The 144,179-nt window shown below is 40.7% G+C and overlaps 5 protein-coding genes across 21 annotated transcripts; 1 reads left to right on the forward strand and 4 right to left on the reverse strand.

Annotated features, from left to right (window-relative positions):
* Positions 1-13,959: 13,959 nt before the first annotated feature.
* LOC120798925 (phospholipid phosphatase 3-like) lies at positions 13,960-29,648 on the reverse strand. Of its 3 annotated transcripts, XM_040143717.1 has the most exons (7): positions 29,182-29,648; positions 21,868-22,025; positions 19,623-19,730; positions 17,329-17,609; positions 17,179-17,236; positions 16,921-17,097; positions 13,960-15,993 (listed from the first exon to the last, which is right to left on the reverse strand). In XM_040143717.1, the coding sequence occupies exons 1-7, from the start codon at positions 29,318-29,320 to the stop codon at positions 15,865-15,867; spliced, it is 1,050 nt and encodes a 349-aa protein (XP_039999651.1). In that variant the 5' UTR covers positions 29,321-29,648; the 3' UTR covers positions 13,960-15,864. The 3 variants fall into 3 exon arrangements, with proteins under 3 accessions (XP_039999651.1, XP_039999652.1, XP_039999653.1); XM_040143718.1 differs by lacking the exon at positions 19,623-19,730 and having other exon boundaries at positions 29,182-29,645; XM_040143719.1 differs by lacking the exons at positions 19,623-19,730; positions 21,868-22,025 and adding an exon at positions 23,619-23,773 and having other exon boundaries at positions 29,182-29,645.
* A 684-nt stretch (positions 29,649-30,332) lies between these two features.
* Positions 30,333-39,050, reverse strand: si:ch211-188c16.1 (uncharacterized protein LOC562677 homolog). 10 transcript variants are annotated; one of them, XM_040143295.1, is made up of 19 exons: positions 38,791-39,050; positions 36,773-37,715; positions 36,440-36,631; positions 35,656-36,199; positions 35,460-35,575; positions 35,285-35,358; positions 35,139-35,179; positions 34,965-35,015; positions 34,643-34,775; positions 34,308-34,467; positions 33,952-34,075; positions 33,838-33,869; positions 33,418-33,481; positions 33,191-33,225; positions 32,912-32,975; positions 31,434-31,532; positions 31,292-31,305; positions 30,978-31,011; positions 30,333-30,817 (listed from the first exon to the last, which is right to left on the reverse strand). In XM_040143295.1, the coding sequence occupies exons 1-19, from the start codon at positions 38,815-38,817 to the stop codon at positions 30,748-30,750; spliced, it is 2,817 nt and encodes a 938-aa protein (XP_039999229.1). In that variant the 5' UTR covers positions 38,818-39,050; the 3' UTR covers positions 30,333-30,747. The 10 variants fall into 10 exon arrangements, with proteins under 10 accessions (XP_039999229.1, XP_039999231.1, XP_039999228.1 ...); XM_040143297.1 differs by having other exon boundaries at positions 33,191-33,228; positions 35,139-35,176; positions 35,333-35,358; positions 38,791-39,049; XM_040143294.1 differs by having other exon boundaries at positions 33,191-33,228; positions 35,139-35,176; positions 38,791-39,049.
* Positions 38,945-45,615, forward strand: c8a (complement component 8, alpha polypeptide). 3 transcript variants are annotated; one of them, XM_040143306.1, is made up of 12 exons: positions 38,946-39,063; positions 39,530-39,577; positions 39,710-39,818; positions 40,369-40,516; positions 40,640-40,787; positions 41,843-42,032; positions 42,125-42,307; positions 42,796-43,036; positions 43,132-43,263; positions 43,528-43,685; positions 43,831-44,056; positions 45,276-45,615. In XM_040143306.1, exons 3-12 carry the CDS (start codon positions 39,726-39,728, stop codon positions 45,425-45,427), a joined length of 1,671 nt encoding a protein of 556 aa, XP_039999240.1. In that variant the 5' UTR covers positions 38,946-39,063; positions 39,530-39,577; positions 39,710-39,725; the 3' UTR covers positions 45,428-45,615. The 3 variants fall into 3 exon arrangements, with proteins under 3 accessions (XP_039999241.1, XP_039999240.1, XP_039999239.1); XM_040143307.1 differs by lacking the exon at positions 39,530-39,577 and having other exon boundaries at positions 38,945-39,063; XM_040143305.1 differs by lacking the exon at positions 38,946-39,063 and having other exon boundaries at positions 39,315-39,577.
* On the reverse strand, positions 45,572-51,986 carry c8b (complement component 8, beta polypeptide). Of its 4 annotated transcripts, XM_040143308.1 has the most exons (13): positions 51,800-51,986; positions 51,475-51,608; positions 50,985-51,132; positions 49,897-50,044; positions 49,421-49,562; positions 49,161-49,293; positions 48,365-48,562; positions 47,946-48,186; positions 47,532-47,660; positions 47,269-47,432; positions 46,648-46,801; positions 46,264-46,335; positions 45,574-46,158 (listed from the first exon to the last, which is right to left on the reverse strand). In XM_040143308.1, exons 2-13 carry the CDS (start codon positions 51,555-51,557, stop codon positions 46,004-46,006), a joined length of 1,767 nt encoding a protein of 588 aa, XP_039999242.1. In that variant the 5' UTR covers positions 51,558-51,608; positions 51,800-51,986; the 3' UTR covers positions 45,574-46,003. The 4 variants fall into 4 exon arrangements, with proteins under 4 accessions (XP_039999243.1, XP_039999244.1, XP_039999242.1 ...); XM_040143309.1 differs by having other exon boundaries at positions 45,572-46,158; positions 49,897-51,253; positions 51,475-51,986; XM_040143310.1 differs by lacking the exon at positions 51,800-51,986 and having other exon boundaries at positions 45,572-46,158; positions 49,897-51,112; positions 51,475-51,539.
* A 3,323-nt stretch (positions 51,987-55,309) lies between these two features.
* On the reverse strand, positions 55,310-83,495 carry dab1b (DAB adaptor protein 1b). The gene is made up of 13 exons (XM_040143312.1): positions 83,411-83,495; positions 72,575-72,714; positions 69,080-69,178; positions 66,971-67,102; positions 64,970-65,089; positions 64,463-64,501; positions 62,769-62,834; positions 61,267-61,326; positions 59,262-59,309; positions 58,874-58,982; positions 57,000-57,638; positions 55,822-55,949; positions 55,310-55,399 (listed from the first exon to the last, which is right to left on the reverse strand). Exons 1-13 carry the CDS (start codon positions 83,478-83,480, stop codon positions 55,310-55,312), a joined length of 1,740 nt encoding a protein of 579 aa, XP_039999246.1. The 5' UTR covers positions 83,481-83,495.
* Between the last annotated feature and the right edge of the window lie 60,684 nt (positions 83,496-144,179).

The raw sequence follows: 144,179 nt of genomic DNA on the forward strand, positions 1-144,179 counted from the left end.
ATAGAACTGACACTGATCCCCGAGAAGTTTGGTTCCTGGTCAATGAATGAAATAAAGTAGGAAGCATATGTCTATGAGCTAACAGAAAGAGAAGAAAAAGAAGAAAGAACAAAAACACAGTGTTAAAAAATATTAGTTAACTCATTTCCCTGCCTTGTACAAATATGTGTGAGACATTTTTTCTATTTAGGATCAAATATATTACCTTTGCACTTTGCTGCGTGCTGAAGACTTGCTGAGGAGACTGAGTGGCAGGAGGCAGGTCTGCAGTCTTGCACTACTTTTGGACGCAGAGAGGGGCCAAATGAGCAGCCAGCATCTGCCACCAACTCAAACAGATGATTTATTTTTATTGCCCCCAATCAATGCCCTTCAGAATCAGGGCATATGGGAGCCCCCTGCTTCCTCATGATTGCGTTTAAGACCAGTTTCTGTGCATGAAGTGCATTGTTTAAGGAGTATGTCATACAAGTAAAGGTAAAGCGACCTGAACAACGCTTCACTGGGTGACATTAAACTAGGCTGAGAGCTCAGACGAGTAAACTCTGGGTGATTTTTATATGAGAAGAAGAGTCCGGCAGTGGGAGGGGGCTTTTTTTTTATTGCAGAAAACTTTTAGGAGGGTTTTTACCACTGCTCACTGTAGAGGGAGACAAACACCGCTGCATCCATCAGAGACCTGTGAAGAACCACCGAGTAGCTCTGTCGGTTAGCAGCAACACTGCCAACTGTCTCACTGTTTTGTATAATCGCATGTGTTACTAATTAACAAAAGCAGTGATGTAATCAAACACACCATTAACAGTGTATATACGTGTAAATGCAGTTGTGGCAGGGAGAATGACGGTTCAAAACCCTTGAAGGGTTTGAAAGATCGAAGATAGAAGAGATGCTCCTCAGCACATGACTATCTTTATTTGTATTTGACAAGGACAAATACAAAGTAGAAATTTACAAAGAAGCTGGAAGAGTTGTATTTTAGAGTAGCACTGGTTTAAAGGATGAATCATGATCTCACACATGGGATTTAAAAGATGGAAATTTTACCAGCCTATAGCCTAACGTCCCTCAGTGGCTTACTTCACAGTTTAGAGGCTCATAAAATTCAGTCACCTATACTCTTAAGTCTCAACAGTGCAACAGAATCGGCTGGTTGATTTTACTGGTGCTCCTCTGTGGCCACCGGTACAACGCTCTAGTAATAGTGGGCAGTTCCCAGGTAGAGATTGAGTAAATATGAGGTAGGATTTTGTTGCAACATGTACAGTGTCTTTGCTTTAGAGAGTAAAAGAAAAACTTTTCTTTATGCATTTCAAAAAGGACTCTTTTTAGCTACTGTTTGGATTATTGTCCTCATGCAAATTGTGTCTCTGAACAAACTCAGGGGCAGAAAACATATTTTACAGACAAAAAGAAGAGTGTAACTGTCATTGGTCTTCTAACACATGACATGAATGCGCCAGCAATTTCTACAGCAATGTCACAGATGTAAGCTGTTGTGGAGCTTTTGATCATATCACATGGTCGTCCCCAGCAGATGGAGTAGAGAGTTGTCAAGAAATTGTACACGTTCAGATATCCATTTTTCGGAGCACTTAAAGGACTTTTCATCCATGTTGGCTTAAAAAATTTGATATTTTAAACCAATTTTGAAGAGAAACACAAACGCTTCTTGAATCACGTTTGTTAAAGAGCACATTTGTATTGCATTGACAGCCTCATTAATAATGACGGATATCCTTTTTTTGTGATATTTCGAGCTGAAATATGTCAACAATCTGCTGGAAGCTGACAGGGTTTATACTGTGTATAATCAGAAAAGATTGTGCGCCATTGGCTAAACCCGAATAGGGCAAAACAAGGAAGCAAAGCCATAAATACAAGTAGAGTGACAAAGCCAAGAACTTTCAGAGAGATTTAAATTCATTTGGTTTAAAATAATGATAAATGTTCATTCACTTAAACAGGTGCTGGATTGTTGCAACAGCCAATAATGTTGTCATTTAAAGCTTCTACTCGACACAATAGGAAACATTAATATTCCCTCCACGCTAGCTGTCTGTTGAAGGACATCTGCTCAGCCTGCCACACTCTCTGACCTTTGGTCATAACTTGCTGTTTCTTTTGACGCGATGTGGTTATTGATAGTTTTTTTTTTTTTTGTGGTGGGGGGTTAAGTGAGTTAAATTCAAATGACTTGTTTTCTCCAAAATGGCCTTTAGATGGCAGCAGGCGTTCAACATTTCTAAGCACCCAGGTGTTTCGATGACATTCTCAGGCGCTGAACAATCAAGCCATGATTTCTGCACCTCTGGGATTTCATTCACTAAGTCTGTTTTCTTAACAGTATGGATCACGTTTCACCGATGAGGCTGTCAAACTCACGGCAACCCTGAAAACTGAGCCTAAGTCAATACTCTGAGGTCATCTCATCTATTTAAGAATCATAAAGAATATGTTTTCTGTAATTTTATAGGAGAGTCTAGGCCATTAATTGTGACAAATATGCTCACCTGTGGGGAACACACTCTATGATTTCATCAGAGAAAAGCATAGTACCCAAAGCGAATTTGTCGTACTTGACACAGCTTTCTTTTAATTTCTTGGAATGGAAAAGCAAGAGAGAAGCCGAAATGAAAAGGGGATTTAAGAAAATCAGGTTACTGCAACCTGTAACATATTACCAACGTTTAAGCAAGTGTTTTCAGGGCAGCTCAGACTGACCCTGAGGTCAGTGTTACATGAGGTAGAGGGTAAGCATAAAAATGTTTCACACAGAAAGAATTACGTTTTTTACGAGGCAGGGCCACTGAATTCCAGTTTTAGGGAAATCATAAACTTACACAAACATTAAAAAATGCTCAAAAATGTGGATGTAATTGAAAGGCCAGCATTCTGAGCAGATACGATTTTACAGCATCTGTCAGTGCAATTAAATGTGATTTACCATGAATCATAAAGAGGATGTGGGGTTTGTTAGGGGAACTGCCATAAATTTTTGCCAAACGTGAAGAGCAGAGAAACGGACATGAAACCACATTCACTGATGTGGACTGCATTCATCTTGAAGTCTTGAGTACATCTAAAAGAGGAGTAAATATTTTAATATCCTAAAGGTTTGGCCCTTATTCCCCTGTGAATAAGCCCGAAGTGTGCACTGAGTCGAGGGCGAGAAAAACAGCATTACAAATGAGGCTACTGGGCCAGGAAATCCTTCAGGGTTCACATGGTCTGTGGAAGGTTTCACACATGCAAACAAAGCCAGGCAGGGAGAGTGGGGACCCCTGGATTTTTACAGCATGATTAGGCCAGAAAACAGTCACTGGTTCTTGCAAGTTTCCCAAGAAAAATAAGCTCTCAAGAGTGGAAATCTTCACGTTAACTGTACAGTACATTAGGAAATTTGAGAACACTTTTCATTTCCCATGCAAAATTATGGTGTTGAACTGACTTCACCTGCCTTCAGAGGTGACTTTAAAGGAAAGTTCCACATTTTGTGAAATACACTTATTCACTTTCTTGTTAAGATTTAGATGAGAAGACTGATACCACTCTCATGTCTGTACGCTAATGCTACCTCACTTAACTGGCTAACTTAGCTTAGCACAAAGTCCAGGAACAGGGGGAAACAGCTAGCCGGGCTTGTTCCAAAGGCTAACAAAATCCGCTTACGAACATTTCTAAAACTTTCTAATGAACACGTATCTCATTCGTTTAATCTGTGCAAATACAAAAACTAAAAAGCAGTAAAAAGTGTAAAACAACAAATTGCTTTTTTACGGCTGTTATGTGTTGGACTGTGTCTTGGTCTGGAGCCAGGATAGCAGTTTCCCTATGTTTGCAGTGATTGTGCTTTGCTCAGTTAGCCAGCCGCTGGCAGTAGCTTACCAGAGTGGTATCGATCTTCTCATCTGACTCTCCTCAAGAAATAAGCAAATTTCACAAAATGTCAAACTTTACCTTTAAGGATCTAACTGACATATCTAAGAATGGTGTTTAAAAAAAAAGTCACAAGATTAAAAGTGAAATAGTTAATGACTCCTACTGCTCATGAATTTTTAGCTAGGTGATCATGCTGTTTTGTGCATCTGTTTCTGTTTAGGAACCTACTGAGAGATTAAATGAGTGTGGAAAAGTAATGGATCTCATATGTATGGAGAGGCCCATTCATATCCTGTAATTGTGTTTATTCAAACCATGACATAAAGCAAAGATCCTGGGGCTGAGAAGACACATACATACAGTATTTACAGTGCATGAAAGGCATACTAAGAATCCATGACTTTTTACTGAGAAGGCGTACAAACATGAAATTACATCAACTTCCAAAGTGCATATTGCAATGTCAAATTGAGCCATTACATAAACAGAGATGCACACCGTGTGAATGCACTAAGGCAAGCTTTTTCACAAACAGATAGCCCACGCTGTCTGACGGCAGGGTCATCAATAGATTCCTGCTGCATCAATCTTTGTTGTTTAAACAGATGGCAGCGGCACCAAAGAGCTTGTGCTGTGCCTGATCGAATGCTTGATAGGAAAGCCCAGAGGAGCCTGTGTCAGAGGCCACAGGGGCCAGTAGTTTCTAAGCACATTAACATTCCTGAATAAATAACCCCAGGGAATGTTATTGTGGAGACGTTAAACAGGATTTTCCTCCCAGAGCCCAGGAGAACGGCCAGGCATCACTCTGCCGTTTCCATCGCCCCGGGTTTTTAAACCCCTTACGTTCTATCCTTCCTTAGAAGAAAACTTAAATCTCTAGAAATTACAGTGTACCCCCCCCTCACCCGTAAGAATCCTGGTAATTCTGGTGTTTAATGTCCTTCTGGTACAGGGCAGGCTTATTGCTCATTTTCATTTAGATATTCTTCATCCTTATGACAGTGTACATACAAACGCATCTGAATCTTCGAATCATAGCAAAACCGTCAGGTACAAAATTATTTTATTACAATTGTATCAAATCAGAAATTCTTTAATTATATTTGATATCATTTTGGTGAAGTGTGGGTGAAGAGGTTAAGTATAAGTTTTGCTTATGTGATAAATGTCAATGTTGTTTTCTAAAAGATAATGAACAAGACCAGACAATATTTCCCAGGATAAACCTGGGAAATATTGTTTACTAACGTCTATTTCTCTTTTCATACTGTGACATTTTCGAGATGTCAGTGACTGCACTGTCAGACCACTTCATTCTTTCGTGGCAAACTTGACATGCCGGAAACTCGGTGGTACGTTGTGCTAAAATTAGTCCTCAATTAGCATTATGACATATAAAATGTGTAGGAAAATATTTCATAGGGGCTCACAATTAATGTATCTTAGTGTAAAATATAAGCTCTTACAATATACACTCCTAGCTAAAACTAATGCCGTCTAATATAACAGCCTGCAACAAATCCTACCTCAACAACAGAGACAGCTGGGCCCCTGCTACATAACTGCTTGGAAGTTGACATTCAGATTTAATTATTACTCTTTAAACAAATTGTACATATTTTTCTGAAATACAAGATACATTCATCCCACTTTCCATTATATTAAATAAAAAACTTTTATTACATACATTACAATTTTAAAAAACTATAATATACTCCAAGGATCTCACATAATCTGGTAAACCGTTCAAAATGTTAGCCTCCCACAAACTGAAATGATTTAGATCCAAAAGTATCATATTATTGAATTTCAACTTAATTTTGACTATAGTTGGCATGATAATTGAACTGGTCTCTGCCTGTAAATACCCTGGTGTGTGGCCATTAAGGCATGTATACACGACTTAATGCTAGAGACTGAACCCTGTTACTGTAGCAATGTTCAACCATTTTCGTAATTGAATTTGTTTGTCAGATACAGTGACGCTTTCCTCAGCTTGTTGCTTGACCAAAACAAATCCAACGATCCATTTCAGTAGCTGATGGATATTTTATTTGCAAACAAAAGTCATCAGGTGTTGAAGAAATTGGTAACATTTTATAATACAGCCCAAGATTCTTCTATTGTACCTACATTTATGTACCAGTAGGAACTTGTAAGTATTTTATTGGTACCTGATTCAGGCTGTATTCTTAAGTGTTACCACAGATTTTGTTACTGTTTCCCCCTTTTTCTAGTCTTTGTTCTGTGCCATACTGAGAAGTGCCCTTAGTATCTATACCCTCATTGATATCGATGGGTGAACCAAAAGCCAATATATTCTCCAAATGACATCTCAGACCAGATTGCATTAAAGTCACATTAAAGTCATCAATAACATTCATTATTACCATATAACTCAGTCTGCATCATTGCAAGGTCATCAACGAGTCAGACATATCATATACTGTCCATAGGGAGATACCCATATTCAATACATATAGAAACTACATCAGGCATGTCCTATAGCTAGCTCAAATTACATAAGCAATTATCAATACTACATATATGTTCTCAGAATAAAGCAGGCTACACTGATAGATACTGATACAACAGCAATATTGTTATTTATTTATTTATTTGATTGATTGAGTTACTTTAAAAAAACTGCACTAATTGTTTTGTTTTGTTTTTTGGCCAGTTTTTGGCAGAGCAATATTAGCATTAATTTAGAGTAATGTCTGTGTCTATTTGATGAATGTAAATCCAATGGTTTCTCTCATTTTGGCTCTTTTCTTCTTTTTCTCTTTTCTACTCTCCACCAAGTTCTGGGGGAAGTATCTAACTCTTTAGCTGCTAAATGCTCCACTATGTTCAACTGGTAGTTGCTACCTCTGTCCGCCTGCTATTTGGTGTTGGACAGGTAGAGTGCAATGTATTCTTAGAGCTGTTTTTTTTGCTTTGCGTTTTAGCTTTTTTAAACTATGCTGATGAGAGCCGTGATGTTGAACCAAGTGAAATACAGAAAACAGTAAAGTTCTGGACTGTAAAACCAAAACAAATACCTAAAAGATATTAAATTGCTCCATAGTGTTGATGGGGGCTGCAAAGTCCTCTATGGGTTTGTTACTGCAAGTTATTGCTTTCACATTATACATAGTAATTTGACCAATTGTTGAAATAAAAATATTGATTAGTGCAGCATTAAATACTCAAGTTACCACAACAGAGTGAGGCCATCACATGCTAATGTTTTCATATCCAAGGCTTTACCCTGTTATTCAAATATCTTGATATTGATGTGATTCAATAGCTGGTACTTTTACTGCTACCAAATATGTTACCAATTAAGCATTTAGAGTGTGATTAGCAATCACATTTTTTAACCACGTCATGAATTATGAAGGTTAATATGCTTATGCTCAAACTATCCAACTACCAAGGGTCACTTTTTTAGATGGTGCATTCATTAATTTGAACATGTTCACATGAACAAAGTCATTGTTCACTTGTGAATGTCATGGTCGTGCAGAACAACAACAATAGTAGACATTACCAAGCAGATGCACTAGTCTACAAGTCTTCAGTTTTATATTGACTGGGTTGTTAGATTTCTAATTTTGCACTCTAATCACCATTAAATGACTTGTCAAACAGCTGAGTAGTGGATCCAAATTGAATGCTACACAATAAAACCCCATGCAATTTAATAGCTCAACTTCTTCTCAGAGAGTCTTTTACTGTCAAATCCTTGATGATCTCTCCCCCTCACTCTCTCTGTGCATGTTGTGGTATTAGAGATGCCTGAGGAGGAGGCGGAACCCACTGACAGGATTCCTCTGGATCAGCCCGCAGTTCACGTTATAGTACAGCTTGGGGCTCGCCAGATAGGAGCAGAGTCTACCCGTTCCCTCCCCCTGGTGAATCACACATTCCTGGTGCTGGTGGTCAGTATTGAGGGAGGACTACAGCTTGATGAGTATGTGAAGTATATAGCTGTACTTGATTGGGTGATTTTTCTCTTTAAGGCACAGGAAGCCGTTCTGTAAGTGATCTTTCTCTGAGTTCATTGCCTTAAAGGTCAAAACCACGCGCCTGCTGAATGACATGTGAGAGAAAGTGAATAAGGTCAAAAGCCTCTGGCCAGGTGCCAGAGGCAATACGGGTTTTAGTGAGAGTGAGTGTGGTCTTTGAAATGTATGGTTAATCTCCAGGGAAAGTTACACACCATCTTCAGTTTTTCTGTCCTGTCACATGCTTTCCTTTTCTGCCATTACTCTGGTTACTGGCAGAAAACACATGAGGCCCTATAGAAGGTTTCTGGGATTTTGCTCACCACCATTACAGTGTACATGTAAAACATTTACATTTGATTGACACATTAAATCATTGTTATCTCTCCATGACCTTATCATTTGAAAGCCTGAGGAAACACAAACCCTCCTCTGTATGCTGACATGTTACCTCACTGGTGATAGCAACCAGCATGACCAACCTCCATCCACCTCCTCATCTCAGATACTAAACATGTGGCATAAGAAGATAAAGAGCCTCACTGGTGAGATGTTGCTGTGCTGTCTGCAAATGGCTGCAAGTGCCAGGTGAGCATATGGAGAGCATCAGAGCACGCTGCTTGCAATGGTTGATGAAGTCAATGTTTGTGTTCCATCAGCAGTATATTCTTCTTGGCCCCTTTCCCATGGGGCTCCTTCAGACACATATGGGGGTAATTTGTTCAAATTCTTCAGCAGAGAAAGAAATAAGAGGGGGAAAATGGCCCTTGGGATTGTGGGGTTGGAAATCAGTTTGGAACTAGGTGGGGGTATACTTGTTTGGGGGTACAGATATATCTCAGAATTGTGTTTTAAATGGGAGTTTCTGTGATAAATGGCCTTTAAAGAGCTTCAAGTAACATGTTAGTGTGCATTTAGAGATTTTATGGAAGTTGCTACATGACTGTGTCATCAAATTGAAAACAATACAAAAATTCCCCCACTTGCGACCCCTAAAGCTTCCAATGTCCATAACTCCCCACATTACTTGTTCGATGAAACCGACAACACCTCGCTGTTCTTAGAGTTCTGCTGCTAAAGGGGTGAATGTCGAATGTCACTATGGAACAGGCTGTGGAATCAACAAATGTAAAAGGTTCTTCATCTGGGGAGCATGTTAGCTCCCTGTAAATGTACTGGTAAGGTTGGCCACAAGAAGACCAAATCATCCTCTGGAGAACATCCACATCCTCAGTTTTTTTTTTTTTTTTTTGTAAATTCAGCAATTCATTTTTCGTCTTGGTATTCTAAATTTCACCTGATGATTACATTAGGGGAAAAGTCATGGAATATACAAAATGAAAAGGGTTAATCTTCTGGGGATCATGAATATGCAGAGTAAATTTCTCTGCAATCTGACCTATAATTTCCTGCAATTATAAAAAACATATACCTCATTGGGACCATGAACAGCCACAGGAAAATATGATGGACATCTGGAAGCTGCCCATGAATTCTCATGTTTGAAATTTTACCAGATGATGATGCTAGTAAGAAGTTTATAGAAAGCCCAAAATGAAAAGTGTTCATCCTCTGTGGATCAGGAATGTGCTGAGTAATTGTTTTGGCAATCTGCCCTATAAATTTCCTGTAATCCTAAAACCTTGGTTGACATTCAACATCTTCGGTCCACAAATATCGACAGCAATCCTCCTGGTAATCCAGCCATTAGTTTTCTTGATGCTTTGTCACAAAACAAATTTTGTCAGTGTAAAAGTTTTGACCTGATGGTGGCACTAGTCATACTGAATGATTGAGAAGCAAAAAATGTAAAGTTATACCTCAGGATATCACTATAAAAAAGTATTGGAATTGCCAAATTTAAAATGGATTTTCCTCTGGGGAGCAGGATCATATTAAACAAATATTATGGCAGTCAGCCTTTTGCATTATGTAACACAGTATCTTGTACTGCAAGAGGATGTTTTTAAGTAAGACTGGCTCACAGGGTTTGTCATCTAGGCGTCATGAATAACAACAATAAAATCAGATGGATATCTGACTTTTATCTGAGGAAAAGCCCATGGAGATTCCAAAATTAAAAGGGTTCATCATCTGTGGAACATGAATGAGCCAATGTGTCACTAAGCTCCATCTATCCTCTGGGATTCAGCAATTTTTTGGGGGAAATCTAACCATTAGATTTTTGAACATTTTGTCATTAAATATAGTTCATTAAGAAAAAAACCTTCATCTGATGGTGGCACCAGACAAAAGGTTGTGGTGGTCATAAGGAATAATTAAGTACCATGAATATCTTAAACAAACTGTTTCCCAGAAGTTGGTATTAAGATATCGTGCTTTGGAACAACGTGTTTGTAACTGACCAACAGACATCATCACCCTCAGGCCCTGTCACCAGCAATAAAAGACGCTGTAAAAAAGGAATGGTTTTGATTGTTTGCTTTGCATCCATGGTGTAACTTTCATGGTCAGCACTTCAAGGGATGTCCTAGATGAGATGGATGGCTAAGATGTTGATGTAGAGCTGGAAAAGATCAAGGAAAAAGTTAAACTGTCAATAAAATGTTTGCCATTACAATCCAAACCCTAATCACACTTTACCCTCTGTGTACATTAGACTGGTACAGGCTCAGACTCCCGGTCAGAGTAGGCCTGTCTCCATATATGCTGTATGAAAGGTTGTGATGGCAGAGATTTGGCCTCCATCTTGAAGTTTACATTCTCCAGACACAGGGGAGGATAAAGAGAGAAAGAGGAAAGAAGGAAAAAGAGAGAGAGAATTACTTACAGCTGCAGCACTGCAATCCAAAGTCCTCAGAGAATGAGGACTTCTTGGCACGGACACAACATATTATGGCTAAGATTAGGGTTTACAGTACTTTTTATGAGGGGTGTTTGCTTCTGTTGTGTGTGGATGAGTGAGGGGCAGATAAAGGAGACTTACATAAGATGTTTAAGGCCTGCTGTCTTCACCTTGCTTTTGATTCATTCTACTCAAACAAAAACATTTACAAGTGATGAATGTTCTTGTAAACAACTAGTGAAGAGGGATAGAAATGGTGTGTTTCTTTGTGTATATGTTTCAACCTGATAGTGATAGTCCTGGAAACTGATTGTGTGCCATGAGACAAGTAAAGAAAAACTCTCAGAAAGTCCAAGAGCTTGGCAACGCTCACAAGCTGAGGTCTCCTGGGAAGCGAGTCATCATCATGGTGTTCTGTGAATAAGAAAAACATGCCCAGTGGAGTTGTAATGAGGTCACTTATCAGCAAGGGCATTTGGAGGGTGTGCCTAACTTCCTCTCAGCATCCCTCCATCTGTCAGGGAGAGGACAAATGACCTCAGCAACTACTGCCAATAATGTCATGTGGCATCAGACTCCTTGACAAGCTTCAAGTTGACTGTCGGAGCAGACAGGCCAAACTTTCTGATGTACAGCCTTTATAGAAAAATGAACCAGGTCAGATTTTTTTCCTTCACTTCTAACTGCTTTTAACTCAACCGAGTTTTAGAAAATCTATAAAATGATTATAGTTGTTTTTCCATAATAGCCAGACCAAAGCACAAAAGGAACAGCCAAAAACAGCTCTCACATTGTAATGGACAACTCAAAGATGCACTATAAACCAAGAGTAAGCAGTCTAATGTGTTTGTGTGATGAGAAAACACATCGCTTTAGTCTGACAACAATCTCAGTGGGAGAAGTTATGGTGCTTTAAGAGTGTGTGTGTTTTTGTGTGTAGAGGGTAAAAAGAAAGAGAAAAACCGATCACTTCAGAGAAACCACAACAGTGCTACAGAGTTCATGAGAAGAATTTGTAAATCACACAGGGTAATTACCTCACAAATAATAAGGGTTAAACTGCAGAGGGAAAACACAACAACTGTTTTTTTCCTCCAAACCACATGAAAAGGATTCCACAATTACAATGTTAAGCGCTGCTGATCAAGAAAGCCTCTTTGAATCTCAACAAGAAAAATGGGTCCAGCTGAGATGTTAAAAAACAGGACTGTGCCATTTGTTTGTCTGGTTAACACTAAAAATACAGTCAGCATGCAGCCTGTATCACTTTCAATTACAGTTCAATGTATGTTTGAGAAAATCTTTCACCACTGATGGTTTAATGGAGTGGGTCAGGACTGGTTCACAAAGATAAACATTGTGTCAAGCCTTTGGCACTGGATGTGGACATTTGTTGAACAGAGAAAGCAACACTTGGGGAATTAAAGGCACTGCCATGTTTGGTAGCAGAGAAGCCTTCACACCTTCATTCAATCGCTTAGCTCAAACGCACTCCATGTTTGGTATTGAGAGAGATGAAGAAGCAGACAGAAATTATGTACTCAGAGGATGGTAACAAGTTAGCATGTCTGCAAAAAACCTAATATCTTCCAAAACCTAAACACACCCTCTGTGTTGTAGTATTGTGCCCAAATAAGACGCTGGAAACACTTATTTAGTAATACTCATAACACAAGAGAACTGCTACACAATAGGGTATCACTCCTGGGATGGTCATAACAAGACACGCTAGTCATAGCTTTGAGCCAATTTCTAACATCAGCATGCTAACATGCTCATTATTACAATGCTAACAGTTTGATTTTTAGCATGTTCACCATCTTAGTTTAGTGTGCTGGTATGCTTACATTAGCACTAAACACAAAGTACAACTGAGGCTAATGAGATGTTATTAGTTTTGCAGGTATTTGGTCATAAACCATACTAAATGAAATGTTGACCTGGTGTTTGCACTACATAAGAAAGGGTAAAGGAAGCTTTTACAAACGGTCTTCGGTGGGACATTTCTACATAATTTCATGTCAGTCTATCCAATATCTGTCGAGTCATTTCACTCATAACTGCAAATCAGCCTTATAGCACTGCCAGAAGAAAAGACAGGAGCTCATCAAAGCTATTAGACACACAGTCAGGGGACCATGAATATGTGTACAAATTTCTGACAACCTTTGAAGTATATTTTGACATATTTCACTGGCTAATTGAAAAATTTGGCCTGCTGGTCGCACTAGATGCAAAATCAGGGGATCATTAAAGCCAGTAGAGTTCATCCACTGGGGAAGATGCATGGATATCTGTTCTAAATTTCATGCAATCCATTCAATTGTTGAGAAACAACAATTTTGAAAAACCAAAAATGTCAGCCTTATAATGTGCCAGAGGAAAAGCCTGGGGAACACCAAAGTCGGGAGACTGCATCCTCTTGGGACCATGAATGAATTTTATAGCAGTCCATCTAATAGTTGTTGGGATATTTCAGTTTGAACCAAAGTGATGGGCTGGCCAACACTGCCATCTCTATAGCCAGATAACATGGCTAAAAACCTCTAATAAACATCTACCACAGTGCACACACATTCTGTAGGGTGCAGTCTTGTGCCCAATTAAGACACTGGAAACAGTCATTTAGCAGTAGTCATAACAAACGGCAGCTGCTACACAATTGTATCACCCGTGGTGTGGTCATAAAAACAAAACACATTTTGCAGCTTATTAAACTAATCAACTCTAATCTCCTTCTGGGCAATGTGCCTGATCCACAGTGAAATCAAACAGATTAGGGTACCATGTGAACACACTGGCCTAAAACCCATTTTATGATATGCTGGCACATAACCTTGAGTTACATGGTACAACCTGTGGATGGTCTCTACTGTATGTACAGTATGGTATATATTCTGTACATTTTGTGGAGACAAAGCACCCTAAAAGGATGAAACAAGACACTAAACGTAAATTATGTTGCTTCTAAGAATTCTCAAATGTGAATGTACTTTGCCACTCTGGCACAGTTTCTGAGTGGAGTCTATATTATTCCAGAGGGCCATTGGGGAGAAGGGTTACAGCCTGGAATGTACACTATTTCCCCACAGGATGTTGAGCATGGAAGTCTACCATTGCCCCACGCCCAGATCTCTACATCAAATGCACAGTTGGCTGGCTACTAAATTATAAAGTAAAAGTCAGAGATACTTTTTCTGTCATGTATGACACCAAGAATAAAATAAACATCACATTAAACATCACAGTACACTACTCTTAATCTTTTGTGTTTTATTAAAGACACTTTGTCTTTGATGTCTTACAGTTTCATTGTACAAAAATTTCACATTACAAAAATAATGAAAGGCATTTTTAATAAAAATGTACTGAAGCTATCTACTTTGAGAGCTTTGTTTTTTTTTAATAGAAATTAATATTCACAAGTCAACTTTACTGGATGACGTCTGCCAAGCGTTGCCTCTTTAAAGCAGCATGTTTTACATTTACACAGGTCTCGACACAAAGTCATAGTGGGTGTTTCTTCAGAGGATACACTGTATATATACACAGTACAGTATTGTACAATGTACGGTACCATGCAAAATTTTCTGATACTGTATATAGTAGATTTTCAAGACATGTATGAAGAAAGAACAGGACTAGTTTCCCTATAAGCATCAGATCAAAGATTGTCTCATTGACTTAAAACTGAATTCAGACGATGCTTTCAATCAGTGGCTTTAAGTATCATTATTTTTTTGCTAAAAAGTTAATGACATCAATAACACACAAACATATTAGCATGATCATTACTTTAAAATTCAATGTAATGATTTTCATGTATTATAATGCACAGCCTCACTGACACTGTTGTATTACTTTACAAGACTTTATAAGATACTAAGCAGTTACAAAGTGCCAAAATTTTAAAATTGTTTCTGTTTTTTTTTTTAAACAGTTTTGATAAATTGTGCTTTGGTACTGAAAAGCTACTGTACCTAACCACTGCTCTTGTCCCTGTCTTGCTTTTAAGTATATATGTCGGTATAGCATACAGTATACCACAGGAATTCTCAGTGATGTGAATAATCACTTTGATTAGTAACAGTAAAATACATGTACTGTATATGATGCTTTTTTTCCCACAGTGTTCCAGTCTCAAATTACATGTGTCTGGTGGAGCAGGTGCCTGTTCTCTGGCTGGAGAGAGGCACACTTGTAGGCTATGAACACTGAAATATATAGACATGACATTAAGACACATTGGCAGACACAAAGAAAGGCCTCACCCAAACACACACAGACATGCACACAAGCATAAAAAAAATGGACACACCCGACGCTCACACACTCACACTCTGACCTAACATTTGTGAGCACCCGTCTGGTACATACAACACGGTCATTTCATTAAATGGCTCAGTGGGGGCTCGTCCTAGCCAGCAGAAAGAGGCCCACATCCAACACATACCCCCTCACTGTATTTTCCACCTACTATAACTCATGTGCACATTCTAAGGAACACTACATTATGGACATAATAAAAGCTTACAAAGGCTTACAAAGCTTTCCAAAAGCTTCACTTCAGGATCATTCAAGTGGTGACAAACAGTACTGAGTTTAGCTAAAATAGTGCTATAAATCACACACACATATAATGCTTATGTTTGCAATAAAACCAAACTTAAACAATATCCTTCCTGAAATCAAGGAATTTGTTTTTTTCTCGTGCTTTGTTTGCATTAGTCACACAGTGAGCAAGTGGCAGGAATCTGAGTATAGCTCCCATGCTGGCAGCTGAGGGAAGAATGCACAAAAGCTACACAGAGCTTTGTTTACAGCTGCCATTTCTTGGTTTTGCTTCATTTCAGACTTGAGTCCATGGAAAGGCCTTGACAGAGGAGAATCTACAAGGCTTGCATGACAGGAGAACAGGGACTAAAAACCCTGGTTTTCTCTCTTTTCCACATTAAATTCTCTGGCGAGACTGAGGAAAAAGATGAAAATTTCCATTGAGAAAGCATAATTTGCTTGACTGTTTTTCCGAAACCTCCTCTCGTCTTTTGAGATGTTCAAGATCCATATTTGTCTGCATTATCCAGATTGTTGGAGTTTGTTTTATCCAGTATTGACCAGTGGCTATAGTAGTTATTTGAATGGCACAGGTCAGGGTTATATACAGTCAGTTTGCAGTCCTCTCTATGCCATGATGAGATGGTTGCTTCGTTCTCTGATGTCTGCCGGAGGAACAAGATCTTTCTTCACTGGAGTTGGCAAAAGGGTGGAACGTCTACCTTTGGGCTTGAACAAGTCTGACACAAAGAATACCTGTGGAAGAGATAGAAAAAAAATACATCCTGGAACATCTCAATCATCATAACCCCCCTGCCCCCTTTTTATTCCTGACAGTTTGTTATTAGTAATCTTACTCCCTTTGCCTGACAGATACAATCCTCAAGGTTCTGTATTAGGTCACCTTCTGTTTTCCATTCACAAGCAGCCTCTATCCATTATAATTTGTAAACGCTGTCTCTCCTTTCATTGGTATGCTGACCACAGCTAACTGTATGTACCTGTTTACCTGTACAAATCAAATAGCTGACATAAAAATGTTAATTGAGAAACTTTCTCAGTTGAATCAAGACAAGTCTATGGTATAGAGTAACCTTTTGGTGGATCTTGCCTGCTTCACTGCCTGTCAAAACTCCCAGTAGCCCCTGACTTTTTTTTCAGGCTTGTGGGTCATGTACAATTAATGGTTCAGCTTTGTTTTTACATGGTAGTAACTACCATATTCTTTTCATTTTCAGAGACAGAGAATGTTATTCATGCCTTTACGTCCTTATATATACCTTACTGTAACTTTTTTTTTGCAATAGGTTGGCTGTAATGCTCATTCCTGTCTTATCACTGATTACAACCACAATATTTTAACATGAACAGGAAAGACTGACCATATAGGCCCAGATTTTGACTCCATGTACTGGCTCCCATTCAATTTTAAAATTGTTTTTAAGATGCTGCTTTTGAAAACTGTTTCCTTTCCTTTTTTTTTTGCTTCACTACTCTCTTTTGTGTCTGTGAAGAATTTTGCAACCTGATGTTTGAAAAGGGCTAGATTAATGAAGTTATAATCATTATTACTATTTAACTGGAAAGCTAGCGATTAACATTAACACAAGATTAATGAGGACACTCAAATTCTTAAATCTAATCTAATATAGTACATTACAAAATAAAACATGAACTACTCACTATGCAGTAGGCCACCAGGGCTCCCTGTACAAAACCAGCCAGGACATCAGTAGGATGATGCTTGTGATCAGACACACGTGACAAGCCGGTGTAGAAAGACATCATGATGAGGGTGAACTGGGTCAGAGGGCGCAGCAGACGGGCTCCATGCCAGGTGAAACGAGACTGCAGGTAAAACTGGTAAACAGACAGAATTGTGGATTTATATACCATGTATTCATGCTGTGTATGCATGTTAAAAGCAATTCAGTAACTCACCACCAGATAAAGCATGGTGTACATTGAGAACGATGCATGTCCAGAGAAGAAAGACTTCCTGGGGGAGAGAAGGCAATCAGCATTTTACTACTCCTTATAATCTGTAAACAATACATTTTAAATAATATACTTTTAAATTCATTACAATACCTGGCCTCTTGAACTTTGCTCTCTGGCCCCTGACACTGGTAGTCAGTGATGTAGCCCAGGGAGCAGTTGATAGTGGAGAAGTCAGGTTTGCACACATCAAGGAAGTGTGGGCGCATGCGGCCCACTGACACTTTAGCAATGTCAGTGAAGGACTGACTGATGGCACAGCCAAAGATGAACACTCCAACCTGCTTGTAAAGAGCAGAAATGTAGGGGTTCCCTACAAAAGACTTGGATCCCTCATTTAGAAAGTAGATCCTGTAGCTTTCTCCAATGATTATCTGAAGGGACAGAAGAGATGGTAATGTCAGTGAAAATCATGGTTTTGACGCAATCTCAGTCATTTCCACCCTAATTCCCAAGTACTTTTGATCTCCTGAGTGCTCAGTGACATTGTGAGTGCAGGAGGGCCAAATACTTTATGAGGACTGGGACAGCACTTTTAAACTTGGACATAGGAATTTATTTTGCTAGTTAAGTGTGTTGCTCATATTTCATATATAATTTAATGCACAACTGACAATTTGTTGCTCTTTATCTGATAACAATTATAATTGTTTTTTGAATTTCCGACTTCCCTTGTCCTTTCCTTTTTTAATGTTTGAACATAGTTAATTGGGAATGCAGCTTTTGCTTGAAGTAATTCCTTCAAGCAAAGTCTGCAGCAATACAGGATTACAAAAACTGCGTAGAAAGGACTCAAAATGTTCACGAACAAACCCTCAAACTGTTGCCAATTTCATAGAGGGACAGCACTAAGCTCTTGCAGATTTATTGGAGATGTGCATCAAAGGCTGTGATTCTATGGGGATGGACATTTTGGACCAGGCCACACTGAGTTCTAATGTTTAGAGTAAAAAGTACACTGTACATACATACATATATATATATATATATATATATATATATATACACAGTATATATGACTGAAATAGGTCCAAGATGTTATTATCCTCTGAAGTGGTTTCAAAAGGGCTACTTTATAGTAAAATGTTTTTACCTGTGCTATTCTACTTCTGGGAGAAAACAGTGAGGCAACGTGGGAGGCAACTCAAACTGTCCGCCATGTATAGTTTTGTGTAAGTGTGTAAATAAACCACCAGCTAAAACCGATGATTGACGGTTAAGGCGCACTTAGGTGGAGATGGATAGCCATAACTCACAACATCTGTTAAAGCTCAAGAACACCTTCCCAACCCCCCCTTCTCCCCTGTTGTCTTCCAGTCACTCACAAATGAAAATAGTAGGGAGGATTGATAAAGAGAATGCTGAAGAATTCCAGGGAGAAAGTGTCTTCCAGTGACAGGAGGGGAAGATAGAAAGCAAACGCATTATGCAAAAAAGGACAAGAGGAGTGCAAACAAGGAGTAGAAAGTGGAGGGAAGAGGAAAGTAAGAGAGGGAACGAGGACTGGAATAGGGAGCGTATGGAGGGAGTGGGGGAGGCACCGCTGTTTCTAATCAGCAGAAACGCTGAGCTAGGCGACGTGTCTGATTTTGGTGGCCAGACTCCACCAGGCGCACGTCAGGGGCACGTTTGTTTTTCACTGCTCCGGCTGTCTCTCTGAAACGTCTCCGATTTCACAAGGGATGTCTGACTGTTTTCATGTTAGTATCTTGGTTTCATCAGACATTCTTGCTAGGGGCACAGGAATAAGTCTCATTCTTGGAAACACTCTCTGCAGAGGGATAGCCTTAAGGAGATTTAACAAGCTGATAGAGTATGTTGTTTCCACCATCCAGGCCTTTAGAGCCAGCTCGATACAGTCCAGCTGCTTTCATGGGAGAGAGGGAAGAGGGAGAAAATGGATCCGGTTCCCCTTGTGTGAAAGATTTAACTATGTGAATGAATAAATTAATTGGCATTGTAGGATATGTCACTGTTACACTGAAACCTCAGAGATAATTATGGGGGCAGGACGCTGATTTGTGGTTTATGTTAAAAGTCTTGTATTTCCAAAATGACACCGTGGTGTTTTCCTTTCTTTTAAAAGAAATCTGCATTAATTATAAAGGATGTGGCCTCTTGTGATTCTCAGCTCTATTCAAGGGGAAATGAAGCACTAAAGGACCTAATGTTGTTGTTTTCTGGTTCAGAAAACACAAAGATTGGCAGAATGCTCTGGGGGGGGGGGCGTTGGATTATAAAGTCACGTTTTGCCAGGGGGAAATTAGATATCTGGCACCGTCTTCTTGTTTGGGGCCTATACCACAATTCCACCCTACCAATTGCAGTATTTAACCGAACAACCATTGCGTCAACCATAATTACACGGGTCCAGGACTCCTTCTCACCATGAAAACCCCTGTGGCCCCAAGCCCGTAGAGTAGTCTGCTCTCCAGGAGGAGGGAGACCTGATGGAGAAGCCATGCCACGAGGCAAGACACCATCCAACCGCGGATCTGCCAGGTGACAAATGCACATGCCATGGCAGTGCTGAGTAACACCAAAGAGCAACAAGACAGTTTCTGAAGGATTTTCAAGTGTGACTGCAGCAAGGTGCATGTTACCGGGATACGTTTTTGCTAGTCCATTGCTAAAACATTATCAACTAGGACGGCAGTAGCGCGGATACCTCAGCCAAGGCGAAAAATAGCCTTTCTTGCAAGGTTAAGAATAGTAATAAAATTTTTTTGGGATCCGCCCATTTAACTGCACCAAAATTGAATGTGCTCTTCCCTGGCCAATGTCCCATCCCTCCACCAAGTTTGGTGCAAATTGGTTCAGTACTTTTTGTGTAATCCTGCTGACAAATAAACAGACAAGGCGAAAAAAATACCTCTTTGGCAGAGGTAATAACTTCTCATTTTCAATTTGGTAGATAATGTGTTCATACCTGTCGAGAGTGAGACATTGCTACATGTTAGGTGTTTGGGACATGGATGCTTAATAGTTGCTAAGGTGTTACAAGCGACACCAATGCCATACCTAGTTAGTTGCTATATTATTTTTAAACTGTTATTAGTGCTACGTTTAGGGTAGCCATTTGGTTGCTAAGTTGTTGCTAAGGTGTTAGCAGAGGTGCCGAATGCATTTGCGGGTGGTTGCTACATGGTTGCTATGGCTTTCAGGGTGATTTCTAGAGGTTTAGTAGGTGGTTGCTGAGTTGTTACAGTCCAATGGTCAATTTATAAATTAAATTGAGTCAAGACAGATATAAACAATTAACAGTTAACAATTGTATTTTAAATGGTCACTTTGCTGTTGCTTTACCTAATCACCCATAATTAAAACTATTTAGAAAATAGTCCTCTATCCCACCACAGGTATGTGTGAGGCCCATGCCTCACCCATGAAACTATGAGATGTAGGAGATAACTTTCAATTTGATAACATATCATCTAAGACTGCTGCAGTAATATTAGTTTTTCTCCATTTCTTTTCTTTATGTTCTATGTATTATTTTTTTCCTTTTTTCTATTGTAGGGGTAGATGTAGCTGGGTTTGGGTATTGATGTCACAATATAGCATTTTGTTATGTTTTGCTATTCAAATTTAGCAGAAATGCAATGGACACTGCTCTTACACTCTTGTCTTGTCTACACTGGCCGCAGCAGCACGTCAGCAGCACAATAGAAACTGCAGTCCTCTGTCAGTGTTTACACGGGATGTATTGAGTCAGAGTGCCTCGTTGTGATCACAAGTGTTTTGAGAAACCTTATAGGCTAAAAAACAATTTTTTACGAAGACGCACAAAGGGATAAAATCGCAGTTATATGTGTAAAAATTTCAGTCAAGTACGAACTGTTACGAAGCCAGTATAGACAGATGCATAACTCAAAATGGAAGCATATTTGAAAACCACGGCAGAAAAACGTCTGGTGTAGGTGGGGTGTTAAGCTTCCACCTCTAAGCAGTGGCATACGGAGAGAAATGATTTTGAATTACAAGCTGTTGGGATAATGGTTTACTGCACAGATTTTTGGACACATCCTCACTGTTTTCTCCCATGAGATTTGAGACGGAGAAACAATTCAACACTTCATTTTCTCAAATGCCTTTATCAGCTGAGTCATCTTAAGCTCCCAAAGAGTAAGCCTTGCACAATCAAAGGAGCTCATAGCACAGGTATGGAGAGGTGTTGTTTCAGTAATCATGTAGGATAATCTCAGTTTATACCCACAGTGAACAGTCAACTGTCAGATAAATCCCTCTAATGGAGCGTGCACAAGTGTATTTCTCTGAACATAAGTGCAGTAGGAATGTGTATGGTTTGGTTGGAGAAAAACATGAACACATGCTGTGGCTGTAATTGATTCAACAGTTTAAAGTCTCTAAATCATTACCATTATTATACATTGGTATAATACCAATGTATAATATACTTTCTTATTTGAATGGGTACAATTATCATAAACAAATTAGAACCCCAATTGGAGTTTCTGAGAAATGCTACAATACACTGTGCACTCAGGATGAGAAATTATGTGGTCAACATCTACGTTAAGGTGTCAGTGCGTGCTGCTAGTAATGGTGAAGGCTGCTGAAACAGCCATAAGAAGTGATGATGGCATTAGTTATCAAAGGGATGTGACTTACAGAGAGGATGGTGATAAGAATGCCAGCAGCGCTAAGCACACCGTCGCTAATGGTGTCTCCATTTTTGGCCGGGTACTTGATGGACTCATCATCGCAGTAAAACCCTCTACGGTAAGGCTGAACAGCACTGGTCTCTATGACCAAGAAAGGCAGGCCAGCTAGTGTGAAGAAGCAGTGAGTTGCACAGAGAGAAAGAAGGGGGTGGGGATCGGTGAGGGAGAGAGAGAGATGGAGGTGCTGGGTTAATGATACGCAAATTACAGAGGTCGCAGGTACGAGCAAGAGGTAACAAGGGAACATCTGGGAGTAGCTCAATTCATTCTTTGGCTGTTATCAGTGACTAAACAAGAAATAATGACTCCAGCTTTGTTCAATATTTTGTATTAATGGGGCCTTCTCAGCACGACTTTGGATGAATTAAAAGGATCGTACCTTGTTTTTTGTTTTTTTTGTATATTTCAGCCTGCAAACTATGAATCATGTTTGCTTTACTTTACTGCTGGCCATCTGCCGAAGCACACCGTATATTTTTATACCGATCACTAGCTCTCAGGCTGTAATCTGTTTCCATTAAATTAACTATAGAATGAAAATGAAGTTGCAGATATTTGTAAGTAAAAAAAAAAAAAACAACCTAAAATAAAGTTTTAGTCAGCTGACATATTTAGCTTGCAACTCAAGTTCAAGGAATGCAATTTAATAATAGGAAAAGAAAGGTACAAGGGCCAAACTTAAAGTCGTAAAATTACTTATTCACGATAAAAAGTGAAACAATCCTCAAAACTCAAAAAGTGTTTAAATTAAAGTGACATGAATTGGAAAAAGCAAGCAAATCATCTATTTGCTTGTAACAAGCAAATTATTTTTGCAAGAGCTTATCTCAAGGTCAACTTATCAGATTTACAAATTTTAAGCAGCATCTCTTGGCCTTAATCATGAGATGGAGTTTGCTCAGTTCCCATGGAGAAGGTTCAATTGTTATCACATGTACCTTCTCAATAACAACTGGAAAAACTCCATCTGCTGATGAAGCACAGGAGATTCCGGTGAAAGCCCTGTAGGAAATCCAGTAAGTGGACCTTGAGCTGCATTTTTATTTTTGTTTCACTACTGGAGCTGCAATGATTAGACATTTAACCTATTTGTAAATCAACAGAAAATTAGTTGATGAAATGTTTTTAAATCATTTTAAGCAAAAAATGGCAAAAATAGAATAATAAAATTAAAGATACTCTGATAGTATCTTGTGGTTTTGAACTGTTGGTTGTTCAAAACAAGCAATTTAAATAAGTCATCTTAGGCTTTGTAATTTGTAAGGGCCATTTTTCAATACTTGACATTTGATAGATTCAATAAGTATTTGATAAACTGAGAAAATTATTTATCGTTGCAGCCCTGCAAAATACTGTTTCAGGGTCAGCAAATCTTTGGTATTTTTACTTGATAAATTACTTTGACAATAAATCAATATTCTGACAGTAGTAAAATAAAGGGAAACCAATGGCTGTCTGCAGGGTAGAAAATCAATCTGAAAGCTTACAATGATATGCTTTGGAAAATGGTTGGCAGTAACGTAGAGCATACATGATTTAAAGCTAATGAGGTACAACATACATGCACTACTGAGTTTGATTCAGAGCCTTTCGAAACCAATGATGTCTTTTGACTTGTCTCAAGCCAATCATTGGATGAATTGAGAGTGTCCCAACATATGCTCTCTAGTTCTCTTGCTGCACCAAACCAGGACTTACTGAGGCTGCGGGCACAGTGACGCCCACAGCTGTGAGCACAGTGGTGGATACTGTGCTGCTCTTATATGGAAGCCTGATGCTGTTGTCATTGCAGAAGAATCCTCTCTGGTAAGGTGGGAACGGAGATTTGTGCAAAAACACGGCAACAAGCAACACTGCATGGTTGGACAGATATATGAATGCAGGTCAGACAGCTCTTAAAAACCAAAACAGTGGACAGCTGCATCAATAGACATTATCAACAGGAAGACAGCAGAAAAGCACACAAAGGCACAGACAGATTGAAATCTTAGTAGGTCATACAAACATATTAAACACTCCGAGCAATCACAAATTTAAGTTATGAATCTCATCCTGTTTTCCAAACTGACTCTGATGCTGTCAGAAGAAAATGGGCTAAAATAAACAAAATAAAATCAGTTGATATAAATGCTAAAATCAAAGCTACACCATTGTCTTAGACTTAAGTGAACCTTTTATGCTTAGAATAGCATCAACTGATCTCAAACAGGCTGAGTTAGTGCTAAAAGGATTGGATGCATCATTTTCTCAAGAGAGACCATGGCTGCTAACTGACAAGAAAAAAAACACAAACATTATCAGAGTCTTCCTTCCTTTCCTGCTGAGGCTTTCAAGTGCTCTTAAAAAGGCCCACTTTAAGATGCCTTGGGCAGTGTCTGCATCTGATCAATGTAGTGTATTTCACCACTTAAAGTGACAAAAAGATTTTATTTATCTCCCGACAATAAACAGAGTGGGTGTAACTCAGATACAAGCCAAAAAGGACAGCTTATTTTCCACATTTACTAAAGGCTTAAATGGAAGTCTTTGAAATTTGAGCCTGGACATGGTACCCAGGAGATGACTCTGACAGAATTTGGAAAATACACTTTCAAATCACTTCAAAGTTGTATTTAACTGATGCTGGTGCTTTCAAGTCACTCTTTGAATAATTCTGCGATCTGCCAATACAAAGAAAAACAAACACCAGCGCTCTCTCTCACACACACACACACACACACACACCTCTGTCTCTCTGTCTCAAAAAGCTAAAAAGCACGGGGGTGTAGAGGTCAGCGTTGAAAGCTGCTGAAGGCAAGATTGTGGTTGGGGGGCATGATTTCTCAAACCAAATGTCAACACAGGCTTCAGTTGCTGCTCAGCCCCTCAACCCCTTGCATCCACATCCACATCCACATCCACACACACACACACACACACACACACACACACACACACACACACACACACACACACACACACACACACACACACAGCTGACTGGCCTTTGAAGGTCCAGCTGGGTTGAGCTCAGGTTACAGACAGAGCTCTGCTGCTTGATGGGAACTCCAGAACACTGGCCTTCCCTCCACATTCAGCAGGATTCACATTATTAACTTTTTCGTTTTCATTCTCCTTCTTAAAACAAATACCTGGATGGAGCTGCAATCGGCTCCAAAGCAAGTCTGGTGGCAGAACAAAGAGCAGGGTGATACATCTTAGAGTTCTGTAACAGTAAAAATATACTATACTTTAAATCTCCAAGGTCAGATCCTTTAGTTTTCTTAGCCTGGCCATAAACAGAACCACACAGGCCTTACCAAAACACATTCCCAAGGAGTTAAAAAGGCTACCCAAAATGCTGATATACAGCAGTCGGGGAAACAAGCATACAGGCCTGAAAGTGCTGGAGGTGAAACATGTTAACCCTGGAGTCATGACCCCTGCAAACGCCTCTGAACACATTCACAGACCCGATACAAACCACAAGGCCAGAGGCAGAGAGCAGAGACTGATATAGATAGACAGAGAGGTGGTAAATGGATTGATGAAATAAAGTGTCCACAGTTTTCAAGGAACCTGCACGAGGTCAAGTGCCTCAGACTGCTGATTAGAGAGGTGGAAAAAAACACAATGAGACACTGTCAGGTCCTGTCTTTCAGACATTCAGCTGGGTTTTAATTCTCTGCTCAGTCCTCCGACCCCTTCCATCAATCTAAACAGTGCAACATCAGCTTTTGCGTGTGGAATCTTGGGATTTTCCCCTCCTACCTTCCTCTTCCCTTCCCGCTTGCCGACTAGGTACATTAGGTCAACATCAACCCAAAGACAAAAGAAACATTCTAAATGGTTGGAGAGAATTTTTTCAGAGTTATCACTAATGTAAACATCAGGTGTCTTCTACTCTGTTTCACCCTAAAGCAATTTACTTGATCATCAACCGGGGAACCCAGATGGAAAATAAGCAAACACAGTAAATGAAGAATGATGATGACTTTTTGAGCACATAACTGAGCACCGTTTTACATTAAAATATGGTAGAAAACTTAATATTAAGAGCTACTGGTTAGAAATTCCAATGCCTGTCCGTTTTGCGTTTCTCCCAGCTCAGCCCTGGCAGTTCCATGTAGCTGCAGTTTGTGGAAACTAGAATCAATGTATAACCCTTACGCTGAATTAAAGCCCCACCATACTTATGAGGCATTTGCCAAAACACCAAGTGTGACTGTTAAAATAAACAGACGCACATTTTCCACTTGCAGGCATCTCTCACTGTCTGGCGTAGAAATGTATACATGTCTGAGGTAGTTGTGGTGTATACACAGATGCAGTTGTTTTTACTCGCAGCAGCCCTCACACAACCTGCTCCCTGGCTGTCAGTCTGCCCTGCTGCAAAACTTAGTTCATAGTTCAACTGTGGAAGGGAAATCGGGTCTCCCGGCTGGGGATAAATAATAATTATATTAGTATTGAATTGCGGATGGCTAAAACTGCTGCTTATCTTCCTTTTTGCCCTTCATTTATGATTCATTTTTCTTTAGAGGAGTAGGCACATACATGTACATGTACATATCTGTTCCTCCTTAATTCGTACAACCCCATAAAGTCATACGCAAACACATTTATAAAAAAGTATGCGTACAATACAGCTGCACTAACAATTCATGTGTGTACATAAATCATGCGCAACAATGCCAAATATACAGTATGTACAGATATTTATACAATATGGGGCCTGTATGCATACACATGCCTATGCCATGTATGCATACACATGCCTATGCCATGTATGCATACACCTGTATGAGCTACACAAAAAAAATGTACCTCTTTTATGCAGACATTTGTCAGTCCTATCTGAGAACATATAAACTACATGTAGGTTCAGTTCATTTTAACTTCACTCCATGTAAACTTTTCAATTAAACAGCAGATACAATATATTTGTATGCTTCTGTCTTACGTGCGATAAATCACATATAAATCCCACATCCTAATCTTTATGTTTGATTATTTGTACAATGACAATTTTAATGCACCGATATTTAGACATTGAGACCTTTCAGTAATGCCCCAGTATCATTCTGAATTGTCTGTGATTCATCGCTTTAAAATGTGACACATCACTCAGAAACAATCTTGAGGCCCATAATTGCTGTATAACTAGACAGTACTTCATAAAGCTTGAGATCAAGCTGATGTTTATTATTTTTAAAGGGTCAGTTGAAGCAAATTACAAAAAAAAAAATTTCTTTCAGTTTCCATTTTACTTGTTGAAGTTTTGAGAGATTGAGAGATTTCTAACTACTATTATCCACTAAATACCACCCATACATGGGAAACCAAGCCTTAAAAAAATAGGTTACCCCAACTTTCAACATCATTTTCGTGATTTCCTGGATCACCATGACTTGTGTTCACAAAACTGAAAAATTAACATGCCGCAGTGGCCGATTAACCACCTTCTATTTAGTGCTGAACTAGGACAAAAGCACACAGAAACATTATAACATGATTAACTGGAAAACATGAAAGCCACCTGCTACGGCTTAATGTAAAGCTGATCACCTCACCAGAGGTTGAAGAAAAAAAAAAAAAAAAAAAAAAGAAAAGAAAATGCTTTCGTTAGCATTATTCTTCAGGATTTAGTTCCAATCACCTCTGAATCAGGGTGAAGTTCTCCTCCAGTCAACTGACAAAAGTTATCTTTACTGGCACTGAGGGTCTACTGGGATCACAGTGACTGGTGATGGTTCATGTGCATCAGAGAGCAGGAGAGAGATTTCCCCCGGTGCAGCAATACTAGAACTGTAATCAGTGAGTGGAGGAGTGTTGATTACCATTACTGGCCCACCATTTCCTCCCTGTGGTCGTTCCCTTTAAACCTCATCTTTTGCCAGGAAAACACTTCTGGTTTGTTGACAAGCTTCTCAGTGGGAAGGTACTTTGTCCAAACAGAGCAAATCATGGGGATTTACCCTGCAGAGAGACAAAAACTAGACTGAAACTAAATATAGCTTGTCAGAAAACGACTGTTTATACTGTAGACCTTTCATGGAATTATTTTAACAATAGCTGAACTGCTGCTTTTCCCATGCAGTTGCGTCAGTTTTATTTCATAGTTGAATGCGGCTTTGCTGTTTTTGCGTTCACGACCTTACGCTGATGTTCCACAGAACACCACACTGAAAACGTACTATGGTTATATCAGTAAACGTCTGAAATTACTGAACAGTCAAAGGTTCAAGCCCCAAGGAGAGCGGCATACTGTTGTAGGACTTTTGGTTTCAAACTTCAGTGTGAAAACAATGTTTCACCTGCAATAACAACCTTAACCCAATGTCTGCAGCTGTACAACATCACAGGACCTGTGCTGATGAACATGCACACGCACACAAGTTTGACCTTTTCACCACTTCCCTTAATTACACCACACACACAATTACATTATGCCAGATGTTGAGATCAGAAGAATTCCTGCTGGTGTGGAATGTGAACCCTTCTGGAAAATATAATGAGGAGTCAATGCAGAGGTATACAGTACAGGTGTGGCTGGAGACCAAAGAAATCCCTCCTGGAGCAATTTATTATTTAGTTTCCCCTCTTCCCGTATTTGTTTTTTTGTTTTTTTTTGGCTAAGGGAAACAGAAATCCATTAAATAAGCTAAAGAAATTTCTGGAAAATATGTAGCTTTAGAATTATTACAGCTAAATTTGCAGGCTACAGTTGCTACTGGGGCCTCACTTGTTGCTTCAGTATCACAGCTTGAGCTGCTGTCGCAAAAACACACACCATTTGGCTCATAAAGGTGTTTCAATTTGATAATTAGCTTTCAATTCGTTTTTTCCCAAATTCTCACTAAATGTTTCAATTAAGTTTAATTAATCCAATTAAGGGACATTTTTTATGAGCGGTGCCATTCAGCGGACATTAAGCTAGCTTGACGTTAACCTATCAGGGCAGTATCGGTAGAAAAGTGATTTTCCTTATTATAATCATATAATACTCCATTTAAATGTTTCAAATAAATTATAAGGAATATCATATTATAGTCATGTGTAGAAAAACTACTAGATAAAGACAACATGAGTTGAGGAACAAAAAAAGTAGTTGGTAAAACTCATCTTGAACGAAGTGCAAAGTTAACAATGTTCAATAAAACAAAAACAAAAAACAAAAAAAAGAACATAAATTGACTGCAGAGTGCCAAGAGTCCCCGTAGCGTTGTCACACACGTTAGTGATAACAGTAACCGACATAACTTCATAATGGGAGACTCACCTAAGAACAAGCAGAAGAGATCCACTCCGACCAGTAACTTTCTCCTGCGGTGGTCTTTGCAGTTATTGTTGTTCAGTGAACTCCCGCCGTTCCTCGTCTCGGCTGCCATGGTCTTCTCATATATCAAACAGCGTTGCATTTAAAACGTTGTGTGTGTTTCAAATAAAAATGAACTAAAACGCTGCTACAAGCTATCGCAGTGCTGCGTTTACTTTATTTTATTTTTTTTTTTAAACTATCTACAACAAGCGGCTAGCGGTTCTACATGAATCCTTGAGGAGGAGCAGTCATGCGAGTCTGGGTCGTTACTCTGCCGTCAGGAGAACAGGCTCTGTCGAAATGTGGCCACTGCCTCTCTCAGGACAATCGCCGCTCGCCTTCCTCTAACTTCTAACCATCCTTTACTCCTTTCCATGGGGGTAGTGAGAGTCCTGTGACAGCCTTCCAAGAAAGCCCCTCCTCCAGAGCCTCCCCTTTCAATTAATGCCATATGCAAGCTCCTTCACTCAGGCCGATTCCCACACTCACCTCACCTACTACGACACGGCAGAAATAACAAAAGGGGGATTCCACAAAGCACAAAGTCAGCCAGATAAATGTCAAAGGGAATTTTCCAGGGTCTGGAGTACAAGTTGTATGTTTTACATATTTAACAATTTTTTTCATGATTTTTTTTTTATTAGTTTGGCTGATGTTGTTGTTCATTTGAAGTACAGTAAAAACAGTCTGGTCTTTTCCTGGAAAAAAACAGAAAATGAGTAAGTAAAATTCCCAGATTATTCAGACTTTCCCTGTCAGATGTACGGTATAAATGGAAATCCTGAACAGTATATTGAGCTTCCAACATCAATTAAATTTCAAGTGACAAAACATATTGAAGACCCGGATACTATACATGACACCTTGATAAAATATAAAGTGAGAGTGACGTGTAATGAAAAGGAAATGGATTACAAAAGGAGGGATTCTATCGCTTTGTATCAGTTAAGAGTGGATAACGGGACAGTAGGTAGGTCTGCAGGAGTCAGCCGATGTACGATAAGTTGTGTAGCAACTAAAGCAGTGTGTTTCAGTCAGGGAGAATTGCAAGCAATCATAAAAATGTGATCAAAAGCATAAATCAATGACAAAATTTTTATTAGATGTAACACACAAACCAAAGAAAATCCAATTTCAAAGAACATATTCACAAACAAAAACATAAGATACTACAAGGGAACAGTTGGCTACCTAATGTCACTGCTCTTTGGAGAAAGATTTAATTTCTGCACTATTTCCTCTTTTTAACAGCAACTTCAAAGAAAAGAAAAAGTGCAGAACATAAAGTGAAAATGCACCAATAAAGTAAAAAAAAAAAAAAAGTGAATCTGCATTATAATACAGTCATATAAACAGCTCCATTCATGATCATGTTTTCTTTTCTACACTTTAGAGGGTCAAAAAAAACATTTTCAAATACATGGCAAACAAGTTTCAACAGCAGATCCTCATGTATCAAACCTCAAAAGTAAACTGTACAGTTGAGATTTTTCACCCTGACATTCCCAGCTTTAGCTGATGTGGTAATCAGAAGGGGTCAGCATATAGTGGTGGGGGAGGAAGGAGTTCCAGCTCTGTGAAGTCAACCTCCTGTTCACTGTCACACAAAACAGAAGAGGACATCACAGTTCATGAGGGGGTTGCCAAAGAAGTACTGTCTGTGCTTCTTTGGCAATATCGAAGAGTACTCTGCTAATACAAATAAAGATCAAACAGAGCCAAGCTTCCCTTGCTGATTAGAAGGAAACAACACTTACGGATACGGAGGCTCTTCAACAGCACACAAGAAATCTGGATAAACACAAGCAGATACAAAAGGTAACATTAACTTTGAACTGCTGTCTCTGCAAAATGTCCAACACCAACAACATGTCTCCAGGATACTTGAGACAGATAAATGTTCCTCACAAGTTATTTTCCATGACAGGCAAGACGCCAACCAGTGTTTAGACTGTAGTGTCATTCAAGTGACATGAAAGTGCTCTCCTCTTAGCTTCACCACTATCAGTGTGTGTGACGGAGATGGTGACAACAGTGCAGTCATGGAACAAATTAAACTCTGTAAACTTACTTGGCGGTTCAGCACTTTAAACAGGACAGAATGAAAGAAAACATTTTTTCTATCATTGACAGGGTTTTTGAAGACAGTGAAACAAAATAAGACAACTTTCAATAAACTAATGTTTCATGTTATGGAAAAGAGAATACTGTACTTTGTGGGTGTTGCTCCTTCACTATCAGCGACATCAGCAAATTCATCTCTGCTGTGTTGAAAGAAGATGGCTAGTTTCTGCAGGGCTTCGTGTCTGGTCCTAAAAGGTTTAAGACAAGAAACTGTTAGGACTCGTTTTACTTCTCTAACTGCTACTTTTCATTCTCGTCAATTTACTACACAGGGCAAGGAACACCTGTACAATCCTGTAGCGTAACCATGAAATAAATACCACATTTATTTAGCTTATGACAATCAGTGTGTGTGTCCAAGAGGTGCTGATTCAGGTTTAAATTAATTTCTGAGGCTGCAATTTTGTTGCATCCTACTGCAGGCTTTTTTCCAACCCTCCACATCTTCCACCAGGAATACAAAGGCAAAAGCCGGTGATACAAAAGGGTAAATAAAGTTGCCTCAACATCTCTGATTTAAGCACTTGAAGCAGTTTTGTTGGACTGGCCAGTTTTCCACTCAGTTGAGCCCCTCTTTCTGCTTAAGCAGGTAAAATTGACAGCCTGTAATAATTCAGGCTACTTTTTGGACCATTGTGTGATCTCCCCAGGTTAAAAGTTATAGACTGTATTTAATTGAATCGGCCCATCCTCTCCTCTAATGAGTACAGAGATTTACAGGGACACTGCCATTCTGTCCTGTCTGCCATTACTTTAGGAAGAAGAAATGAACAGGGCACTGAGTTAGGTAAGCTCAACATGCAATGACGGAGTAGTGACGCAAAAAACCAAATGTCATTTGGTTTATTTCAAGAAGGCTGAAAGTTTTTTTTCTTTAAAAAAAGATATTCAGTTCCAAAGTCATAGCTCTCTGATAAAAGATTAAAAAAACTGATCTGCTCACACAAGTGAAGACTTTTTTTTTTTTTTTGAGAGAACTGGTGGAGATCATTGTTTTGTAATACAGTAACCCACTGTTTGTGGGTTCCCCTAAACCTATAGCCTACATTTAAACAGACAACCTTAGATGCATCCTCCTAGCAGTTTATTGCCATCGTATTAAGTTACAGAACATATCTTGGATGCTTTGAGGGGCCAAATTACCGCATAGTTTAAACAAGGCTGCAAGTGTGTGTGTTATTTTAACCAATTCTTCGTTATATGATAGTAAAGAGAATATCTTTAGGATTTTCCGTGGTTTGTCCCATACATTAGTGTCATAACACCATAAACTATTGTCTTTGGTTTCTACTGTAATCATATAGTACAGGACTCCAGAAACACTCCCTAAAATGTTCCAGCCCAAATAACTTTGCTTCCCTCAAAGACCCATGAATAAAATGTTAAAATTCTGCTGTTAATTTTTTTTTTTAGCTCTCCACATTTAGTTCCTCATGAAGAAATAAAAAAATAAATATATATCTACACACATAGAATCTTGAGAAGAGGTGGATGTAGAAATACTTATGGGCTTACAAGAGAAAACTGCCAAGGTATCTGCTTTGACACCTGTGTGTTTGAGACTTACTGTGTGTGTAGGTCCTCCAGGTTGGCATCGCTCAGAGTGTGCTGGGCACTGATATGGCCACAAGCTGTCAAAGCGAACACGTGAAGGGCAGACGTGGGTGAGGAAGGTTTGCCGATGAGTTATGCAAGGACAGTAAGACAGAGGGAGGGAGTATGGAAATGGCATGGTAAAAGTGCACATCAAAAGGCATGTTAGTCTGCCATATGTCAATGCATAACATAAAGCTACCACAGAGAGAGCTTGTATTTCACTTTAAACCAGAAGGCCGGGAGTACTTACACATCTCACACATGGAGGAAGTCTGCTGGGGAAAGCTACTATACAAAATGAAGATGAAAAAAATGAAGAAAATAATTATAAATTCTGTGTAACACATCAATTCAATCACATCTTTCTGAGGGATTGACCTAAAACTACTCTTATGTAGTTTATGGTTCCTGTCATTCTTCCAAGAAATCACACTTCTCTAAAAGCAATGTTGAGGATAGGAAACTTGTCAGTCTTACTGGCTTTCATTTGTGGGTGAGAGAGTCTCATCTTCACAGCCCCACTCTTCACTGTCATCTGTGACTATGGCGGGGGGAATAAATAATAATAATTTAAAAAAAAAAAAAAAATTAGTACAGTGTGCTTGCTGATGATAGAGGTTTGGCAAGGTAGCAGCCAAAACCCTCAGCCTACATGGAATTCCTTTACAATCATAAAATAACACATTGCTGTCAAGCAGATGAAACTAGTTAAGTTAATCAGACCATGCCACCAGGCTAATCTGTGTGCAAGTGTTATCTGTCAGTCAACAAGTTAGGTTCTTTGTTCTGTCTATATTAAGCTGCAGTGCTTTTTGAAATGATGAAGTAGCTAATGCAAAGTTTAGAGGGTTACAGGTGACAGTATAACCACCCTTTGTGCAAAGCCTACATACTCACAACTGCTTGTTAGTACAGGGTGGCTGGAGGATCTGCAAAACAAAGAAAAAACAGAAATACAAGTAGTTTATCATGACACACATTAAAGGACTTTATCATCGAGCTACCCAGTACCTGCTCCCAATGCTGATAGTATCTCCCTCCAGGTTGCCTCCTCGTCCTGCTGCTTGGGCCTTCTTGCCAAGTTCCAGCATCTCCTTGATATTTAGCTCCACGTTCATGACTGAAATATAACCATCTGCAAATAGCCAGGGTGCAGTAGTAACTGAAAACACTGAGAGCTAATAACTCCGGTTTAAATGTGAAAACAGGAGACTAACCTGTTTGTGTGAAATAACTTGATAAAACAACCAATGTGTGATTTTCTTGTTTTTCCTTTCTCAAATCCTAATATTTACTGAAAATGTTAACTACTTTTTAGGGGGTGGTCACATGAAAATAAAACAATATACTGTAAGTTCTAAACTCACATTTGTGGTTTGCGTCTCGAGCCAGCCATTTGCCTTTGGGGCAGTTAGTGGTGCGGATGATGCTGACCGTGTCCCCACTCTTCACAGGCAGGTCATTCTTGCGGACTTTTCTGGCCACCATCACCTTGGCGTGGTACATGGGCTCCTCATCGCCAGTCACCTACACAATAAAATTTTAAGCAATAAAAGGCTAAGGTTTGCTGTAAATTATAACCTAGAAAAGTTTACTGCCTTTTACTGAGCATCATTGTGATACAATGACAAAAGCAGACGAGAAAATACAGCTCTATTAGAAGAGATTCTTAACCTCAAGGTAACACAATTGTGTTACTTGCCTTGAACTTCTTTTTCATTTCATTTTCTTTCTTCTCCCTTTCTTTTTGCTCCTTTTTTTCCTTCTCCAGTCGGTGCTTCTCCCTCCTCTTATGCTCTTTATAGTCAGCAGTGTTGGGGCTTTGGCGTTCCTTACTGAATACAAAACAGAGTGTTCAGCGGCAAAAAACAGCTTATTTTCCATAAAGATTACATTTACCACTGAAATACACATGGAACCATATGCTAGAAAAGAAACTGAGAAGTAACAAAAATGTTAACAAAAAAAATCTGCTTGTTTTTAATCACACCATCAATGAGTTATGGGTGACATGTCTAACATACCTGTGGACATGATTATGGTACGAATGAGCATGTTCTCCTGATACACTGCCCCTGCAGTTTGATTACCACAGCAAGAGAAAAATCAATGGCTGCCTTCCATCTGGCAAAAAGAAAAAATCAATGTCAATGATAAAACACAGGACTTGTATGTTTGAAAAACACAAAAAGACATACCACGGATTCCGCGGCCATATGTTAAGACACGCCTCTTCCTTCTTGAAATAAACAAAGATGATTTTTAATTTACCACAGATGATTGTTAGAAGAGTGAAGCACATTATTTATTCATTGCACAGAATGTGTCAGACCATAAACTTAACTGTTCTCTTATTACTCTCTAAGATGATAATAAACACAATAGGAGTTACCATTGGGTGGTTGTCAGCATATGGATCTGTAAAACATTGTTAACACGGGAGTTAAATGGAAAGAATCAATGTCTGCCAGTGGTCTTATATCAGGAAAAAAAGCACTGTATTAAGAAAACATTCTTACTCTTCAGATCAGCTTTACGTTTACGAGAGTTCTGGCCCAAGATGAATTTGTTGATGTTTTCAACATCCTCGTACACATTATCACATGTTTCATAGTAACTGTCCTTTTGACATAAACTGGAAAGGAGAAAATCTGTAAAATTTCTGATGTGAAAAAACATGAAGCAAACTCTGATTCCAGTTCCAAAAAAACTCACCTTGGATGTGGCTGAATGCCATCATTCAATTCTGCATGGTTAGTGAACTCTTCTTCCTCTGGGACAGAGAGGCACTCAGCAGCTCCCAGATCAGTCTCATTAGCTTGAGATTTAGACAGAGGATCTATGATCGCCTCCTCATTCTGAGACCACTGCTCTGGGGCAGCAGGCTCTGGGAACTCTGAAAGGTTTATTGGTTCAGAGAAGCTGGCTGGATTGAGGGGTATAATGTTTTGACTGCCAAGGTTAAGATCTTGGGCGATAGAGCCAACACTGGACTCTGCAGGGTCACACACTGACAAATCAGGTTGGGAGGCCTCAAAATCTGTCATCCCAAAGTCAACTGGTATAGGAAGGTCAGTGGTGACAAAGTCTAAAGCCTCCAATTCTAGCGCAGCAATATCAACAGCTTCTCCCTCTGTTGTCTCCATCTCTGAATTCTCAAACCCTGGAAACTCTGGAGCATCCAGCAAAGGGCTGGTGATGAATGGGTGCTCAGACTCTGGCTCTTCAGTTAGTGCTTGGCTAAGAGCTGGTGACACCTCTATAATAAGAAACCAAAATCAGCACTTGAGCAGACGGTCATCCTGACCACAAATAAGAAAATATTCAAACTGCAGTACAGTTAAAACACTGTCACTGATGTCCAAGTAAAATATAACTTTTTGCCTTTTTTTATATACTTCAGTCTGTAGTATGGGGAAGGGGAGAAGCAAAAGTGGAATAAAGCAAAGCTAGGGAAATGGAAAGGAAAAGGAATAAAAAGTAAGTTCACACACATTACCGTGGACTTTAGGTAGATTGTAATGGCTAAGATCTACTAATGGAGGTCTGGGGGGCTTTGCTGGCAGTGGCCCCAGTGACCACAGGTCAGGTAAAGGTTTGTTTGGAGGAGATGAGAGTGGATGAGGTTCGCCGGTCCTCACAGAGGGAAGTTCAGCTTGATCCCTACCAGACTGCTTAGCCAATGCAGACTCTAGCCATTAGGAAAAACAACATTGCAAACCCATAAGAAAACTTGTCTTAATAAACAGTATAAGATGATAAAAGTTTTTGATGTGGACAAAAAAAAAAAAAAAAAAAAAAAAAAAAAGGTTTATCCTTGAATATAACTTACTACGTGCAGAGTTGTTGGCTTTGAAGAAAGGCCGGGCTGAAATACAAGCCAGGTGTGGAAGACAGACTGGTGGGGGTATAGGGAGGTCAGGCTCAACACCTTCAATGTTCTTTGGTGGCGAAAGGAACGCATTGTCTCTTGAGGTGTAGTCAGGGGAACGCAAGCTCTTGGGTTTTGTGGATATCAACATTTGCCGGCGTGAGAACTTCTTCTTTGCCTTCTCCAAGGTGCTAATGATTCTGCTGTCGGAGTCAACACTTTTCTCGACAGACGGAGGAGTGATCGGTATATCTGGGCTTGAGAGGGGGCACTCAGCTGTTGATTGATCACTTTGGAGTGAAACCCCTTCTTCTGTGGTTTGTTTTTCCAAAGAGGGCAACTCGCCGGGAGCACTAGAAGGTCTCGTGGTCAAATCAGCATAAGTGGGCTCCTCTCCATTTTCTGCACTGGCTTTTGATGCTTTGGCTGACTTGAAAGGAAGCAGCAAACCTTTCTTCTTGATTTTAGTTTGTGGCGGGACCTCTTTTCCTGGCTCTGGTTCCAGTTTTTGCTCCTTTCTGACTAGTAGTTCTATCTTCTGCTCTTTTACAGGCAGGACAGGAAGCACCAAAGGCATGTGTCGCTCTTTGAGGGACTGCCTTGTTATGCTGTCTCCACTAGCAAGCTGGGAAGAGTTGGAAGTCTGCTGATGTTGTGGTGGAAAGGAAATTGGTCGTTTGCCTCCAGATGCCCGCAGCCCATCTCTGAAGATGACCCGGGGAACCACTGGTGTCTTGTTTTCTACAGCGATACTAATACTGCTAACCACGGAGCTGCAGTGATCTCCAGGGGGTGGAAGATGTTTGGGTTTCTCTGCAACAGCTGGTCGTCTGTTTTTGGATTGAGCCAGAAGGGCCTCTTCCTGAAACTTGGCCCTTAGAGCTTTGAAGTTGATTGACCCCTCCTTAAAAATCATGAATCATTAAATTAACAGAAATGGCTATAATTTTTTTTACAGACAATGTACTTAATATGATCAAGTTTGGGGAGTCAAAGTCCAATGCTGTCAACAGAATTTAAGTGTAGAGTTACTAAAATTACAGAAAAAACATTTTTTCATTGACTCCCTAGTGTATCCCTAAGTATCTACTTATGGATATTTTTTCGAAGATCTCCTTCCAGAAAACTGGCAGAGCTGCAACGATTCATAGATTAATTAATAAGTTGGTAAACAAAGAAATTAATCACCGAAAATTTTGATAACCAATTAAGTACTTTCAGTCATTTCTTTAAATGAAAAATGACAAAATCCTGTCATCCAGGTTCCTAAATGTAAATATTTGCTAGTGGACTTAGTCTGCTACAGTTGTAAAATGAATATCTTTGGGTTTTGGACTGTTAGGAGGGCAAATCAAGAGAAGTGAATGTGTAAGCTTGAGCTTTTGGGAATTGTGATGGGTATTTTTCTCATTTCTCTGACATAATGTAAATGACACGATTGATCAATTAACCAAGGAAACATTCAACAGATTAATCAATTATGAAAATAATCGTGAGGCCTCATAACAGGTTGTCAACTTTTGGCAGCTAGGGCTATGTGTTATCCAGAACAACAGGTACATTGTTTCTCAGAAAAGATATTGCTGCTGCTGTATTTTTTTTTTTAAATGTAATTTTTCAATGGTGTGAGCACCACAAAAAACAAATAAAACAAACAAAAAAAAAGATCTCCACTGTACTGAGGTGAAATCCTGGGCAAATAAAACCAAAACTATCTGCATGGCCAGATACTACAATTAGTGGAAAATATGTTTATTGACTGGATAGACCCTATAATATGCTATAGTATTAAGAACAGGAATAACTAACATTAAGTCATATCCTTTAATGACACAGAACAAGTAAAACAAATCCAAAGCACAGTGTATTAAACACGGGGTGCCTTGGCTAGCACAGGGCCTGGTAACAAGGCTAAATTTAGCTATCCTCTAACAGACCTTCAGCTAAAAAGTAGTTCAGAAAACTCTTTTAAACTTTACCTCTTCCATTGTAGCTCGCCTGCTCATCACTGTTCAGGACTGCGCATTTGGAAAGCGGTCTAAACTTCGGCGACGCGAGGCCTTCTGCTATTTTGACACCTTTAACGAGATGAATCCCAGCGAGCTGGTCCTGCTAGTCCGGGATGATGCTAATACACACAATTTGAAAGCGCCGCGGTGTGAGACGCACCTGCGTGCTGCGCGTACCCCACGTGCGCGTTCACGTTTGCTTGATTGACGGATCAGAAGTGTCGACAGCCACTTTGTGAGCGGGTAGGTGTTAATGACCATAATACTGATAAATAAACGACCACTACTGCTACTTATACTACCACTACGACTAATAATAGTAATGATAATAATTTACCTTTTATCAGTGGATCATCTCACTTCAACTAGAGTCAAAAGGAAAACTTTATTGTTTCAGTTTGAGGTGTCAGAAGTGTTTGTGTGTTGGGACAGGATGTTCTGGTTGAAAAACAAACAAAACCCAAAAAACAAACCCCCCCCCCAAAAAAAAAAAAAAACTCCCAGCTGTCGTAAGAGCATTTGTGTACTCTTGATCAATCATTCACTGTGGTTGGTCAAGAGTGCAGTGGTAGAACTCCCCAGAGGATCACAACAGCTGTTTTCTGATGTGGCATTTTAATCCTACGGAATAGCTACTCATTTTCAGCATGGGGGTATTTTTTCATTTACTCCTGGGTTTATGTGCACTGCATCTGTTCATCAATTTTAGTAGAACTGTGGATGCATCCAGGAGGCCATGGACAACTGATGATAAAAGGTGCGGTATTCTTAGCTTCACTACCTTTTATATCCACTGGAAAACACCTTGATAACTGCGATCTAATACAGCCCACATGCCATGGATATTAGAACTGGAGTTGAGATGATAATGGGTGTTTCTGGGGGGCAGGGGGGCTCGGACGAGAATGGCCAGAAATGTAAACAGACCAACACCGGTCAACTGTATGCTGGGGAGCTGGTCATCTTGGACTCCTTGTAACTCCTGCACAGACAACAAGGTAAATTACAAAATGCCACCACCACAAATTTAAAGATGCTGATTGAAAATTAAGATTACAGCTTTTAATATGGGTGGCTTGTGCCTGGCTGGCAATAGTACAACTAGAACTCTCTCCAAAAACACTAGAGTTGAAACTGGACAGTTTTTGTCGGGTAGCTCAGATCAATAAATTATGGATGAGATGTTCAATGGGTCCAAGGGGAGCTATGATTATCCTAAATCAGCACTCCTGCTCCAATAAGGTCAATAACAGAAGAACTTTGTTATACTGTGCAACTGACATTTTAGGCTTTCCCTAGAATCACAATTCATTTAGGATCCATGAACCTCTTGAAGATATATCAAATGTTAGCTACGTATACACTTACAGTATATGGATTGTAGAAACATTTTTAACTTATATGATTTTAAATTTGAACACGTGGATTGCAACACAATAAAATCTGGTCTACTTGTGTTTCTGTACGAATCTATATCCCAGTGATGGTACAACAGAATGGACATAGTGAGTAATAATAGATGCTAACTAATTTTTAATGCTGTTTTAGTTCCGTTTCCGATACCTGGAGAAACCCTCACAGTTTGGAGGCACAGCGTGCATTGACACATTGTGGGAGAGGCTGGCATGTCCAACAGCGACCACACAGTGTCTGGTGCCAGATTACTGTGGAGAGGGCTTCACCTGCAAAGAATCAGGCAAGTCCCATCAACAACCACCCAGACAACACATTCTCTTTAAGGTGAAGGTGTTTCCTCTGTTGGTGTGTGCATATGGAGGACATATAGTATGTTTGTGTGAGTGAGAGTGTGTCTTTCCAGGGCGCTGTATCAGCCAGTCGCTTCGCTGTAACGGAGAGTCAGACTGTGAGGATTTTTCTGATGAAGAGGACTGTGAAAATGTCAACCAGAGAGACGACAAGTGTTCCACCCTCCTGCCAATCCCTGGTGCTGAGCGCGGGACTCAGGGGTAAATATTGCAGCAGTTAATGTTGTTGTTGTTGTTGTTATTCACTTTACTTAGTTGATTTCACATGAGGGAAAACTTTAAAAGCAATGCAAAGGCATGGTGTGCATATGCAGCTATAAAAAAATACTTTTCAATCAGGAAAATTATGTTTACAAAGGGAAAATCACTGTTCTTTGCTAAGCAAACTGCTTTGATATATTGGATTGCACGCCCCATAATTCAAATTATATATTCATATACTGTACATGTAATTTCAGTAGTCAACCTGTCACACCATTATTTCATTTGTCTTTCATTTCATTTAATCTTCATACCTTTACTTAAACGAAATACACTTGTTTCTTTTCTTGCCGTGAGTTAGATGAGAAGCTCGATACCAGTCTCATGTCTGTTTGTTGATGAGGCTACAGCCAGCAGCCGGTCAGCTGAGCGTAAAGACTGGAAACAGGGGGAATTGTTAGCCTGCCTCTGTCCAAAGGTAAAAAAGTCCACCTACAAACACCCCTTTAAGCTCACTAATTAACTTATTACATCTTGCCTGTTTAATCTTGTTTGTTTTATTTCTTGGGCAAATGGGGTTTCCTGCAACCTAACAACGCAGCTGTAAGGTTTCCAGGAACCCTCACGGTGAGTCTTGTCGTAACCAGCGGAGACTTCAGGAAGTCACTACTCTCTGCCAGAAGATAAATCGGCACAAAACCCCTCGTAAAACCACAACCTGGTTTTTTTCACATTAGTGTTTGTATGGATTAAACAAACAAGATATTATGCCATGCAATAATATGTGGTCAATATATAACATGTTAATTTGTGAGCTTTAGAAGTGCACGTAGGTGGATTTTGCTAGCACTGGACAGAGCCGACTAGCTGTTTCAACCCTGTTTCCAGTCTTTGTGCTAGGTTAACCAGCTGCTGGCTGTAGCCTAATACTAACTATACAGACACGAGAATGGAAACAATCTTCCCATCTAACTCTCGGTAAGAAAGCGGAAAAGAGTAGATTCTCAAATCTCTGACTATTTAACGACTAATTGGAATTATTCTACTTTGCCTAGCTTCAATGTCTTGACTGGAGACTTTGTGGATCATGTACTTGACCCAAAGTACTTTGGAGGAAAGTGTGAATATGTCTATAATGGTGAATGGAGGAAATTCACCTATGACTCATTCTGTGAGAACCTGCACTACAATGAGGATGATAAAAACTACCGGAAGCCTTACAACTACCATAACTACCAGTTTGTGGTACTGTAATGTTGAGATTTATGTCTTTGTGAAGCTTAATAATTGGAATGTTTGGACTGAGACATTATGACATAAAAATTAATCTGTTACAGGCTCAAGCTACATCAGAGGGCTCCCATGAGTACTTTGAAAGTATGGTGAGCCTGCTGAACGCAAGGAAAACTTTGGGTTCTTTCAATGCTGGTTTCACAATCGGGGTCAGTGATGTGAAAGTGGGAGTGAGTGGAAGTCATGAGGCTCAGTTTTTCTCGAACATAACGCAGTTTACAAGCCAGGTAAAATCCATTTACCAAATGCAATTAGTTTCGTTGTGTGTTCTAAATATATCATTATTAATTGTTTGAAGTAAGGGTTTGCTGATTAAAAAAAAAATGTTTCTTTGGTTTATGTACAAACTAAGTATAACATTTTTATTAGTGAGTTTCACAAGTGCTATTAGCAGGATTTTGTTACCTTTGTACAGCTGTTCCCCCCATTTTCAGTCTTTATGCTAAACTAAGCTAACCATGTCATAGGTGTATCTTCATATTGAATGATTAAATATGAGAATGGTATTGATCTCCTCATCTAACTCTCAGCAAGAAAACGTGTCTGTGCATACCCCAAATTTCCAACTCCTTTGAACAGTGCTGAGTATCTGTTGCAAAAAGAAAAGCCATTATTTAGAGTGTAAATACATTACAGTTTTACTGTTCTTTCTTGAGAAGACATGTAAAACTTTTTTTCTTCTCCTGAAAAAAAATGCTTGCCTTTTTACCCTCAGGACCTAGGGTTTGTTAGGCTTTGGTCCAAAGTGCAAACAGCCCACTTCAAGATGAGAACCAATAAGTTGATGCTTCATGAAGATTTCTATGTTTCACTCATGGAGCTCCCTGAACAGTATGACTTTGGGATGTACTCCCGCTTCTTCAACACATTTGGCACCCACTACGTCACAGAGGGAACTATGGGAGGAACCCTTGAATATGTCGTGGTTATCAACAAAACATCCCTGGCAGAATCAAGTACCGTGGGCTTTCCAGTTTGTTAACTGATGTAATCTAATCACAAATGTAATGTTAAGTAACCTTTGTTTAATTCTCTTCCCTAACTCTTACAGAGTATGAGGGTAAAGAAGCTGGTAAATGCATTGGTGCATCTATTGGTATAAGCAGTTCACTTGGCACCTTCGGGACACTAAGTCTCACATTGGGTATGAATCTATGCAGCAAAAAAGAAATGCAGAGTCAAGGTGAGACATTTTATTTAATCCTGACCCTTCAGACAAGGACAAAAAAACCAACAGATGAGAAATAGAATTATTAGCTCTAGTGAGCTCTAGTGATGAGGCCGTCCCTATTTTGAGGTCCTCATAATACCTAATTAGCCTGAATTTTTGTTTATTAGCTTAATTTGATGTCTCATTTTCATTCAACAGACAAAGTATATGAAGGATTGCTCTCGTAATGAGTTGTGATGTTATTTTTTCGTTGTTTGTTTTGTTTTTGAAATGTAGAACAGGACTCTACTTCAGTTATGATTGAGGACATTGTTACTCTAGTGAAGGGAGGAATAACATACAGCGACAGTGGCCTGTTGGTTATCAGGAATCCGGACACCTACAGGAAGTGGGGAGCAAGTCTCAAATACAACCCAACACTCATCGAATATGAGGTCACACAATTTCACATAAAAAGATAACATGTTCTTAAACAGAGGAAAAACAAGACATAGGTTGATGCGGTCATCTGATTTCATAAACTTTACTCTTTTCTCTCTCTCCTCTTCCTGTCTCTGTCCTGCCTCCCCTCTTACCCAGACCATGCCAATCTACGAGCTAGTGCGCCTCAGCACAGTCGCTGACCGTGTAGGTGCGAGACTGGCCAACTTACAGAGGGGCTGGGATGAGTATCTACAGCGGTTTGACTCCTGTAACTGCGCCCCCTGCAGGCACAATGGGATCCCTGTCCTCACGGGTACCTCCTGTAAATGCATCTGTATGTCCGGCTACCATGGAGAGGCCTGTGAAGAGACTCTCAGAACAGGTGAGGTGTCATGGTTAAAACGAGTTGAGGTAAACAAACTATAGCTCATGACCTTATAAATTCCTATAGCAAACTTGTTAGCAAATAGTTGCCTTCTTACACACCCAACAGATACAGAGCAACATTAGCAGTTATTTGGAGCTGTGTTTGTGTGCATCTGATGAATATTAGTTCAGTTCTGTTTTGCTCTCCACCAGTCTGAATTATCTGACTCCGTAGCTGCTAAATGCACAATTACTTTCACCGTATAGCCAGTGACTTAGTATGTCTGCTGGTTGGTGTTAGAACAGTGGGTTTTTTAAGCTTTTGCTGAGTAACGCTGCCTCCTGTGGCTGAAAACAACACCAACGAGAGTGGTGAGAGAGAACCACAACATTAAAGTTGTGGGCTGGAAGACAACAATGAGCTGAAGGATGCTATAAAGCTCCATAAGACCAAGAGGAACTACAAAGTCTGGTGGTAATTCTCTTTGGGTTCATGACCATGAGCGATCCCTTTCACATTCAAATAGTAATGTAATCTTTTGTTAATAAAAATATTGATTAAAGCCGCTTTAAAATTTAACTTTAAAATCAAACCATGGTAGCATTTCTGAGGCTGTACTTAAGCACAGCTTATTAGAATTGATCCTCTAGGGACTTTGAATATCTGTACCAAGCATCGTAGCATCCAGTACGTAGTTGTCCAGATATTTCACTCTGAACTACAAATGTCAACCTCATGGTGGCGCTAAAATAAATGTCAAGGGATCACCAAAGTCAGTAGGATTCATCCTCTGAGGACCATGAAAGACAAAATTTCATGGCAATCTAATGGTTGTTGAGATATTTTGGTTGGGGCCAAAGTAAGGGCTCACCCAGAAAGACACTGCGACCATTGCTAAAATACAGGGGTAATAGCAGTTAATGTTTTAAATTACCAAAAGTCAGAGTACCTCTCTATGTGTTATAATACTGATTCATAACCTGTAAGATATATCTTAATGTTAAAGCTGTTAAGTTTATCATACATTTTGCATGTAAGATCTTGTTCTGTGAAGTAACTTTAATTACAGCTGTCAACTAAATGTTGTGCAGTAAAAATAAAAAAATTGTACTTCAGATGCATGTTTTGGTCAGAGGATGTGATGGAGTAACGAGAGGGTGCAGACATTTCCTCTTACCAAAGCCACATCATTTGGTCAAGATCAGCATAAAACCCTCTCAATGTTACTCGATAGACACCAAGACAGATGGGTCGTGGTCGTGCTGGGGGGCCTGGTCATCCTGTACGTCGGGGAAGAAGACTCGGGCAAGAACATGTGATAATCCCCCACCTGATGGGGGAGGAGCAAACTGCCTGGGCTCCTCCTCTCAGACTGGACGCTGTTGAATTGAAGTTCGTCCCAGATTTCTGGGTAAAGATGCTGCTCAGTGCTAATTGAGCGTAAGGGTTTTTACATCAATAACAACTGCTCTTACAGAATTGTTTTATAAATGTCAGAGCCCTCAAAATTCAAATGACATCTGCCCTTCTCAGGTCACACTGTGTGACATGCTCTACATCAAAGTCAAAATAAATGTGTGTTGTGCCGACTTTGTATGTGTGTCAGAATTCATTTATTTATTCATTTATTTCTGGTATAAGCATTTTCACAAGCACAAGAGGGAAATTGTCATTTAGACTATGTGTGACATTTTGCAAATTGCCTCCAACATGAAGGTTAAATTTGGATAACAGAAGCTGAATTCAGGTCAGTGCCTAAGGCAGATCTAGTTAATTATCAAAAATGACACACATGGTTTAACATTCATTATTCATTTTTTGTTTTATTTTATTTGAATGAATCTTTATGTCACACCAGGCAGTCCAAAGACAAAAACCCAGCACAGACTAGTCCACTGTTTTAAAAGAGGTTTTTTATAAATCTTTGTGTCAGTGTTGACATCAGAGCTGTTGAGCAGGTTTTTAAAAGCATTCAGTAGACTCTTGCTGCAGTCCTGCGCACGCCATGCCTCCATTGCTGGGCGCTGGGTTGTTACACTCTCGACTCCTTGACATTGTTCTTCCACTGCAGGATGACCATGCACCCCAGCAGCTCCAGCTGCCGTCAATGGCTATTTCTGTTAGAAAGGTTCATATCAAGTCTAATTAGGGTTTAGTGCAAAAAAATAAAACATAATGTTATGTTGTATGCAGTTTTTCATATATGGATCGGGAGAGCTAACCGTTTGGCCTGTGAGTGATCTCACAGCCCCGTCCAGTGTAGCCAACAGGACACACACAGTCACACCTTGTGCCTGTTGAGGAAGACAGCAATGTTTCCTTCAACCATTATCATTACCGCAGCTGAATCACTTAGTTATCCATCATCTGTCAGTGATTTACAAAGGTCACTTAATGTCCTTTTAAACTAAAACTAAAGCTGAGGAATTAAGTAGAAGTGAAAACAAAAACATACAAGTACCATAAACAGAAAAAAAGACACTAAGTGAAACATGGTTTAGGAACGAAAGTAAGAGTAATGAGTACTGAGCTTTCTATGAATAAATGATGGATATGAAACCAATGGTAATTTCATTCAAAAACACAAACAATATCCTCTGGGTTACCTCTCAAAACGGCCACTCCATTGTTGTGGCAGGGAGCACAACGGCATGAACTAGCCTCTGCCAGGTACTCTGACAGGGCTCTCTTTAGGTTTCTCTTCAGGGTGGCATCATGGGAGAAGTCTCTCGAGGTCACCAGCTCATACAGCGGCCGAGTCTAATGAGAAACAAGTGTCATAATTAAACCAGGATCTTGTTGCTGTTCAAATTCAATTTTCTTGGATCGTGTTTTTCCAGATAGAGCCAACTGGAAAGCTCTGAAACTTGACCGTGTTGTAGCAAGGCAGCCTAGTTGTATTTGGCACAGTTGCTATTTGGCATCTTTTGCTGTTTGTTCTCCAACTTGCTATTGATTAGCTTAGCTGTACTTTGTCTGTCTGTAATTCTGCCAAATCCCGGCACCACCACTGACCAACTCTTTTGTAAATGTTTCTGCATCCATTAGCCAGGTCAAATCCTTTGAAGACAATTTTATTATATCTCTAAATTGAGATGTAGATACACAAAGGAAAAAGAAGAACAAACAAGCAGGAGGGAGACAAGAACACAGACAAGAGAGCATTACAAGTGGGACTATAGCATGTAACACAAAAAAAAACGAGATTCAGAGAGAGAAAGACTCACTGTTGTGCGAATGAAGTCGGGGTTGAAACGCACGCTATCACCCCAAAGCCCCATCAGCTGGGGGGTGGGAAGCTTTTTAGACACCAAAGCAGTGACTGATTCACTACTGCCACCCCTTACAACAGCGACAAAGTCTTCCACCATGCTGCCACGCGCCGTGTCCTCTGGAGATAGACGGAATGACCTTAGCGTTTTAGGAGTTCATGCGTCTGATTGGACATTTTGCAGACTGCGGGACAATGTGATAAAACATGGAACCTCACCTCCCATCTCATTCAACAGGCCATTGCAGTATCCACCCTGAAACCCCACCGACACATAAACATCATATATGTTGGCCCCGATGTTAAGGCCTGACTGCACGCAGAAGTTGTAGTCTTCCAAAGAATAATCTACAACAACAAAACTCTGTCATGGAGTGGTTATTGCCTTTCAAAGTTATATTATCTTTCACAAAACTGGGCCATGAGGAAGAGCATTTCAGGGCAATGGTGTATCATTTTCCAGCCTTGCCAGTCAGTGTTAAGTATAAAAAGGTATAGATGATGTCACTGCCATTGCCAAACCCTGAAATATCTGATTATATTATCTTTATGCATTCTTGCAACATGTAGTAAATGAAGAAACTGTGAAATTGAACCAAACTTTATTTGACAGAGGATGCCTGTCTGTCATACCTGTCTTCTTGAGCTTCTCCTTATTCATAATGATGGTGTGCTCATAGTCTCCTCCGAGGGCAGCCTCAGTGATGTAGTGGGTGCCATAATCTCTGTATATCTGTCTGTATTCCCCATAAACATAGGACTGTGGCAAAGAGCGCAGGCGCTGCAGGAACTCGGGGTGAAGCATCAAATTGTCTGACTTCAGCATGTACTGGGCCAACTCCAGTTCTGCTTTGGCCCTCACAAAGCTGTAAATCTGAGGAGAGAATCAATGGGAGGCAGGTGTAGGATACTTTATGGCTTTCAGATATTTTAAATGATTTATAGCAAAACTGTGAATTGTGTATCAAATCTTGATTGGATTTGGTTTTTCAGAAAAGTTGGTGCAACAAAGGATTTGCAATTGGGAAAGAAAAAAACAAACACCATCTCACCTTACCAGAGGCACGGCGAATCTTCTGAATTGATTTGGTGTATTTGGCATCATTGTAGTTGAAGCCAAATTCAAATACGCCAGGAATGGCAAAGCCAAAGGAAACAGTGGTTTTGGTCATACGCTCCTTCATGGTAGTGTCCATGTAGTCAGAGTATGAATCAAAAGACTGCACGTTGAAATCATATGAGCCTTTTGTCTGTGGATTAGTGGAGAGCAAAAGTTACCTTTTAGTACGAAATGAGCAGAACCACAATAATAAAACAATTAATTTACTGTAAACTATGTTAAGAATATGGAATAAAAGATAAAAGAATGAGATGAAAGATGAAGGAAAAATAATAAGTTGTGACTAATGGCTTTATTATTGTTGATTAATCAGTTTCTCATGCTTCATGGAGCAGTTATAAAGCCTTGCAAAGAACAATATGTGGGTTACCAGGTTATGAAAAATCCATTTGGTTGGTAATTTTCTGTACTATTTAGTAATAACACAGTTATAAATGCTGGTAATTCATTAATAAATGCTTATTAAGTTGTCAATTAATGAATATTGGTCCAGATCCCCTGCAGCTCTTTTCTGGAAGGTAGGTGATCAAACTTTCAACAATTTGGCAACCCAAAAGTTGTTGTTATTAATGGCTTATAACTGATCATTACGAATGAATAAGTCATTTATTATTAATTAGTTAAAACTTATAATAACGTGTGTCTAACTACAGAAAAAACTATAATCTCCTACATGAACACTAACTCAGTAGTCATTAAACAAAACTGTGATTGTCAGGGATTTCCACCTCTAGTGTGTACTGTTGCAAGTTGTAAGGCTTCCTGAATCTGACATCCTGGATGTAGTGAGGCAAGCAGCTGCCAGCATAGTATCGGTTATCAAGCACCACTCCCTCCAGTTTACTGTTCAAGATGTTGATTCTGAAAGAAGAGTAACGGCACCAGCATTAACAATGAGTAGCCTGATTTGACGGAGCAAAATGTTTACGTATAAAAGTGCTCGAAAACTCTCTGATCTACATTGTAGACTACAGGGAATGTCACTCACCCTTTGGCAAGGTTCTCGATTCCCCAGTACTCCTCAGCCTCCTGCGTGCAGGGCTTGGGAACCTTCTTACAGCCGGCCTCGTCTGACATGTCCCCACAGTCATCCTCCCCGTTACACTGCAGAGTTCTGTGAACACAGCGACCTAAAGAACAGGAAAGAAATACAGTAGATGGCATTTACTGATAGTTTATCTTAATGGAATAGTTTGACAATTTTGGAAATATGCTTATTCGCTCTCTTTAGAGTTAGATGAAAAGGTCAAGAAAGCGATTAAGTGTATTTCCCAAAATGTTGAACTAATTCTTTAAGAACAAAGCTCTTAAATGCAAAGTACATTGAAATTTCCTGACTGGAATGAAGAGAGGACAAAGAATACTGACATTATTATTATTAGGTGGTAGAACACAAAACTTAATAATTCCATGTGGTTTTCTAAAGCTGTATGTACATTACATTTAGACGGGTGTAGGAGATACCTGTTTGGGTGCAGAGAAATCCCTCACACAAAGGAATATTGTCACAGGTGTAGCGGGCTGGAACATTGCAGGCCTCCTCCTCCCTGTCATGAAAATTGCATGGCTCCCCCCCAAACTGAGACAGCTGGTCAAGCTTAGCGTAGCGATACTGGATGGTTGAGAAAAACAAACACATAGACGGTCGGAGAAACACAGAGGAAGGCTCGCCCATACCCAGTAAAGGTGGTGGAAGAGCTCGGAAACTGCTCCGGGCAACTGTAACACCCAAAATCACATTAGTGGGCTGTTTTCACTTTGTCATGTCAAGGTTATTAATACCCCTCCTTGTAAAGTGGATGAGATAGAGCACTGAAGTAGATCAGCTGAGACCTTTGCCAGCAGCAAAGGTCTCTACCGCACAGAAAAACATCTCCCAAGGGTCAAAATGTTGAATGCAGAATTTTAATTATTTTGCAGTCCTGGCACTGTAGGGATGATTTAGTTATACAGATCTAATCTGACTGTATCCAGATTTAATCTCTTTTCATGATAACTGGTGCATCAAAATTGGTTAGATCTGTTTATCTGGCCCGTAGTGTAGTTGGATATTGGCCATAAATTTAGTTCACTGCAGTCCATAAAATCATTCTTTCGTAAGAAAGCGATAAATGTTCAGTATTTCCCAAAACCTTTTCTTTAAAGTTGGAAGCCTATAATGTATTTCCCCTGCCACTGAATAGATGGAGTACACCGATTAGCCACAACAATGAAACCAGTTACCGGTTTTCAATGTTATATTGCCCTTAGATAATATCATGAATGTGTGGTCACTGTTGAATTTTGGAGTCATGTGACAGTCTACTGGTTTTTCCACATTATGGGTAAAAAATTAATTTTCCTGTTGTCCCATAAATGGGAGGTTTGTTGTTCTAAGTGTCTCGGAATGCACTTGTAATTCAAACATGTTAAACAACAGCTCAAGCCATCAGCTTTGGGCAATTTCATTCCTTGTTAAAAACAGATGATCAGACAAACACTGGGGCATTCTGATGGGCCAACAAACACAGGCCTTGTATTGTAGCTATAATGTCTAGTATCCTCATACTTACTCTTTTTTTCTGACAAGTATCACAGCGTGACCATGCGCTCCACTCTGATAAAACACAGTCCACTGGATCAACTACCGCCTGATCACCCACGGACCGAGCTTCACGAGCACTGGGCTCCTCATTGCTCACTGTTGTGACGGCAACTTTACTGTGACATGCAGATGGAAATCAAAACAAATGGACAGTAACAGACCTTGGATCCAAAGGGTTTTAGGTTTCTCAAAAGTATCTTGCTGTAGGACGGGATACGGACAGAACTACTGGTGGAGCTGATTCAGAGTAAAGACAGTCAATTTAGCCAAGAGTTCAATGTGGAATCAATCACTTTTAATCTCACAGAGGAAACATTTTTAAGACTATGTTTGAACATTATCAACTTTTCTTTGACAGCAAGACAGTCACATTGGGTAAAGTTAATTGAAAACAAACTGGGATATGGACAAGAAATACAGACAATCCATTATATTAAAGAGACAAGTCAAACTCCTACCTTATAAGCACCAAGCCCAAAGTAACTTGGAGTAGAAAGCAGCGCAAATTGAGTGCACTCCTCTGTATCACCACAGAAAACATGGTTGTATGTCACGACTGACTGTGAATGGGGAGACGACACTGCACCGCTTTCTACGTAAACACACACACACACTGATCAATACTGGCTTGGGTATGAACTCTTTGTGACCATTAGACTCAGAGGTGGAGCTGAATACACAATACTGCAGACCCTCAGGGCCAGGAAACCCAGTGTTGGGGCACTGAAGGTTTATCTGTAGAAAAGACTTTAGAAGAAACTGTGAAGATTTTAAGAACAGCACCGGTATAAATCCCCAGGTCTGAATGTCCTTTCAGTACATCATCCAGTTTTATACGGTAAACAATTGTAAGTTGATTATAAGCTAAGTTATGTGATGAGCCTGCAGTGGCAACAAAACATACGTCAGATCACATAACAGTGGTTAAAAACAGGGCTGTGCAATAAAGTAAATTCCTGTTACAAGGCTTGTGTGGTCAATTCGCTTCAGTCATGTTTGTGTAGTTTTGACCTTTAAACCGTGTCTACCTTTGATTTGGATTTTACAGCATGACACAATTACATGACTCAGCTGTAGTTTACTAACCCAGTGAAGAGCAACTTAATGCTGATACTAACTAACTAACATCTAATAACTGGCACGGGAAGTACTATGCTACTACTGATATTACTAATGTATTAAACACTATGCTAAGATCTGTTATGACTGCAGTGGTTTCAGCACCAGTACAATTTTGAAGGACTCAGACTTAATGAGCATCTCCTGTACATGCTACTCTATACTTCTGCTCCACTACATTCCAGAGGGAAATATTGCACTGTACTACATTTATTTGACAGTTGGAGTCACCAATTACTTCTCCGCTTGATAGCTGTACAAAAAACACAGGATCAGTTTATAAAATAGATTGCATTGTCAAAGGTTAGAGCAGAGGTTTCCAAACTTTTGGGTTTGTATTCCCTTACAAAAAACAGATGTCTACGAGTTGTTCACTGTTTCACCAAAAGTGTTTTCCCCTCCTACCTCCACAGATGGTTTCATGTAAAAAAGCTCTTTCAAAAGGGGTAAATTTCACAACAAGAGCAAAGACAAGAAAAAAAGTTTTAAAAGAGAATGGGAATGTGTGCAGAACTTTGTTATTTTCAGATTTATGTTGTGACCCCGAGCGGGTTGGACTCACTGGACTAATCTACCAAACTGTATACAAAGTAGTTCAACTAGACACACCTCATCCATTGATGCATCAGTTACAATTTAATAATACCAGTTACACGGACCATTTTCCACATAATGAGTACTGTTATTTTTGGTACTTCAAGTACATTTTGTTGATAATACTTGACTTGGGTAAGATTTTGAATGCAGTATTTTTACTTTTAAATTTTAAAACGTTTTTGTACCGGCACCTTTACTTAGGCAAAAGCTCTGAGTACATCTCTCAGCACTGATCAAAGTATATAATGTTTGGGGTCCTGACTTATGGTAGATGCGGTACTTCAAAGACACTGTGCTACTCTACATGGGAATCAATTATATAACCATCACAAAAGCAAGTAATGATTATGCTGGTATAGCACATACGTAGTCACAAGACAGTGACCGACTGCACACAGGATTTCTGAGGTATCTGTGTGAGGAGAGCAACCTCTGTTGGCTACTTTTGTGGTCTTTACAGTAGATCATTAGAAAGATGCTATCAGGTTAGGGAAATAAAGAGAGCCGAGCAGAAAAGTGGGAATCACATGATATTTTATTTGTGACTGAACAGTGGTATGGGTACAGTGTATGGGGAAGTCCTAGACGTACAAAAGTCCTTTTTTGTCTTTTCATGACAATTCTTAATTCCATAAATAAAATTTACAAAATATTTTTTGACTATTTCTAATTTTTCTTACACGAGCAGGGGTACAGTTACCATTTCTTACTGTAAGTCTAGCACTTAATAGTGATATCTCTATTGTTCATATTATATAAAGTTACCTTTATTTTTGACCATTTTGATTCGGTGGAACAGACCTACAATATGCCCAAGTGCTTTGTTACAACAATGACCTGTTTACTGTATACAATGGCCTGGCAAGAAGAACAGTGACTGGACAACAAATAAAAACCTGATAAGGCATAGAAATGCACTCTACTGTCTCTTCGCGTGTGGTTTTTAAGCCATGTCATATCAGAATGGGAATATTCTGCTCAGTTATTCAAGAAACCAAGATTTTGAGAGGCAAATTGTAAACAATGCGACCTTAGTTGGAAATGTAGAATATCTAAAAACAAAGAGATGCAGGAAAATCTGCCTCCTATTACTAAAAAAGTCTGTGACCTTTTTTGAGAAGTAGTAGGATTTTTGTTTCAACCCCTTCATTTCTTTCATCTCTCAAGTTCATAACGAGTGAGACAGGTTCAGCAGGATTCATTTTGAGTGACCATGTAACACAGATTTACAATTCATATCTCACCAACCGAACAGAAACAGAGACATTTTCATAAATTTAAAATAAAAAAGGCTGCAAAAGCGAAACAACCATCCAGACGTCAAAAATGGAGGTGCTGGTAGGGCATTGCTTGAGAGAAACACAGGTAGTTGGCATCCAAGAGGCAGAGAGCTATCTTATGGCACAGAGGCTCAGGTATGGGGGGGTTGGGGGGTTTCTTATTTACAAAATAGATGTTTGGCAAATTTTGATTTTCACATTGATGCCTCCAAGTCATTTCGATATCCTTAATGACTCAGTGTCATCAACTAATAATTCACAGCTTATAAAATAAGAAAAAGAAAAATCATATTTTTTGATTTGTTTCAGACCTAGGAGGAAGCTGCAGAGAACGGTTTTGCTCTCAGATGAGTCAGCTGAATCCACATTAAGTCTGTTCATGCAAATGGACGAGTCGGTGTGAGCAACACTATGAGAACATTTGGCAAATCCATCTGCTATGCACAGTCTTTGCTGGTGGCAGTTGACCAACTGAAGGTCAACCACATACGGTACGACGCTGCTCCTCTTGAATGTTTCTCCAAAAAATAATTTGCATCATCAGTGTCACCATGGCCTTTTAATGTATCCTCACAGATATAAATCCATTACAGGAGGATCCATCACCTCCTGTTGTAGGTTTCAATCAAAGATCAAAGGTCACTTCCTGGTTGAAAGGTTATTTGATTGGACGATAAAAGCCAAAGTCTGGTTGTCATGCTGAGGAGTACAGTACAGTATGTGTCCTCTGGAGGAAAGCAGATCCTAGGATAGCCAGCTTATTACAGAACTGCCAAAATATCCTTTAAAGGTTGAAAAAACAGAACACGTTTGTGTCTTCCAGCTGTGAGAGATGCTGCTGGTCACAGTCACTCGTCTTTTTCTCTCTTTCTCATGAGCTTCTGTCTTGGCCTTGAGAGCTTCCATCCCCTAAAAGACAAACAGCAGTAACTTACAAAGCACGAGGCTGTGTCGGTGCAGTTATGAATCTGACCACTGGGTGGCGACATTTTGCCTTCCTTATCTCTCATTGGCTGACGCAGAGGGGCAGAATGGCTGAAACACTGAACTAAACCCAGGCTCTTTTCCAGTTGGCAGCAAACCACTCATTCACAAGGAGACAAATGAGACAACTGAAAATATGAAACGGATAAAGGAACACAGACAGGGGTTATGAAACAATGAGGGAGGAGGAGCAGTTGGTCATCGGGGATGAAAAGATCAGGGGCAAAAAGACATGAAATGCCACTACATGAAGATAGTTGGTCATATCAGAGAAGAGGGAACCATGAAATACCCACTCAGTGTTTGTTGTTCTCTAGCTATCTTCCTGTGGACAGGTCTGATCCTGCATAGGATCAGCAGCTCCACTGGGCACTGGGGAGTCCGACCTTGCAACAACAGGGTCCTGAGAGAGAGAGAGACAGAGAAAAAGCTTTAAAATTTGTTTTTGAAGGTTATATATATGTTGCAATTACCTCAGCGTAAACCTTTTCCCTCCCACATTTTCCATGAAAACATCAGCCAATCATTTAGCAAAATGACATCGACTATAATTACCCTGAAACATAATTTTACCTTATTATCTATGATCTAATCTAGACACTTAAATCGTCTTTGACCTTTTATGCTTAATTGATTTGACGTTTATCTTAAAAAAGGGTAAAATCAATCCTATCATGACATTCGCCTCTGTGTATTTACATGCGATGTAGTTGAGAGTGGATCATCCATATGACAATAATCGATTATAGCATCATGCCAGTCGGTTGCTAAATCAAATCCATGAAACTTATCGACCGGGATGTGACCCAGGGAGACGGCGCTCACCGATTGTTCCTCCTTGGCGCTGCTGGGGTTGCCCTCTGGGTCTACAGGAGAGTGATCAGTAGGGGGGTCACTGGCCTGGGATGGGGGGCAGTCAGAGGAACAGCTCTGCTGAGGTGCTGGAGTGGATGCTGCGAAGACAGATAATAAGAAACATTCAGTAAATGCATTAATCAAAATATTCATGAAATACAGTATGAGGACATACAGTAGGACTTCAAATTTGATGTGTACAATATTCCAAAATGTGAAATGTTTACTGTTTAATGCTAATCTGTCCTGTGAACATATTTTAGCATCGGGCCAGTAACATGCATAATGTATACTGACAAGTAGTAGATTTAAATCTAGATCATGACCTTTATTGCACGTCATCCCTTCTACTTTTTTTCTATTATACCTGACATTCTGCATTCGTATACTATCAAATAAAACGCAACTCTGTTTGTCTTAGCAAATGTTGGTGGAGTTTTTGGTCAAACACAGTTTTCTTTTTTTCTCAGACACGATGCTGCAGGAATAACATTAGTTTTGCAGGTATTTGGTCATGGACCAAAGCACTGAACAAATGAAACATTTAACCTGATGCTGACACTTGATGAAAAATCAAAAAAAGTCATTATTTTTCATCCTATGTAGAATATGAATGTGTGTACCAAATTTCTTGCCAAGCCATCAAACAGTGGTTGAGATATTTCACTCAAAACCACAAATGTCAACCTGCTGGTGGCACTAGAGGATAAGTCAGAGGATAACCAAAGTCATTAGGATACATCCTCTGGAGACCATTTATATTTGTACCAAATATCATGTCAATCCATTGAAAAGTTCTCGTTGAGATATTTCACCAAAATTATCACACTCATATTGGTGCTGGAAAGAAACTCAGATGATCACCAAAGTTAGAAGGCTTCATCCTCTGGGGACCATGAATATCTGTAAAATATTCCATGGTAATGGATCTAATAGATGTTAAGATAGTCCAGTCTGGACAACAGTGATGGACTGACTGACAAAGTGACATCGCCATCCCTAGAACCACGCTGCTGGTAAAAATGGTACAACTGAGATTTGAGACTTTTTTTTTTTTTTTTTGCTTTATGCATTCCATATAAAGTGGTACAGATGTTGGGTTAGTCATCTGTGTTCATGTAGGAGGACAATAAGTAAAAAAAACTTACGTGACTCAGTTGACGGTGAAGTGGATGTACCTGGGCTCAAGGTCATTCTGGAGAGGTCAAGGTCGCTACAGCTCCCTTCCTCTTCCTGGGTTGTAGCAGATGAAGGTGGCAGCAGCTGACTGCAAACCAGTGTTTCCATGAGACCTGGGGTCTCACACCTGCTCACCGCTGCTGACGCAATGCCAGATCCCACACCCGCTGCTCCGGCTCCTGATGTAGAGGGGCCCTCGCCCGCGTCTGAGTCCACGCAGAGGCCCTCTTTACCCAGGCTCAGCTGCCTCTGAAGCAGGGTGGGGTCAGCTGTATGCTGGGGGCTGGTGATGGCTGAGGACGGGGCTGATAGGTCGCAGGCTTGGGGGCACATGGTGGTAATGGGAACCAGGCCTTGGAGCATGGCAGCTGGGATGGCATGGCCCCCTACGCCCACGGTCTGGGCCGGCATGTAGGCTGCCATGGCTGCCCACTGCTGCTGAGTGGCTGGGAAAATGTTGGCCTGGCTCCAAATGACCGGCTGACCACCGGGGAGGACTTGAGCCACCTGGAGGGGCCCCTGCACGGGGAAGGCCAGAGTCTGACCCTGGGCAGGAAATGGCTGCTGTGCCCACTGGGCCGCCTGCACCGGGCCCATGGTCATATAACCTGGAGAGATAAAGAAGAGAAGGAAGGAAATTATTAATGGATGTTTAAAAAAGGAAAAAGGAAAAGGAGGTTATGAGTACAAGATACATTATGCTGCCTGTGATTACAAGTTCAACACATCAATTTTCAAAATTACAACATGTTCCTCTATCAGTACTGCTTGCAATCTTCGTCTAACAATGAAAGCTAGTTAATGCTTAATTAATGCTTAATAGCAAAACAGTGCATTTAAGGGCGGAATTTTAAAGCTTTCTATTATTAGACTCTTAACAGTGTCAAAGAGGCCTGTGACCCATTTTGGGCCCTGGTTCTTAAATTAAAAGACCACACTGGTGGTACTGAATGATGTAGGTACAAATCGCATACAATTTTCATTATTGCTGAATTATTTTCCTGCCTTCCAAAGAACCAGAGGCCTTCATTGATTTTCACTTCCAAACTTGCTTCACATATCAAAGAGGGACAAACTATATGAAGAAAAAGCAACCGCACAGTTAAACTTTTTTTTTCCAATTTATGTTAATATTGCATGGTAATGCAGTTGCAAGCAGGAACTGTTTTCAAAAGGCATCCTTCTTGGAGTTTCCCAGGAAAACAAAAGAGATTTAAGGGTCAGCTGCTTCAAAGCACTGACTTCATACGTTTTATTATCACAGACAGGCACACTGGCAAAAGGATGATGAGAGTTTGCCTGTTTATCGTAAGAAAAAAGTCACTGTTTGGTTAGGTTGCTGTTATGAAATCATGCTAGTACGTTGCATAAACCACACCTGCTTAAAGATGAAGATGATGGCACCACTGACTGTATGTCTCAAGGAAATTTCATGTCTCTGCAAGTTGATTTTCATTTTGTAGTGAAATGAATATCAAACAATAGAAGGGTAGGAAATCAATCTACTTAGAATATACTCTTTAAAATGACAGACAGTCATCTTAAACATTGCAAATTGGAATAAATTGATGTTTGGTAAAAGGGAGAACAACAATGTCAAAGGTTTCTATTAAAATATGCGAAACCACTGCGATGGGCCATAAGAAAAATCTCCGTGGCTTACAGCATAATCATAATGCTGCTTGATGTGTGGTCCTTATAAAAACACAAATCAACATCCTGCTTAATCCTGGTAAGGTTTTCCACAAACTAAAAATCTAAATGAATACCTCCCTACCAGCGTTTTTTCACTTTTATATATTGCGTATTGGAAAAGATACAGCGCTTCAGTCTGGGTAGCTACCTGATGGCACGGAGGTGGGGCTAAACGGGGCGTACATCTCAGCAGGAGTGTGTTGCTGCTGGCGGCTGCTCCTGCTTGGGTCCAGTGTGTTGGCAGGTGATGGAGGCATCTGGGAGGCAAAGCACACACGCACACGCACACACACACACACACACAGACACACAAACACAGACATGCACAGATGTCACCACTATCAAAGTCACCTAAAAGTCACTGTGTTGCACATTTATCTTTAATCTGCAGTAATGTTTGACATTTGGGTAATTTAGATCTCTACAACTGTTCTAATGAAATTACTGAATTACATATAAAATATGATTGTAACATCTCCAACTCGTGTCAACCCCACAAACTTAAAAGAAGGTTTGATTTGTGCGGTAGTACTCACCGAGGGAGGAGTGGACATGTCACCGAAAAGATCAAAGTGGTTGATATTCTGTGAGTCAAACCAAGGGATGAGAGAGAGAGAGAGACAAAGTCCAGTGATACATCACAACAATGAGATTTGCACAGTCATGCAACCTTGAATTCATCTCCAAATAGGGTATGGTGGTTGCATGGGTGGGTAGGTGTGGGGAGTGAAATCTTTTCACAAAGGCAGTCTGTGCTGTGGATGGCAAAAAACAACTATCCCCTTGTTTCATTATCAGAAAATGGATCTAAAATGAGTCTTTCATGGCTCGCTATAATTGAGTGGGTAAAAGGCTATTCAGTTCTATAAAACAGGCTCTGATTAGATATTCTTATGTCTGCCAATCAAGAGGGGCCCCCATGAGAGCCTGGGCTGCTTTATCATGCTGATTCTTCTCTGTGAGCAGATATATGCACAGAGGAGTGTGTTTATTTCATCTAATGAATGAAAGAAGAAGCTCCTGGAACCACCCAACCGAGACAATGAGGCCACCTCACCCTATAGGCAGACGTGACCCCTGCTCTAGTCCCCTCCGAGATCCATTCGCGCTACTTAAAGGAGAGAGGACGCAGCTATGAAATAGACTATGGGATGGCTAGGTTGCATGAAATGTCTCTGGGGCCATGCACAAGCAGACAATGAATCACCATAAAAGCACAGAAACACACAGAACACACAGGATTTGCATGCTATAAATAAACAGATACAAACGCGACGTAACTCACAAATGAAAGAAAAAGGGAAGAATCACAGCAATCAGTGTCGCACATAAACAGGGTGTTTATGTCTTCCTTGAATAAGCTGGGACATAACGGATCGTACAGTTTGCACAGCACTTTGGAACCACTGAGGGGCAAAGAATGAGTCAGAATTTGGAAAAAGGTGAACATTGTACACAGAGGTCTCTCCCTGCAGGCACTGACACACATCAGGGGGGTTCGAGGCTCTCAAAAAGCTCCAACTGAATGAACAGACAAGCAGTAACACTTGGAGATATGGAAGCGCTGCTACTTATACCGGCATGGGCTGCTCGGGCGAGATAGTGAGGGGGCCAGGACAGTTTATCTGTTTGATATGCTGAGCAACAAGCACACAAAGAGCGAAGAGTAGAGAAACACTTTGTCCAGGGCTGTTTTCAAAAGTTGTGTGGAAATTCTCTCAGGGTGAATGTTTGGCGAAATAGGCTTGAATAAATGCTTTTTATAAGCGATTTGAGAGATGTAATAGCGTGGTCACGGCATGGTGGTGAAGAACTCATAAATCCTACCAGGATGAGATGAAACATATTTGCAGTTTGATGACAGGCGGGAAATCAAAAAATGCTTTTTGTGCTATTTTCTGATCAAACCAATTCACAGGAGAAAAAAGATATTGCTATTCATTAAGGTACAGCTTTAATGAGTGTTTGGTGGCCTTGATTGTATGTAGCCATGACTTCACTTCATGCAGCTCAACCCAACACCCACCCCACCTACAAACCTCTCGTCCTCATCCTCTGAGGAAGATAGAACAGCCACCCCTTCATTTATCTAGTTGTATCAGTCAAATGGGACCAGCAAACATATACTCCAAACTGAGTTTGTCTCGACCATCTGGTTACGACATGCATCAGATTCTGGATTTCGGATACGAAGCTTGCCTCTCTAATGTTCTGTGAAATTGCTGACATGTCTGATTTTGGTCGCCCAATCAGTTAGTCTTATCTCTCCAAGCAGGCTCGGCATGACCAATGCAGCTTTGTTTCATCATCATCACACAAAACGGATGCAGACATAGACCTCTGTCTGACTCGTCCTTGGCTTGGGAAATCTGTTTTAGAGCCGGTTGGCTGTAATATGTAGCTATTAAATACACTGGAGCACAATATCACGAATGGACACTGTCAAAGGTGGCTTAAGGCACTTGCTTCCAGAGGATCTTAAAGAGAGGTTTGCAAGTATAAGAGTAAAGAAACAAATAATAGAAAACAAAAAACACCTACAGTCATGAAATGGCGTTTTGGGACATCATAGATCCCTTCCTTCTGCTGACTGGTTGGGACCTGCATTGGATTGGAGGTCGATTCAAATGTAAGTAACAGAGCAACACCTTTTTTCTGTTTGTTTGTTTGTTTGTTTGTTTGTTTGTTTGTTCCTGTTTTTTGTTGCTTTACAAACTGGGTACTCCAAAACAGGAACTTACAAGAAAGGAAACATGTCTATTCAAATAGAAAAAGCGTACTATATCAATTTTGATTTAGTCCATTTCTTTAGATGTAATTTTATCCTCTAGACCAATGGGATTATGCAAATTCTACAGTTGTGCTTTTGAATCAATTCTGCTTAAATCAATATTGATTGCATACAATGGTGGTTCTGTGAGAATTAAGAAAGCCTATTGTTATTCTGCAACAGTATGTATGTCTCAACTGGTTCATCTGACAATAGGAAGATGCCTCGGCTCTGGCCTTCTTTGTATATTTATTTCACATTTATCCAAACTATCTTTTGCTCTTAAACTCGCTGCCTGTCTCTCCTTCCGCTCACTTGACTGGTTAACTTTCAGTTACGTTTTCCCCAAGTCTATTGATCTTGTTTCATTCTGAGATCAAATGGCATGGCAAGCGATTAATCTCTCTCTCTGAATCTTTCATCTTCAGAGGAATGCAAGATACAGAGAGGCAAAAAGAGCAGGAGGAGGAGGAGAGGGAGAGAAAGGGAGGGGGGGGTGGGGGGTAAGATTAAATCATACGACAGGTCCCTGGAGTGCTAGCTGGTCCTTCAAATGGTCTAAAATCAAAAGGTTAAAGTGTTGGATATATAAAAGGAGCCCAGCATACAGGCTTTGGGTAAACCTCCCAGACTAAACAACTGACCTTGACTCTGCTATAGCTGTTTCAGATGCTTTATGAGGCAACATACATTTTAAAAACAAATATGCTGCCTTTTATTTTGAACATCTTTAAACTTATAGACCTTGATATTTTCATGAAATCAAATCCCATTTTTGATACTTATTATTGTTAGCGATTGTTTAGCAATAACCATTCGATGCATTTACATTCACTATTTACCTCTTTATATAGTAGATTTGTATTGTTATGGCAGAGTCCGCCATTCCTGATTGGTTATAATCCAATGATGTTTATAATTTTATTTTATTAGTATCAGCCTCTTTGTTTAGTGTTCACTCTCCTAACTCCACACCAGAGCTGTATTAAGTCACTGCTAATGCAAACCGAAAATACAGCTGCTACGGCTGCACATCAAAAGTATTCCACTGGAAAAAAAAATGGAGTGGCTTTTACTGTAAAGATGCTACAGGAAACAGCCACATCAGAACAGAAACCTTAGTTTGATCTACTTCTCAGTCCTCAAACAACAATCTGCACTCTGTAACTTCTTTTAAAAGGGTGCTATAAAGTTGTTAGTAAGATTACTATTATCATCTATAACAGGGCATCAAGAGGGAGGAAAAAAAAGGGGGCAATGCTTGTCTTTGTACCTGATAAACGCTCTCCTCTGACTGGGGGCCACGGAGGGGTTCGTGTCCAGCCTCAAACACTATGTACTACAGAACAGAAGTAGTGGGCAAGGCGTAGAGGTGCAGAGAATAATGAGATGAGAAGACAGAGAGAGAGTGAGAGAGTTTGGCATATAAAACAGAGAGGTACAACAAGGGAGTGATACGTGATGAGAATAAATGAAAGCACAGGGGAGTGAGGGTGTCGTCAAGTGAAGAGTGAAATGAGATCAGGAATATAAAGAGCGTAAAAAAATGGGGCATGGCAAAGAAGAATCGGGTGATGAAGAGAGAAAGAAAAAGAGTGAGGTGGGAAGAGGAAAGAGCACAAGTATAATAGGTCAGGCAGTAGTTCAAGATAATGTGGAGGTCTTAGCTAGAGGTCTCCCTTCAACATCATCAATATGATGCTCCACCTCTTTTGAGGTGAAAATAGACCCGGAGGTCAGAATATCGGCTTGAGATCCATGACTTAAGTCTCATAAGTCCTCAAATCTGTCAGCCTCTCCTCTTAGGTTGATATAAATAAATGCAATTATGGATCTCAAATTAAAGGAATAGCTTGGCATTTTGGGACATTTGATCAGTCACTATCTCGCTGAGTGTAAGATGAGAGGAGTGACACCTTTCTCATATCTGTATGGTAGCTGGAGCAAGCAGCTGGTTAGCTTAGCTTAGCATAGAGACGGGATAGTTAGCCCGGCTCTGTCAAATTGTGACAAAATTCATCTAGTAGCTCATTTATTAACACATTATATCTTATTTGCTTTATCTGTACAAAAATGTAAGAGTAAAAATGACAATTTGCTATTTGAGGGGGGTAATGTGCTAGACTATTTCATGGCAGCAAACAGCGGAGACTCCAGAAAGTCACTGGTCCTGGCCGAAAGTAGTCCGACACATAATCCCCGATAAAACAACAAATTGTCACTTTTACCCTTCGGTTTTTGTACGGATGAAACAAGTGATATTAAACGTGTCTATAAGTTTAACATACAGACATAAGAGTGGTATCGATCCTCTCATCTAACTTCTTGGAAAGAAAGCGATAATAAGTGCATTTCCCAAAACGTCAAATTATTCTTTTGAAGACTCTGGCCAAAGTCTGGAGTTTTGTCAACCAACATCAACATAAATTGAAAACTGCAAATGGAATGACTTAATGCAAAACACACTTCAAGAGCAAAGAACAGACGTGATCTGGGAGTTGGTTGGACGTACTACTGAACATAGCATTCAGAGTAAGAGTTAGTGTTGTCTGTATTCAGTGTGAGCAAACACAGAGAAAAAAAAAAATCATGTTCAGCCAAATAAACGCACAGGGCAAAAAGAGGGGGGTAACAACCAGTCCGGGGGTGGGGGCATATCTTTGGAGGAAATCAGAACATTGACACAGATCAACTTAAAAAATATGGTTTTACAACACTGCACTGGCAAATGGGAGTTGAATGGTTGAACAAAACTGTCCACTCGGATGGTCTACTGTGTATTACTGGAATGGTGGAATATCATGAATCATTAATTCAAGCAGATCAGTGACTGGAGAAGATATTTAAATTAAGGATTAAGACTTTTTTTTATTCCAAGCTTTAAGAGTGAAAACAACACCAGTGAAGCTAGAAAAGCATCAAAGTCAGCAGTGTTTTAGTTCCTAGTCTGTGTGCCTACGGACCTACCTGGTAAACTGGATCGTCCACTTCATCCTCCAGGATGGTCTGTGTGGGTTTGGGACAGAAGGCAGATGACACATTTTGTTTTACATCAGTAATGTTGAGAATTCACAGTCTCATTAGAAAACAAATGGATGTAGAACAGACACGAGCAAATTACATTAATCTTAGTCTGTCTTTTCCTGCAACCAAGCATAATTATAGACTGACAGTGTCTTGAGCTTTAATGAAACAGCGATGTGCTGCATTACAAACATACCAACACAAATATATCTGACTCTTGTGTGAAAAAAAAGCTCCCAAGCCTGTTGCACTTCCACTATATTTAGATATTCAACACAGAAATCAATGGTGCAGACAAACACAGTCTGCGAAGCACTTCAGAGGAAGCTTGAAAGTGTTAAGATTTCTGTTGTGTGAACGCATTGCTGGCTGAGTTGTAATGTGTGATCTCGCCTCCAAATGGGAAATGAAACTGAGAAAAAAATAAAAAAAATGGGCTCAGTGTCCTACCTGGTAAACCGCCTGCTCACACTGTTTGTCCTTCTGAGCCTTCTTCTCCATCTCCTCTCGCTGTTTAATGTCGTAGATGAGCGTGAAGAGGTCACGCAGGTCAATGATGAGAGGCTCTGCCTGGATGGGAGAAGTGGAGAGAGTAGGGAGAGGAAGAAGAGGATGTGGAAAATTAAGGAATGGGATTAAGAAGAGGGAAGAAGGGAAAGAGGGAGAAATTGAGGAAGAAAAAAAAAGAGAAGCAGGGAAAGTCGGGGAGGAATATAGCAAGCAGATCCAGCAGAGCAAGGAGCAATGAACAGCAGTGTTAGGGAAGATGAATGTATGTAGGAAAACAAGTAGAAACAGAGATGGAAGTTGGAAAAATGCGAGAGAAGAAGAAAAGTTCAGGGAAGATTCTTAACATTTTTGGAAAATGAGTTTAAACCTTTCAGGAATAACCTTTTAAAAACAAATAATTAACCGTTAAACAGAATTCTGAGACGAGAGGGAGAGGGAAAAAAAATTTCCTCTGTGAATAGTGTATTTGTTTTATGTATTAGCACATATTTATTACAGTTTTTTTTTATTTTGAACCATTCAGTTGAGTTCCTGGAATTGGATTTTTTATATCATATGCCACCCGTGGACGAGGGCATATTTTTTCCTCTTTCAATTATATCTTCTCCCCTCCAAGAGCACCAGTGGTTGTGAGCGATACCAGAGGTATTCCTGTTTGAACTCTTTTTCTTTACACTTAATGAATATGTTTGTTATGGGGAGTGACCTTCCTGCATTTTATGTATTTAATTTATGTGTTTTTATTACCTCCGCCAAGGAAGCTATGTTTTCACCCAAGTCTGTTTGTTGGTTTGTTTGTTTATTTGTCTGCAGGATTATGCAAAAAGCACTGAACTGATATGCACCAAACTTGGAGGGATTGGGTATGGGCCAGGGAAGAACCCATTACATTTTGGTGCAGATCAGGTTAAAGGGGCAGATCCAGGAATTTTTTATCACTTTCCTTAACACTGCGAGATAGAGTGTTTTTCACCTTGGCGGAGGTATGTGCTCTACTGAGTGAGAATTTATTTTTATTTATATTTATTTATGTATTTTAAGCTAATTTATTCAGTCAACTCACATGGAATAGATTATGTGACTGCAAAGTATGTAAAGCGTGGATGTTTGGTGTCTGGCTCTGACCTTGTCACTCCCCAAAAAGAAACATCAAGCTCAGCACAGCAGGGAGTGAGGAGTGATTATAATAGTCCTATCTATTTGGTCAACTAGTGTCCTGTTGTAAATACACCTGACTCAAAAACTAGCAAAATACTTTAGTAGAAACTAGCACTGGTCGTGACAAGTAGCTGCATGTTAATATTGGCATTAGTTAGTGTCTTAGATCAACACAGAAATAAATCCACAGATGATTAATTTTTGCATGTAACTGAGTTTACCTACAACATACAGTATACTATACATTCACACCACAGCAATCTTTTTGAGTTTTTTCTTCACCTCCTAGACTGTTTACACCACCATTTGCGCATTCCACACTTTTCCACTGGAGTTCCTCAGCTAAGTTTGAAGATCTGCAGACTTGACACTTGAGACTAGAACTTGAGTCACTCTTCAGAAAATGAGGATTTGACTGCCTCGAGACTCGACGTGAGACTTGAAAGCCAAAAACACTGAACTCTCAAATTTTAACCAAAAGACGTTTTTCTGACAGTGCCAGGCAGGCCTTGCATAGCCACACAGCTTGAATTTTTAATTGCTAGACGTATGCACTAAAAAGGCTTGGTCTCAGCTATGTAAAAATACAGCTTTAAAAGGAAAATGTTAAAATCTCATGCCATTTAACACACAGCATTTAGAGATTCAAAAAGGCTTGCATCTTAAGATGCAATCTGCTTAGGGAGTCTTGTGACTTGATCTGATACTGCCCTCAAGGACTTGAGACTTGGACTTGCCGCCAAAGACTTAAAGTCAGCCCTAGCAGGTCGGAAAAGTACTCACCGACTGCGCAGTTTTGATGGCCACAAACCTGTGGTGGCCCTCCTTCCCGCAGACATAGCCAAAGGCTCGGTGGTCCCTGGTGTCCTTGGCAATGTAGCTGATCTCGTGGACTGAGTGGTGATGCAGGAGCACCTAAATGACATAAAGGTAAAGTGTTAGCACAGGAGAGACCGTGTGGTGAAATACAGTAGTCACACGTCTACTGTATGTCTTTTTATTCTTAATAAAAAAAACGTCTGGTTTCTTTTGAAAATCTGCCTTTTGATATAATGTTTTACAATACGCGCTGTGGACTGTGTTGTTAGAAAAAGTAGGTCAAACCTACTTTAAACATCTTCGCATATTGTTAAGCCCAACGTAACTATCCAGCACACAGTGAGCTTAAAAGTCTCTGGCAGAGGGAGGAAAGCTTCAAGGGTGTTCAAATCTCTGTTACACAGTATGTTATAGATAATATGGTAACTGTAGAATTGGTTCTCTGTCATCAAGAATAAGAATCCAATAGCATGATGTTTGTTATGTTTGATTGGGTGGCTTTTGGTCTTTATTTACGTATATCCAGCATATGATATGATTTGAGCAGGATTTGAGATAATGTGATTGTTTGAGATCGAGAATCACCATATTAGTAAGCAAGAGACAAACTCATTTTCAAAATCTATTGTATGATGTGTTCACAACATTGGTGACCATGGGGCAGCTCTGAAACGCTGTGCAAAAACAGGAACCAAAAAGGTCACAGAACATAACCACACACCCATATATATACACTCGGGGTAATTCAGCTCTCATTCAGGCATAACTACCTGCTGCTCCTCTATTAGCAGAGATAAGCTTAGGCACTGGGGAGGAGCTTTTATTTGAATATTAGCCGTTACTCAGTCACTAGTATCACTTCAGATTAATGTAAAATACAAAACTAATATGACTAGTCTACTTGATTCAGCAGAGAATCATGTCAGCTTTACACAAAGTATTTCCATCTAAATGCTTGCTGACTCTGCCTGCGCTGGAGTGATCCCCATTTCTACCATAATCACTCAGGAGGGATATTAAGCGTGGAGTGTTATGTACCGCCAGTAATCAGTAAATAAAATGAAGAGCATTAGGGGGCATGATTTCCAAAACAACAAATGAGCTTGTCAAAAGCTGGTGAGCTGGTTGGTGGTGGCGGGAGGCTTAATGTTCTTTTTCATTACAGGCAAAAGACATGCCACTAACCCCGTCAGTCATATTGGAAAGAGATATTATCAAAGATTGGTGTTTTTTGGGAAGAAATGGACAGTGGTGAGGTGGGGTGTTGGCAGACATGGGACAAACACTGTTACATAATTATCAGTTCTGCACTAATGACAGCTGAGGTGGAGCTGCAGTGTAATTAGCATTAGCGGCAATGATCATTAAGGGGTGGAACTGAGCGCTAATTATTGGTTAGCGTTGATGAGCAGAGTGGGCCTATCTAGCCAACACTACGCCCCAGGACGGGGGAGAGCCGAGCCCCTCGATCATCCTGTAATGGAACAGCAGGCCTCTGAGTCCGCCAGGGGGATGGAAGCCAGGATGGCGGCGGAAACAGCCCGTCTCATAACATCACCATAAAATTGCTCAATGCGCTATCATTAGCAGGCAGACAGGGCCTGAGTGATGTTAAGTAGGTCCTGCAGCATACCCCTCATCTTACTAGGCTATATGTTACACCAGTTTACTCAGGGTCAAATATCAAATAAAAGCCCTGCAATTTAACGCTGTCGAAGTTCAATTTTTACGAGCTAAAGGGAAAACTGTCTTGTGGAAAGAATTTTATTGCTTATTTTTTCATTGATATTTTGGAAAAGAATATTTTGCAAATGCATCAATAAAAGTGACACATTTTATTTCAGCATAACCTTCTGATTCACATTACCTTTGTGGAGGTATTGCCGCTGTACTAATATGTCATCCGTGCCAGCTAGGATTACAAGATGGCGGCCCTGGCAGCCGTTGTGAGCTGAACCGTGCAAGTGTCTGCCCTCTGGATGTCCTAAACCGTAGGTTCAAAGAATAGCAGCTGGCAGAGGCTTCACTGTGCAGCTCTACTGTGGCGGGCCCACTCTCTGACATGCTACTCACCCCTGATCTTTCACAGTAAATCTTGATCCCGCCGAAAGAGACCGTCAAGAAGACTCTCTGCTTGTGCTCCCCTTTGGATCGTGCCGAAGAGGCCATTCCCTGCGGGAGATTAAAGGAAATGACATGAGGAGATGAGAGGATATGAGCTCAGCATGAAAGACTGTGAGTGTTTCTCCCGACTCAGGTGAGTGTGACAGTGGGAAATGGAGGGGCAGAGATTTTGAGGGAAATCAGGAAGGAAGAATGGGGAGTAGGGTGACAGGAGTTACATAAGGTGTGACAGGACAGAATGTTCTTTCATGTGCCTTTTCTTGAAGCTTCACTCTCAAAGGAATTCACACGTCACCTTATGCTGCCAGTCTTATTATTATTTACCTAGCACCTTTCTTCTCTCCCTTTTCTTGAAGTTGATCTACTGCACTTCAGCGTGACATACAAAGTGCTAGCTAACAACAATAAGCTGAGATTTGCTGACAGAATGGATCGCGCTGTTGACCGACCAGCTCACTTCATCAAGTAGTGCTGACTGAACAACCAATCCAGGCTTTGAAGTATATTTTTCCCATGGTTCTCAGCAGTTCCTTTTTTCTTATACCCTCAACTCTAATAAAGAAAACAATTAACATTTCCACCATGTTCCATTTGACATGACCTGTATTTGACACGTCTTTCATAGAACAAAGCCTGAGAGAGAAGAGAGGAGAAGGAAAAAAAAGAGGAGATAAGAGGAGAAGAAAGACCTGCCTTCTGTGCTGAATACTGTATGTCTGACAAACCTGCAGGCCCAGTTACACTGACGAGTTGTTGACCTCCTCTGTACATCAGCTACCCTCCACCTCAGACTTTTTCTTTTAAAGTCAAGCTAATATTTAAAACCATTGCCATTACAAGTTGTTTCTGCAGGGAGATGGTGAAGAAAAAATATCCATCCATTTTTATATACATAAATGTAGAATATGTACATATGAGAAAAGGATGAACTGAAGGGATAAAAGGAGTATAAAGAGGGGAAGAGTAAAGTGAGGATAAAGAGCAGTACAAGCAACAGGGATAAGAAAGAGATGAAGTAAGTGAGAAAGAGGCGGGCGGCTAGGAGAGTCGATGGATGTTGTCAATCAGCCATTGGCTTCTCCATTTGCTGGATTAGTACTCAAGGCAGCTCAATAGAGACCCCGTCCCCTCCTCTATCCCTTGTCCAGATAATAGAAGGTCTGTATCGACTGCTCCATTGACTGTAACTGGCTGGTGGCTGGTGACTACTGCAGTCATGTGGAGGGCACTGCTGAAATGTCAGATCAAGGCAGTGAAAAAGTTGTTTTATTGGACATTTCACTTTGAATGGATATGGGTGATGTGAGGCTTTGCCTTCTGGCTATACTGCTCTTCTCATATGACTTCCCACACATTTAAGCTCCAGGAAAATCAGTCAGGAGATACTTAAAAAGCCATGAATATACGTCCTCTTTTGGAGGAGGATTTATCCCGTAGCCACCTACTGTAAAGATGCTTATGTGCTGCTTTTTTCCCCAATAGAGAGAGTATTTCTGGCCTTTAACTTTGGTACCAGTAATAACATTCAAGAGGATAAAGAATAAACTTTTGAAAAGAGGATGTATATTATTTCTGAGTAATATGTCATTTATATTGATAACTGACCATTTGCTAAACCCCTCCCCTGAAAAGCAATTGTCCAGTTAAAGCTTTGCAACTGTAACTAGCCATAGCAAGCCTTTTAAACTTTCTCTATATCCTGAAGCAATGTGCATTGGGTTCTAAGAAGTTCGGTACTTGGTAATCTGTTTTTTTTTAAAACTAAAACTAATAATACAAAGCAAAAGTGAAAGGAATGGATTAAACACTGTGTTTGTCTTCTCTAACCTTAGCTGCAAACATTAGCATGTCTAGCTAACTAGCTTAATACCCATATCAGTAACCTAAACCACCTTTATTTCCAAGACCAGGGGCATTTCATACTACATTATTTTTTGGGGTAACAGGTTATGCAAAAAAAAAAGGTTGCATTCATGTTAGTGGCTCTGTTTTACTCAGTTGGATTTAGGGAAGTTTACTCTCCAGCAACCTCAGCCAAACTCGTTATCTGAGATAGTGTTACTTTCACAATACACATTAGTTCTCATTCCAAAAACCCATGCTTTGTTATCCCATGCTTTGTTAAACATGAAACATACTGTTTGAATATAAAAAAAAAATAGTATAAATCTAACTTCTTGCTTATCCCATATGTAAACTAAGCAGCTAAACAGCGTTATATGATTTTACATTTTCTCTAATACTAGGTCAAGCTAGTTGCGTTTTCATTTCCACGTCATCTACAAGGATCCTCAACCATTGAGGATGCTTTTACCTGGGACATGTAGCTTTAACCTCACTATGTTGGCCCAATATCATAGCCATGAAGTGTATATTTAAGACCCCTTTTACTCGTTTTAATTCGAGTCGGCTGGAATCAGGAAGAGAGTCAAATGAAAACAGCGTTTTCAACCAACTCATGGAGCTAATGTTAGCTTAATTAGCTAGTTAGCTACAGTTGATAAAATCTGCTAGCGACAGTCGTTATTTCAGCTGACACAACTCACAGGCGCCAGTTAGAAATGAGCCTGCTTTTTTTCTGTCTCTCCCTGATATTAAGGACCCACTGTTTTTAAAATTACTAAGAATTTCAAGTGGTAAAGCTACCATGTTACCACTGTAAAGTGCAAATGTGTGAGAACAGAAAGCTTAACAGTAACAAGGGTGGCGCTGTTTAGGGAACAGTGAATTTACAGAAAATTTTAGTACACATACCCCAAAATATGTTCAAGAATCCTTAACGCTGTCATCCACAATCACTAGTAATCAGACTTTGTTTTCCCCCAGCTTTTGCACATACTGTGGGGCTGAATTTGAAACATTCTGAAAATATTATTTCTGTCACATTATCACAGTTTGCATACGTGCTAAAAGTATGGACTTTGTTGTAAAAATAGAAGACTGTGACTGATGTGATGACATACAAGAGGCAGACAAATTGGGGGGTTAGTGTTCTTGCAGTCACAGGCTGAAAAGTGAAAATTTTCTACTTATTTGATATACTACTTTAAGTATCTCAGAACAGGCAGCCAGTTTGCCTCCAAGGTCAAGAAAGCTGTTTGAATAAATGCGGAGAGCAGTACTAAAAATACTGCAGCCTATTAAAGGGAAAATAAAGTACAAAGCTACTACCATTTTCCACAAGATATAAAACCAACCTTACAGTAGCTTTCTACATGACAATGAGCTGCAGAATAATAGGGCTGGACTTCATATACAGGCCAAGACAGCTCCCATGACTCATTCAACAGACAATACAGTCATGCTCGAGCATGCCTTTTCAAAATCTGTCTGAAATGAATGAAGAGGCTCAGTGATGTCCCCGCAGACACACACAAACACACACACACACACACAAACACACACACACATACAGACTGACAAAACACACATGGAAGTCTGCACCTTCAGCTTCATCATGGAGTCCTGGCACAGCTTGTCCCCGCGAGCCGCTGTCACCTCATCTATCCCGATCAGCTTGGCCTTGTACCGCACGCCATCTCCACGGAAACGCTTAATAAGCCCCGCCTCACTGCGGTCCTGACCTGCGGCGGGTGAGAAAGAGAGGAAAAGAGAGGGGACAAAGATAAGGGGGAGAAAATAAAAGACAGAGTGATTACAGGAAACAAGGATGTGTGAGTTAAACTGAATCCTACAACTTCAGTATCATGCCCTGCTTGAGGTGTAGAGGCTACTGCGTGTGTGTGTGTGTGTGTGTGTGTGTGTGTGTGTGTGCGTATGTGTGTGAGCGAGAGTGTGTGTGTGCCAGTTTAAATATTTATGGAATAGGAAATTTTGAATGAATAGCAAATTAGCAGCAGCAGGCAAAGATTGAAAGAAAATTGAACTTGAAATTGAAAATGAAGTTGGATAAAGCCAGTGGAGAAAACAACATGTGAAAACAACTGGAACACTGAGACCACTTTACCAACTATTGCAGGGCATTTTGGGGCATTCACAAAAGCTAGGGTGGAAGGTTACGGGGTGGTTGAGCGGGGGTGGTTACTCCTACGCGTCACCCACGCCCACAGTTCCCATGGGTGCTATTGGTGGTTACACACCAGCTTGAATGGCTGCTATTGAGAGGAATCATTTCAGTCCAGCGCTCACCCACAATCCACCAGGCCATCTCTGGGTGATGGATGTTGGGTGGTGGTAGGAAGGTGGTGTGAGATCGGGGGGCGTTTGCAAGTGTGTGTCTAGATGGCCTTGGGCATCATACTGTCATCCCCTCCCTTCTCCCACCCATCCCTGTTGCTGATTATTCTGTCTGTCAGTCTCTGCAGCTGCCCTGACACCACCTTGACACTGACACCTTTCTCATTTTGTATCTGTGCTGTCTGCTGTTGTACTGTTTTGATTATATGGGTGCAAGCCTCAAGCGCTGCATCTGCAATGTATAAAACATCCCCTCATAACCTGTGCAGGGTTTGTAAGCTTCAACACTCCCACCGCATTTACAGGAAGAGATAGCAGGATTTCAAATCAAGGTCACCAGCACCTTGGAGAATTTAACAGTTTTCAGGCCCCTTGGTCGTTCAATTCTAGGTCATGAGCCCATACAGTACATCAGTTAACGGCTGGCTAAGCTATGCATGAGAAGAGGACAAGGTTTAATATCCCTAACACAGACTTAAGGCTACACTCAAAGACCATTTTACACCAAAAGGAGTTTATTCCACCCAGACACACGGTCTTGCAATCTATACGACAACTACCCAAACACAAATGGAATTTCTCTTTCAATCCCTGCAATTTCCATGGAAAGAATCAAAAAGAAAAATTGCAAATTTAGAAAAAGAGAAAATTAAGGGGCTTTGCAAATGGGGGGAAAAAAAAGTGTCTTAGTTCTAATGCAAGCGCTTGTCTTGGCTATGCACACCCTCTCACTAATTCATGAGGGCACAATTCTCTAAAGGGGGGGAGGGCTAGACGATGCTAAAGTCATTAAACTCTCTAAGCAAGTGAATGTCAAATCTGGGTCTAATTCAGACTTGTTTCCCTGCCAGAGGATAATGAGACTTATCTACAGCCACTGTGTACCTCTGAACATTAACCAGACGAAGCCTGGCATGCACACAGCAACCGTGTGGAGAAATGAACATTCAGACTTGGATGACAGACTCACTAAAAAGACTAACTGTAGACATTGCTTTGAAATGCAGTATATACACGATTGCAGCAGTGCTGTTGCTTAAACCCTGCATGACAGATGCAAGAGAGGGTGGACTCATGTGATAATTATTGCTGTACCTGATTCAAACCCATCCCTCATACAGTGACTGTAGTCTGTTCATACAGTATTATGCATTCCATCCTGATTTTACTGACTCATACGCTCTGTAATGTAATGTAAAATGCATGCTGCTCCAGTTGCATTTTAAACACGATCGGTCCAATTCAATGCCGCACTCTCAGATGAGCTTTAACCAGATGTTCTATGCCATTTGTTTCTTTACATACAGCATGCCATTTCCCCTAATAACACTTCAGGAGAGATTTAGAGGTTTATGAACAGATCCTCAAAAAAGTAGGTCTTGCATACTGAATGAGAGGCTTGACAGCGCCATAACTCGTACATTACGTGCTCTGGGTTCAGATCAAGACTAGCGAGTGTGCTGTATTTGAAAACTAAAGAGCTGCGGGGCATGCTGTTTCATGTTGTTACGAAAGGAGAAGAGAGAGGGAGAAGGTGTGTGTCTGTGAAGTGGGGTGACACATATTCCTCTGGCTTTCTGGATTTACAATTACCCAAAGTTGAACGGTCCTCACAATATTTCTTGCCCATAAGCCTGATGCTCATAATTTGTCTGACAGAGGGCTGCCTAAAGTATTGTCTACTGTTAGTCTGCATCTAAGGGTATTATACACATTGCGCTACACGCCTGCCATTTAGGAGTCCTGGTTATCTGGGGTGCATGCGCCCTGTGTAAGAATCTTTGTTACATCTCTCTCCTCCTAATGTTTCCTGTTGCCCTCATTTTCCAACGATCTAATGAACCCTTAAATATCATAAAATAGCAAATTGTTCAGAAATGGAGCTGAGAATTAACAGCCAGGATGTCAAGGGGGTTTCAATCAAACGCTACAATCCCCCACCTGACACGTAGGCTTTGCACCAGGACCATGGAGAGAACAATTACTGTTCGCCCTGCTCCATACTGTTTCAGGGCTTGTCTCTGATCACAGTTTTGCATCCTCCTCCTTGCCACACTAGAATGAGGACAGTGAAGGGACAGATGGCAACAGATGGAGAGTCAGAAGTGCCCCTCCAGAAATAAGGACTTGGCAACAAGAAACTTTTTGTTGGGGATCTGGGCATCAAGGCAGCTTAACCTTTGAACCTTTCTGAGCGTGTATCTATGTCTGCCTTTCTTTTCCATCACAGCCCTTTCAGGCCAGTAGGACACACACGCCATCCATTTAGCAATAACGGGACTGTACAATGATGCTTACTGAGCCATACTTTCACCTATATGCAGTGTGATATTAATAATTATTTTATGCATCCCTGCACAGGACATTTGACGTCCCTGAAATGAAAACGCTAGGTATGTCCTATCAGCGCGGGGGGCTGATGACTTGAAGCAGTAGTAAAGAATATGGGCGTCTGAGGAAGGCAAATCTGTCGTCGCCATCTGCCTCCTGCGTGTACAAAATACTTTTCATAAGCCTCAGCAAACACACAGATACACATTTACAAACATTAAAAGCAGCGCATGCACCCTTGCTCAGCCCACACTGATGTCAAAATTCCTCTACCCAACTTTGGCACTAAACACAAGATCAAGATTTTGGTTAAAAGACTGATCGTTAATACAGGTCAATGTGGTGGACAGACCATTAACTCACTGCAGAGTTACATGCAGGTATTGATGTGAGCTGGATGGTGCTGAGGGAGATCATTGTTTGGGTAGGGGTTCCACTATGTTATAATCACATTGATGGTGAAGCAGTGTGATGAAACACTTGGATAAGCATACCAAAAAACAATTTGGTCAAATGTAGGAAATAGTGTTCAAACAGGGTGAAATGGTTAGTATTTCTTCTGTCTCTTAAATCTTTCCAATGTCATACATTCAATACGAGGGGTGACTTTTGGTTTAATCTGCTGTTTGTCTCTCTCTGTCTCTTTCTGTGTCTGTTTGCTGTGTCTCTGTCCTTCTTTCCCTCTCTCTCAATGTCTCGCTGTCCTCCATTCCTTGTCTCTCTTTTTGAAATGAATGTTATTTTTTTGCACATTTTGTAGTGGGAGAACAACAGTTGCTATGGAGATGGAGTAAAGTAACACATGTAAAGCAATTCTGTTGATGGGTAGAGGGGAACTTTGGCTTTACAATGAGAGTCTGCTGCAAATGGTTTTGAAAGGAGTGACATTTTGAAGTGCTATGACATCCCTAAAACAAAGCACAAGGAAGTGTGTCCATTATGTCCTGTTACTGTAATTTCGGTTTTTATGTCCTTTTTTTTTTTACCCTAAATGTTCAATTTTCCCCTGAAATGTGCTACTAGCAGAGAATACATTCAAGGATAAGACTGACAATTGTCCATAATTTTCTTATCGTCAACAAATCCCACAAAAAGACCAAAACCATAGCAAAACCAAAACCATCAAGTGTCGCCTGTGTAGCCATCAAAAACCATAACTGGACAATAATGCTTTAACGAGTAACACAGTACAGTAAAGTGATATTTTTTTCAGTAACAAGTAGCATAAGGAATTATAGTTTAAAGTTCAGTAATAACATTACAGTTTCTAAGCCCATTAATACTTTGTTACTTCAACATTTCATGGGTCATTATGTTAACTGTCTTACTAGGTGGTTGATGAAGAGATGATATATCAATTTGTCTTTTTTATATTCAGTCTTGCCCAAGCGTCAGCTTGGTTCAGGGGCTGGTATTAGGAGGTGGCTAGCCTGAGCCAAAAGTAGAGGAAAATGCCTTCAGATAACCCCAAATTTCTCTCATTTAGAGACTGTCCTCCCATAAAAAACAACCCTCTAGGTTGTTTATACAAGTGGTATATTACATCTCATAGTTTTATTGTTAAGCGACATCACACGTTCATGTGAGATAGCATCAGTCTTTTCAGCATATGCATCTAAAACAACATGTTTACATTCAAGTGACAAAGCCTCTAGTGGCCATTGTAATTATCACAGGAGCAAAGGAGGAAGTCTGGTGACAGTGCTATATAGCTCAAAGTGTGTGTAGGCAGCAGGTTGGGGTGGGCGGATGGGTCAACAAAACATTGGGCTTTAACAGCGGGAGACTGCTGTTCCTTTCCTGTTTCCTATCAATAATCAGCGTTGTTTCTTTTAACCACGACCATGATCATTCTATCACCTTAACCAAGTATTTATTATTGTAACCATGACAACGAACATCCTCCAACCTTAACAAAGTACTTATTATAACCCCGACCATGATTTTTGCCTAAACCTAACCAAGTTATGTGGCATAACTCCCGTTGCTGTAGGGGCACTATTTCAGGAAACGCTCGTATGGGGAACTATGTGTGGAGTAACCACGGCTAATCTAGTTGTTGATGGTTAGCATTTGCCTCAAAACCATAATGTTAGGTTTGTTGCTTGTTAAATGACAATGGGTCATTTTTCATTTCTCGCTAGAGCTAGAGCCAGGAGACGGGTTGGCTTAGCTCCAGCATTTAACTGACTATGAAAACACAACTTGTCATTTTTGATCACTTCAGTTTTGAAGGGGTTCAACAAACAAAATATAATGTATTGTTTAAAGTGAGCTTTAGAGGTGGTGGTGGGAGATTTTTTTTTAACCTTTTGACAGAGCTCGCCTAGATGTATTTTGTCCATTTGTAAATTGTTTTTTTATTCTTTTTTTTTTTTTGCAATTCGGTGGTTGGGGACAGTGTGTATGTAGCTTTTGTCTTGTCTAAGCATACATTAAATGGAGAAACAACTTTAGATATTGTTTGCAGTTTAAACAGTTAAACATGACTATACCTTAATTTTATTACATTTTATTGTATATAAGAAAAAATCAGTCAGAACGTTAGATTAATCTGTTAACTCCATGTTTACCGCATCTTGGCACCTTTCTCTGTCTATTTTATATTTGTACAGTGTAGCATACAACCATGTCTATTTTATGTTATTCCTGCGTAAGAAAGACAAGACACTGAGACAGTGTACCTGCCTGTCGCTGTCTTATCGTTGGTGGTAATGCGGGTACGGACAAATGACCTGTATGGTCGTTTAGGTTGGAAGACTTGTTCTTATTTACATGTTTTTTTGGGTTTTTTCATTCGTCAGTCGATGCACGTAGAACAGTGAACAAGCTTGTTCTTCAGACAAAGTGGTGTCACTGTATGTTTTCTTAGACATAGGCCTGCTTTGCTCAATAACTGACAATTTGTGTTTATGGACAGGATAGGATAGGATAGGATATATAAACTATTTTACAATTGTGAATTTTAAAATCACTTTATCAGAAAGAACCCTCGAGACTTCTCCACCCCCTCTGTGCTGAAAGTCTAGCTCTTCCTCTGACTGAAGCTTAAGCTACGTGTCTACAGCATTGTTCCCTTGTTCTTACATTGCAATGTATGTATCTAAAAGTGTAATGAGACTCAAATGTCATTTTAACTGTATGTCTTTTTTCACTTGTTCACAACAGTATGTTTCAATTTTAGGGTTACAAGAGGCTTTTAGGATGAGATTAGAAGAATTTCTTCATTTTTTCAATGATAAGAAAGGCGATTAGCGCCAGCAAATTAACACTGAATTCAGTTACCTGTAGGTGGCTAACACTGGAGAGGTTGATGTTGACCCGGAACACACTATTGCACTTCAGAGATTCCCACTTGGTTTTTAAAAGCAGCATTTAAAGGCAGTTGAACCAGATATTTTAGCCATTGTTAACGGCTCTCTGTCTACTGACATTTTTCCCTCCAATTTTAAACATGTCATCATTTACCCCCTCTTAAAAAAGCCCCCTCTGGATCCCTCTGTTTTCAGTAATTGTGGACCTATCTCTAAGCTTTCATTTTTATCCAAGATTTTAGAAAAGAATGTGTCCACACAACTATTACTCTGAGTTGTCCCTTGAAAGACAGGTGACTAAAGTCCTGCAATCCTGGTTTGTAAACCAAGATATTTAACCAAAATCAGGTCATTCTTTTCATCTGTAGATCTAAAAAAAGGTCATCCATGCTTTTATTTCCTCCAGACTGGACTACTGCAGCACCCTCTACTCTCGTATCAGCGGACCGAACATTCAAAGACTACAGCTGATACAATACACTGCTTCAAGGCATACTAATCCTTGCTGACCTTCACTAGTTACATGTGTTTAAGAATTTATTTTAAGATTTTGCCGCTTGTTTTAAAAGCTTTGATTGGTCAGCCTCCTGCCTATATCTGTGCTCTGTTAAATCCCTATGAGCCTGAAGGTGACCGGGCCAAGGTCTGCATCGTCACCACCAAAACTGTCAGGTAATGAATAGTTTTCATTGGAACTGGCAGTAGGTGGCTCTCTCTGCAAGCTTGTCGTGAGAAAAATGTTTGAATAATCATAAAAATATATCACAGGGTGGTACTCTAGGTCATATTCGTCACTGATGGCTGAATCATTATCAGACACAGGGTCTGACTCTTCATAACGCTCGTCATCACGTCTTCCAGTGTCGATGAGAGAATCATCCGATACTTCTGAATTATGCAGGGGCAAAAGTCATGGACTTGAGGGCTGTGTCTGTATAGGAGCTGGTTTCCAATTAATTTACCAGGTAAACCATTGTTAGAAAATGGTGTGTAAGGGCTTCCCTGGGACTAATTCTCCATTCAGTATAAGGATGCAGACAATATTTCAGGAGGCTTAAAAATGCCGTCCCATCTCTGTACTCAAGATCGTCCTGTTTTGCCGGGCATCTCTGTATTGCAGCCTCCAAATTCCTAGCCAAGACAAAAAACTTCCTTGAAACTATTGTCCTGACACCAGTTACCTCCCCTTGCTCCTCTGGTGTCCTTAGTCTCCAGTCTGCATCCTGATCCAAGATGAAATACATCCAGCTGTATTTTCCAACAGTCAGCAGGTGATCCTCTGGCTGACCCAGCAGGTGCAACATAGTTTTCATCCAGTGATATGCACAATTGCCACGGAAGTAGTTGGTGCCAAAGTACATGTATGCCATGACGCAGCCCACTCCCCACATATCAGTAGTTTCGGACAAGGTGAGGCCCAAGGTTACTTCCGGAGCCCTGTATGCATTGAGCCTGCATGGCCATTCCAACCTGCACTTGGCTCACTGGCAGGGCCAGACCAAGTCAATCAGCTTGATCTCGAATGGCTGATACTTGTGATTGACAAGCATTATGTTGTCAGGTTTCAAGTCACTGTGCATGATGCCAATAATCTTCAGGGCTTCAAAAGCAACCAGTAGCTGGTGGGTCACAGGGCCAATTTCATTGACACTCAGCAGCATCCACTTCCTCTCCTTCACCAGGTCTAAAAGGCTCCTGTCCAGCATTTCAAAGGCCAGACAAGAGAGCTCATAGAACCTGAAATTGTCAATGAATGTTACGATGTTCATGTTGTCTGGATCAGGAGCCCCGACTGCTTTGCCACTTCCCTTTGATGATCTTTAGTCTTTGTGTGAATTTTTATTGCCACTATTTTGGCCGTGATTAAGTTGACACACTTGGCAACTTTGCTAAAACATCCTTCTCTGGTAAAGTCTATTACCAGGTAGCAGGTTGTATTGCTATAGAGCAAATCACGCTTCTGTACCTGAAACAGTGCAGGGGCTTGATCCTTGTCCTTTTCACTTGCCTTATTTGACGTTGACGTTGATGTTGTGAAAGATATTTTTTTTTTTTTTGCTTTCCAAATGCGATATAGTTCACTTGTCTTCTTACTCTGAAGGTAACCAGAACTTAACTGACCAGCTTCAGATACAGGTTTTTCTATGTAGAGTTCTTTGACATCATTAAGTTCTTACAAGATGCCAAATGCACAAAAGTACAGTACAGGTCTGCCTACTTTCAGTCATACCACTGAGGCTGACAACTTTTAATTTTCTTTTTTTTTGTTTTGTTTCTTTTGAAAACTGGTTCTAAAAACTGGATCAGATTGTTCAAAATTCTGTTTAGAGGATTAACAGCCATGCTGACTGCCTCTTTATTCAGTAGATAGATGTTGGTTTGAAAAAAGTCCAAAGATGACTGGGTGTCTGGTTGTCTGGTTAGGTTTGCTAGATCATCCACTGCTTTTCAATCTCTTCTTAAAACATTATTTAAAAAAATAAATAAAATAAAAAATAAAGCTTTCATTTCTATGTGAACTTTAATTTATGTCATGTAATTTATTTGTCCTATTGTTGTTTTATTGTTGTTTTATCCTTTTGTGAAGCACTTTGTAACTTTGTTTAGAAAAGTGCCATATGAATAAAGTTTATTATTATTATTCTCCTATTTCCTGAAGTCTCCTGGCTCTCACATGTAGCGTGGAGACTTTTGACTGGTATAAATCTTATCATCTAATCCATAGCAAATAGGCGTATTTGTCAAACTATTCATTTAAATACAGAAAATGTGACATGTGGGTGTGACGTGCTGGGAGTTGTGGGAATGCATTTACGGTGCCGGGCTGATTAAAAGAAAGTATTGTTACAAGTAGCTTTATGCAACTAATTATTTTATCAACAGTAATTATCAACAAGTAATAAGTAAAGAGCTACACTGTGGCTGGTGACATGTTTTTCATAAAAATAAATATGGCCACAGACGTTTATTTTGAGAAATATATAAACGGTCCTGGTGCTGTAAATAGTCATTAAAGCACTAACTGTGTATTAATCCACAGCTGAAAATAGTCCCCCAAAAATTCACTATTTACTCCAGTTAAAGTACCAATAGCTAAAAACTACAATGAGCAGTTGATTGAAGAAATTAATTGGACTTTTTTGAAAGATGAAACAATATATCTGTGACCAGATTTGAAAGATTTAGTGTTACTGACACAGTAGAGAAGTCATTAAGAGGCAGATTTACTCATAGTTGGTTTTGGTCTTTTAATGGTATTTGTTGATAAGAAGAAAAACATAGAATGAAAGCAGCCTTATCCATTAAATCAAATGAATTTTTTCTGCTGCTTCCAACCCATATGAATATAAACAGAACTTTGTCTTAATATATGTCATTTACCTGATCCTCAATGGTGCCCTTCACCTGGCCCGAGCCTGCTCACAATCAACACTAGCTGTGCTGCCTGACAGTCTGCATGCATTTATGTTGCCCTATTTCCATTTATATGGATCTATATAGCATCTTTGCTTATTTCGACAATGGTCCCTGCAGCAGTGATTAACATGGTACAGTCAGGGGCTGATAGCCTCTGCTGGTAGCCCCCTCCGATGAGCCGCATGGCCACGTTTGTAATAGCCCCTTTGCTCTGCTCTCCCCCTTCCACTTAACTCAAATCGATGGGCCCTCCTTCAGCCCGATCATTTATCTGAGCAAGCCGACAGAGCCAGTGAAACAGCCACAGAGGACCTGGCCCCGCGGCCTCATAACAGCCAGCCCGCATAACCCAGATTTACTGGACTAGCTGGAGCGGCTTTATTCATGGATGGAGAAATGAGGAAAAAAAGGATGAGGAGAGGAAGGGTAAACGAAAAAGCATCCTCTTCTTACACCCTTTCTTTCCTCTCCCTGTAATTTTCACTCTTTCTGCCTCTCCTTCTCCTTTCCTTTCCTCCACTCAGCCAATTCAATCCCATTTCAATCTCCCAGTGAATGTTCGGAGAATGCCACGTCCTATTACATCACTTATGCTGTTCATCAAAGCGACAGGGTGTGAATTACCCTGTCCGTGACACCTAAATCATGGTACTACCAAACCCTGGGGCTACATCAAATAGCTGCTACTACATCTGGATCCCTGGGATGAGACAAGCAACCTCTTCCCTGAGTGAAGCTTCTCTCCAGGTAATCCAGCATTATTTAGCTCCATCCAAACATGGCTTAAAGTTATGTTCACTGCCTGCCAAACATGAGAAAAGCTGCCATTTCCCCCATTTTGTCTCCCTTTTCTTCATGTTTCTGATAGTCTTTGGAGTACTTTCCCCTCAACACTATATATATATCATGCTTTTTTCTCAATCCACCAAATTACATATACTACATTAGCCTAATGTTTTACATACATCTACATTGTAGAATTATTTTTACAAAGAGATTTGGTAAGTAGAATCTCTCATACCTTTGATCCTCCTAGACTCCTTTCGCTGGCTGGTTTTGACACCCGGCTGTAGCTCGGCCTCTGCTGACATCCTCCACTGCTGAGTCCCTTGTCCTGCTTACAGCAGATCCACCATGGGTTTGCACCACGCTAGCTAATCCTCCCAAACCCCCAGTGTCCAATTCCCCCAGTTCTGTCTCTCTCACAGTCGCTCTTTGGTGGAGAACATCTCCTTCAAATCCATGGTGAGATGTCTGGTACTCCTCAATAAATGAAGATCCAGCATTGATAACTACACTCCTTCACTGTTGGCCCATGGTGTCTGAGTATCGCTAAACAACACATGAAAAGATGATTGAATTATGAGCAGGGTGATCCTCTAGAGAGCAGCTTCAGATCAGATTTGACATCTTCTGTAGTGTACCTGAGTTCTCTCCGTGAAGGTCAGGTATCACATGGTTCACTGTTGCTCTTTTCTGTGGGTCCACCTATTGCTCAGGTGTAATTCCCCCCAGGGGAGTCTGCAACATTGATTGAATCAAATATTGTTCCTCAGAGTAGGTCAGGAGTGGATATTATTCTTTGGTAGAGTACTTCAGATGCAGTCCGACAGCCCATCACAGTCACTTGCTCCGAGCACTGCAAGGCGAGGAGACAGGGATTACAGTTAATGTTAAACTGGAGGTGGTTAAAAATTAAAATGACAAACACATCCCCCTTGATCACTCATTACAACATTACAAATCAATCCGACAATTTAACAAATCAACAAAGATGTTATTATCTCTTCTGGATCATCAATCCTTAATGAGAGTGCAGAAAATGCTTGCTGTTCAGCGCCCACCCTTGAAGGAGACCTGTGGCGAAATATTTGACACTCTTGTTTTATGTACTGCTTGTGAGTAAATATAGAACATTAAAGCATGACCGGTGCTTCTGTGCATGCAAAGCAAATTTTCAAAAGATGGATTGTTAATGCTCCCAGCTCAGGCCAACAGCACGAAAGGAGGGGAAGTAGCACAGAGCGATGAATGACAGGCTGTTTCAAAGCAGACTGTTGTGGGAATCCTGGCACAGTCGTCTATAAACTAGAACCCCCCACATTGTGCTTTAATGCCCTTGAATCTTCTACTGCTAACACGGGGGCAGTGCCAAGCTGGCACAGTGGCTGGCACCGCTTCTGTTGGCATGGTGACGGGCTATTGTCGGAGAAAGAGGCCTTCAGCCTACCCAGGCCTGAAAAGACCTGCTACACATGGAGCACCGGGCACACATTATCCTGTGTGACATTGTATGACATTGTGAGTGTCTTTGCACTCCCTGTTGTTGCTTCTAACTGCCAAAGTACAGACTGTACAAATGTTACCTGTAGCTAGCTAACAACGCACATACCACCAGGGAGTACGTAGACTGCTTGTGTGTGTGTAACCAGTCTTTGTCTGATCTCAGACTTCACCAGAAAGTCCTGTTCTTTCTGTTAGTTCTTCCCAGTTTTTCCAATTTAGCATGTGTGAAATTTTTGCTTGAATCTGAACAATTTAACAACTCACACAGAAGCATCTTCGCTTCAGTTCATGTCACCCAAGGGTATTTTGCGTACACTCACATCTCTTTATCCATTTTAAATACAATTGAGCTGCCTCTATGATTTATTTCAGCCTTAATACACCTTCAAACTTCTTCCTCCTCAACACAACAGAGGAAAATCAAAATCCAAATATGGGGCTCATTTAATTAAAACATAAAGTTTAAAAAAAAATCTGCAACATGTCTTTGCATAATCATTGTCCATGTCAGTCTGGCAGACTTTCCTGTGGACATTTTCTATTGGAACTGTTGTCTACCAAAGAAATAGTCCCAGTGAAAAACCATGTCCACAGCATGTTCTGTGGATTATCCAGAGTAACAGAACCACTGTTTCTGAATAGATATGTTGCTGCTTAAATTTTCAAATTACATTTTCAATTATTTGAACACCCAATATGGAATTCCATCCACATCCACTGTATTGAGGTGGCAGCAGAAATCTCATAGACATGTATCTCAAAACCTGGACACCTAAAAATCGAATCTCTCTTGCATGGATGGAAGTTTCGTCTGTGACCTCGGTGCTATATAAATCTGTGGTTCTGCCTCATACTGTTACCTACACAAACATTTGGGGAAAATCAAATGATATTTTTTACTAGTTGGGGCCCATGTTAAAATACATAATAGATATATGCTGGGGTCATGAATAGAACTACATGGCTGGATATCAGTTGTTGTTTTTTGTAATATGGATGAAACAACCCTTTCAGATAGACATTTTTCAGTATGCACATGCAGAGCTTTGTGCATTCATATATTTTTTCATAAAACAAATGGATCTTTAAAATAGTCTCTCTACAGCTATATCTGCTTCCTCTTCCTTCTGCAACAAATCATTCAACTGTCCCATTATCCCAACATGAGCTGTGATGTTAAGACACATTTCATTTCCTTCAACAACAGGTCGGTGCGGTCACTGCGTCACCACCGGTTCTCCTTGTGCATGGATGTCTAGACCATGTGTCACCCTTCGTGTGTGCTTATGAGGCAGATAATGTTACCCAGGTCCAGGCAAAGGGGCAATCTCCCCCTAAGTACGTCTCAGACAGAGTCCTGGAGTGTCAGCGATGGTAGAGGTATTTTCCATGTTACAAAGAACCTTATCATAATGTAATTTTCATTACCAACGAGGGAGATATGCCTCATTGTATTAGACCAGAGAGCGATTTAATGTGATGTACAGCTGCTTTTCAAAACCATTGCTATCTAGGTCACCCAGACTCCCCAATCTGCTCCGTGTTTTAACAGCTCCCAGTGTCTCTTATGATTTGGGTCAGAGTTAAAGAGCATCACTCATTTCTCTAGCCACGCTCAACTGTTAGAGGATGTCAAAAGCCCTTGAAAAAGCCACCCTTTATTTATTAATTTGTTCATTTTAGTACTACCTCTTTCAAGTGCAAAGAGAAACTTCCTTGAGGGAAGTCAATTTCATTTCTGCTTGCATTTCTTTATTTCCCTCTATCAACCTGACACTCTCTTTGTCTCTGTCTACCTGAATTTCACAAATCATCTCTGGAGATGTTTGTTTTCATGCTTGTGTCAAACTCTTTACCTTGTAACCAGATTATTGAACAAAAACAGACATGCTGTGAGAAAACCTGATGTATGGCAACTCTCTCATCCTGCAAGCCATTGATTTTTCAGGAGACGAGTTTGAGTGTATACCCTCACAAGGTGAACTAGACCCCCCAGGCGACATGCATGTACATATATCTTGTCATACAGCTTCAGTGCATTGGGATGAGATGTGATCTGAATCTTTCTCATGAAAGGAAAACCTTCTTTCAATGTTGTTTTGATCAGTTTGTTGATTAACCTTGTCATAACCTTTAGTGAGCTGAAAAACAGGTCAATCAAAACACTCACAGTAACATTATAAATTGGTATCAGAAACATGATCATATCTTCAAAATTATGTAATTATATGCATATACAATACAATCAAGGAATTTGCTTGCCATGATAATTTGTTTGCAATAATTTAGATCTTTGGTTTATTTTGCAGAGAGGCAAAAGATTGTAATTTCCAACAATTATAATGAGGTCTAGCTCTATATGGAAGAAAATATTTCATTAAGTGTGATCAGATTTTCAATCATGTTTACCATCTCATAGATATAATGGGCAATCATTGCAAACCCATTTAAATCAGATCATTCTTGAGATTCTTTTAAGCTCCAGCATTCCAGTAAGTAACATCCCCTCCTGAGACTTTAATAGACTGCACAATCAGCCTCATATTGTGAGACAAGCCTCCTGCATCCTGCCGCCAATGAGTAACAAAGGTTGAACAGCCATCTAGCACTGGATACGGCCAATTACACCTCCATTCACTCCGTTCCCGACGGAAGGTGCAGTCTGTGCTCTCTAGCTTGCATGTGACTGCTGGGGAGCAGGGAGGCCCCGTCCCTGGACTATCTCAAACCTTCCACCAGCCCTGGCCAGGGCTGGCATGGCCCGGGGCTGGTGGAACGTTTGTTCGACAGACTGACTTTGGCACCTCGCGCTGGTCATCTTTGTTACAAAATTCCCCCCAGCTTATGGAGTGGGACACGACTGTCACAACCTGGCCTAGCAAAGCTCCTCTAAATAGCCTTGCTGTGTTACCTTGTGCCACCTATAGCAGCGAGGGCCGACCAGCTACTGCTATATCCTCTCTATACCTAATGTCTTTGATCTCTGTTGTTGTGAAATGTTTTGTTGTTTTTATTTTTCCAGGGTTGGACTTTTTATTCTATTCTCCATCAGCTCTTATCGCAACCTCACAATCAACAATAAGGTCGTCTCATGTGGCCTTATAAGTAACTGATAGCCCTTGAATCTAAGATAAGGTTAATTTGCTTTTGTTGGACTAATTAGATTCCTGTCTAGCAAGTGTTTGACTGGCACATGGGTCTTTGGGGTAATGCTGCAATCTATTCACACTTCTGACCATATGATTCAGCAGATTAATCATGTTACACAGTCATGGCAAACTGTAAGGCCACAGAAAAATAGAAAATATGCAAATGTACATCACAAGACTGTACATAAGCGCGGCGGTTTTCTGAGCTAAATGTTAACATGAAAATTCTAGCACTGTTCTGTTGACAATGCTAACATGCTTGTGTTGTGCAGGTATTATATTTGCCATGTTCATCCTCTGATTTTAGCATGTTAGCATGCTAACATTCACTATTTAGCACTAAACACAAAGTGCCGCTGAGGCGGATTAGAATGTCATTAATTTTGCAGGTAGTATGAGATAAATTGAAATTTTGATCCAAGGGCACTAGATGAACAGTTGAGCGATCACCACAGTGATTGCAAGTCATCCTGAAGGGAATATGAATGTCTGTACCAAATTTCATTTCAATCAGTCCAATAGCATTTGGGATAGTTCAGGAAAAACCACAAATGTGAGCCTCATGGTGGTACTAACAGAAGTCTGGGGATCACCAGTTGAATTCTGGATACCGGTAAGATTGGTAGGATTCATCCTCTGATGAACAAAACTGTCAATACAAAATTTCACAGCATTCCATTTAGTAACTTTTGAGATATTTCAGTCTGGACCAAATGGTGGACTCTACAACCCGCAAAGACTGCCACAGACTGACATGCGATCTCTAGCACTACGCTGCTAGCGTGGCTAAAACTGAAAACTGAGCAAATAACCAGGCTTTCTTTCAGCAAGCGCAAATGTGAACATAAACATAACATTAACATAAAAGACAAGCAGAAGAAATGGGGACAACTACACTATATTAACATAGTGCTATAAACTAAACCATTCCTTTTGATTCCTGCAAGGATTTATCTGAGGCAGAACTGAAATATGGTAGCCCTTTCTTCTTCTCTTTTCCTCTGCTCTCCTGGCCTTCCAGGGGGAACTGATAGCCTCTGAGCTCAGGCTGTTCAGCCACGGCCCATTAGTTCACCTCATTCTGACAAGATGGAGGGCTTCTGACGATGGAACAGTCAAGTGTGCAAGTGGGGAGGAGGGAGGAAGAAAATACATCCAAAAAAATTCAGTTTGGGCATTTGAAGCACTCTCATTTACTTTCTGAGGGAAAACGGAGGCCTCATTGCTTCAGGTTCAGCAGCTACAGCTGGTAAACTCAATAAGCGTTGCCACACAGTTGCTTTGCTGCGCAGATTTATGTCAGTAAAGGCCTTGGAGCTGTGCACTCAGTTAGGCGTGGCTCCAGCATGGCCAGGCATGACAAGTGAGAGGGCAGGGAGGAGCTGCCCTCTGAAGTGCTCCTACATTATCCTTTCTACCAGCTCAGCTGCAGGATAACTAGGCCCAATTTAGATGGAAGAAGAGCGAGGAGGGGATGACGGTGTGTGTGTGTGTGTGTGTGTGTGTGTGTGTGTGTGTGTGTGTGTGTGTGTGTGTGTGTGTGTGTGTGTGTGTGTGTGTGTTTGAGGGGGGTTGGTGTCTTCAAGTATGAGATACATGACATAAATGAACAAATACACTCGCGCTCACACAGCCGAGGTCTCAAAATGCAAATATTAATGGGGTTTATTTTGAAAGTTTGCATTTCTTAGGCTGCTTCTGCCTCTCTGACAGACATATTCAGGCTAATAAAGTGTCACCAGCTCCCTATGGTGAGAGTAAACAATACCATGGAAACAAGATAGGCTATGTTTCCTCTTTTATTCATCTAATTCCACCCACAACATATAGCAGGTCTGGAAACCAGTGCGAGACTCCTGGATCCCTCTCAGAACAGTTAATTGGTGGATTTGGCTCTCCAAAACGCCTCCTCTGATGTTACTCTGTGGCGTCCCTGATGAGTCTTTAATTCAATGTTGATTTGGTTTGTTGTGCTGTGTCTCAGTGTCTGAACAGTGTGTTAAAACAGGCTATTTACCACATTCAGTGGGAGAGAGAACTGGGCAGGCTCCAGAAGGCCTGGACGAACACCATCTTACCTCTCGGCCAATCTTTTATTCCTTCTGTCTTTTTTTCCCTCTCTTTTTGTTTTGCTCCAAATTTATAATATTTAATCTCACCAGAGTTTTTTTTACTTTTTCAATTCTATCTCCACTTCTCTATCATTTTTTTGACCTCCCTACCACTGCTGTTCTTCCCTGCCCTCTTTTTCTTTGTCTCCCTCTCTTCAAACATAATGTGTATTTGTGAATAGAGGTTGAAGCGTGTTTTATTTTGCTGCCACCCCCACCCCTGCCTTCTTTTGTGAGTTACAAAAGAACAGTGGATACCTTGGTTTGTTCGTTATTTCATGCAGAGAGTAATTAATGAGACAATTAGGTTTCTTTGCTTCCTTTGTGTTCTCTTTGAACTAAATAAATAGCCAAAAGGTGTCCTTTTTAATTGCGCATGGGTCATGGATATAATTAAGATATGCAAGAAGCGTCTTTGTGAAACTTTACTGTGAATAACTGCTTCAGAGTTTGTTGTTCTGACTGTATTCATGTCTTAAAAGGCACAAATTTCATTCAGCAGCATTGTGGACTGGCTACATGACTATCAAACACTAGAAAGATCCAGTGTAGCTGAGATAAAAGTTGCCATGATCAAAACCGCTGAGCACAAAAACATCTACAGTCTGCGAGACAGCATTAATGAAGCTAAAGAGAAGCACCTAACAGGCACCTCAAAACAGGCCCCTTTTGGTTTTTCTACTGTTACACTGTCTTATCAATGTTGTCATGATGTGGCACACCATACACACACACGGTGTTGGGAAGTAGTTTCCCTTAATGAAAATGAAAAAGCAGTGTTACATATTTTGGAGTAACTAAAGTCAAACTTTATTTTTTAGTTCCTCATTATTGCTTTAGTTTTGAGCTGACTAAGGGACTGTATGAAAATTAGTGGAAGGGGATAGGGGTTCAAAAAAGAGGGAGCATTATATATCTATCTATTTATTTATTTATATAGATAGTTAGTTATTTTGAAGGGGAGGGACTTTTGAATTTTCTCACTTAAGATTTAAACAAAAAACAGGACTTAGCACATATTGTGAAATTTATTGTTCCATTAACAGATATAGACGTTGAAATGAAACACCACATTGAATTTTTAAACCTGATATAGCTGATTTCTTCAGCCACTTAGGTGGTCAGGGACACAAGTTAGGAACAAAATTGTGTTGTTTATTTAAGCATCCAGGAGTTAAAGAGCAATATTAGGAACGTGAAACTTTTAAGTTTTGGCCTTGTTCTTTATAAGTGTTAACCATAATAATTTTCACACAGTCCCTAAGGATTGACCTTGTTTGTATATTGTGGAAAACATTGATTATCCTCTTCTTTGCTCATTTATTTGCCAAGGTTTTACACAGTTCAGATTTCGCAATTCCCCATCTATGAAACTTTTTTTCTTCCTCTATGAAAACTCCCACATTTGGTTCGGGTTTCCTGTCAGACTGTAGCATCTGGCAGAAAGATGCCTGAGAGAAAACATAGGAGAGTCTGACATTACATAAAAAGGAAAGTTAGCATGTCCAATACTTTCTGCTGTGATAACTCTGATGAGTTATTTGGTTTCCTTTCACAACTCTCCTAGTGTCTGGCAGCTGTAGGAGCTATTCAAAGCACAGAAAGAATTACTTTTTCAAATAAATTGCACTACAACTCTTGTTAACATCCCAATTAGTGGGATTTTGCAGTGATTTGATTTTGTTTTTGCAGCTGTACTCTAAATATCATCATTTCCACAGAGCACTTTTAACTATTTCTTCTTTTCTCCTGATGGTACCTTTGTTGTAGCTCCACTTCGCCCCTTGTGAAGTCACTAGTATCTTGTAGAAGCGGCGTTTAAAAGAAGCTTACACAACACACACACACTCACACACACAAACTTTCTATTCCCTGACGACAGTACAGTATGTGCGGGTGTAATTAGTGAATCTCCCACCACACCTCAACGTCTCTCATTAATCTCACATGAGTGATTAGGCTGCTGCGACGTATGGAACCACGGGAGGTGTGAAACTGGGCGTGAAACTGTTGTCATCTCATATGTTATCGCACTCTGGAGACTGGGAGGATTAAACCATGCCAGGCACAGCCCATTGGCAGCTAATCATGCCCCTAATGATAAGTGAAATATTCGACTGCCTCTCATTACAATGGCATCGCAAGGTCAAGATCTCACACAGATTGCGAACACACGCAAGCAGTACCACTGTTGTCTCTCTGAGGAGCTGCCCCTTCAGTTGTTCGCCTTGTTTTGTATAACCCCAAAGCAAAAGCTGGATAAGAGCCTGAATGAAACCTTCTGAATATGACACTTGATGGCTGATTAGAGCAAAACATCAGGGTAGTCTCCAACTGTGATGCTCTGGTGAGAAGTGATCTAAACGGTTTCATCAGAAAGACGTCATGCTGACCGCTGGTGCTGTGCCAGATGCTCGTCGCTTATTGCAACTCCACATCAGAAATATAGAATCTGTTACCTGAAAACATTTTAATTAAAAGAGGTACAAAGTTCAAAATTATAAAAACTGCAATTACTCGGCCTGGATAGATATTTAGGAAAATCAAAAGTCATCAGCCATTGAGAGTGAAATTTTCATCCTACATTTTACTTACATGCAAGATTCTATAGCTAAATTGATAGTCATGGAAATAAATACAGGTTTCCCTCACCGTTTTTCTAATGACATGAATAAATGTGGGTTAAAAAATGATGCATTAACAAACCAAATCCAGAAATGTATGGTCTCCTCAAGGGAGGTCAGTCTAAGGGTCAGCTCCCTTTAGATCTGCTTATGACTCAGGGACAAGGCTGGGCCACGTCTTTATAAGGGCCTGAGGGCTCCAGGTTCACTGTTTGGCAATATGAAACTTGAAATAATATGAAATAACAAGGTTGTTAAGGTGACCACTGTATCATTACCTAATTTTGAGGTCCCATTTTGTAGAGGGGCAAGATTCTAGTTTTAATGTAGTTCAGTGTATGTTTTGTGGACATTACCACAAACTAATTATTCACTCAACAGCGTCCCCTAGCAGTTTAATCCAGCGCTTCTTGGGGTTCATTTTTACTCTATTTGATTCATTCTCTGCGGAAGTGACTGCTATTAAACAAAAACAGGATTTAACTTTTTTTTCACAGTTTCTTTCTTTTTTTATTGTGCAATAAAGTGACTACAAAACAAATTTAGACAAGTACAGGGACACACAAACAGCCAAAATTGAATATACAAAGTAAGACACAGACAAACAACAAAAATAGAGGGGGCAAAAACTAACTGAGGAAAACCATGAAAATTCAAACTAGTCGGTCTGTAGTAGACAGGAGGCAAAAACAGAGGTCCAGCAAAAGTGTATAAGATATACACCCATCAGCCAACACATTAAAATGGGTAACTGGGTTTAATGTTTGCGGGGGATCCGACCATCGCAAGAGCGGGCCCAAAGACTTGGCAGTGGCGCAACGGAGAGCTGGGATCCCCCTGAGGTGCAGAGCCCATTAAACAACCTTATGGCGAGTTGTTTTATAGGGTTTAAGTGGTGGGAGCTGAGAGCTTGATGGACAACCCCTAGAACCTTATCAGGGAGTTTGCTCATCCTAGTCAAGAGCATCTTTTGTTTTTTTTCTAATGGAGATCACCAGCAGCTACGATTTTCACAGTTTCTTCAGCGACCCTATTCCCTAATATATTCCATATACTAATTTGTTATGCCAAATCGATTATAAGGGCTGCCAGTTTTTTGGAGGAAGAATGTATTATTTTGTACCGCAAACCAGTCATGTTAAGCAACTAAAACACTTTGGTTAGGGAAAGACTGGTTTTGGCTAAATGCTACTTAAGTAAACACTTTGTGTCAAATCACCTTTGGCCTTTTCCTTATTTAGCTAACCTCGTGATCCTTTCCTCACCTTAGTCAAGCATTAGCTTTGAGTGTCTAAACATAACAATAAAAAAGTACATCATGCTTTAGTTGCTGCAGGCGGATATTGTAGGAAAACGAATGAAAGAAGTTGTTAGTGACTATTGTGCAGATACTTTATGTTCTGTATGAACATTTTGTGTTTCGGCAGATATGTTCATTAAAACATGTGTTGTGTTGATTAAAAATGTAACTTGGGTGTCATTATATTTCTCCCAGAACGTATTTTCTGTTTCCAATTAGCAGTATGTAAATGTAGTTTTTAGGAGACTGAGTTAGGGAAAGATTACTTTTGTGTTTGAGGCAACTAGGAGTTCTTGGATCTCAGCAAAGGCAACAGTACTCTACTTTTCATACTATTTATGTTTATCTACATTTTAACAGTGTTGTAACTGAAAGATAGATTAAACAGTCAAAGACAATGGACTTTCCTGCTTCCGTCTCCTCATCTTCAATGTTGGCCAAATGAATCTAGCTCTAACAGTGACAACCTACTACCTTAATCTAAATCATCATACAGAAAAGCACAGCCAGTTTATTTGTGACACAAAACTCAAATTAATGCATTCTAATACAACCATCTTGCAGTAAATCCTATCTAATATTCCGTTTTTGTTGAAACTGTTTTAGAGAGGTGTTGATTCAACTTTATGGTCATTTTTTAGAATGTAGTTTGTGGTGATGTTGAATTGAATTGTATTACTCTGACAAGGGGTTCTTTTATATCGGTGAGGGTTGACTAATTAGAAACGCAGCAAACTAAAATAACCATAAAGTTAAATCCGCACCTCTTTTAAGCAGTTTCATTAAGGAGAGTTTTCGGTTGTGTGGGAGTGAATAAACTTGTGCTGTCAATTAATGTTTGATTACTCAGAACTGTAGATGTTCGAAACGGGGAGAATGCTCAGTAAGAAAAAACATGAATTGGCAGATATGAAATCACATGAGAATTGAGCCTGATAGCTCTTCTAGGCTGAACTAAACATTTCCAGTTATATCCAGGGGGTTGAAAAAGTATTGCAATAAGGAGACGTGGCAGATACAATATTTTAATTTACTGTCAGTGGAGGGAAAACCTTGCTAAGCTCATATTTGATTACATATTTTATAGAACACAAACACAAATGCACGTACAATTGCATCTCAGCTACTGTAGTGCCTGCTGCTGCCAGCCTGCCACACTGTTATAATCATCAGCCACATATGGAGCTGCTGTCTTGCCTGTGGGGAATAGGGTTGTGGAACGGGCCAACGGGATGAGACTGAAGGACCTCACTACTCAGAGGTGATGAATGCTCTGCTGCTTATGGAGCCTCCTGGAGAGCATCTGTGAGAGCAGATGAATGGGGAGGAGAGGCTGATAAATTGGGTCACACGAACGTAGCATTTCTGGGTAATGCGGTGAAAATGCTGGAGGTGTGCAGTTGGGTGGCTGCACGTGCCTACAACTGGGGCAGAGCTGCTCTAATCTGACTTGATTTCCTTTCTCTGGCTCCTCTCGTGCTCCTGGCTTTATAGAAAAGTTACGCTTTTAATTTGCATTAACATACTTTGATTCTTAATTTCTTGAAGCCACTCACTCATTTTAAAAAAATAATTTGCTTGATGATTTCTGTCCTTTTTGGCATAATAAAAACTATACTGACAAGTAGTGGATATACACAAATTCTAGATTGATGCATACATTTACACAAATACAGATCACTGATATTTGCCATTTATTTGCTGAACACTATAGTGGTTTGCTAATAAATACTGTATATTGACATTTGAATTGTCATTAGCTTGGCATGTTGTTCATTGATAATACAAGATTCCTCCCTGGCCATTATTACATCATCAAGACCACATACAAACACATTTCTTTTAATCTAATTTAATATGCCACAATATGTATAAAAGTTTATTCCTTGTACTAAATGTAATGCTTTGAAAAGCTGCTAACCCTCTTGGTTTCATTTGTGTGATCAAGATGTCTTGAAAACAGAAAAATTAAAGGTCCTGTGAAATAAAAAAAATTGTTTTTATCTTGTGTCTCTGCATTAATTGTGTCTTAGTATATTTCAAATATATATTAAAAAAATCATTTTTTTAGTCATTTTTAGTGTTTTTATATCAAAATCCCTTTCCGTTATCTTAGTGTTAAATGTTTGTGATGACTCATCTTGCCCTTGGAGGGCAGACACATCAATTTATCCAATCAAATGGGATTTGGGATGACCAGATAACTTATCCCATCATATACTGTAAAACTGATCCTGACTTATTAGCTTGTGGGTCTTAGTGGTTGACTATAGCTAGCAAGCAATATCAAGGGTTAAAGATGTGTGGTTGAGGTCTAATTTATTAATTTCTCCCTCATTCTCCGAGTCTTGATCTAACAATGCAGCGGAGGGATGTGTGGAGGGAAGCCAACAGTCCTCTGTTGCTCTTTATAGGTCCGTGTTCTCTTGAGACTCGTGATCTCAAAGCCACAGCCACTTTTTAATGATTCAAACAAATATCTGAAAGATTTGATCAAATCCTACTCAAAATGATACCCTGGCCACAGATTCTGTTTCACCCGAAAATATGCAAGTTAAAGACACCCTAACTGCTGTTTCAAGTCAAGTCAAGTCAATTTTATTTATATAGCACCAAATCATAATAGAAGTTATGTCAGGGCACTTTTTATATACGGCAAGTCCAGATGGTACTGTTTATAATATTATTTACAGAGACCCAAGAGTTCCCACCACGAGCAAACACTTGGCGAGAGTGGCAAGGAAGGAAAAACTCCCTTTAAACAGGTAGGAACCTCGAGCAGAACCCGGTTCATGGTGGGCGGCCATCTGCCTCAACTGGTTGGGTTGGGGGGGGGTTGAGGAGGAATATATGCAGGTCCCACATAAAGATGTATAATAATAATTATTATTATTCTTATTATTATAAGTCTAATACTCACTGGTCATTTAAAGGTACCTGAGCTGCAATATGGAAATGTCAATGTAATATATAGCCCACTGGCAGATTTGACTTCAAATTAGAAGCACTGACCTTTAAAAACTCGGAAGTGTCAGTCATTAATGCGTACACATTATATGCCAGCTGATATGAATGGACATACGCCACGTCACACCATATCAAATCACATAAGTGGAGTTTGGTGTTGTTCATTGCCCTTGTTCTGTTTGGGACTGTTCACTGCTCAAATCTAATTTCATTAATTTCAGGTTGTTGAATAGTGAGATGGGGCGGCGGGGGTACAGAGGATGGGGTGAAGGGGTCCTTTACCTTGGCAGAGATAAGAAGACAAACTCGATTTGAGGGCGGATAGATCTTGTCGGCAGCACACGCTGCCTCTTGGCAAGCGAAGTGAAGTCGATATTGAGCGGGGCATGTCTTACCTCCTAAGACTTACAGTATTTGGAGCTCCACAGCCTCATACTTCAGTAGATGGATGAGTATTTCATACGGTGCCAACTGGCGCAACATGAGATGAGCTGAAGGTCATTGTGACTCATTTCCAGCTCAGAAGCTGGGTGGCTGAACACAGAGCCGCTGAATCTCTTCTACTAACTTGTGTTAAGAGGACGGCTCTGTGAAAGGGAACAGACTGCAGCCCTGTGCTGGTACTTTACAGCACTGATGCAACACACATGTACAGACTGTACAGTGTCAAAGACAGTTGAGAGTACAGTAGCAGGGACTGGGTACAGATTGTTGTAGAACCTGGAGGCATATGGCAGGGCGCCCCATGCCTCCCAGCTAATTGAGTCCTAATGAATCATTGGTTTGGCATGCTACATGTCCCTTGTGATGGCTGGTGTCACTGATGCATTGAAGATGCCCAGTCCTCTGGAAGTGAAGTGGGCAGTGACGGCTGCTCCGGCTGAACATGGGAGGCAGGCTGACACTGCTGGCTTCGCACTGAACACTTCACTCACTCCCCAGATGTTACAGGCCAAGGCACAAGGATAACTAGCCACCAAGCTCCACACAATGGAAATAATTGTGTGATGGGCCGGCAATTCACTGCCCCATTTGATTCCAGTAACACTCTCTATAGTGGTGAGGTCGCTGCCTCATTGTCAACTCAACAGGGTCAGTGCGATTAGGGACATAACTGTGGGAAAACACTTGAAGTCCATGATGCTTGACTGCTGTTTTTTCAGAATTTATACATACATTTACAACTAACTAAATGACATAGGAACTCATGGAAACATTGAATAAGCCCTGGCTGCCATTAGCAACAATTACTGCCCTAACTGTTCTACTTTTCAGACAACTTACACTTTTCTCATTGTTTTCTCTCATTTCAACATGTAATTAAATAATACTAATAATTGTAAACAGAATTTTCCCATTTTACTTACATAATGTCTGAAGGGATATTAGACAGAAATGAATGAATTCACATGTATCAAGATATGAATGAAAATAGAGACAATTTACTGCCTCATTATGAAGTGAAAAAAAATTTAGTTTAATGTGCAAGACACCATTATGTGTGGGCTGCACTCAGTTTTTAAAGTGTGCGCCTATTTCCAATTTTATTACTAAAACAGGTCCAGCCAGATTACATTAGAGAGGAAGCGTTCATTTTCCAATTTCAGGTTTTGTATCTTGCATACCTGTTGATGTTACTGAGTCCAGTGAGAGACTGAGTAATAAGATGTTGCCCTAAATATGATGCTGGAGCCAGCGGTGGGCTATCTTAGCTTAGCATAAAGTCTGGAAACAAGGTGAAACAGCTGGCCTGGCACTGTCCAAAGATTTTTTTAAAAATCTACCTATCAGCACTTCTTAAAGCAAACTAATTAACACTTTATATCGTGTTTGATCAATCTGTACAATGGCCGAAGTAAAAATAACAAAGTTGTGATTTTACGAGGGTTATGTGCTGGACCATTTCTTAGCCGGGGCCAGTTACAAGAAAACCAGCAATGACTCCAGACAGTCATTGCCAAGAAACAGTTTGGCACATAACCCCCGTGAAACAGCAAATTGTCATTTTTACACTTAGGTTTTTGGACAGATCTTCTCATCTAACACTCTGCAAGAAAGCAAATGTATTTCTCAACAAGTCAAACTATTCCTTTAAACCTCCTGTCGGGGAGATCTGAGTTCCGTTTCTTTAGCTACCATCATGGCTTGTAGTTTGAGTCTTTGCTGCTGACACATTTAGTTGCCTCAACCCTCCCATTGCACTCTCAACTTCCGATGCACCTGTCATGTTGATTACACCCCCAGTGGAGTGTATGCATCATTCAGCATCCTACAATGCAACAATATCTGAACGATCTCCCCCTTTCTTTCAGCTGAGGCAACCAAGATCACCTCTGACCTGCCTCTGCCAGGGACCACATCTTCATTATTGAATAGACTAGATGTGATAAGGCCCCAGCAAAATGAGAACTCAGACACAGTCTTGCAAGCTCATTAAAAGAACTTTTATAAAAGATTTAGGCCACTCCAGCAATCATGTGCACTATCTCGGAGTACTTGGGAAATCTTAAGGGAGTTCAAGTTGAGGTAATGCCACTGCAACATGAGGAGAAACAACAAACGTGAGAATACACCAGGCTTTCAGCAAGACAAAGACAAGAAGCAACACTACAGTAAATGGGTGAGACAAGCCCAAGAATTTTAGAGGAGTCCAAAACAGCTGCTAGATGAAATGTTGTGCCTGCATTGTTTTAATTGTTCTGAGATAACATGAAAAGGAAATATTCAAACAACATTAAATATTTTATAATAATTGTAAAAAGAGAAAAGGCATTATGGCCTTAATCAGCTAAGATATAGCTCCCATATCCATCGCTGCTTTTACTTTCAGGCACTAAATTAAGTGTCTTGATTCCACTGGGAGACCTAACAAAGAAGCCCTTACTGGAGAAGTTAATGCTCTCTAGTGTTTTGTTCAGCTCCATCTTAAGCCCCACAACTCACACTGTGCTGCAGAGAACTGTCTTGGGAAGGCAACTGGAAAACGTACTGTGTGTGTGTGTGTGTGTGTGTGTGTGTGTGTGTGTGTGTGTGTGTGTGTGTGTGTGTGTGTGTGTGTGTGTGTGTGTGTGTGTGTGTGTGTGTGCAACATGTGTGTCCTACAATCAAGCCAGTGAGTGCAGCTTAGGATCTGTTGCAGAACATCCTCTGTAAGGAGATTACTAAAGGCAGTTTGGCCGACTGGCAGAAGTCGCCAATGAACTTTGGCACCAATGTCACAATGCCAACGCTGACCTCTACTTATATCCCGCCAAGACACGACATAATCATGACTTGTGATCATTTCAACCAACAGGATATAGGTGAGCCACATTATTTCACCACCAGCCTTGTTTTATAGCTGTCTGTTACTGCTTTTCCACAGCGATAGCCAAGGCCTTTTCCCATGCAGGCCTGCTCTTACATGAGCACTCAAGCAGAAAACACAGGGCATCATGATAGACATATGGTCCAGTACTGAATTGTGCATTTGAACTGGTAATATTGGCTCATATTCAGTTTTACCCAGAGGGGGGGTTGGGTTTTGAGAGGTTAAAAACCATGGAAAATGCAGGGAAGAAAGCCCACTAGTGGCCTATCATGTAGATTACTTAAGAAATGAGTCTAAATTAGTCTTTTGCTGGTATTTTTCAAAGCAAAATTCTTTTTATTAACTTTTATTAAAAAACAGACTAAAATAAGATGACTCGTCAGTATGACTATTTTTACAGTGCTGGCTCCTGGTAGCTTAAATGGGTCGTTATGGTTACATATAGAATTTAAAAAAAAATAAGAGACTATAAAAAGTTTCATCCAAGTGTATTTTTAGGCAAAAAAAGAGGATCACCGGCCCCTCTCAAGCAACCATTTCTCATCAGAAAAATCCAAAGATGGGTGCAACCGCACAGCATGACGCAGTTTAGACGGCCCCCACGCCCAGGCGCTTCCACCATTAATAGGATTGTTTTAACCCCACAGTGACCCATGAACTTGAACCAAGACCAGAGGACTCGTGTAGAGGCCTATTCACAGGTTCGAGGCAGACTTTGGCTCCGCGATGCCAGTCAGACCGGCGCCGCTGCGCTGCGCTGCGCTGCGCGCTCCCATCCAAGCATCCATCCACAGGTACTCAGCCCCCAGTGCAGCCTGCCGAGCCTTTTCTAACCGTCTCTGCACAGAAATCAATACATTTATCAACATATGCGTCATCATTCACTTAGCATCAGATCGGGTGAGCACGCAGTCGTTTGAAGATGGTTTACTGCTGTTGCAGCAGGACATCTCTTCATTTGAATATTTGGGGGGGGGGTACAGACGTGGTGGAAACAGCTTTTAGGCTTTCCTTTCAATTGTGTCTTCAGATTGCATCTTGTAAAGCAACACACCCATGCGTGAAGGTGATGCATCGAAATCACTCGGAAACGAAATGTCCATCCCCAATTTGTGCGCAATTCAATGTGGGACAGCAGGTTATTTGACAGGAGACCGGCGTTTGCCTTTTAAAGGACTCCACATTCAAATCCACCAAAGCACCATCGATGATCTTACTCGCGGGTTCATTTGTGGTCGGATTTGCTTCATTTTATTACATATGTGACAGTCTCTGTCTCAGTCATCCATAGCGGACGGTTCCGCAACCCATTTTCATTCAGCGGCCAACGCATCCTATCCATAAATCTTGACATGTCGCCGAGCTGCCTCGCATCCTTACACAGCTCCACAGTTTCACAGTTTAAAAAACTCCCGTTAATAGCGAAGCCCAGAATTGAGATGTCACTCACCTTTTCTCAGCGGATGCTCCTCTGGAGTGTCCCATTTATGCGCTTTAATCCACATCTGTGTCCCCTTCATTTGAGCGCTCTATTTCCCCCCAGTGAGAGAGAGAGGGAGAGAGGGAGAGAGCGTGTTTAAGAAAATCCATTTGTTAATTCCATTTGCCGGACACACAAGATGAAATCAAATTTTCTTTGCTTGTTACATGTTCAAAATTCTTCCATAATTCTAAGATCCCGTAAAGCTCTGTCTTCTTTTTTTTCCCCCCCTCTCTCTCTCTCCAGCACTGAAGTTGCCTGGTTACCCCTGTTTCTCATTCAAGGAGGCTGAGGCGCCGCATACAGCGGCCAATCATAGCAGCAGCCGGAGAGATTAACTATTTCTTGGCTCCACTATTCTAGATTCAGGCTAAAATGAGGAGAGTGGGCGGGGACACTGGGCCCCCGGCGACAGAAAAAAAAAAAAAAAAAAAAAAATTTAAATGCACAGAGAATAATGTAGAGAGAGAGGAGATCCGTTAGAGGGAGAATGTGTGGAGGGGGGGAGGGGACGAAGGGGATTAAACATTTTTCGAAAAATAAAGGATTGGGGAGGGGAGGAGGGACCAGTTGCCACTTCTCGCAACAACAAAGATGTAAGTGAGTGATATTCAGGCCTTGCATGGTGTTATGCAAACTGCAGTGGAGCAGTCTCTCTTCTCCTTCAGTGGACAATCGGTCTTTAAGGAGCAGAGACCCGTCTCATTTCTGAAATCCCCAAAAAGCAATCCATCAGGGTAATTGATCGCCCCCCTTTAACCAGCCACCCGTCAAGACAAAGCTCCCCCCCCTCCTCCCTCTTCTTCCCTCACCCCCTGTCCCACTCCAGTCGTCTCATCATAGGCTGTATTGATTTCAATTTCCCCCTCCAGCCGGGGTGAAAGGTGTAGGCGAGAGAACCAGCTTCAATCACTGGCACACGGCACGTGGGGGGCATAATGACCCCCCACCTTCACGCCCTGTAACTGAGGGAGGCTCGTACATCCAGGTCAAGCCCCCCAACACACAAACACACACACACACACACACACACACACACACACACACACACCTATACATGACAGCCTTGGCCTTTGTGACCGGCTGCAGCCTCCGCACCATGGTGGCTTCGGACTGGCCCCCACAGGGTGCCAGGCAGAAGTGCTGGTGCATTATGGGGGAACGGTCGGGGGTCCTGACAGCGTGACAACAAGCTTCTCAAAGAGACAGCACCCAGCGGGAGTTGGGGGTGCATGTGTGGGACCTTGCACTAGACTGTCTGGGCCTCATTCCAGCAGATAATAGGGAGCATGAAACAGTTTTTGTTACACCGTATGTGTCAAGCATTTTCTACATTCAACATTACAGTGGAAAAAAGATGTCAGTCATATATGATTCATGCTTGGGTGCAAAAGGAGTTCATGTGCTATGCAAAAGTTAGTTTTTTTTTTCTTTTTTTTTTCTTTTTTTGTTGTTGTTGTGTTGCAGCCTCTGAGTGTGATTGATGTGGCTTCACTCCATCCAACAGATTACAAATGAAAACAACAGTGTTGGGGTCTCCCTCCCCCACTGCCCGACAACAGCCATGTGTGTTATGTGGGTGTAAAGTTGTGTATGTAACACACACACACCCACACGCACACACACACGCGCACACACACTTGCTCATACACTTAGCGGCTGATTGACGCGTAGCTCTTGGCTTGAGCACAGCTTAATCCCGCTGCTTTCGCAGATGGACTCAGTCTTTCTCTTTTTGTCTGGTGTTACCAGCAGTGGCATGTTATACATTTACACACACACTCTACAGTACCATGCCCTTTTGTTTACTAGGGAGGGTGGCTGCTCCGTGGCTTTCTAATCCCCTCTGTCAGCACACACACACACACACACACACACACACACACACACACACACACACACACACACACACACACACACACACACACACACACACACAAACAAACACACACACATTCGGGCATGCACAAATGCACACAGGCATCTACTCTTTAGTCATTTAAAAAACAAAGGAGGTCAGTGTCAGCAGTGGAATCAGGCAGCTGGGTCTGGAGTGGAGAGAGTTAATCCTCATTTTCAAGTCCCACAGACAAATAGAAGCCTTGCCGATGTGTTTTATGAGTTACACATCGCTCTTGTGCCACCTTGTTCGTCCATCCATCCACCTTCACAATAATAGGGAGTGTTTGTTGCCATTCTCTCAGCTCTTCATAGGTTGCTGTGGTGTATTATTAGCATGAATCAAGAGGGTAAATATTCGACTTTTTACCCCCCTCCCCTAATTATATTCCACTTCTGCATAGGCTTTGATTTCCATGTAGATGGAGCTGTGTTGATAACTGTGGGGAACTGCCCCCGAGAAATGAAGCAGAGCGATAAGATAAGGCGAGCAGATCCCCATCCAGACAAAAAAGACAAAGAGGAGAGTCATCACCCCACATGGCGCTTAATCTCCATTCAATCCGGAGATTAGCGCAGTCGAAATTCGCATCGCCACAGGCAAGCAAATGATAAATCATCTCCCAGAGGAGAGATGGTTAACTGGTGGCCCCTCTGCGAAACCTTGGAGTGAAATCTGATCAATAACTAGTTCCTGGTTACAATGACAGAGTCCGCTTTGGGATCACAACACAGCATGTACTTAAATGGCAGAAAACATGCTTATTGCTCACACACAATGCTGATCTGCCAGTGTTTCCTGCTCCTCTATGGGGTCTGCAGCCTGCTAAAGACTTGACCACCTATTAGGCCATTCAGCTGTATTCTTGACCACAAGAAAAAAGTCAAAGAAAGGAGCGTGTTATCGAGGAGAGAGGACCGTTTGCTCAGCCTACTCAGGGTTCTATGCTAATGGACTGTTTTAATCAAGTCACATCGTATTGTCCTAGCAGTGTGTGAGTGATTAGTATTCTGAAAGGCAAGGCAGGGAGAGGACTGACATCGATAAATGTCATGTGACCCTTGACCCTGACTGCTCCGACTGCTGAAAAGTTCCTCTCCTTTTATCAGTCTCAGCCCAGGCCTCTTCATTTCCTGAAGCATGGCTAATCATAATATAATCAGACACCCAGAGGTCTGGAGGCCATACTCATAAGGGGACAAAGACAGAGCACCTTTGGTAAAATAGTACACCCATTATTTTTATTAAGGGAAATAAGCAAGTCATTTAACCAAACTGTCATGTGTAGATCATTCGTTCAGGTGTGCCATGCATACATTCTTTTGAGTGATGAGTTAAATGGTTCATAATCCTAAAACTGCATTAAAGCTGAGATTGAAAGTCTTGACCTTAGAAACAAAACATGGCAAAACAATCTCACCATAAGGTCCAGTCATTAGTGGTTCTGGAGCTTTTGATTGTATCACACAGTCTTCCTCAGCAGATGGAGTTGCCCAGTTGTCATGGACATGTAGATACGATACAGTTTCAATAGAACAGTTACTGAATGGACTTTGTTCTGCTAACTTTATTAAAGCTGTACTTGTCAGTAGTATATTAGCAATAGATCAAATGACGATGTGTAATGTAAAAGGGGTCACTTGTAATGACTAACCCACAGAAAACTGCAGTGTCTCTCAGTTTTACAGCGCGTTTTAGTGTCTTTCAGCTCAATGTTTTGGTTTTCTGGCAAACTTTACCGTTTTGGCCTTACTGCTCTCGTCATCTTTGTGTCCAGTCAAAGCAAGAAACAAGGCTGCTGTTTTCAGCCAAAAAAAAAAAAAAAACTCAGATAAGCTTACTGTATGCCACCTGCTGAGCAAAATTAGCAGCAAGCTGGTGAAGACAGTGGAGCATTTAGAAGCTAAAGAGCCAGATAGTTCCCTCTGGATTTGGCGAAGAACAAAAAAGAGCTAAGAGGAGAGTAAATATTGGGCTAACTTTCAGCAGGAGGACACAAACATGACTCCAAATGAATGCTAATGTTATGCTGTGTCTGCTGGATATGTGAGAAGGCAGCTGTTTGCTAACACATGCACCATATCACCTTTTAATGTCAATGTTGAATTCATTTACAGCTTGTTCCAATAGCCAAGAGCAGCCAAAAAAATCAATCAATTATTAACCCCTTCTCATCCCACTAAGTTGTCACTTGATGTCTACCTAAAAATGGCAGTGATAAAGTGAGCCTAAAAAAGGTATTGAATAAGCAGAGTCATATTGCTGACATACATATGCAGTGCTGATGCTCATTGGGGCTTTAAAATGTGTGTCTATTGTGCCACACGATTAGTTTTGTTGTGCTTTTGTTACTTGATTCTCTCTGTCATTGTAGTGACTTATCTGAGGCTGAAAGTCACAACACCAGTCCATTAGTCTCCTGCAGCTAAACCAGCTGTCTGTCTGAAAATGGTAGCCTTACTTAGTTTTTTATTTCGGTAGAAACAAGGTCCACATACAGTAGATTTGTTGGTTTAAAGTGTAACAAGGCTTCCGTGTCCTCTAACTAACCTTGGATATCTTGCATATGCCTAAATGTCATACAGCAGTTGAATTTAAAAACATTAGTAGTAAACTGGGAGGAAATGTGAGCATGTTGGTGTGCTGTTGGGGTCTACAACAAAATCCGGGATAGCATCTAAGACCAATCATCTAAACCCATTATATACAGTACAAATTGGCAACTACATGTTAAATTTTGGACGGTTAACAGGTTAAAATCATCCATAGGGCAGCATGGAATCACTCAGTCTAATTACATGGTGGATACACATGGTTGAAACTTGAGCTCAAGGTGTGACGCTTTATTAGCTGTTGATATTAAATCACAAGAACAGGAAATAGAGCAGATGGACAATGACAGGTGCCAGTTTGCATTTTGGGAGGGAAAACGCAGTGGATTTATACCCATCTGCTGAACTTGCATTCTTAATTAGAAGCACTAACCCAATATGGTTACATTGAATCTGTACACTGTGTGGATACAGAAAAGTGTATAGATACAGAAATTTGGGCAAAGTCCTCACTGTGTGCATAGTTCCAAAATATTAAAAAGTTATGCAAGATTGTTTTATCATGTGTCAGTGGGCCATAGGCACTGTAGATGTCATATTTTAACATACTGTACAAACTATTTGATGCATATTCTTAAAATATAATCCCCTGCAAACAGGTCTTATCACTTATCTGATAAACTGACCACCACGTCAATCTCTCAGTGATGTGAGTTTTTCCTACTCGTGTGAAGACGTGAAAACAGTGAGATGGCACTCTCTTTGCCCAATCAGCAACGCTGAGCACACAGCAGCTTCTTCAGGGTACCATGGAAACACACGACACCTCGTTCATGTCCGGTATGTCAAAGAGGCCCCTTGTTTTAGCGAGTATACTAGGTATTTAGAAATCTCGCACACACACACACACACACTCATACAAGCACATACAGTATTGTATGTGATCTTTCCACCCACACATGATCAAATTGTCACAGGGACCGGATGACAATGACAGTGTGACAGTATGTGATTTATTGTGTCAGAGGAGAAAGTAAAAGAGGGTAATTGAGGGATAAGTGGAGGAAACAAAGTTTGCAGGTGTCAGCGTAACTTTGTCTGCCATCACAAGACTATGATGAATTTATTCATGGGTGGGTGATGCTGCCAAGTCAAGGACAAACACCATATAATTACCCCATAAATTCAGGAAGTGATTAAATCCAAATTCCAGCTATTTAATTAAAATATGCAAATAGACAGCCATCACTGTAACATGTGACAGACTCAGCAGAGGAACAAAGTTTGACGGGGGTACAGTCACTTGTGGAGGTTAGCCACCAAAAAAAGTGGCATTGGACCACACACACACAAACAAACACACACACACACACACACACACACACACACACACACACACACACACACACACACACACACACACACACACACACACACACACACACACACACACACACACAAACACACACAAACACACACACACACACACACTCATTCTTCTACTTCTATCTTTGTGAGGACACTCACTGACAAAATGCAATCCTAAGCCCCTCACCCTAACCTCAACCATCACAAATTAATGCCTAAACCCAACCCATACCCTAACCCTAACCTAAAACTAATTCTAACCTGAACCTAAAACCAAGTCTTCACTGTCAAACCCTCAAACAGGCCTTTGAAGTTGTGAGGACTGGCCAAAATTTCCTCACTTTCCCAAAATGTCCCCACTCCGTAAGGTCTATAACTCGAATTGGTCCTCACAAAGATAGAATTACAAGTATACACACACAGAGACACACACACACACACACACACACACACACACACACACACACACACACACACACACACACACACACACTCACACACACACTCACACACTACATTTGTCTCTGTTGTACATTTGCGCCATTGCGCATCACTGATTTACTGAGCACATTTGGGTCCAACAGTGGTGACTCAAGCAAGCGGACTCCTTCAAAGCAGAAGAAGAGTTGGAGAGCCATTACAGATATAATTGGATTTCATTTCAACCATGTGAGAGGAAAAAAGACTTGTCACCACCCTGGAGAAAATAGAGCCAAAATACAATCACTGTATTTACTGCACTGCATAGAGGGGGTGTGTTTGTGTATGTATACGCATGTGTGTTTCACCCCAAGCGCCTCCGTGTGTGTGAATGTGTTTTTCAGTGTGTCGTGTGGGTGTGGGTTGCACATTTCAATGCATAAAATCCCAAGACACATATACAAGTGTCAAAGGAATCCAGAGAGAGAGAGAAATGGGTTTCTCTGATGCTCTTTAAAGTTATCCATCAGAGAAGGACAAACTGAAGACAGTGCATGCAGGACACAGGGGAACCATGGCTTCAGCTGTGCCTCTCCACTTTCGGAAATAAGCCTTCCACTTTGTGTGTTGTGTCTGTCACTGCTGCACAGCGAAACTGTCCGTCTTGAGAAAACCTTTAGACTTTGGAGCCCCGAAAAGACAAAAAAGGCTATCAGGGACTATCAGAAATGCACTTAAAGATGAAGATAGATAGAAGCATGGTGTATGTAAACTCCAGGTAGTGCAAACTAGCTAACTTTGTCAGCATATCCTGGCTGGCTGAAATACTTAAGCTGCTGTTACAAGAGTTTATACAATGATGCTGCCTTAATGCAATACTGGCAGAATAAGAACAGGTAAAGTTCCCATTATTCCGATTTGGGAGTGTTCACACATTATTCTAAAATGGTAACCCACTACCAAAAGCTACTTACGATATTCTACATATTTGTAGGTGTTCAGTACTGCATAAAACCAGATATAGGCTAGACAGGTCCTTTGAAATCAGCTGAATGAATGAAGAAAAGTTGCCAGCGGCAAAGACTGGTGCTCAGTGTTTAGCTATCAGTGTTTTTGGTTAAGCCAGCTAGCTGCACAATTGTGTCAGTTGCTCCACTGAGGCTGTGCGCACACACACACACACACACACACACACACACACACACACACAGACACACACAGACACACACACACACACACACACACACACACACACACACACACACACATACACACACACACACACACACACACACACAGACCAGGATCCAAACACTGACCTGGACATTAATGGACACTCCCATCTCATTATCATATCAGGATGAGGAAAACTGGAAATGTTGTGTGGGGAAAGTAGGGATATAGTTACGTAACTAAAACAGAAAATGCTAAATAACTAATCAGATAATGTGATAGTGAGAGTTAAATAGCAGAGTAAAATAAATATATGCACATGTATCCTGCATGCATTTACTTTAAATAAATTGGTGGTAAAGGAAAAATTTGAAACTTTAGACTCCATTTTAATAATTTAATTTAACAGTATTATCTGTTTATTTAATCATTATATGTTTGGCTTGTCTGATAACCTCAGTTTTCGAGGTTCCATATCAGTCCAACTTGGTTGGAGTTGTAAAAAACTACTTTTGTCAAAACAAGTGAAAAACAGCGTTGTTTGTAGGGTGAGATTATTTCACTGCTTTCTAGTGCAAATATTTGTAACTGTCTTGACAATGATGCAGTAGTCTTCTGCCATATTTTAAGATATTAACATTTTTGAAACAGGTGAGATTTTATAATTCCTTACCATATGCACATTAAAAAAACGAGATATTAAGACTCAGTCCCAGATCAATGATGAGCCGAGATGGGTAAATTTTGCAGTGTGGCACCCAGATGGAGCTCTTCTTTTAGGAGCGCATCAGAAAAGTGAAGCTCTGCACGGGGAGTCGAGGCGAGGGAGGAGGGAGCCGGGGAGCATTTGATTTTCCATCAAGAGCATCCAAATGCCTTCAGACTCCCCCTTCACAGCCCTGACAGGCACACCTACATACACATCTTCGCATCATCACACTCCTATGCACATGCAGACAGATGGGTGCAGCTGCTGCACACCTCTCTGTGTCTAACTTACATATATATTTAACCAACCACACGTACTTTACATGACACCACAGGCACGCATGGGGAAAGTCGAGGTACACTGACACAAAGGTAGGCTTTCCACTCACGGATCCACGTGTGCAGTGGTGCCCCGAGATATCCACTGGAGAATTGGGGAGTTTAACTGGAGCAGGGCCCAGATTGGACGCTTTGATCGTTATGCAGGAGTCGGTTCACCAAGATGTTGACTATGGGTTATTTAGAAGCTGGAGGCTGGCTTGGACAAACACACACCACGGCAGAGAATGCTGCACTAACATCTGGAGTCTGAGTTTCCCTCTCCTCCCATCATATCCTCATCTCCATCCTAATTGTGCCAACCTATTGTTTAGAGAGTTTTTATCTGAATAGAATAGAATAGGAATCCTGACAATACACAGAAATGATAATAAGGCTCCTCTTCTGATATTTTGAGGCTCTGACCCACTTTTGATTTGTTCCACGGGGGGCGTTGCGATACATTGCTTCAGAACACAACTCTAAATCCTAATGAAGACTGAATCTGCTGTATAATTAACCAGAAACTTTCTCAGCCCAAACAAGTGATGTTTGATGATGGATTGCTGAATTTCACTTAAGCCGGCTATCCAAGGATGATATTTGAAACCTACTTGGAATGGAAACACAAGGATTTTAGGATAGGAAGAATCAGCCAGATTGAGAGAGATGCTACATGTGTGTGTTTGAAGGAGGAGGAGAGAAACAGGATCTGAGGGAAGCAGTGAGTGGCAAAAGGAGAGACGAAGGTAGAAGTCAACGAGAGTAAAATGAGAAATAAATACAGAAAGAGCGAGGTGGAGGTTTGAATAGTCTGGTGACTGCCATCCCTCCGCATGTAGTGTAGTGTGACGTGCGGCTCTCGGCATAACTCGTCCGATGGAGAGTGAGGCAGTAGCGTAATGGTGTAGGAGACAAACTGAAATGTCAGTCAGTAACAGCAGCCTGTTATATTAATCACAGTCAGGGGCCTCCTTAAGACTCCAACATCCTTGGGGAGGAGTGTCATAAAAAACAACGCAGTAAAGAGAACTGTGCAGCAATGCAGCATGAAAAATGCCCTCCATCTGCAGTGACTCAGCCAGTGAATCCAAGGTAAAGAGGACTATGTTTTCCTTCTCTCTTTCTGTTCTCATCTCTGTGCTTCCTCTCCCTCTCTCTCTGTCTGTAGCTCCGTCTCACCCTTCACACACGCCTGAGTTCATAGACTCCTCTCCACACACACATGTGGACTCTGAAAAAAAAAAAAAAAAAAAAGGGGGAATGACAGAGAAGGAGGCTCTTGCTTGAGCACATTAGCACATAAGATTTCAGTCACTGTCCTCAAATAGACATATGAATTCATACACGCCTGCTCAAACAATCACCGTTGTCTTTCCTTTTCTAAATCAAATAGCAGATGCAGGTGTTTTCTTCTTCTCTCCCCCTCTGGTTGGCTAATCTGTTAATTCTACATTCCCTGGGTGAGACAGACAATAAGGATGATGGGTTTCAACGTTAAAAACCCCCGGCTGTGGGATCTACATGTTGAGACTGTCTATTGTTACGAGGGCTTTCTAATGTAAATAGGCCCTGTAAACAACAATCACTACATGTTACTGTCCTAGATAGATACTACTGTGCACTGCAACACCATTAAGCACAAAGACAAATTTATGCATGAATGAGTACACTCACATTCCTACTTAGCAGTAGACCATAGTGAGGCTGAGGACAGCACATGCACAAATCTCTCATTTAGATAAATAAGAAGTACCCAATGAGGAATATAGCCACTGTAGGTCATTCAGTGTTCTGATGCTGTGAGACACTCTACTGGACAATATTTCCACAATAAATGCCACCACTTCTTTAGTTGATGTAAAACTTTGTAGAAAGATTATCTGCAAAGGTGTGTGACTCAATCCTGGTATTTACTGCATAAAAACACTCAAAGGTAATGAGCAGTGAATGGAATCATATTACCACTTCTTCCTTGCGAAGGCAGTTGCACATGTTTACTCCCAGAATTTATTGCTTTTGCATGACTGCACCCCTTGCCGTGATAAGTTTGCTGATTTTGTTTTTCTAACAGATGCACTTGTAATTTGAGCACTGACTCCTTGTTTGTTGCATTGAAAATCCATGCAGGAAAGTGCAGATTTCAGATGTCTTTTAAAGATTATTGATATGGTTTTGAACCTTATCCTGTTAATGGCCACATTTGGGCTTTGATTTCTACATTGAACACTGAGATCTGGTCATTCATATTCCTGTAAACATGATTTAGATGTTACCCAGGCTCCTCGTCTTTGAAGGGTTGTTATTCACTCCTCCACATTTAAGTGGACGAGTTGAATACTAGTACAAAGATGAGGATGAACCCGCTTTGGTTTCTGACTTCCTGGACTTTGCTACCTATACACCGCTCTGCTGGAATTAGCCTTTCCACCTGACCACTAGTAATGGACGAAAGGACTGACAAGGAAGGAGTTTATTCACCACATTAAATTTACACTTTCATTTCAGCATGTAGGCACTTCCTTTCACAACTGCTCTTGTGATTTGCAGGTCACAAGGCGTACGGTTGAAAACCAGGCTAGATGGATGAAATCATAACAGCTACTGAAATCAGTTGCAGACCATGTCATGTGGTTGAAAAGTATCGAAAAAGCTCCTAAGTGGACCTTGGGTCGGGACTGTTTTGCCAGACTACTATTTCCAAGGTCAAGAATTAATTTTCATGCTCAACTTACAGTACATGACTGTACAAATGAGAGGTCAGAAAAGTACCGCGGATGAACTGCTGAGCTTGTGTCAACAGATCTAAACTCCATGTCAACTAAGCAAACTTCATTTGTTGATGAAGACCATGTTATATGGTTGAAAGAGTCTGAAAAAGGTAGCAAGTGGACCTCAAATTGGGATTGTTTTGTCGAACAAGTTTTTTAGAAGATCTTGGTTCCATTTAACTGTAATTTGCATTTCAACAATTATATTCCCAGAAGCAGGGTCTAACTATGCAATGACTTGGCTTACTGGGACAGTGTATATGTATATGCACACATTTGAACATGTGGTAAATGCTTTGGGAAAATAATGGAAATAATCCTGTGCTATTGGTACCTCCCTTCCACTGATATATACGCCCTCCCTAACATAAAAATAGATCCACAGTCGTGCACTTCTGTACATAAAAACAAATGCAGGCAAGTCAGAGAATGAGAGAGCATGACAGACTCTGCTGTGGCCTCACTCATCCGTGGCCTGCTCCGATGCAGATGTGCTCTCTACCTCGTTAACCTCAACCAATGGGAGCTGCCCGTGCGCAGCTGTGCAGCCGACATGCCGCTCTGCCTCACCAGACTGGCACGAGAAACCCACTGGCACCAAGTCAACACATACTCACACGCTTGGACACATGTACATACACATACAGTACACGCTAGGGCACACGCTTATACACATACGCAAACACTGCTGTGCCTGCACATGACTGGAAAGTGCTCAGACATGACTGTGTACAGGATCCACCTCTGCTCAGTCTCAGAGCATCAGGCTGCACAGTGCGCCGGCACGTATTACACACCTTGTTCAAGTAATTTATTGACAGGGGCGGGTTCCCTGACTACATTCAATTTCACTTTGCAAGGGGCTTGCACAAATATATTATATATTTATCCCTGTAATGTTCACAGCAGCTCTGCATCCTGCAGGATGGCAACTACTACTACCACCCCATTTACAGTAACCATAGCAACTACTTGGGACTACCAGGGCTTTGAGGGGAGGGAGGTCAAGGGTTGAGTACTGTTCAGTGGAGAAATCAAATCTGCTCTTTGCCTAGACAGAAGCTCTGAAAATTGATGTCCAGCAGGAGAGGAATCTGTAGAGCGAGCTGCTTTTGGGAGTTCGGGCTGCTCTGACCTGGGCTAAAGTCTGCTGCCAATGCCCACTGTGACTGAGCGCCTATCTGACTGATCCAGGGACTCTCCTGTCTGCTGAATCAAGTTGTTTTGATCTGCCTGCGCGGATGCTCTGAAACATCAGAGGATCGGAAATTTTGGATTCATTCCAGTGTACTCTTGGTCAATCAGTTTGCAATCTGGTGTTTTGTGTCTTTTTGCCTTTTTCTCTTTTAAATCAGAAGCGAGCCCACAGGTGGTCGCTTACTTTACCGTAGCCATGGCAACTGCCCACAGAAAGCCAAGAGTGTTTGATAGAGAAGAAAAAAAGAAAAAGCCCCTCACTTACCTTTAGAGGGGCAGCTCCTTGGATGAGCGTGGGTGGTTTCTCCTGTGCTTACTGTGTTTGAGACTCTGACGGACATCTGACTCGTTAAAATGAACCAGAACAAAATTGACACTGTACTGGGGGCCCCCAGTCAGCCCAGGTGGACGACATTCATTCCCCTCAAGGCCAGTCCACAGATGGGCTGAGCCAAGAGGGGGTGAGTTGTGGTGGCGGAGGGAGCTGGGCACAGTCCTGGCACGGAGGAGACAGGCCATCTGCCTGTGAGGACTGCTCCATTTCAGACCCCTGCCCTGGCTCTTCGGCGTTCCCAGCACAGATGGACAGCCTTCAGAAAGGTGTTAGTCATGCCTGGGCTCCATCTTAGTGACACTGCGAGGGCCATACCGTGTGGCTATCATTAAAGGAAAGGCTCGTGAAGGAAGAATGCAGGGGTAAATCTGTTGTGTATTTGACCAGAATGAAAGGGGTTGAGACGCGGAGCAGGGCTCTGTCAAAAACTGATATTTGCACCCAACATTAAGTAAACACTGTGTGGATACCAGATATTAAATGTTACAGCCCACAACCCTTCATTCTACAGCCAGCGCACCCACACAGCACCACCATCCCTCTCTGTTCTCCCTTTTGTCTGCCTTTTCTTGCTATTACACCTCTGCCTTCCTGTGTCATTTTCCTTTACACCTCTCTCTCGAGCGTTCCCACATAGGCACTCACAAATGCATTGTTTGAACACACAAATACACTTTCACTTTCTCACCTATGTTCCCGCTCTGTCTCTTTTTGGCTGTCCTTGTGGCCCTCTATCCATCCACCTCTTTTCATCCTCACCTTTCTTTCATCACATAATTTGTTTTTGACCTTTTTTCCCTCTCCTCTCCTCTCCTCTACACTCTTCCTGTCGGTGGTAGCGCCATCACTAATCCGTTGGGATGCAGTGCAGCATCTCTGCCGGGGTTTTCTGGGAGTGGATTTGCAAGAGAAACACCAGTAAGCCTCTCTCTCCCTGTCTTAATGGCAGATTAGAGCCTTGCTCCTGCATTAAGTCGACAAACACACAGAGCCGCGATGGAGCCCCGCAGGCAGGTACAGGAGTAAGGTGGAGCAGCTCGGGGAAGAGACTCAACATCCGTCAGAAAAGTGGGAGCGAGGAACAGAGGTATAAAGGGGAGGGGGGTGATCATCATAAACTAAACATAAGCTGCTTAATGTACCACCTGCTAATTCAATTTTTCACAGGAGAAAAAACAGGTATGGTGAAAAGGACACATGAACCCCCACATGTTTACCTTTTTACGTTGATGTTGGGATGTTGGCAGAGGTTGACCTTTTTCGAGACGCTGCATTTGATTGCTGCTCATATGTGCTGTGGATTTTTGTCCCCTGTAAAACAAGTATGTGCCATGTTTGCAGTTAATAACAAATGGCACAGACAGAATTTTTATTATACAGCTGGTATCAGGTCAGTTTTGTGAGATACACAGGACAAAATGTGTATATGATAATGTATGTATGAAGGTATTTACATAGTCAGCTTTTTTTTTGACAAGTAGAACAGTATTTCATGTACATTTTATGAAGCAAGAGATTAAACCAAAAGCAGCATATGGAAGTGTGAGTTGTGGATCATATTTTACTTGTGTCTTTATGAGCCGCTAAGCAGTTAGTGTTTAACAATCCTGGATCAAATACCTTGATAAAAATTACCACTGTGGTAGTTGCTGCTTAACTTTGGACAGAACCAGGCTGGCTGTTTCCCTCTGATTCTGGTCTTGCTCATGGGTTATAACACAACACAAACCCTATGTATACCATAGATTTAACTTTTTCTCAACACATATCTGCCATTAACATTTTCCTGATGAAAACTGTTTGGTTCATAGAAAGTAATGATGCACAGCCTGTTTAAATAAGCTGCAAGAGAAGCAGCAGCAGTATGTTTGGACTGAGTAAAACTACCAATTTATGATGAGCAGAAATGTACACTGTGGCTATTCCTGCTACAGTGAACCAGTCTGTCAAGATGAAGAACAAGGTGAGATGGAAGTGAGAAGAAATACAAATAGAGAAATGTGTCAAAGGCACAGACAAAGATACTGCCTCAGGTGAAAGAGACAGGTGTTAGGTGTTCAAAAAACAACAGAAGTTAGTTATTGTAGTTTGGCACCACGCTCAGTAGTTGGAGCTGCAGCAGTGACTGTGACGCACAGCTCATAGAGGCAGTTATGGTACTTTAAAACCCTTGGCGCCTGAATGCCACAATTTGCGTCAACATTTTTTACTCCTTCTCTGAGTCACAACTCAAATCTGAACACACATATACACTTACATTTTCTGTGGACACAGTTATATCTGATGTCCATCGCAAATAAATGTCCGAAAATTGTGGAATTTAGAAATCATAGCAAAAAAGTTGGTCCTTAACTCCAGTGAGAGTTGTCAGTGCATCCATGGATACATTGCAAACAGGAATTGCTAATGGCTAATTTGACGAACTTTTAATGATGCCAGTTTGCAGTGTAAACAAATATAGGCTAAAAATGTGGGGGGCCCACAGTGTCAGACTTTGAAGGTTGATATTTTTACTTTGTGGCGAAATGGATGGATTGCTGTGAAATTTGGTAAAGAGGATGAAATGGAATAATTAGCACATGCTAGCATGCTTACGTTCTAAACTAAGGTGGTGAACATGGCCAACGTACCTGCTGAACATGTTAGCCGTTTCATTGTGAGCATGTTAACACGCTGATGTTAGCATTTAGCTCAAAGTGCACAGCTGATCTACCTATCTATCTATGTGGACGATACTGTTCCAAAGCAATAGGGAAAATATCGCCACAACCCCAGCCCCACCCCTCCAAAAACAGAAATCTTGTGGATCAGTACTTATAATAAGTACATAGTAAAAACCCTGAGGGACCACTGGGTTTGAATGTGAAGCAGCTGTCGACACGCTGACATCCTGGATGCCATCATCTGCTGATCGTGCAGATGATCAGACGGCAACCTCTGGTTGCCGTATGACACAGTCAGAAGGACTAACCTAACCTCATGTGCCAGGTAAGGCAGGCTGAAAGCAAACAGGACAGAGGGCTTGTTACTGGGTCAGCGCTGTGAACCGGCACTGCAGCTCACACATCTGACCTACATTACACTCCGCGCAGCCTGTATGAGCCGCACTCCAGCACACAGTAGTCTCTAGATGGAGTTTTAAAAAAAATCAGATAAGCTACAGTAGTGCTGCACTGAGCGTACCACATAACTGATGAGGTATGGTTAGTTCACTTGCTCATACATTTCTCTTGTAATAAGTGATATAAATGTTAACTACTTTGTTTGTTGTTTAAAAAAGTGACACTCCCTGTGTTTTCCATTAATTTAGATAAAGAATATGATTTAAGCTTTTTGTTTCTTTCGTAATGTTTGCAGCCTTTGTATTCCTGTCTAAAACTGACCGGCTCCATATAACTATACTTTGATTAGGGTCTAATAAAAAAATTATTAAACCATTTTAATTCCCACAAAGTATAAAAACATCTAAGAATTTAGGAATGTTGTTGTTTTCTAGTTCTCATTTCCTTTAATTTACCACCTAGTTATCATTGGCGGGGTCCTCTTCATCATCTGTTAATTCTTCAGAAGTGTTCTCCTAGTGTGGACAGATGGTCAGAGTGTTTCTTCTTCTTCTGCTTCTTCACTAAATTAAATATTATCATCCTCATAGAGGCCATAATCCAAAAATGATATCAAACTCTAACTAACTTATTCACATTTAGACTCTTGCTCAGTTTGGCACAGCCACAGAATGATATGTGAGCAGCCTTATTTATTCATAGAAAGATTCAAAGATCAGGCTACATAGTCTCAAGTGATGTTGTGGTCGGACACAATATTCTGTTTGATCCCATGGCAGACATATTTATTTTGGTTGTAATATTTGGTTCTTGTAGGAGGGGGAGTGCGATATGTGAGAGTGAGGAAACTGTTGTGTGTGAATGTGTGTCTGTAGCTAGATGCAAGAAATGTATGTTGTTCTTATTGTTTGGCTCCTGCTGGGAGATGTCGAATGCGAGGGGGGATGTGTCTGTATCTTTGTGGGTATGTTTCAGTGAGCTTTCTATTACAAGCTCACACATGCTATAGAAAAAAAGGTTTATTTTGACACATCTATTCAGGATTGAAGTTGCAACGCTGACTTCTGGACTTCTGGGGCCAGATGTATAAACAACGCATACGCACAAAAAACATGCAGCCCCCGTTTCCCGAACGAAGAATGCGCAGTGAAAATATGCACACCTCCTGCAAGCTTCACACCGAGCGCCAACACGAATTTACTAGAAATAGATGGACATGAAATATCAGGTGGGACACGTGACCTTGTAGTAAAACGTTGTTTGTTTAGGCTGTTTGCCAATTTCACAGACTGCGTTGTTATTTTTACAATCTATGCAGCATTCTGTAAAATTTCAGTCAAAGACGCATCTATAAACAATTTAAATGGCCTGAGTGATGAATATTATCCCACTCTTTATTAACATTTTAGCCATCATTTCCCTGTGTTAAAGATCTTTCCAGTTTTGTTGTGAATTGTGAAGCGCTTAGTGAAGTCTGCTTCAATATAAGTGCTATAAATGAATCATTGATAATCTTTCTGATGTTAAATAATGATGACTGAGATATCACCGTCGATGATAGGTTACAGGTGCATGTTATGAATTCGTGGTATGGGGGCTATAAATAGCAGCTGTGAGTAATGGTCCTGACGTGGGGACAGCTGCACAGGTGCACATTAAACAACTGCACCGACTTGTAAAGTAAACATGAAGGTAAAGACATGCATGTGTCGTTGTACTGTATATGTAAAAGTGTGTGCGTGAGTGTGTGTTTCTCCCACCCGTTGTGTTTGAGTGTCTCCACTGGTAACTCCTATTCCACATGAGAAACTATTTGTTTTGATGTGTGGGTCAGGCCTGTCCGCGCCACACGCATCTACAGGCCAGAGGAGGATCTGCACATGCGAACACAGGTACAATAATACACACTAACACACATGTACATGCACACACATGCAGACACAATGCAGGCCTGTTTCATGGTACGTGCACAACCTAATAGTGGGACAAAAGCACGTTTTCCTTTTCGTTCTGAAAGAGATCAGTGGATTTGCACCAACGCAACCCAATTTAGACATCTCTAACAAAGCTCGCCTTCTTCCTCCCTCCTCTCTCCACCTCACTCTCCGTCTCTGTGGCACATGCATTCTCACATTTGTATGCTCTTTGAGGAAGTAGCAGTTCTCATCCAAAAGCCTAAGCTGGGAGAAAAGGGGATTGTGCAGGCTAGGGACTGAAGGGACAGAATTTGTGGGAAACTGAGAGCCAGAAAGAGAGGTGTGTATGGGTGAGAAAAGTTCCCTGAAGAAGTCCGACCTGTTTTAAAATGCTTTAATCTTGCGCTGAAGCTGCTCACCCAAGAGTTTGCTGTTGCTTTATTAAGGACCTACTCTCCTCTGCTCTGCTCTCAGTTCCGTCAACACATTTCTTTTTATTTTGGAGCTCAAATTAGCAATTCAAATGGAGGCTATTTGGATATGCTCGCCCAGCTTCCTCCCCTCGGCTTTCCAGGCAGTTTGACAATATTTTTGTTAAGCCCCATTTCCCCTTAACGCAACTGTAGCAGCAGGGGAGAGAGAGGAGATGGGTGGATAGAGGGGAGGGCTGGGGACGGAGGGAGAGAGAGAGGGCATTTGCAGTGAGTGTTAGTGTGGGTGTGGGAGGTCAAATAGGAGACAGAGCGGTCCCCGCCATTTGGCGTGTTCTCTCCGTTAAGCTAATATAAGGGATAATGACATTTATTGGAATAATATGGTTCCGTTTAGAGCTAAAAGGTTTAAAATCATTCAGGGATTATAAAACAGTGCCACCCTGCCACTAGATGATGAGCCTTTTTTACAGCTGGCTGACCTGAAGGACTGGATGTACTGTTGAATTGTCACACTGTTTTAAGTTAAATTTCCAAATTGCTGACATATCATATCCACAAATATATTCAGAAATGGTTGTCAGACAGTCTTCAATGTAGAATGTAGAAAAAGATGAACCAAGCCTCTAACAAACCTAGACAAACATAGCTCTGTATTGGTGTGGACAGTCATCACAGTCGTAGTGTATTTGCTTCCAGGCTGTAAATCGACCGAGTCTCTTTCTGTTTGTCTAAGTTTTAATCTGATCGAACTTTGACACATGAAATCGTTTTGCTCGCAGCCAGTTGGAGACGAGGGGGGGGGGTCCTCCGCTTGGCTGTATTGGATTAATGACAATAGCCAGGTTTCCATGCAAATCTCAACAAAAATTGGCAAAAGAAAATTTTCAATCCACCACTGTTAAGTGAATATTAGGAGTTGGTTCATTGGGATAAAGAGCCAGTCACGCAAATTTTCAGCAGTTACATTCAGATTTATGCACACATTGGAAATGCGCCTAAAAAACAAGCGAAAGGAATCCCACCTATTGTTTGATAAGAAACTGTTTAGAGCAGTTCGGCAACAATCGAAGCTGGGGTTGAAAGCCTGCCATTATAAATACAAGTGAATCACGAATATCACTGAAATGGACGTAACGGTCCGCCATTTTGGAAAGTCTTTCCTTCAAGGCATTCGTAGGGATGCACTCATTTGTACAGTAATTACAAAAAGTGCCATAAGTAATGTGCTTGAGAGAGATGTTTAAATCCTTGCTTGCTTGATGGTTTCAGACAGCAGCAAAAATTACCGGGAACATCCCTTGAAGACATAATTCGATGGGCACTTCCACTTTCCTGGAAAACCTTAATGTGGACAGTGGAACTTTAATGATGAGCTCATCCTGTACTAGTGGTAGGTGTAAACATGTAAAATCTAACCTGTAAAGACGTCACAAATTTTGAAGGGATCTCGCCCTTCTGCCCCTTCTAACAAATCAACCCCTGTCCCAAAAACCTGTTTCCCAACAGGAATTAAATCATATTTAAGAAGATGCCATTTCGTTGTGTCTTTAATAGAACAACATTTCTTTAAAACACCACCGAGGCAGACATTAGAATTTTACCCAGTTGGGCCCTGATGCCATGTCAAAAGAAATACTGTCTTTATTTTTCTAGATACAATTTAGCACTGAATGAAATCCTATGCATTCAGATATTGTTTTTGTCCATTAGTGGTGTTAAATATGATATATTTGTGAAATAAAATATCTCAGGTGCTGTCTATCCTATTAAAGTCAAACTACACTAATAGTTCTTGGACTGACTGTGCTTGCAGTCAGCTCCAGTGTATCAGCCAGTTATTCCTACTGGGGTTTTTTTGGTGGTCAGGCGAGTCTAGAGAGAGTGATGGAGGCAGCAGGAGGACCCCATAAAGAGAGATAAACACACACACACACACACACAAAACTTCTCACTCTCTCAAGTATGTTCTAGAGGACATGAAGGTGAAATTAAATATTGTTTTTTCTCTACCTCTCTGTGTGAGATCAGGGGAGATATGACCAAAAAAAAAGCAAATTTGGCGAATGATGGATCTCCCTGATGTGTGGGCTTCTATCCTCAGTTCTGCCACAGAAGCCAAAAAATGTGGCTTGTTTGGCACAGCCCATCTAATTTTACTCCGTCAGATAGCTTGTTTGTGCAATATTGTCCGAAGCAAATAGAAGCGGTTGAGGGAAAGTGACAGTTAAATTCTAATTCGGTATGTCTCTGTCCTGACAATCAGGTCCGACTTATTAGCGGTGCTTGTTCATCTAAATGTTTTGTATCACCTCCTTGCCAAAATATAATGTGATCCTTTCATGCGTGGTAGGCCTGGGCTGTGGCGCAGTGCTAAGTCAGCGCTCTAGTTAATAAGTCCTTTTCATTAAACAAGCGTTCATTAAACATTCATTCATTCACTCATCCTCATTTGCATTTTCTCATCATAAAAGCATTCATGAAACATTCATTTGTTCACTTGTTCTCATTTGCAGGGTTTCAAATGCATTCTTCAAGGAATGAATAGGGTCGAAATAGGCAGAGAGCGAGGGAAGGAGCGTGAGGATGACAAAAAGAGACGAGGAGAGGCAGCAAGGGGCAGAGGAGATAGTTATTACTCCATTTGAACAATCTGTCCTGTAAATGAAAGTAGAAATTAGATTATGCTTCCTCTCATCATTATGTAGAGGCACTCGCCATGCCAAAAATACGGCCTGTTGCACAATGCAGGGCCATGATATGAAAACAAATCATTTCTAATATCAAAGTGCGCAGAGATGGAAAATTCATTCTTTGTTATGGTTGAATAACATACCTGCAAACACACACAATGTCCCATTTTGAAGATGACATGACTACATAACACCACTCTGTCAGCTGCCCATCTTGCCGTATCCCAAATAATAAATATTGCAACAATATACAATGAGATTACATTGCAGTGTTTTATTTTCCTCTTCATTTGATCCATATTGTATGATTGAGCTCTTCCTCATGTGCTTTTTTTTTTCTCTTCTCGTGAACAGGCCACACATCAAAGACATATTCAACAAATCCTCTGTGAAACAGAGCAGCTTTGCTCTACACAACAGCGCTCTGGGTGCAACTCCCAGTGCATCCAGTACGGTCTGTGTATGATGTGCGTGAATGTCGATGCGATGAATTGAATACTGACGATGCAGCGGCAAGAGATCATCTTCATACGTCTCTAACCCTGGGAGCATTCTCCATCCTCTATCCTCTCTTCATTACCTTCTCCTCCTTTCCTTTTAACTTGTGCCGTCAGGGGAGACATCAATCTGATTGACAGGTTGTGTGATCCTCCTCCCGGGCCTGGTGGGAGAAGGAGTGCTGTCAACATAAATATCCTTCCTGGACAGGGAGCAGCCGTGGCCACCATGAATCTCTATCCATGATCACAAGCAGACGAACACGAGCGCATCGGCGTGCCTGAAAGCCCCGCCGTCACCCGCAAACGCCACCCTCCTGTCCTCCCGTCTGCAAAAAACAGGATCAATATGGTCAGTTTAGTGCTTGTTCTTGATTGTTTGTCCATCTTTATTCACACAGGCAGATAATGCAGACAGCATGCAGACTGCCGTGTCTTGCAGGGACACAGGCAGGAGAGTCACAATAGTTTGGATTTTGGGAAATTTTCCTTTCGGTCCTACTTAGATGAAAACAAGCTTTCGTACCTACACCCTCTTATAAGAACACCTTATATAAAGTATTACACTCAAGGGTATTCTGGTCACTTATGGGATGCACAGCCTACAAAAATTAATTACATTTGAGTCAAACAAACTCAGACTCTTTTGTACATACTGTATTGGCACACATTTTGATGTAGAGGTCTTCAGGCAGACGCAAACTCCCATCCCCGTCTCGGGTCCAAATACAGGTAAAAGTAGGAAAAACAAAAAACAATTAAAATAAAATAAAGAGTGTACAACATACCTCCACAGACCAATATAATTTCATAAAAACTGCAATAATAAATAAATATGAAACAACTGATCTACAAGTTACCTCCTTGACTTAAATCGGGCTAGTTTTAAAATGTAGGTCTGGGACCTAATAGCGGTTTGTATTAGGGAGACTGTCCTCCCATAAAAAAACAACCCCACAGCTTGTTTGTGCAAGCAGCTTATAATGACCCATAAAAATGTTTTATTGTTCAGCCACGTCTGACGGTCACGTGAGTAACCATTGGTCGTTTCAGCAAATACCCCAAAACGACATGTTTACGTTCCTCTAGTGGCCGTTGTAATTATGATGGGAGCAAAGGAGAGAGTCAGGTGGTGGAGTTACTTTCTATAAATCATCAGGGTTATTTTCTCCAAATGACAAAACTCACCCAGAGCCACGGAAGGTATTCTACTGTCACAGGCTGAGTACTCCTCATGGCAAGTAAGTTGAGCCACCAGTACATGTATAAAAACAGTGAAGTGCTCCTTTAAAGTTTTGAACTTAGGTCCCGTTTCCTTTAGGACCATTCAGTCACAGGCAGCTGCTGGTGAAATTGGTTGTACTGAGTAAAAACCAGTATGCGTTTTATTTACACCAGTGCAGTGCTCGTTCAAAACATGCTTGTTATCTCATTAATAGTTCAATATTTTATTCAGTCATCTAATCATCATCATCTAATTTCAAAGTCACTGCTGTGTTGATAATAATAATAGACACTATTTGTCAGATACCAGATCAGAAAAAACTGGAACACAAATTCAAAAGGATTGCTGTGACACATACACTCACTTGCCGGTTTACTAGGTAAACCTAGATATAACTAACACAATATAATATACAACAGGCAATGAGGATTAGAATTTTCAGTTCAGTTCAGCTTTCAGTCATTGAATCTGTTTGAAAGAGGTGCTGATTTATTTTAATAGTCATTTGTTGAACTGTACTGGGTTATACTAAGAGGTGTTCCTAATATTTTGTCCATCCCATTTATATGAATTAAGGTATTCAAATTATTAGGAACACAGTTTTATCTAGGTGTACCTAATAAATTTGTGCCATAGTCCCTGAACTGGAGAATCAGTATTTCTATTGAAGAATTTGACTTAAAACTTAAAATTGCAGTAATGTGCAGTTAAGAAAATCACTGTCGAATGTATTTTTGTATCAGCAAGGAAAATATCTCAAACAATTTAACCTTCGTTTAAGACTTTTTCTCACTCTACATAGTCATTAAAGGAAACAGAAAATATACAATGGCCGAGTAACAACCTAAGATGACGCGTGGTGTAATGTTACGTTACCATAAGAGCAGCAGTGCATAAATGACTTGTTCTGCCCGTTACTAATCCTTATATAACATGCTTGGGTGGGGATGAAAAGTAGTCGCTGCGTCTTAAACAAAGTGCTCCCGGATGCTTTTGCTTCAAATGACCGTGCATAGCAGTTGTACTGCTTTGATAATCCATTTCCAGTTTGCAGAGCTTGAGTGTCCGTCTAAAGTAGTCCGACGCTTTAGATGATCCAGTAAGAGGTTTTGTAGCTGCAGCTTTTTTTCCAAGGAATCCATGCTTTGACCAGGCGCAGCCATCTTTGGTCCTAATCGATGACGTCGGCTGCGTGGATGAGTCACCTCAGCCCAAACCGACTGTCGTTTAAAATTTCTCTTTTCATGTTTCTTGAGAACTGCTCATCCAAAAAACTTCACAGTGGACACTGCACTTCCTTGGGTCCTCATCCTCAACATACACATGAAGTTTGAAGTCGATCGGATTCGGCAGAAAGACAGACGGACAGAGATTTCTCCATTTATTAATCGGATGATCATTAATAGGTTGATGCTTATGAAGAGCTCTAGTTTAAAGGTACAGACTGTACAGACTGTAATTACAAATTAAAGGAAACACCTGAATAAATTAGTGGAGAAACATGAAGTGGCTGATGCTTCCAGAAAGTAGACGGTCACTGACTCGAAAAGAACAATGTGAGCTATGGCTCACAGTTACCAGATCTCAAACTAACTGAACAACTATGGGAGATTTGTAGTGACGTGTCAGAAAGCACTCTCCACTGCCATCATCAAAACACCAAATGAGGGAATATCTTTTGGAAGAATGGTGTCCATCCCTCCAGTAGAGTCCAGAGACTCAACGCCAATGTGCATTGAAGCTGTTCTGGCAGCTCAGGTGGACCAAAAACCTTACAAAGACACTTTGTGTTTGGCTTTTCTTTCATATATTCACCAATCTGTATTTTGAACAATGAGATTAGTTTTAGGTCAGTGGTATACTTGCTTTTAACTACACCCTCGCGTGTGCATCATGGCTTTCCCATTCACTTTATAGGGAAAGTGGTCTCAGACTTTTGGACCCCACTGTACACGTTGTAATTTACGTTAAGTTTCAAAGAGCACTGTAATTGTTTGTATTTTGGTGTTACTACTTTTCCTTCCTAATTTATATGTAGTCATTTTTCAATTATACACCCAGATGCACACACTGACATTAACGTTGCAGCTCAGTGGGGAGTAAAAATACCTCGAGGCCTCATTTGTTAAAGAATCTTAGGCACAAACATTGCACCGAGGCACAAAGTTAGTGTATTTTTAATGAATAACTGACCTTTAAGCTACATTTCACAGACTGCGCTACTTTTTAAAAAATATTCCAGACCAAAGTAAAATTAATTTAGGAGCATTAATTCACCCAAACCTTTGACTAATTAAAAAAAGAAGAAGATACACAGGAAAATTTAAGAACATTGAATGACCCTGAGGCCACTGCTTGTACCAGCTGAAGGGTGAGGGTTGCTAGTGAGAAACTGACTTTGTTACCCAGTTTGTATGTAAACGAACACAGTCATGTACAGGTGATTTTAACCGTAACACTACATCTCTCTCTCCCTCCCTCTCTCTCACCTTGCTTGGCCAGGGCCAGTAACAGCCGATGCAGTTTATTGCGATCTGGCTTCCTCCCTGGAACCTTATTAAAGATTACAGGAGATAATCGCGGCGGTATCATGCCGGATGCCAGGGTGAGGCTGCACAATAACATCACATACATAACAGTTCGCTTGGGGAACACTGGACCACATCAACCTCTGGGATCTGTCCATAAGTCCGACAACTGTTAAAGATAACACTGCCGCTGCTCGCGAAGATTTCAGAGGGCTTAAAGGCACAGTCCGTGATCCAAATGCAAAAACAAAAGCGTCAACCCTCCACTAAAATTCAAAACACAGGATCGGAACCTCCTGCTATCACTTACAAATGAAATGACAGGCCATTAAAGACAGATACTTACACTAGACAGCAACTAAATCTAAGTTAATAATGCTTTCTGTATGCTGTTAATGCTTGTTTACATTAGTAATGTTTACAAGGGATAGTTTGACATTTTAAGAATCATGCTAATTTGTTTTTTGAGAGTTAGATGAGTAGCTTGATACCACTGATAACACGTTTGTACGATAACCATGACAGCCAGCAGGAATTTAGCTTAGCTTAGCATAAAAACTGGAAATAGTAAACAGCTAGCCTGGCTCCAGGAATAGGAAAATAAAAACAGTCAACTAACTTCTTACTAACTTCAAGTTAAGTTAGGCTTGTTTAAATCTTCTTTTTTAATCTATATAAGTGCATACACTTAAGTTAGGGTGATAATAAACTGTAAATCAGCGAGCTTTATAGGTGCTGGTGGGCTAGCTGTCTGCCCATTTCCAGTCTTTGTGCTAAGCTAAGCTAACTGGCTGCTGTAGCTTCATATCTTTTGTAAAGACATAAAGAGTGGAGACAAACTTTTCATCTAAATCTCGGCAACTGAGCGAATGAGCATATTTCCCAAAAAGTCAAACTATTGCTTTAAAATGGGGCATTGAAAGGAATAGGGACGTTTTTATTAATGAGCAGCTAATGGACATAATTCATCATTATATATGTGAATTTAGCTCAAAATTTTGGTAAAAAAGAAAAAAAAGTCCTACGTACCACATAACTGCTCCAAGTGCTAGTAGGTGTTTATATATAAAGTACACATCCATGGGGATTTGCAAGTTCATTTTCCCTGCATTTAAATGACCCTCCATAACTGCAAAAAGCTTGCTGAAAACACGCTAATCTCATCAGTGGAAAGCACAAGGTCTCTGCCCATCTATCAGTCTGTGCGAGGCAGCTTATCAGTGGGCTATCATTGTCTGAGCCACAGCCATGGACACCTGCTCTGAAGAGTCACACACAGGGAGGAGAGGAAGCCACCTGAATACAAATCAGACAGGGCTGTCGTACGCAAGGAGGGGCAGGGATGATAGAGAAAGAGAGAGAGAGACTGCAGGCTTTGGTTAGGGAAATAGAACCAGTTAATTAGCAAGGATGCTCATAATGCTATCCTCTCCTCCCCTGCAAACAGCTTCCTCTGTGACTGCAGGTGCAGGATCATGGAGGATAGAGTCAAGCAGCAAGCGTGCTATTAAAACTAGCACTGAATAAACTTTTTCTTTTATAACTGTATTGATTTTTCATCTCATAGCCCTTCCATTATTGATGAATATTTGTCAAGAAAACATTGTACTGACTGATGGTGCTGTGGTTTCTGTAACAGCAGCCTCATTTTCTGCACAAAAAACAAGCTCACACATTTGTGTTTTTGTTGAATTCACATCCAAACAGTTGGCTGTTTTGCTCGCCTGGGTTGCATAACGACCACAGCCGACTCATAAACACGGCAACCTCTAATTAATATTTTGTTGAGTACCCGGAGCAAGGTCATTATCGCAACACTTCAGTTATAATCGCGGCTGCTGAGCATTGATGCAGTACAAGCAGAGGGTGAGATATAAATATTCTTTTCTTCTTGGTGAAGGCTGTTTGATTTTAAACTACAGCCTCTGGGAGAATATTAACAGTCTGTAGCAAATGGAGAAACCAGTTTATGAACTCTGATGTCTTTTTCATTGTTGGAGGAAGGAGTAGGCTACACCATTATCATGTATAACAAATCCATGACTGACAGTGTCTGAAATTAAGTTTTTGGTTCAGCTGACGGTGGCAGTTCAATATAAAATATTTACCATGTAGAGTTACTTTTCAAGTAAATTTACCTATTGTTTGATCAATCATTGAACTTCCTTTCTATGTAGTTGCATGTTGAATGTTAAGAATGACCTATTATTCTGACAAAATCAGACTTAGAGCTTTTATTAAACATTCTCCCTCTTCCTCACTTACAATTAAAATGAACAAAAGTGTGTCAAATAATAATGATGTTAATCCTTTTTTAGTGATGTGGTTCTGTGATTTTAATGTGAGTCCTTGGTGATCTCTTGACTTTCCATCAGCCGCAGCTGTACTTTGTCCTTAGTGCTAATTAACAAATGTTAGCATTGCTAAAACCTTAAACTAAGATGGTGAACATGGTAAACATTATACCTCAGCATATTAGCATTGTCATAAGTGCCTTTCAGACATGCACCCCTTTGCGCTAATCTGACGGCACAGTTTAAGTCACAAGGTCGGACCTAACATTTCCATATCACTTTCAACACGGCTCAAGTCGGAATCGATTGCCGTGAAATTAACATAAAGGCTGCAGCAGCACGAGATCCAGAAAGAGAGGGATTCTGGTCTTGTTGCCCTTTCTAAGATCACTGTAGTTATCGCAATCATTGTCTGTTATGCACAAAACCAGTTAAATAAACTAGTAGGCCTACCCACTAAAATGCTTTACATGCAGCATGTGAGCAAACAGGAATTAAAAGAGAGTCCCAAATTAACGGCCTGTCCTTCAGTGCTTGTAGACTGTCGGATACAAAACAGGCAGACGAATTCACAGTCAAATAACAGTAAATGATGAAAAATTCCGTGGTCATTAATTAAGGCCTCAACTGCGAATTAAGTTTTGAGTTTGATCAGTGATGCAGCCCATGGGGGAAAAAAAACAGTCTTCTTCCTTGCTATCCTGACTTTTGTAAGTCACTACTGTTCTTGTCTCTGCTCCCTCTCATGCACCAAGTGCCAAATATCATGCAAGCTCACGGCTCATTCCATAAATATTCTGTCACCTGTGAGTGAAGCCGGAAGGAACATTAACCTAAAAGTCTCCCATGTCTGAATGACAAAAAGCCATCACTTAAATAGATATACGAAGCCAGCATATGTTACTTATTCCATGTCTGAAAAGGACTATAGTGAGCATGTTAGCAAGCTAATGTTAGCATTTAGCTCGAAGCACCACTGTGCCCAGGGACAGCCTTACATGGGTCCTAGCCACTATGTATAGCTTTCTGGTTAAAGAGTTGGAGAATTTTATTTTGTGTGAGAGCACATTAAGTGGCCATATATCTTTCACTTAAGTGGTTGATATTGCAGAGGTAGATAGTGACAGAAAAGTGGCATTTACAGCTCTGACACAGTTTCATGATTGAAATTTTCAAGTGTCATAATTATCTCCTTCCACAAATTTATTTCACTTTACTTGAATATTCCCATGGCCTGTAAGGTTCTTTAGTGTTGGGTTTTTTTTGTTTTGGGTTTTTTTTTTTTTTTTTTTGACAAAACAACCTTAACTGAGAGTCCACTTACTTATTTTTTCTGGAGCTTTCAGTAACATCCAACAGCCTTCATCAGCAGGAGTTTGCCTCCTCTAATCAGTGCTACATGTACAATTCCATGCAACTGAGCACCCTCCATCTGGTGAAGACTGTGTAATGTGGTCAAAAGCCCTGGAACAAGTGGACCTTGAGATTGGATTGTTTTGTCCACTGTATAGAACAGTTAACTTTGGGAGATCTCAGGTCAATCTCAGGTCAATTTGTTTACCTGCAACTGATGCTTGACCGGTGTTAATTTCTTACTATACTAATTTATGGTCATCTCCTATATGGTCATATAGTAAAACATGAAAAAAATCTAAAACAGTACTGTATACTACAATCTGACATGATGATCAAAAATAATGTGAAGCAGTGCTGTGTGATACACGTTGTCATATTTGTATTTAATCAGTAATCAGTATTACATTTTTCATTGGCATGGAAATTAACTTAACAAGGTCAGGATTACTGCAGAGATTAATTAATTTAACTAAATACAAGGATCACAACAGACATAGCTAGCAACTAGATGTTCTCCTGTTCTTTATAACAGTATTAGCTGGTACAGGCACACCATGATCATGAACCTTAATCTTAGCCAATTTTCCAGAACAAACACAATGTCACCTTACGCAAATGCAAATCCTCCTATCATCATCATCTGAAAAATTCATTAAAACCCCCTGGCCCTACCCCTACCTGTCTTCACTAATGGCATGTTCACATGCATAATGTATGAGACTAATATAAAATTGTAGATTTTGTAATGCAGATCCACCTGCGTTAAAAAATACTGAGGGGTACTGTAATTACTCTCTGGCGTGTATTTCACTTTCAAAGTAGATAAACTTGCATGGAGTCACCTGATGAAACATGTCAAATTGAACCATGCGCCAGTGACAGTGTGGCCGTGGTGGCCCCATGGGGCTATCCGGGCTTCCCTCCCTATCACTTCGTCCTCAGCATTGATTTGATGTGAACTTCGACCATCTGTCCTGCGTTAATTGCACATTTGCTGATATGTAGCCTCATTGGTGGGCTGCGCTATTGAGGGACCCGTAATAAAAGTCTGTGATTTCTCTCCCAGCAGGCAGTCCCCTATGGTTTTCTTGATAATGGGTGAATGTGAATTGTTCATTTAGTCCCAAAACCAGTTGGTCACCCATCAAGCAGAAGCATGAAATTCAATGACCGATCCAAATTTGAAATCTCAACAGCAAAAAAAAAGAAAGAAAATACAATTTTCATTCACATTTGGCAATCAGTTGCATTTATGGCAGATATTCAGAAGTAATCTATGTGCACAATCAATCAAAAAGGTCTGGGCTTGTTCTCAATCTTCCTTAAAAAGCTTTTGTTTGATCGTCTACAAATGCATCCCTCAGATTTTATATGCAGTTTGAGAGCTGTGGTAGAGCTTGGTTTGGACTTTCTGAATAATAATAAGTGGCTACAGGGGAGATTTAGTCAGAGTGCATTCATCTCGCTGGCTCTGCTGTGGGTGACATCGCTTTCCCCTTTCCTGCTCCCAGTCTCTTTTCCTCTTCCACGAACAAGCGCTCATTGAAAACAGCAGAGCTGTCCCCTCTGACTTTAATATTACATGGTCGAGATGAGGGGAACACGGCAACAGTGAGGAGTAGATGTTTTGATGTCGAATGGTCAGGGACGATCCCAGAGCAGCAGAGCTGAGAGGAAGGAGGTGAGGCCAGAGTGGGCCAGAAAGACACAGAGGGAGAGCAGAAAATAAAATGAGACAGAAGGCAACAAAGTGCGAGAGCAAAAGCGAGAAAATAAGACAAAAGACAAAGGGAATGAAAAAGAGATGTAAGGGTGCAAAAGACAGAGCTAAAGTGTGGAAATAAGACAAGAGAGAGTGAGAATGAAAGATGTAAGAGGAAGGAAAGCCTGTGATCCTCTGTCTCTCCACAGTGAGAAAAGAAACAAGGCCGCCCTGATGTAGCAGGGGAATTGGAAAACAGAGAACAGCCACTTCCTCGTCTTGACAGGTGTCATGTTGAATTCCACAGTGCATGATTTTGGCTTTCTGACACACTTATATAGACATATAGTTTAAGTGAAATGCCAATTCATCACTGCATTGAACTTAGCTAGGTTTAGTTAATTCCAAGATATGGATGGCATATATGTTTTTATCCTGTCTAAGCTCTCGGATGTCAGTTAAGGTGATAATGTAGGTTATCCAATAACTGACGAAGGTCTTTGGGGAAAATTGACAGCAGCTGAACAAGAAACAAAGTACACAAAAGTTGGAAACTGTATCATGCGCATTGCATGGGCAGACAGTTATTTGTTAGCAGTGGTGCTGAACAGTAAGGACCACACCGGCATCTAAACTGACCGAAAGGACATTTGCAGGGAAATTTTTTGTGCTTTTGATAATTAGCTAACTGACTCTAGCATAGAGCTCCCCCAGTTTGTTGGTTCACTCGTTCAGAAAGCTAAGGCGCAGGGCGAAATGTGGCTACTTGTTTGTAAAGCTGGAATTATGATTCTCCAGGCTGCAAATAGGCGAACATGCGTGGAAGTAACTTTGATACGTACTCTTTGTATGTGGTTCGTTTATGTTTGTCTTCAGCATCAGTTAGATGAAATTAGTCCTAAAGGTAATGTGGGTTGTTGTTCACATGGCTGTAGCTCTGCGGTTATGTAGAGGGGTGCTACAGTGGGACTGTCTGCCTGTGATAGAACGATGACATTACTGTTTTATGCAAATATGGTTTAAGGTGAAACAATTTGATTGGCTCTATGAAAACAAGTTCCCCATCTACGTAGATGGAGAATCAGTAGTTTGCCAAAACCCTCTCCTATGACCCCAGGCATAAAGTCAGTCTAATTTTTAACCAACTATACATCTGAAGATTTTGAGTACTAGCATTACAAGCATCCTAAACTGAAGGCAGGGGTCGATTGCATTCAGAGTGGCATGCCAACTTGGGCCGACCAAGAATCGCTAAAGACCTGCTCGTTCTGCCAACTAAGGGCCAATGTTGAACTGTAAAGTCGCTCGACATTTAATCATAATAGCAAATAGGATTTTGCGATATGTCGGCTTCTTGCCGTGAGCCGGAAAATCTGCTTTCACCCTGCTGCCGCTGCTGGTTTGTGTATTTTCTGCTCTCTGGGTGCAGTCATGAAGCTGATAAGTAAGACACGTATAGCACAGGAGGTGATTTACAGAGCAGAGTTGAATACTGTAGAAGAAAAAAGATGTGTAATTTAATTTCATTTGGACTTAAAGGTTCACAAGCCTTCTGCCAGTCACTTTGGAAAATTCACAATGACCCGTCTCTTTAATGTTAAAAAGCACTGGGGGAAACCTGTCTAATAAAACTGTGCAGCCCTTCCTGTGCATGTCTGACAACACAGCATGCAACCCCATCTCTGTTTCCACAGCAGAGGATGCCAGGCACCTCTCCTGAGAAACAATTAGCCGTGAACTTCAGAGGAGAACAATGATTAGCATGTGTGTGCATGAATAGTCCTCCTTCAGTCCTCTTACAGTTACACTATTGATCCCTTACATAATCAAGCACTGAATTACATAACATTTTGCGCTGTCAGGACACCCCACCCCCACTGCTGCCCCGTATCACCCCATTCACACACGTACACTATCTCTTTTTCTCTCTCTCCCTCGCTCTTTTCATTGGATTTTTGTTTCCTTCACTGCGGTAACCTCATTTGGACCGCTGGGCTAATTAAAGGATCCACAAACCAGAGTAAGAGCCCGCCATATGCTCTAGCCAACAGTAACTCCAGAGTGTCACAACCTGGAGCATCAGACATACTGTAGCTGTTAGAGCAGAACTAAAAAAAAAAACAGCCTTCTGCTCACCTCATCCAAATCATAAAACCCCCTGAATCTCCTTTAACTAATGTTAATTTAATGTACGTCATATTGTGCTTGTCTGATGCGTAGAGATAACTGTACTACTTTGTTGTATGCTAATATATAATGAAATATAATATTGAAAATAAAAGTTAGGGTTAAAAGGTAAAAAATGAATAAATAAGTTACCTTAATAGCCAAGGAAACAAATAAAAGGAATAAGAAATTAAAGATTACAAAGCAAAGGCATCCTGCAGTACAAGAGGTGATTTAAAACATGATCCTGACTCTGGCAGCCCGAGCTCATCAGGCAAAGGAGCCCATAGGAGCCCTGGCAGCAAAAGCACCGGTCACCTTTAATCTTTGGTCTCGATTAAGGAAAAGTAGAAAGTCTTACAACTGAGACTTGGAGAGAGCTCACAGGCTCATAAGGGAGCAAAAAGCCTCAGAAATACTAGAGACCAGGTCACTCAAAGCAGAGTAACAGATATAATCTTTGAAATGTGGGCAATATGGTGCCATTGCATATAAGTTGATGAAATGTTTCTTATATGTTTAGAATTTATCATTTCTTATATGTTTAAAATTAAGATGAAGATTTGAAGGCATTATTGTGTGGACTAATAAAGTATGTGAAAATATTTAATATATCCACTCATTAATGGGTAATTAGCATGCAGATGGAGAGAATAGCCTAAGACAACCCAGTTTTTACTGTCCATCTTTGATGCCAGTTATTGGCATCACTGTCTTTAAAGTTGCTATAAGCAAAATTTTATATTAACTATGGATCAAATTACCACTTGAAAGGGGTTGCTAGTGGTGACAATGCTACAGGGAATTATCAGCAGCTCTGCACATCCCTTCAGCTCTGTGGAGCATTTTAGCATCTTTCAGCTTCCTGTTTTGGTTTTTTTCTTTCAATGCTCTCATGGTGTAATTTTTGGCCACAGCAAGCAGCTTTTTTAACCCACAAAGCTCTAATAAACTGACTGTACTCTATCGGCCCAGCACCAAACTGCTGAAGATGTGAAAATGTTGTTTCCGTTTCTTTTTGTCAAAGTTTTTCAGAACACTTGACCAGAACACTTTGCCATGTGGTCTCTTTTTCTTCCATGTGTCTTCGGTTGTCCTGCACAATACTAGTAGCCATGGTAGCCTTTAGCTGCATATGGCATCTCCATTGTCAGCACATAGTGGCGTGTTCTTCTCTTCCTCTCTGCAGTTTTTTCATTTAGTTGTCTATGAATTACTCAGCTCACCAAAAAACATCGTTTTGGAAAATGTCCTGAGTTGCATGACTCCAAATGAATGCTAATGTTGCCCCGTATCTGTTAGATGTGTATATAAGCAAGTGTTTGCTAACACATTTGCCATACCAAATTTATAAGGTGATAATGTGTCAATGTTGTATTCACAGCTTGTTTCCGCTGCCCCCAAATGGCAGAAAAAAATCACCTGATGCACATTTAAGTAACATTATCCATGTTCATATTGTTCATCAGCATCATCTTTAAATTATCTCAAACAGCTAAAAAATAAGACTCACTACAAAATGTGAAGGGAGGATAAATTGAGCCATAGTAATGAAGTAATAAATAATATTAAGTAATAAAAATTATTTTCATTAAATATGATCCTTTCCAGTGCAAGATGATTTTAACTCTGAACACTTATCTACCATTGGAATTTAAAAGAGTTAATCTCACCATGTAGCCGTTGTCCAATTCTGTACAGTTATTTTATGTGTGCTACAAGTAGGACTAGAGGTTTACTATTCTTTGTGCAAACCTTCCCAGACTGTAAACACAGAGATGAACATTAGAGGTGAACTTTTTAATGTGTTCCTTCTTGTTTTAAAATCTGACAGATGGCTCAGAGGACAAAAGCGATGCTCTATGCAATCCTGTTTGCTGGCCAATGCAGATAAGACAAAAATTATATTCAGCCTATCACCTCTGTGCCATTCATGCTCTCATATGCCACTCCATGCCTGACTACAATCTGTGAAGATAGATAGGTGCCTCTCATCATATGAATGTATTGCTTTGTAGTGACTTTGTGTGTGTGTGTGTGTGTGTGTGTGCGTGCGTGTGTGTGTGTGCGTGTGTGTGTGTGTGTGTGTGTGTGTGTGTGTGTGTGTGTGTGTGTGTGTGTGTGTGTGTGTGTGTGTGTGTGTGTGTGTGTGTGTGTGTGTGTATTATTACACTACAAATTCACCATTTGATAAACTGTGAAAAAGTTATTTTCTTTAAAAATACAAAGTGAAAACCAAGATTGTGCTAAAATCAAAGGCAATGAACAAAACGTAGAGTAAAATGGGACTAAAATTTCAAATATCTCACTACTTTCTTAAAAATGTAATGACGAAAGACTACAAAACTTTCTTGAGGCGTTCAGGAACACAGACGGCTGTTAGGATCAAACAGCGAGTTAGATTTCAGAATATCTTACACTCCTAAAGGAAATTTGGCTGGTATGATGTTAACTTTCAAAACAGCAAGTCTAGCTCTATTTTTTATACAGTAATTAATTACAGCCAATTGTTAATCTTATATAACCTCCAGACCTCCTCACAACCTATTTAACATGCTGTCAGCAGTGAGCACCTCCCTGTCACTGCTCGGCGGGAGAGTAATTGTGCAGTAGAGACTCAGGAGAAAATAAATAGAAAAAACATGAAGGGCAAATAAAGAGACACGAGGGCCTTTCTCTCATATGTACAACTCATGTAATGAGGGTCATGGTGCCCTGGGCTACTCCACTGTACAGACAGGAAAAATAATTTAATTCATGAAGGAGGGAGGGAGGGAGGAGTCGTTGCTCTCCATTTCAAAGAGGGTTGGGAGCATTTTGTTTGAAAGGCACATTTTCAAATTCTACAAATTCAATATTCTCTTTTTGATTAAAATTCCAAGCGTCTGCCCTGCCTCTTTGCCTGATTGGAGTGTCAAGGGGGTTTCCAGACAAAGGTAGCGTACTGGATTCGGCTCCTTGAGGCAAACGCCGGCTTCGAGTGTTAAGTGCAGCAGGAATCTGTGGGGGTGAACTTTGCAAAAATCTTCACACAGCAAATCCCAAATGCATAGTGGGGTTCATGTTCCTTGTAGAGCTTAAAGAGACGCAGCAGAGTCAGACAGAAGGCTTGTGTTTTACGTTTGATCCTTTCTGTGTCACGACGCCGGCCTCATAGGCTGCAACGGCTCTAGCGTGGCAGCACTCACTCCTCCACAGGATTTCCACTCACCAGAGCAAACGTCTATCACATCAGACACATTAAGAAGCTAATTGTCCCCCTTGGGTTGGACTGTTCATTATCTGAGCCAGTGCACAAAATTCAGTGAAGCAGGAGCAGAAATAGAGGCCATGGCAGCCTGACACATACAAGCATAGTCAGTGGCTCCGTAAACCACAAACAGGCATCAGCACAGACGGCCTGTGGTTGTACCGAGCTTCCTGGCTGTGCCTGGTTTCCCTCTGTAAACAGGAAATCCCTCGGTGAAAATGTCAGCTACAGTGTTGCGATCACTGTCTGCAGTTGGGATTTTTTTTTTTCCCAGAGTACATGACCTGCTAGCAACAATATTCTAATTCACTTTTGTCTGTCTCCCAAATAATACCTTTTGCAAAAGGCCTAGACCGGATAAAAAGCTCTTTCACCCAGAGGAAAGCCAATGTTTGCCATGTGAGGCGTATTGTTACCATTACACCACGCGCATTAGTCTGTATTATCCGGTAACTGCAGTTCTTTGAAAAGAGTGACACCTTCTTTGCACAGAAGGAAAAAACCTTTCTTATGCCTCTAGTAGCATCAGGAGCCATGTTGGACCCCATCCAAGTCGGGCCGTATTGGCAGGTGAACATTTAATACCATTCACTCTTCCCCGGCGAGAACACAACAACAGACCCTGTCCTCTTTGAGCTCCAACAAATAACTTTCCTCTTCATAGCCAACGTGTGTCTTTATTTCCTCACACAATTGAGTCATGATGGGATTACCCATTGTGTGTACAGCTGCAGTCACAGGATTAGGGATGACTAGGGATGATGGCAGAGAAAACACAGTTATAACCAACTGCACCATGCCAGGCACCGGTTCCACAAATGGCAGCTTGGAAAGCTGCCCCAAGGTGTGAGATCATACCACGACTATTTTCAACAGATGATGATATTATATCTGTTTCTGTGAAATATATTGTATTCGCTTTAAATATATGGATAGGGACATAGTAATCAAACATTTCTCAGTGTGGCTATAATATGTTCAAGCTATTCCTAAATGTCTGAATAGCATGTGCCTCAGAGTTTTTTAGCTTGTGTGAGAACATATCATGTTTTCATCACCGCCTGTCAGGCTTTCTGTTGTCGGGTGCGTGTACGCCTGTGTATGCGAGCAGAAGAGGTGAGCAGTGACTGTCAGAAGTGACACGTGATGACTGAGTCTGCAAGACACACCATTTTCATGACTCCCACACCTCAGGCAAGCACGTGTGTGTGTGTGTGTGTGTGTGTGTGAGTCTGAGCGAGCCATGATAACAGGGTGCACCTCATGTTCATGTGTGCCTTGTGAGACAGAGCTGCACATCTCTGCTGGCAGATGGGCCTCATATGAGTGAAGCAGCACAGCCAGCATCATGGGAACAATGACTAGCAATGCTGTTATTACACCTCACTACAAGCTGGTAATTTAGTGTAATTTTAGTCAGTGTCACAACAGCGCCGATGTGCATTTCAAATGCTGTCATGTTTTTCTAAGGCTGCAAGCTAGTGGATGAGGCTGAGGAGACACCATGTTTTTGGGTGATATGCTAGAATGACACCCCCGACCCCTGAACTCGAGCCACGCTGAGAGGCAAAGATGTCAGACGTGGTCAGTGATCAGTGGGGACAGTGTCCAGCCGTCCCACGCCAGCACAAAACAGTCATTGGCGCCTGTCTGCATCCTCTCCGGAGGGCGGGAGGGGGGTGCGCCAAGGGAGATAGACTGACTCACGCTGTAGATGGGCAGGGGACTGAGAGAGAGAAAGAAGATTACACATGTGCCCACATCATCCCCCTCCCTCATTACAGCCAACACCACCCACACTACTAAGTGCATGTTCGCACCACATTTACACACACACACACACACACACACACACACACACACACACACACACACACACACACACACACACACACACACACACACACACACACACATATATGACAGCATGTGAAAGAAGTCACTTCTACATCAGTGTGTCAGAGGAGCTTGTCCATAATGGGCAAAACAGGCTTTAGCTGTGAATCAAGCACTTATCCAGAGCAGCCATCCTGTATAATAGAGTACTCACAGTTAGAGCAGAAATTCAGAGAAAGTGGTTAAAAGCTTGAGCAAATTATCATGTTCCAGTGTCTACATCATGATGCAGGCTTTCTGGCAGTGACAGGTCACAGCGTGCAGTATTTTTACAATCTGGATTTCTCAGATCGAATAGAAAATGCCTGTTTTCTGCAGGCTTTGATTGGGTCAGTCGCTTATTTGTCTGTGCACAAGGTGTTATGAGCAGACTACTGTAGTATTGATGCCCAAAGTGTAATAATGATTTTGTGTTGCAGAGTGAATATAGCCAAAGTTTTTCCAAACATCTAACCTGCCTGCTGTATAGCGGCAGTGTGATGCAGCGTATCCTCCACGCAGATAAAAAGCTTTGGCGTGCAATTACTAAATTAGTCGAGAAATTAATTTCAACCCAGTGAACTGACACAGAAACGCACTGAACTGCTAATCTGGGAGCAGGAGGGCTAAAAATCCTCTGGAATTTAAAGTTTAATGGTTTAATGATGTCAAGGCTCTCAAGTGGATAGGACTGTAGCACAAAGTAACTCTAGAGGAATTAAATTGCTTATGGGGTAGACCTATGTCACAAAGCGAGCCCAAAGAGTCTGCCCAAGGACTACAGTTGCTGCTTCATTGTGAAGCAACCCACTTCTGCTGATGGCTGTGCAGTCTAAACTACTCGTGATGCATCAGCGCTATTGTCGCGACACTTTTATTTATCTTGCCTGGCTTTTCCTGCCACACAGGGTCTGTGAATGACCTTACGAGTCAGTGAAACAAGCTTTTTCTCCACATATGACATGGCCTATTGTTTTCTAAAAGCCCGGCCAGGGACACGGTATCATCTAAGGGCACATACAACTTCACTGATCACTCAGTCAGCCAGCAGTGATTAGTCATACCCGAAGAGTGGAAATGCAAATTAAGTCTTAGGCCTAATTCTGATTGGCCCCCCACACAAGAAGATTAACACAGTGTTTTAATGAACTTGGACCCAAAGGCAAAAGACTGAATTAATCATTTTGGCAGGAAGAAGTTAATTAGAAAGCATTTGCTGTTTTCTGCAAACACAGTTCATATGTAAACTTTACCATAAGTGCTCTTGGTGAAAACTGTTATGTAAGACCTGAATGCTGGACAAAATAGTAGTGGACTGCTTCGTCCAACAGACTGAAGGTCTCTGTGGGAGTGAATACACGCACACACATACACACACACACACACCAATAATGTACATACTGTATACATAAAATCACATGCACAAATGTGAGACCATGTGTTTTGTGAGAATATGTGACTCCAGAGACCACATAAAAGGTTTATCAAAAGGCATGGATTTGGCCTCATGCAAGATGAGAGCTTTTCATTGGCTGTAGAACTAAGGCTCTACAGCCATGCTAGAGGTTCTGTGTGGCTGTACTTATTCCATGTAAACGTCATATGGGATCGATGGTAGAGATTTGAATGAGTCCCGTGTTAAGAACTTGCGAGCAGTCAAATAATCCTCAATAATCATAAACAAAGTATTGGACAAGTTAACATATTATCCTGAGGGGGACATCAATGTCTGTACCAAATTTCATCGTAAATCCAATAGTTGTGGAGACATTTTACTGAACATCACAAATGTGAACCTCATGGTGGTGATAAAGAAAAAGTCAGAGGATCACCAAAGTCAATAGGATTCATCCTCTGGGAATCATGAATGTTTGCATTGTACCTATTTGTGTGCCAATCCATCCAACAGATGTTGAGATATTTCACTGAAGAGCTGAGAAATTTGACTTGCTAATGCTGCTAAATGAGTCAGGGGATCATCAAATCATTAGGAATCAACCTCTGGAGACCATCAATATCTGTTCCAAATTTAATCGCAATCTAGTGTACTCTCCAATGTTTTGGCTAAAAAAAAACAGTTTGAATTAAGCTATTTGAGTTATGACAACTTCTAATTAAATTAAATTCAACCATCTCAGGACATTAAGTAAAGTGAACAAGCTTTTTACCTACATATAAAAATATTTATGATTACCATGTACTTAATAATTGGCATCATAATCACTTGATTTTAATATGATTACACATAAAAAGTTCAATTAGTTTTTCCTTTGATATTTAAATAAATGTTAATTATTTAGTTACTATAACTATGAATGCAATGTTTTTAAGTTGAGAACCCGTAAAAAGTCAAGTTGTTTTATTTGCATTTGGAATTTCCATTGTTTCTCTTTTTTCACCATTATTCAGTAATTTGGAGTTAAGGAAACAAAATGTCATGCAATTAAATCCATTGCAAACATACCACGTGCTTACAAATATCATGAAACACAAGCAGTATATACAAATACAGCAGTACCTGTAATATTCTAAACTTTTGATCTCCATACTTTAACAAATGCGATGGAGCTGAAACTTCACAAGACATTGTACTTGAGACTCAATATTTTTGCACTTGCTTTCATCAAGTTACAGAAATAGCCTTTAAAATATTTTCAAAATTATATCACGTACATTTTGGTACCTTGGTATAGCTTGGATTCAGAGCATATACACTGTAATGCCCATCAGCAAACACAACACCTTGGGACATCGATTCCCTCCAGGACTTTGGTTTCCCACGACCTCAGCGGCTGCACTCCAGCAGTCATTTAGATGGGCCAGTCACTGGATTCACAGATAGATTGGAGCATTAATAGAAAGGCAAACAAGTTGCGTAAATACATGTGACAAAATAGTTGTAATTATTGCTAAAATGCAATTCTAATTAATTATCGTATCTCAAGAAGTATGCCCATATAGTGCCTGATCTACAAACCTGCATCTCCTCCCCCTGCATGAGACATAGGAGATGCACCATGCAAACGATCCCTTTGACCCAACATGCTAATGTTATTTGCCTTTACAGCTTCAGGGCACACTGTCAGATTTAGCCGTTTAAAAATGAGTAAAATGAATTCAGATTGATCTAATAAGCATTTAGAATGCACAATGTAGGAGAGAGGTAGGTGAAATTCAAAAAAATTGTATGTAACTGGTTTCTCTGAGTAATGCTACAACAGATTCCATAAATGTTAGAAAATGTGGCCTAACATCTGTACAAAAGACCATGCACAAAGATGTCTGTTTTGGTCACAAGAAATTGTTGAAAATGAAATGACACTCACCTTTTTTTAATGTATGTGTGTACTGTCTGTTTAATTTTTGCTGGCATGTTAAATGGGGGCTTAGTCTGCACTTCTCAAATAAAAACTGAGAAAAATTAAGTTATCGAGCCATTTTCATTAAGGTACCACAACTTGAATCTAATTCTAATTTTAATTAAAGAAATTGGAGTTGAAATTAGTTACAATGGTCAGTTGCTGTAATGACCAATATTACTATGTCAGCACGACTCACTAAAAATGTTTGCAATTCAAAAACTTTTAACTAAATCACTTAATTTGAATTTTTATCCTGCAATTGATTTAAGTCATGGCATTAGGTCCCCTGAATGACGAAGTAGTGGCTGGATCGACTGATGGCCAGTGCCATCCAGACATGCTGTTAATGTAGCTAAAATGATCCTGCTCCATTGCTTTCCATAATACTACAAACTGCAACAATGATGGACAACATAAGAACAAAATCAAAATAATTAAAAAGGACCAGAAAGCGACTTTGACAGAAGATCTTCATTGATCTTGTCATGTTTCAGCAGATTAAAATCAAAGTTGCTGTGTAACTGCCCAACTAAAGAATACAGGTGTCTGTGTTTGCCCATTAGAAAAACCTGCAGGGATGTATTTTCCTCTTCTGTCTTCTTGCTGTAGCCTCAAACCAAATAATCATCCCTCATTACACTATGGCCAAGGGCCGAAAGGGCATCGACAGGATCCAATACAAGCCTAGCGGATATGAACCTGAGTAACAGTATCTCACTGCATACCACCAAAACTAAAGAAGGAGAGAGAGGTTTCATAAAGATGGTCTCAGAGAGCACTGTGGGGCGCTCCTCACTCTAGATACATATCAATTAAGGTATTTTTAGTCGGGTTGCTGCTTCTTAACACAATTCTCTCTCCCTTGTAACCTGCAGAGAGAAAGGGGGTTTCATTTGGGATGTTTTTGTGATCTTGAAACGATTGCCAGAGTGGATAAGAAGCATCAGTATTTTATGGTGACTTTGTGGGCAAGTTTTCAGTTAGCATTACCATTGAATGAAGCTCTTTGGATATTGTGAGCCGCAACAGGTTTTGGGTTTTCAACCATATACATACACAAACATTTTATATATATATGTATATATATATATATATATACATACGTGTGTGTGTGTGTGTGTGTGTGTGCGTGCGTGTACCAAAGAAAGGTCCATAACGAAAAACACTGTAACTCTGATAAACTCAGTACTGGAAATTCAACCTACTCATTTTCCATTTTCATGTTGCATTAGTCTAGGAATCAGTAAACATAGTCTCGGTATTTCCTTGGCATTAGCTGAGTTTATATGCACCCTTGTAAAACTGTCTCATTCAGTTACTTAACCAAAGATAACTTCCTCATCTCAAAACGTTAATTTTTCTTTAATGTTAAACCCCAGTATAATGCCTCCGCCGTTGAAATTAACTCAGTATGATTAGACAGTAAAGTCTCATTAAGAGCAACTCCATTCTGCTTGTTATATAT

Source organism: Xiphias gladius, chromosome 14 (assembly GCF_016859285.1).
Source record: "Xiphias gladius isolate SHS-SW01 ecotype Sanya breed wild chromosome 14, ASM1685928v1, whole genome shotgun sequence".
NCBI classification, from domain to species: Eukaryota; Metazoa; Chordata; class Actinopteri; order Istiophoriformes; family Xiphiidae; genus Xiphias; species Xiphias gladius.

Bases quoted from the DNA above. Each gene is read 5' to 3' on its own strand.
- LOC120798925 (XM_040143717.1), bottom strand. From the start codon at position 29,320: ATGCAACGCTGTTTGATATATGAGAAGACCATGGCAGCCGAGACGAGG. The intron at 17,610-19,622 runs GTGAGAAGGAGT...CTGTCCCTTCAG, and splicing joins GGGCCACAGGGGTTTTCATG to ATAATCATTGGAGAAAGCTA. The intron at 17,237-17,328 runs GTATTGTAATGA...TCTCTCCCCCAG, and splicing joins AGCAAAGTTCAAGAGGCCAG to GAAGTCTTTCTTCTCTGGAC.
- si:ch211-188c16.1 (XM_040143293.1), bottom strand. From the start codon at position 38,817: ATGAGCAGGCGAGCTACAATGGAAGAG. The intron at 36,632-36,772 runs GTAAGTTATATT...CCTAATGGCTAG, and splicing joins AGCCAACAACTCTGCACGTA to AGTCTGCATTGGCTAAGCAG. The intron at 31,533-32,911 runs GTAAGTCTCAAA...TAAACCTTTTAG, and splicing joins CTGGAGGACCTACACACACA to GACCAGACACGAAGCCCTGC.
- c8a (XM_040143305.1), top strand. From the start codon at position 39,468: ATGGGGGTATTTTTTCATTTACTCCTGGGTTTATGTGCACTGCATCTG. The intron at 39,578-39,709 runs GTGCGGTATTCT...TCTGGGGGGCAG, and splicing joins TGGACAACTGATGATAAAAG to GGGGGCTCGGACGAGAATGG. The intron at 42,033-42,124 runs GTACTGTAATGT...AATCTGTTACAG, and splicing joins ACCATAACTACCAGTTTGTG to GCTCAAGCTACATCAGAGGG.
- c8b (XM_040143308.1), bottom strand. From the start codon at position 51,557: ATGTTTTCTGTGGTGATACAGAGGAGTGCACTCAATTTGCGCTGCTTT. The intron at 51,133-51,474 runs GTAGGAGTTTGA...TGCATGTCACAG, and splicing joins TTGGGCTTGGTGCTTATAAG to TAAAGTTGCCGTCACAACAG. The intron at 48,563-49,160 runs GTGGAAATCCCT...ACTAATCCACAG, and splicing joins TGCAACAGTACACACTAGAG to ACAAAAGGCTCATATGATTT.
- dab1b (XM_040143312.1), bottom strand. From the start codon at position 83,480: ATGTCAGCAGAGGCCGAGCTACAGCCGGGTGTCAAAACCAGCCAGCGA. The intron at 72,715-83,410 runs GTATGAGAGATT...CACCCGCCGCAG, and splicing joins GGAGTCTAGGAGGATCAAAG to GTCAGGACCGCAGTGAGGCG. The intron at 62,835-64,462 runs GTAGGTCCGTAG...TCTGTTCTGTAG, and splicing joins TGGACGATCCAGTTTACCAG to TACATAGTGTTTGAGGCTGG.